Source organism: Amaranthus tricolor, chromosome 4 (assembly GCF_026212465.1).
Source record: "Amaranthus tricolor cultivar Red isolate AtriRed21 chromosome 4, ASM2621246v1, whole genome shotgun sequence".
Taxonomy (NCBI): Eukaryota; Viridiplantae; Streptophyta; class Magnoliopsida; order Caryophyllales; family Amaranthaceae; genus Amaranthus; species Amaranthus tricolor.
In genome coordinates, this window is record NC_080050.1 from 29348257 (window position 1) to 29492435 (window position 144179).

Genomic DNA, 144179 nt, shown 5'->3' on the forward strand with positions numbered 1-144179 from the left:
CAAGCAGAATGATTCATCGCCGAAAACTCTGAGTAATTAACATCATTTCATTCATAATAAACATGTGATAATACGATAAACATATACACATTTACATATATATTACAAAATATACACAACAGTCCACATGTTACAAATATTTAATATAACAAAACGTTACTAATGTTTAATATATAAAAACAGTATACTAATGCTAATCCTCCTCCTATACCCTCTCTAACTGTGACGGTTTATGACGCCTCCTACGATAGTAAGAGGCGGTCGCATGACGCTCAAGTAGGGGAGGTGATTGATACTGGGATGATCTAGCACCCTGTGAGGACCTAGCACCCTGTGAGGACCTAGCACCCTGTAAGGACCCAGCACCATAGTCGGGGCGTTAAGTCTACCTCCTCAAGATGAACGTCAGCAAGATGAGGAGATGACCCCTGAGCGTCCATAATGGTGTCAGGCACAATGACTTCTGGAATGAAGTGCTGAAACTGTGTCCCTAGAAGTATGCCACGGGCAATCTCCCGTACAGGCTCGTCCTGGCTGGAGCTAATGGCACCTGCAATGCCTTGAGACTGCATTTTATTTGGAGTTAATGAAATCTATAATATGTAAGTTCTATGGATAGTAATCAACATGGAAGAATACTTACAAACTGTTTCATCGTCGATGCTGCGGGAGCATACTGGGCGGCTGCAATGATACTTCGTGGTGTCATCCATCGACGAGTAATGGAGAGGAACCACGGCATGTAATCCGCCAAAGTAGGTGTGCCTACAGCATCGATCGGCGCACCTTGGGCCAGCAACTCTAGCCTGTGATCCCGATGAGCGATATGGCGTCAGTTGATCTCCAACCAGTTCTTGGGTTCCCGACCCTTGTGTGAGCTGTGATGGAGCTCCACCTCTGTGTCACAAGGCGGCGGGATTCCCTTTACCATCCCAAATTGGCGCAGTATGCGCTCAGGGAGATGCACTTTGACTATGTCGAAGCATATCAAAGGTATATATGTTCTCCACGCCCCTGACAATATCCCTGAGAGCTGAGGCAATGCAGCGTATACCTCAGCGGGGTAAGGGTCCCATCAAAACTACACGTGAAAATGTAATTAATAAATTACGCAATGTGATAGTTACAAGACTAGTAAGTAAAGCCTTTACCCGGTCATCTCGAAGTAGATCGAGTTGATCGCGATAGAAGCCCACGCCAGATCCTGTGTGGGTCCTTGTACGTCTATCAAAAGACCACCGCGATTCATATGGCACATCTGGTGGCGGAAGAATTGGTGGCGCAAATGCACCATGTCCCACAGTCCTCATCTGTTGCCCAATGAGAATGTGCTCCCACGCCTAAAGCTATGAATTACAGATATAAGTAAGTAAACGAAACATAAGAACAAATTAAGACACAAATCAATAACATGTACAGTTAGTATTACCTGGAGAATAATTAGGGGCCCAGCGATCTCCTTTACGTTCTTCTGTGAAGTGTCACATAGTCTCCTGTACAGATAACCTAGGGCTGCGGAACCCCAGCTGTAACCGAAGATGACCTCCCATGGCGCATCAAGCAACGTCAAGTACAAAAGTTGTGCCCTGTTGCCAGTCTTGTCGGAGAACAAGACAATACCAATTAGATATAAGAGATACGCCTTAACGTATCTCTCAATGGTAGCCTCATCAGCACCTTCAGGGAGGTGCGAGAAGTTCTGCGCAAGCCATGTCACGCGCAACCCACTCCCTTTGAATAAGTTTTTCCTTTGCAGTCCTACCATACATCTTTTTCAGCTTCACATTACCCATTTGACGGTTGAAGTTATTTAACAAATGCCGCAAGCAAAACCTATGATGGGCATTTGGAGGTTGTCATCCGGCTCTTCCATGGTTGCTAGAATGCACGCATGTCTATCAGAAATAACACATAAACCTGGACTATGCATCACATGCTTACGAATACACGCCATAAACCAAGACCACGCAGCTATGCATTCTTTCTCTACCAAAGCAAAGGCAAGCGGGAAGATTCCCTTGTTCCCATCTTGAGCAATCGCAGTCAATAATGTATGGGGTACTTACCATACAAGTGTGTTCCGTCAATGGCAATAAGGGATTTGCAATACTTGAACCCCTCAATACTAGGTTTAAAAGCCCAGAACACCCGCTAGAAAGTTCTAATACTAGGACGGACGTATACACCAACATCATTATCTTCCTTAAAGAACCACTCAACTACAGTCCCGGGGTTAGAAACTTGCATTGCTTTCAAGAAGCGTGGAAGGAGAGGATAAGAGTCTTCCCATGTCCCGATATGGAGAGAAGGGCTTGCTGTTTAGCACAACATGCCCGCTTATAGGTCACTTTGACACCAAATTGGTCTTTCACCATTTGTCGCATCATAGAGACCTTAATTGATGGGTCTTCAGCAACAGAATTTCTAATAACATTGTTAATAACGGAAGATGTCAAATGAATGTGTCCAACTAACACATTTTCAGTACTTACTACACAACCCCCATGCTTCCCTTTATATGTAACAATTTCCCATGTAGATGAATAGGAGCTCTTCCTAGCCCTTAGCCTCCAAGCACACCCCCTCTTACACTTCAAGGTAAGCACGGTTTGATTTGAAGTCTTAGTTCGATACTCAACATTCCTACGAATATGATACAATCTAACAACGTCCAACAAGGCATCCTTGTTATCAAACATCATAACCTTTTGAAACTCTCCTTCATCGGTGTAGGTTGTATCACATGCCTAAGACCTCCAAGAGTTGTCCTCAACGTGTTCATCTAAAGGGAGAACTAGTGCATAAGGTGTAGGAGCAACGATTGTTGGAATGTTGCCTAAGGTCATGTCATTAACTAGAGCCTCCTCATTAACACCCACATCATCCTCAGAAGGAGCTTCAACGAATTCATTACTCTCACTATTAACATCATCCCAAGGCTCATTTGTATCTTCTAAGTTAATCGTATCATCATTTGAGACTTGAAATTCAAGTTGATTAGGTTCATTAGAAGGAGAAGAAGAAGATGGCATAATGGGATTTTTGGTTTCTTGGGTAGAGAAAGGCGTAGGAGAAGGAGCAGAAGAAGTTACATTCAGGACTGCATTTGTTTCTACAACATTGACATTTTGAATCCCTAGGGATACCTCTTCTACATATAACTCTAAAGAAGGAATAGAGATAGACTTTAAATACTCCCACATTGCATCTGTTGCCTCCTCATCCTCAACCGGAAGAGCTAACAATTCTCCACTCATATTGTATTTAAAACTTACATTAACAGTACTTCTAGTAGTGTCAATGCCAATCTTAGAGCATATAAGATGTTTGAATTCATTCAAATCCATGTTTGAGTTGCATGCAAATAGTTTACGTCTTCCCCCAACATACTTAACATTACTACTACTAGATCGAATTGAACCATTCCAAAAACATACAACAGTCACACGAAATGAAGCCATTTCTGCAACAATACGTACAAAATCAACATCACCATCAAGTTCATAAGAAAGGAAGTACATTGTTCAACAACCCTCACAACTAGAGTTCACAACATTCATAACAACATTTAAAAACAAGGAACATTGATTATTAATTGCATAAATACATATATAATTTACAAATTTAGGGTTTGCCTTCAAACATTCTCTACATTAAATTCAAAAATTTTCTACATTAAATTCATGAACAAACAAACTTATTATGAAGATCATGGCAAATAACAACTACATTTGACATATTTATAGAGTTTAAGTGTAAATGACCACTATAAATGACATACTTTTTAAAAATAAAAAAAACAAAAAAATTTATAATAAAAAAGTACCTTAATAAGCTGTAGATCACTAAGAAGTAGTAATTTACAAGTTTATAACCTGTATTTATGTGAAAGTTGATGAAGAAATATGAAAACTAAATTTTCGAAAAAAGAAAAAAAAACAAAAAAATTAATATCTGAAGTGAATGTAGGAAGATGATAGAACTAATTAGTAGTAGAAACTTGGAATTTGATGAGATTAATTGAAGGATTGAAGTTGATTTTAATGGTGGAAAGAAGAGGGAGATTTTCGTGGGCTAAGGCGCTGAAACGAAGTTACGTGAAATGAGGAAGGAGGAAGAAGACTGTTGATATTTAGGGCAGCATAAGGTCGCTGTTACTAACAGCGAATTTAAAGTTGACCAGTCAACACCATATATCGCTGTTAAAAACAGCGACTTTAACCTTGACTAAATTTTTGACCATTTCCTTTGATTCGCTGTAAGTAACAGCGAATATACACTAAGCCTAGCTTCAGAGTTAAGGATGCTTATTTTGGGATAAAAATTTAAACGAATCTTGTTTATTGAATAAAAATATTAAAAAGTCTTTTTTTTCAAATTTTCGTTGTATGAGTATGGATTATTGGTATATTTTATCATCCGAACTCTATTAGCGATTGATCGATATTTGATTGATAATAATAAATTAATAAAAATAAATAAAAAAGGAATTCAAGTCTAAAACGTCCACCTCTTTCAATCTCTAAAAAAGGGTAGTAGTTGTCTGTTGGCAGTATCTCACAGCTAATTCTGTCTTCTAGTTAAGATTACTCATCGTCATCTACCAGATTACTACTACTTTCTTCTCTAAATTGCATCTCTTATCCCTTCCTACAACTTGGATTTTTCATTATTCTTATTTATTGCTCTCACTTAATTTCATTTTCTTAATTATTATCTTATTTGGTTATAATTTTCTATTTTCTTCCAAAATTCCAAATTTTAATTAGAGTTCAAAATTCATTTGAGTTTTAAGAGTTCCTCTCAAATTGGTATTTTGCAGCTTCTTTCAGGGTTCTTTCTTAGCCGCCTTTCAACTAAAGAAGCCGTCTTTGTTCATGGTATGTCAAGAAAATTTATGGGAAAAAAAGGATTAATTTTTTTTGTAGGAAAAAGAAAAAATAAATATCTGGGTTTTTATAATTTTGTGGCTGTGAATTATTATTTCCTCAAAAAAAAAAAAGAAAAAAGAAATAAATTTATTTGTGATCTATATTACTACTACTATCTATTTTGGATGTGAGTATTCCTTTTCCTGTTGCATTGTACACATGGGTATCTAAAGCTTAGCACTTTTCCATCTGGGTTTTATTTGTGATCTATATTACTACTACTATCTATTAGGTCTTTTTTGAGAATCTGAATTGAGTTTGTATTAAAATTATGTTTGGATATGCTAATTGATACTGTTTTCTATAGTTTGATCTCAATCTTTTTCTGTAGTGATTTAGGTTTTTTCAAATGCAATAATTGTGGTGACCAAATTAAACATGGGTACTTGTTTTTTTGTCATTTAGTTATAATTTGAGTTGTATTTTTGCTGAAATGTTTTAGATTGATTGAAATTGAGCTGGATTTTACAGAATTTCAGAAACATAAAGATTAAAGCTTTGAACTTTTTCAAGATTTGCTGCCCAATTCCACCTTTAGTTTCTGGGTATCCATTTTATTTATGCTTGGAAAATTGGGAATATTCTTCACAATTTGGAGAGTCCAATAAGTTGGGGTATTGTGATAATTAGCTACCAAAATCAAGCAATGGCTTCAGTTAATGATACCACTGAAAATAAAGGTAGTATGTGGGATTTGGATCAGAAGCTTGACCAACCCATGGATGAGGAGGCTGGAAAGCTGAAGAATGGGTACCTAGAAAAGGTAAGATATATTGTATGCTTGCTCTTGAGATTTTGATTTTAAGAAATAGGTCTTGTATATTTGTTGTGATTTGCACACCATTTTCAATTGAAGTTCTTGGGTGTTTGTCTTGTATATTCTTATTTTTAAGAACTTAGAATCATACAAAAATGATCTCCTTTGATGAGGGTATGGTATGCCATCTTCTAACACTCTTTAGACCCTGATAATATCCTCTATGTGCGGAATATCTAGTAGCTGATAGCTAATTATGGTGGTTGATTTGACCTGTTGATTAACCCGCGGCTATAAGCAGCTTGTTCAAAATAACATATTCGTAACAAGAAGCTCAACCAGCTAATTTTCCAAACATGAGCATTGGATGGTTTAACCACTTAACCCTTTATTGTATCAAAATTTGTTAAAGTTACTTAATAAGCTATTTTACCAAACACCTTAATGGGTTTGATGAGAGGTCTTCAAACATGGGTATTTGTCTGAATGTTGGACTTGGATGTTTTTCCAAAATTCACCAGATTTCTGGTCATAAAAAAATATGCCCGAGGAAAGTATTTGTGCATTGACAAGGATTTCATGTGTGTTACTACATTTACCCATCAAAGTGGGTTCATTTTGAGTCTTGGCAGTTGATTTTTCCTTTACTTCAGTTAGGCAGATTAATCATCATCTAGTAATCTAAATTTTAGAAACTTAGAACCATACAAAGTTCCCTTTTAACATGATCTTGTAGCAAAGGATATTGGAATCATGGGTTAAGGTGTCTTTGTCTGACCAACTTTTTTTTGGTTAAGATCTTCCACTTTGCTCTTTTGACTCTTTTGATAAAGCATGACGCTCTACAATTTCGTAAGAAGACAGGCGTCCCTTACTTGATCGACAAATGTTTATGTGCTCGCCACTCAGATTGTTAGGATTTGAGTAGCTTTGAGTCGTATCAATTTCATAGGTCGATTAATTAGAGGTGTTGCTCTTTATTTTCAAAAGAGAATTTTTTTAGCAATGTCACTTAATTAGCTTGACAGCCAAATGTTGTATTGTGACTTATTCCTTGACTTTTGGATCTTGAGGCACCAAAACAAAATGGCTCTTTAAATTGCTCGGGTCTCTTATTATGATAAAGTAGCAAACGGTCATAGTGTAGTATTTGTCCAAAGTTTAATTGTGATGACTTATTTGTTATCGTAGGGATGAGGCTTATATAACTAATATAGCCTACCCTGCCAATGTTTGAACTCTCTATAGGATCGTCAGTCATGTTTGATATATATGCGTAAAAGTGTCTCTTTGGTAATTCTCATGTTGATATATATCAAATGAATACACTTGGCTTAATTCCTAGAGATATCAAGCTATGCGTCTATTCATGCTTCATAAAAAAATTTAGTTTAGGTAAACTAAGATCTATATATTAACTTTGCTTAGGAGATTTTTGTGCCACAGCATGTCTATTAGCTAACGCAGCTGAAATCTGCAGAAAATTTCAGCATTCTTACTCCTACGGTTAGCATTCCAAAGCCTAGGGGTAGTGTATGGGGACTTGGGCACATCTCCTTTGTATGTTTTCTACAATACATTTCCGCACGGCTTTAAGGATCCAGAAGATGTGATTGGAGCGCTGTCATTGATAATTTACTCTCTCACTCTTATCCCATTGTTGAAGTATGTTTTCATTGTTTGCAAAGCAAATGATAATGGTCAAGGTACTTATAGTTATAATACTTGTAGCACAAATTATTAGCTGATTGTTTTGTGCGTGGTTGTGTGATTTATTTTTCCAATTTGAACCCGTGGTGTTTTTCATTCATATTAGTATATTACTTCTCTTACACTTCTATCATAACCTACTTCTATTTACTTCTCATATGTTAATGTTTCGGTTGACATGCTTTGCACTGTGAAGAAGCTTTTCCCCCTTGATTCGTGTTGGGATTTGGGACTACTTTTTAGTTCAGATTGTTTATTGTAGCCAACTATTATTAGCTATAATTCTCGTTAAAACGGCAACGTCGGGCCAAGAGGGTAGTCATTGCTTTAAGGATTACGTTTTTGTGATTTTATTTCCGTTCTTAAAGATGGGTACACATTCGATGATTGGAGTTACATTCAATAGTCATATAGATATGATATTGTAAATTATAACATACTATGAGTGATTAATAAAATTTTATTTCTTTATGGAGCAGGGGGCACATTTGCTCTATATTCGTTGCTATGTAGACATGCAAATGTAAATACTATCCCGAACCGACATAGAACTGATGAGGATTTGACAACATATAGCCGTTCTAGATTCCATGAAAAATCATTTGCTGAAAAAACCAGGCAATGGCTAGAGAAACATGCATCCAGGAAGAATGCGCTTCTTCTGCTTGTCCTTGTTGGCACTTGCATGGTGATTGGAGATGGTATTCTTACTCCAGCAATTTCAGGTATATCATAAACTCAAACACACACCATGTTCTAATGACTTACCGTCTTACACTACAAATAAATTGTTTGGAAATCAATTTTCTCGAGTGTGCATGTCAAGTAACTAACAAGTCATTGGTGAAAATTCCTTTCATTACTATTTTTGAGAGTTGAAATATTTTTGCATGATGTTTTCATGGCTTTTACTCGAACATTGATATTTGTCATGTTTTGCTTACTAAGAAGACCTCACGAGTCACGTCATTCAACAATGATCTCTTTTTGTTGGTGTTTTAACTTTAAAATCCTTTTCTTGTCTTCCACTTCTAGAGGTGTCAAATAACTCAAACTCATAGCAACCATCTTCTTGGGATTAACTTTTCCCCATGTTGCTTTTTTTTTTTTTTTTATCTCCTCTCATAGAGTGAGATTCAAAAGATAGATTTAAGAAAGGAATAATGAAATAAGATTGTTTCAATAATTCCGTAATGCTGATCTGGGGAATCATGTTGATTAAATAATGGTTTCACGCAACAGATTTAATAGGCAAATATGCTTAAATTTCGAGGGAGAAGTACTTTCTTAAAATCTTTGATGTAATTTCCTAATCTAGATGCATTTTTAGTTCATGATCTTAATTATTTACTCTTTAAAGCAGTGTTAAAATGCAGTAGTCGCAATCGCAGTAATAGAACAGTGATGCGGTAACGGGAGTGATGTGGTTATCGTAACACCTACACTACGGTCAATTAATAATATATCCCTAGATACCGCCCAAAACGTGATTTTTTTACACCTTTACAACGCGGTTAATTTCAGCTCGTTTGTTTTGAAAATCTTCACAAAGCAGTCAATACCATGCGGCCTTGTTTTTAAACTATGCTTTAAAGTTGCAAACGTTTAGGTTCTTTAGGTTGTCAAAAACAGTTTATTGCATTTATACATTCTTCGACAATTCTATCAACCAACTCAACCTAGTTTCGTATTGCAGTTCTTTCAGCTTCTGGTGGGATCAAGGTAGATCACCCTAAGATGAGCAATGGTAGTGTCCCCTTTTGCTCGTTTATATCAATCTTTCTTTCAATGCGTTCTTTCTAGAGAAATGATGAACTTCTTTTCTCGCAAGTTTTTTGGTGTGCTATGTTTACTCCTACAGTTCAACCGCTCATTATTTTGTCCTATATTTTTTCGTGTGCAGATGTGGTTGTGCTTGTTGCCGTTGTCATCCTTGTGGGCTTGTTCAGTTTGCAGCATTATGGTACAGATAAAGTTGGCTGGCTCTTTGCTCCCATTGTGCTGCTCTGGTTTCTGATGATTGGAGGTATCGGTATATACAACATATGGAAATATGATAGCAGTGTACTGAAAGCTTTCTCGCCAGTTTATTTGTATCGCTATCTCAAAGGCGGAGGGAAAGATGGATGGACTTCCTTGGGGGGAATCATGCTTAGTATAACCGGTAAGATTCTAAAGGAAAAAAGTTCTTAAAAATCTTCATTAAAAACTCGGTGCATCGCGCTTAGAGGTGTTCATTCGGGTCATTGGGTTGATTTCAGATTAAGTGCTTCGGGTCGATTTGAAATCTGGTTTTGTGTCCATATTGTTTTTAACAAAATTGTAAAAACATTCTTGAAGTCAGGTCAAATCGAGTTCGATCATAAGGTCAGGTAAATTTTGGGTCATCTAGTCTGTTTTCAACACCTCTGAATTTGTGTTGCTGTCACTTTCTTACGTTAATTCAATTCATCATCATACCCTGAATATCCCGTTCATAAAAGTTATGATCAGCGTTTGGGGGCTTTTTTATGTAACTAAATGTTAATGATAACAGGGACAGAAGCACTGTTTGCTGACTTGGCTCATTTTCCGGTGTTGGCTGTACAAATAGCATTCACAGTAATTGTGTTTCCATGCCTTCTTTTAGCTTATTCTGGACAAGCTGCTTATTTAGTAAATCATCAAGACCATGTGGCGGATGCATTCTATCATTCAATACCAGGTATCTCTCAGCTCAACCTCGCTTTTTTCCGCTTATGTACGTGGGTACAAGAAATAGTATCAGATAATATAGCTTAAAGAAACAAAGGAAATTATTAAGGGGATTAACCGGGGGGCGGGTTGCAAAATAACATAAACCTTATGGACATGGGGCCTAGAGATGATAATAGGAACGACAAGCATGTTGCTTTGACTACACTTACATATATGTCATCTTTGGAATAAATTCAAAATTTTGTGGAATTTTTCAAGTTAATATGTGAAGTTTTGTGCCTTGTGGAATTCATTGAATTTTCGAGGTAACTCATCTTCATGATTATATATATCGCTAAATACTAGCATATAAAATGTGATAATGAAAGAAATGAATTTTTGGACATTTATGGCTGTTAGAATTTCATGAGGTACAATGCATGTTAAATAAGCACAAATTTGAGTACCATTACCATTATTTATTATATACCACTTTGGGAATAATTAGTTTGGTGCGCTCTTCGGGAAGAGAAGAAACTAGTGTGGCAAGTAAGTAGTTTGGCTGATATGTGAAAAGGTCAATCAACTTAATCTTTTTTATTTTTTTTTTTGTTACATATGTCGATTGTTAATGGGGTCAAAGGTTTATAGTTCTTTGGTTTTGTTAATGGGGTCAAAGGTTTATAGTTCTTTGGTTTCGGATTATATCATACTATGTATTGAAATAGTTTATTAAAACATCTATGCACTTCTTATTTATGTTGAAGTTACAAATAAGGTTTGCTATCAAGGGTCATTTAGAAACATCCTCTTAATTATCACTAACGCCCCGTTTGGTAATCAATACTAAATGGTGGGAATGGTAATGAAAAATTAGTGTAATTTTAGTTGGAATATCTCTTCACAAGTTTAATGGTCATACTTATTGTCCTTCAACAATCTCATTTTCTTCACAAAATTCTTTATCATTTGAAAATGTGGTATTAGGTGGTAATGGAAAATTTTGAACAATTTTTTTTTATGATCAAACTTTCATTAACATGGGAATACTATGATACATATCATGAAAATTTACATTACAAATCATTCCCATTACCACTAACTATAGTATCGATAACCAAACGGACCGTTAGTAAGGTTGCGGACCCCAATTCTCTACCTTGGTAGGTTCCACTTCATGTCATTGGGATAATAGATTTTTATTCTCTTATTATACAGCTATTTCCTTAAATCCATCTTATACGTTGTCCTTTTCGTTTCATAAAGGAAGTCGGGAATAGAAATTATCTTTTCTTAATTTTAACAAGATTTTGTGGACAAATACCATTCATATGAAGATACATTTTTCGTTTATCTTTTTTCCGTCTCATGATGTGCAATGTATAATATACAGATAGCATCTACTGGCCGGTATTCATTGTTGCGACTTTGGCTGCCATTGTTGCAAGTCAGGCAACCATATCTGCCACATTTTCAATCATAAAACAAGCTCTTGCTTTAGGATGCTTTCCAAGGGTGAAAGTAGTGCACACTTCAAAGAAATTTCTCGGGCAAGTATATATTCCAGATATTAACTGGATTCTTATGGTCCTCTGCATAGCTGTTACGGCTGGATTTAGGAACCAAAATCAGATTGGAAATGCTTATGGTGAGTCAAAGTCTCTTATACTTTGCAAAATCCTGATTTGTGCTTTATGAAGTTATGTGGTTTCTACTTTATGTTTTGATAGTTTCTTGTTTTCATTGCCCATTTGGTACGGTATGGTGTGGTGTGGAACGCAAAGTACTAATCGTTTGAGACCCGCGGACCCATCATTGAGCACATATTATATATCTAGCTAAACATAATGGCAATATCTAGGTGAGCTTCCGCATGGAAGCTCTATCCATGTAGGTCATGATTAAGTTTTTTTTTTCCTGGAGTTCTATAATCGAAGTTTTTCATTGATCGTATCATCTTGATGAGACTCGGGCCATAGTGACAATGTAAACACAAATTAACGTGAGAGATTTGTACTTCACTTGCCACCTGATCTAATACTATATCATACAACTTAATATTAGTAAATTGAAATTAACGTGAGAGATTTGTACTTCACTTGCCACCCTATCTAATACCATATCATGCAACTTAATATTAGTGAATCGATATCTTTTCTTGTTTCTTTTCTCCAATTTTATCCTATATTATGTCCACTTATCCATCTTAGTATTCATCTTACCCATGGAATAAAAACTCGACCCGTTATGTAACTTGTTTGAGAGTTGTCACGACGTTCAGTCTCGTCATATAAGATATAACGGTGCATGAATTTTCATGGTCAAAACTTCGCGTTGATCGTTAGTTCGTTAGGTAACGTGTAACGATCAATATGTCAACTGTTGTAATGTTTGTTGGAAAGAGATTATAGAATAATATCTTCCAATATCTCCCTTTATTGTATATAGAAGTTCTTAATAAGTTATAACATCTCCCCTTGATATTTTCACTAATATCCCATGAACTTTAATTATTGACGATCATTTTAACTATAGTTACTCGTAATTTTGATCATTAAACAATATAATTAAGTAATAAAGTTAATTAACTATCCACTAAAAGTACCTCAAATAGTGCACTTATAATATATTTTTTGGTAATATAGTGCAATCATAATAGTTATGAGCGTATTAAACAAACTTCAAAATTCCCCTTATGTGTAATTTTTTTTCAAAAATTCACACCACGTCAACCACAATTCACGCATACTCCGTTATAGTCGTTTCCGCAAACACATCTGCTATCGCGTTGTTTTTCCATTATCTCACTTACCCTCATCTTTCTATAACGATGTCTTTTGAAAAGCCCATATTTTTACTCATAGTAGTGTTGACCTTTTGACAATCCCGTAGAAATTCCTCTTTAAGCTTAGTGGCACACATCAGTCACATAATATTTTAGTTGTACCTTTCCATTTTAGGCATCCACTTTGTATCCTATGCTTCACATCTTATTCGGTATCTCCATTCTTGTGAACTTATAATTGAAATCACTTGAAACAGTCACTCGGTTAAGATCATTTGTGCCAAAATGACATTTCATATACTCCATCTTTATACAAGTTTAGTAATTTGGTTTCGGTGCATCTTATTTTGACAGGTACAGCAGTTGTGATCGTCATGTTAGCCACCACATTCCTAATGATTTTAATCATGCTGTTGGTTTGGCGGTGGCATTGGATACTCGTCCTAATCTTCACTGCTTTGTCTTTACTTGTGGAGCTAACGTACTTCTCGGCCGTACTCTTTAAAGTTGATCAAGGTGGATGGGTCCCACTTGTGATCGCAGCGGCCTTTCTCGTAGTCATGGTGGTTTGGCACTATGGAACCGTGAAACGCTATGAATTTGAAATGCATAGTAAAGTTTCGATGGCATGGATTCTCGGCCTCGGCCCAAGCTTAGGGCTCGTAAGGGTGCCAGGAATAGGTCTTGTGTACACCGAGCTAGCTGGTGGTGTCCCAAGCATTTTTTCTCATTTCATCACAAACTTGCCTGCCATTCATTCAGTGGTCGTTTTTGTGTGCGTAAAATACCTTCCGGTATATACCGTCCCAGAAGACGAGCGCTTTCTTGTAAAACGAATAGGACCCAAGAACTTCCATATGTTCCGTTGTGTTGCGAGGTACGGTTACAAAGACCTCCATAAGAAAGACGATGATTTCGAGAAGAAGCTATTTCATAACCTCTTCATTTTCGTTCGACTCGAGTCTATGATGGAAGGTTGTACTGATTCTGAAGAATACAGTCTCTACGGTCAACAAACTGTCGAATCAAGAGAGTGCTTGTTGGATAACGGAAATGAAAACACTATGTCCGAGTTCGAACACGCAATTGAGTCGACAGAGGATTCGATCGTGCCCGCCAATTCTCCCTTACGATACTTGAATTTTAAGCCAAGGTCGTCGGGTCAGACAAGCAGTCAGAACGAAATCGATGAATTAGAGTTCTTGAATAGTTGTAGAGATGCAGGGGTGGTGCATATTATGGGCAATACTGTAATCAAAGCCAGAAAAGATTCAAGCGTGTATAAAAAGATTGCAGTTGATTATATATATGCATTTCTTAGGAAGATTTGTAGAGAACATAGTGTCATCTTTAATGTCCCTCATGAGAGCCTATTAAATGTAGGACAGGTATTTTATGTATAACCCAACATTATTTTATATTTTTTATCATTAATAAAATAATAAGGAAAATAAGATTTTTAATAAACTTGTGCACTTTGGGTTCATATGTGTTCATAGTCATAGTTTTTATAAGCGGGAAGCAGGATAAACTGGGTACTTTAGTTTGAAGCTATTAATGGGAGATTTCTTGTATGAAAGCTCAACCGTTCTTCACCCTCGCAATAATAGGGGTGTCATATGGAGCTTCACCTTAGTAAAAAAAAGAAAGAGCCGAAGCATGAAAAAGCACATGCTTTGCACTAGCCACTATGACTCCAAACGACTCAGATCATATCTTTGCGAAGCATTCTGCAGGTGTGAAATGCAACATCATTCATAAAATGCCATTTACATCTTACAGCAAAAAAATTCCTGTCATTGTACGAGAGTAACATAAATTAACAAAATACGTATAAAAATACAAATCCAAAACAGTCGAACAAGAGAAAGCTGCACTATGCTGAAAATAAACATTCAGCTATGAATATGCTGAAAATGAAAATTTCTGACCCAGAGTCGTGACTTGTGAGCATAGAGTGAATGCATACGTATATTGTCACGTGTCAAAAAAATATAGAGCAATCGCCTTAGATGCAAATATGCAACTTTGTGTGCTCAGTTCTTCGGATGTTCCTCCTTGATTCCATTGTAGCATCTGGGCTTCAAAATGCCCACATAGGGCAGGTTTCTGTAGAGCTCAGCAACATCCATTCCGTAGCCCACAACAAAGTGATCTGGACACTGCTAAAACTAGGACTGTTAGACATAACAACCAATACATTCTAAGCAGGTAAAAATTTAACTACTAATCATATAATGACCAATCAAAAATAATTTACTACATGAATAAATATAAAGTTCATCAAATTCAAAGAATTGGTGCAGCATCATGTCAACACTTAGCAATTAACATATCCAAGCATCTCGAAAACCTATACTGGTTTTCACCATGAATAACAAAGGCAAGCATCAAAATAAATGATCATTCAAGTCTACAGATTTGATTTTCATGCTTACAGTGCATTGGACTGAATCAGCAAACTTTCTCAGAGCTTATATGGCCGATTCAAACTATTAAAACTAAGTTCAATAAAAACCCAAAATAAACAATGACCTTAACTTACTTCCACCAAACAAGAGACTAGTATCTTTACATCAAAAAATGAAGCACAACTTTAAGCATTTGAAGTTCACAAAGGAAAATGATAATCAGCACGCTATTTTGTTATATGTTATTGTTTAAAAATCTTCATAGAACAAAGCACAATAAAATTCCGAAACACTACAATCAGGCAAAAGACAGAACTATAATTTCAAGATGTTAGCTTTGAATTACGATCATGCTTGAATTGTGGTAACTTAAACTAGACAGAAGGTGATTAACATTTTAAGAGAGGGGATGAAGTAGAGGTGGAATGAGTAGGAGGAAGCAATGTATGATTTTTCACCCATTTTAGAAGTGATATTTACCCAAAAGAGGGCAAGTGTTTTATCAAAAAAAAAAAAAAAAAAAAACCCAACTTAGTAAAAATAACTCCCCCATTTCTCATTCCTCTTCATGGCACCGCCAATTAGGGTCGTCCCTAAGTTTTTTTAGGCCCTAGGCGAAATGTTAAAATGGGGCCCTTTTACCGACTATTGAAAACCATTAAAAATAACCCACTTGGCACTTATACTACGGAAGTACAAATTTCACAAGTAACATCATCATTGCCACTTAATTAAGCATGATAAGTCATGCCATATGCAAAGGACAATCGCATAAAAGCAGCAAACTTTAGAGATGGACATGATCAACAACAAATCATATAGTCTTATCAAGTCATATTTCTAATTTGTAATCAAATGTCATATCGTTTTAATAGTAATTCAAAGAAAGTCAGCGAAATATAAAAAAGACACATAATGAATGAAGGGAGAGACGTACGTGCTAGTAGAAACATACGTACACAAGAATAAAATCAGCGAAATATAAAAAATACACGGAATAAAAGAAAATCAAAACATAGTCATATTTCTGATTTTAGGCCCCCTCACATCCTTTTTTTGCTTTCTCAAATAGGGACCAGGGCGTTGTCAAAACTACCCTCAATGCCGGGCCTGCCGCCACACATTTTAAGTCTTTAGCATAAAAATATTTTAATTTTATATATCTGTATTTTTTTCATAATGTCTCTTATTTGGACGAGGCCAAATATGTTTAGTTCATTCATCTCGAAGTATAATAGATTATATTAAAATGAGTCATTTAAATCATATTGATGTGCAATATCTATTTATGTGAACCTGTGTATGATATTTGTTACAAAAATCAATCAAAAACAACCTCTTTATTATGTTTGTTCCTTTAAACCAGCGCCTAGGTGGATCCACTACATGGCTGATAAAACTGGGTTAATTAAAAGTTGTCTTGTAGGTTTAGTGTACCAAATTAATTGAAGTTGGACCATGCCATAGGAAATAGTAAAACAACATAATTCATCAACCGCAATTTTCCAATAAAGTCAGGAAAAAGAAAATAAGGCAAAGTTATTTTTCACCTCAAATCCTCGATAGAACTTTCCTTTCCCCACAAGCTCAAACGAAACCTTCCGCCTTGACGGCTTATCAAGGAAGGTGCACACTGATACAGAAGATGCTCCCTTTAACTTCAAATGCTCAATGAGCTTTGATAAGGTGTTTCCTGTATCCACAATATCCTCAACCTAATTCCAATTAAAGAATGCAGAACAAATCACAATCAGTAATACTTATTAAAATCAGTTCTAAAACTAGTTTCATATTAAAATTCTAGTTCACTATTAGACTAACAAAATATATTATTCATAAAATTTAAAAACCAAAAATCAATGGTGGAACCCTAAAGAATTGTTGAATTTTGTTTGTCTTAGTATCAAGTTGACGAAATAAAATCTTGACGAAACACAAAATTCAATTGAAAGAAAAGTTAAAAAAGAATTACCAAAACAACGTGTTTATCGGAAACGTCGAGCTTTAAGTCGGAGGAGATAGAAGGGGAGCCATTAGAGACAGTACCGACACTATATGAGCTAACACGAATTAAATCAATAGAAAAAGGGAAATTTAAATGTCGGACTAAATCTGCTAAAAATACGAAAGCGCCGGTAGCAACTCCAACAAACACCGGTAAAGAAAGCGGCGAGAGAAATGCGTCGGAAAAGTCATGATTGAGTTCGGCGGCGAGTTCGGTAACTCGGTTGGATATTTGGTCAGAACTCCATAGCACTCTCTCTATGTCATCCTCCATTCGGAGCCAACCTCTACGTGCTTTTTTTGTGGTATGGAGGAAGGAAAAGAGTCTTAGAGAAAACGCAATAGACAAGGGCAATTACAACTAATGCATTATACTTCACTAAATACCCTTGCACAAATTCTAAAAATAGATCATTTTTATTGGATTGATCATGTAAATTTAATGTGATAAATTAATTTATTATAATTTTTAAGTAATTAGTTAAAAAAATAATTATATAGATCCGTCTTATAGTAAAATGGGCATATAAAAACGAGTTATAAACAAAATAAATAATCCAATAACAATCATTTTTAATTAGTAAGGATTAGTTTTAATAAACAAAAATAAGTTATAATCAGTAACATAAAAATCAGTTTAATCAATACAGTTTAATTTATAACTTAAAAAAGTTTTCAATCAATTTTTATCAGTAATATCAATTATAATCTTAAAAAGTTAAATTAAATCAACAAAAATCAACTAAATTAGTAAAAAGCAAGATGAATTAAGCATAACCTAATTAAAATATATACTTTGATACTTAAAACACTCACTTTATAATTATTTAATATTTAAATTTAACCCATAACTTTAGATTTGTCTCACCACGAATGATATCATACAAGAGTTAGAATCATAAAATCCAAAATATAATCAAAAGGCCCAAAGACTAATTAACGTTAGCAACTAACAACTGCTCCTTTCAATAAGATATTCACATAAGGAATATTCAATAGAAATTAAGAAAAATAGATTTTCTAGATAGTAGATTTATTATTTTATTGATAATAAATTTGATAAGGAAAAATGGAGACCATAAGCACTAAAAAAATTGATGGAAAAAATATTGGAATCATAATTATTAAAAAATGATTCAACAAAGTTAATTGAAAACATACGAAGACTGTAAGCAATAAAAAACTGTAAAAAAATAGGTATTGGAAAATATATGAAGACCGTTATCATTATTTCCAAAATTTGTTAATATACTCCTGAATAAAAAATTCTTTAACGAAAAAATAAATAATATAATAAAAAACTGACAAATGCGAACACACAAAAACTTGTATGAAGCCGTCTCACGCGTGTGACCAAACAAATTTTATACTTGCCGAATTCAAGCCTTAAAACACTTATTTCAAGACTTAAAAAGCCAAATCTAACACTTAATAACCATACACCAAACCCCAATCTTTCTTCTCAGAAGACTTAATTTAATTTTTTAGCTATGGACTTCAATCTCTAAAACACACATTTCATCACTTAAAATGCCAATTCTAACGTTAAAACCCCTTCTCCAACGTTTAATTTAATAATTTATTAATCTACTTCAACTGTAAAATATTTATTTCAAAACTTATAATGTGTATTTCAATGGTTGATATATGCGACCGTCTCGCAAGAGATTTGCTAGGCGAACAACTTAAAAAAATTGAGAATAGTTAATAATCTCCAAACACAAATAAAAATGGCGCCAGAATAATTCACAATTTTCAATTTCAGAAACCCTTCCAATTTCGGAAAATCGCTACTGCGAACTGCAACTACAATGTCGAAATCCACGCTCTTCATCGCCGTCCAATGCTGCGAGTGCTCCACCATGCAGGCATCTTACTCTCTCTCTCTCTCTCCTTGTCTCTCAATCTTTCAATCCTCAATCTTCTTCCATCTTTATCAATTGAAATTTTTGCGATAATTGAGATTTCTGTAAGCAGGTGAAGCAGCAGAAAAAGAGCAGCAGTAAATGGAATTGTGTAATCTGCAATCAAAAGCAATCTGTTACCAAGATCTACGCTCAAAGTTATCAAGCTAAGGATATCCGAAAAGTCGTTCAATCCTTTAACATGTCTCGCAAATTTCATGATGAAATGCAGCAACCGGAACAGGAACAATCTCCTAATGGTGGTGATTCGGAGATTGAGGAGATTACGGTCAAACGACGTACTGATTGGAGCGAGTTTATGGAAGATGATAATATTTCAGAACCTCATTATTTGAAATCAAAATTAGGTTGGCTAATTTTTAATTGATTTAATAATTTATTTTAAAATTTCTATCTAATTTAGATTTCAATTTTAGTTAACAATGCAGAGAATAATATGGATGCCGAGCCAAGAGGTTTGAATTTAAAATTTTTAATATTCATCTAAATTTTCTCTACAATATTTGTTTGAAATTTAGTTAACAATACAGAGAAAAATATAGTACCGGAGCCAAGAGTTGTCACTGAGCTTCCTGAGGATTTAATGTTTAAGAAACCGAAATTGAAGGGTAAATTTGGTGGTGGTTCCTTTGGCATTGATAAAAATCATTGTTACAAGCCAATTGTTTCAAAAAGAGGTAACCGAAATTGACAAATGATCAATTGCTTGTGTATTATATATTTCTATAATTTCAATTTTTGAGATATTTACACACTGCTAAAGTAATTTCAGCGATTCTTCTGATTTGAGCAGGAATTTCAACAAAAATCATCATGAAAACTCAGCAAAGCACTTCGAATCCAAGATCTGGATCAGTATGTGATGAATGCATGGTGGATGACAATGATCTTATCAGAGGTAACAGGGAACAGTGTGAGCAACAGCAACGAGACACGGGTTCAATAATGAGGATCAAAGGTGCAGCTAGACATTTAGAGCAGTGGCGGCAGCAGCAGCTACAGCACACGAATATGTGCAAGGAAGTGAAGCAACCAGGTGCCTCCAAATGGAGTAAGTACATGACAGAACATGAAGATGTTGATAATATTGACAAAGGGTTGAGACCTGCTTTTGCTGATGATTTCAGATTGATGCGTGGTTATAAACTTGAAAAGGAAGGTATTGATCAACCTGTTGAGGAAGATATCCACCCAGATTTCTTGTAGTTCCTAAGTGCAAAATCGATATATCGGTGAAAATTTCTTCCCATTTTCAGAGATTTTGATAACTTGCTATACTCTGATTCATACTTTGGTTATTAGTTTCAATAAAGGGCCTTTGAATTGCATTTGAAAATTGAAAGTCAATTGGTTCTAAATATGATATTTCTAGTACTCTAAAATCAGATCATCAATTATATGAGATACAGAAAAAATCAGCATTTTAGGACAAGTAATTTGACTGTGCATCTAACAGTATTATTTGACACTGCATCATGAATAAGCTTTACTGTTCCGTATGCGAGAGCGAGCTACTCTGATCACAAACTTCAGGATTTAAGGTAGCTGAACGAAGAACTTTCAGGGCCTCGTCAACTTTCATTTTGAGAGAATCTGGAAACTCAATCAGATGTAGTACTTCTGTTTGATCCATCTCAAGCAGCATGCCAGTGATTTTTCTTGCATTTTCAGGCGCAATTTGCTCCACCAGTGGATATAGTTGTTCTCCGAGCATCTGTTAGTGTCTTAATGTTATTGTGATTTATGAGCAATAATACAATATAAAAGAATCACTGAAGGGGAAAACAGAAAAAGTTCAAGGTAAGGCTATATTTGCAAAATTGAGTGAGCAGAAACAGATTCTAATCAATGGTGTCACAATCCACTCTGAAAGAGTTGGGTAAGTTTTTCATTATGGCCGTGAACACAATAAAATGTGTGTTTGAGTATGTTCTATAAAGTTGTTTCTACCGAGTGTGTTTGTAAAATGACTTTTTTGTTGGTTTTTGATTTGTCTTTTAGAGTCGGTCAAATAGTAAAAAGTGTTAAGTAAATGGTTTTGAGTCAAAATCAACTAACTAGTTTTTACCAAACATCTTCGCAAGAGCCAGCTGAAACGGCTAACAAATAAGTCAATTCTCGATAATTCCTGCTAGTCAAACTAGCCAACTATTTCCCGATGAGTCCCAATATATTATTCCAAGTAAATATCATAACTTATAACATGTGTGGCTAGAAACTATACCATGCATTGGCTGTTAGGAGATGCAACAGGCTGGGCGGAAGCAAGTGCAGACACAGACTGTGGACCAGATCTTGCAACATCAACAGCAGTCGAGGGCATTGGCATCATTAGTCTCACCTGCTCTTGATGAAGCACAGATGGATCATAACAATTTCTTGCGTTAGACATAAATTGCGAATTCTGCGCACCACTGTGCTGCTGCTGGAGCTGACCATTACTGCTTCTCCTATCACGTAAATGCAACCCAAGTTGTCCTTGCCTTTGAAAGGAAAAAGGCATCATAAAGTTTGGGGTAACTCCTGGACGAATCCTTGATATAATCGAATGTTGTTGGTCTCCATACCTTGCATAATGAGGGGGAAGCATACCTGGAGCACCTTGGCCAAAAAATAGCCGTTGAGGAGCAGCCGTATGTTCTCCAGGATATAAACCATGCATCCCAATAGGTAATTGTGTCACCCCTCCCTGTAGTCGAGCTTGAGAAAAGTGAGCCTGCATATAGATCAGTTCAAGTAGGCCTTGCTTGAGCAAAGGTCAAGACAATCAAACTAAAAGTAACTGCTAAATCAACAACAATCCTAGCCATTATAATGTAAATAGATGGCAAGCCTAAAAATTTACCTATAGGAATCATCAAAATTGACTATGATAATTACACGTAAAAAATTCAGTGTGAGTTCCTTTCATCTTGGGACCTAGGCACCTTCAAGCCCTTACATAGGTCTCCCACTTATTGTGTACGTAATCTATGATAAATTTGGGCTTGTACTTAACCAACATAAGAGAAGAGGTGACTGCACACAAACCCAATGAGGTTTCATCCTAAAACTAATTAGTATTTAGAGAATTAACTCATAAAGTATATATGTTAGCAAGGTGACCGCACACAAACCCAATGAGGTTTCATCTGATGTGGGATCACATGTAGGTGTTTTTTCAACAAGCTAAAGCAAGGTTTTGATTCGAATAATTTGAAGTATATACTTATATTATATTCTAATGATGTGTGCATTAGCAAGACATTCATTAACATTGTTCGGTAAACCCCATTTACCTGCAATTTTACTTTCCGTTCTTCTTTGCGTTGGGCAATAGCAACATATATAGGCTTGTTTGCAATCATTTTACCATTCATTTCACTTAACTGCAATGAGATAAAATCTATTAAACCATCCAACTTTTGCCATTAAATAAAGTTTATTGGAAAGGTTAAAATAATTTACTGCTCGATTTGCTTCTTCTGGAGTTGAAAAAGCTACAAAACCATAACCCTTGCTAACTCCTTGAGGATTAACCATGACCTACGAAACAATGCATGTTATGTTACTTAAATGTAATGTCATTGAATCAACTCAATCAAAAACTTAAGCTAATAATTGAAGTTTAAAGATATGTTATATACTTTATTAGACTCTTTCGTATAAAAGCTTTTTGGTCTAGAAGTATGGATACAATACTAGTTTTCGCATACACGACTTTTATATTCCACTTGAAAGTCAGAGGTGTATAATATTCTAATACGTGACCTTTTGTCATATTGACTTTTGATACTATATCAATAAATTAATTTAGCCAAAAGATTAAGTTTATGGTTGAAACTCTAAGATATGTTATATATACTTTAATATCCAGTCATAAAACTTTAACCATCAATTTAAGTTGTTTAAGTTGATTCTTTCATATGTAACAATCCATGTATACCGTTAACTTAAAAATACCTTGCAAGATGTTATAGTTCCAAACTCAGAAAACAATTCTTCCAAATTTTCTTCATTTATGCTATCGTCAAGATTTTTCAAATATAGATTAGCCGCTTGTAACTTTTCATAATGACTAAGCCTTTTTTGTTCGAACTTAGCCTTCAACTCTGCTTCTCTTTCCGCTTTCTTTTGAGCCCTCCCTACGTACAAAACCTTGTCATCATGAATAGTTCCATTTAATTTTTCAATAGCTTTCGCTGCATTTTTATCACTTTCAAAGTTAACGAAACCAAAGCATTTCGACTTCTCATTTGTATCCTTCATCACAACAGCACTAGTAATAGAACCATAAGAACCAAATATACGTTTGATATCTTCATCAGTAAACAATTCAGGTAGATTTTTCACATACACATTAGTAAATTTAGACGATCCATTAACTCCATATCTTTCTTCACGTCGAATGAAACGTCCAACAAAAATTTCCTTGTCCTTTAACACCATGCCATTCAAACTATTAATGGCATTTTTTGCATCATTTTCTTGATCAAATTGCACAAAACCATACCCTTTTGAGCTACCATTTTCATTAAGGGCAACTTTGCAAGAAAGTATAGTGCCAAAAGTAGCAAAAAGGTCATACAATGCTTTGTTATCAATGGAGGAGTCTAAGTTTTTGATAAAAACGTTAGCATGTCCAATTTTTCTAAGATAAGGATCCCTATGAGAATACATAATCCGAATTAGTCTTCCGTTGATAGGCGTAAAATTTAGACGCTCCATGGCAATTGCAGCTGCACAAACAAATTCCAATTAAAAGCATGCATGCACAATTTTTAAAAAAATTATTCGAGAATAGACCCGAGAAAATCTACAAGTAAGGAGAAATTAAAAATTTAATCAAATGGTAAGAATTCAAAGCTCAAGGGTGAAAGAGATAACTTTTGTTTGGCAAACAACTGTTAGCTGAAATTGTAGATTGTATGACAGGTAAAAAGTATTGGCCGAAAAGCAACTGTTTAAGCTAGCTGTTTAAGCCTGTTGTTATGGAGAAGTTTGGTAAAAAAATTTGTTTGTAATCGACTGATTATTAAAGAAAAAGTTGACAAAAAGCCACAAAATTGATAAAAAAAAAACTAAAAGGCTACCATGAGTAGCTTTCCTTTTTATTTTTGCTTAAAAGCTAGCTTTTCATCTGACTTAAAATCCATTTACCAAATTTTTTTATGATTTTTTGATTAACTAAAATGTCAAAAGCCAAAAATTAACCTTAAAACCAATATAAAAAACTACAAACATCCAAATCCTCAATCAATAGGCTAAATTTTCAAGTATATATTTTAAAAAAAAAAACAATTTTGGTGCTAGTAGTGAGCCCTCTCATTTGTGGCCTAAAGTGAGATATATTATAATTATTATAAAAAAATAAAGTAATAAAAATTAAGAGCAGTAAAAATTCAATAGGTAGGGTTTATATTTTAAAAGAAAAGGTTGAAACTGATGGAATTTGAAAAAGTGAATCGCATAAATAGTCGTACAACAACCTTACAACTTCAAAATTAACATGTGCTAACGTTTTATGTGTAATAAGGTCACGGTGGAACAATTTGATAAACCTCGGGATTACCGTGTGGATTTTTTAAAAGTTTTGGTTACCACGTGAAAAACCCAAAACCTCAGAATTACCACGTGAAATTTTTCTTAAAAATATTTTTTAATTTCATTTAAAAAAGATCAAGTCAAATTTAGATTGTTGGAAATTTGTGAATTTAGTTTTTAATCCAACATTTCAATGAAGATAATTATGGTGAAATATTCCTTTTAATTAGATTCCCTTAAATGGCATTGCAATTATAACCCTTTAAATGGGATATTAACATTGCATTCATCAACAATGTTCAACACCTTAAATGTCATTAAAAATACAACTAGTCGTTTTATTAAAATTAATGTCTATTCTTACTTTATATTTTTCTTTATGAGTCAACCCCATTAAAAGTATTCTTTCAAAGAAACCGCCTCTTATAAAAATTTGTATTAAAAATATAATAGACACGGCTAAATCTTTATGCTATATGAACCCGTACTCTACGATGAAATGGTATTAAAAAAACTGCTCTTTTCTCTTATATTCTCTAAGAAATTGAGCATTATTTTATAGTAATATATTGTGCAAACTATTAATTTTATGAAAGACTATTTTATTCTGAAAACTCAATTTGTAGTACTGTAAAAATATTCTAACAGGGTGACATAGTCTATGACTCAGCTAAAATTAGATAAAAGTATTTAGTTATATATTTACAATTATAAATATTTTAATTAAAGTTATAGGTATATATATATTAATTATAAATAGTAATACAGAGTGTAACACTTGCACATAATTATATTTTTATAACAAAAATTAGATTTAAATAATTATTATTTTCAAAATAAAAAAATAAATTTTATGATATCATCAATGAATACTATAAATAAGATAACAAATAAATAAATCATCAATTTAATTTATTTTATTACAAATAGATAGATAATGTGATTGAATTATGATGATGTATTGTAAATAGTTGGATGATATGGTTAAATACTTAAATGTCACATTACGAATAGATTTATGAATATCAACTTACGCAACAAACAAAACATAAATTGCAACAACATCAAATGCCACATAAAAATACAACATAAATATAAACACAAATACTACAAAATAATACTTCATCTATTTCTTTTTGTTTGTCCATTTTACTTTTTCACGTATTTCAAAGTAAATTTTGAGTTTCGATATCTCATAGTACGCATAATAAAAATTGTAAAAATTATATATTAAAATTCGTTGCATCAAGAAGAATCTAACAAGATCTTATATGAATATATTTTGTGTTGAATATATACTTTAAAAATTAAATTTAAATTTCTCTCTTATAAAATGAAAAAACTTAAAGTGGACAAACAAAAAAAACAGATGAAATATTAAATAAAAAAAATATTTCTTTCTGAATAAAAGAGGAGATAAAAAAAACAAACCATCTTGAGAATTAAAGAAATTGACATAGGCATATGAAAGGGAAGAATGTTGAATAAGATCTCTACAAAGTTTAATAGAGGCAATTGGAGCAACTTGACTAAATACATCAAACAATTGATTTTCATTGACATTGGCATCTAAATCCCCAACATAGAGTGTCAATTTTCCAATTAATCCATCACTATTATTTGTTGTAGATGTCATATATTGTTGTGTAACCTCCATTAAATTTCTATAAACAAGAAGGAATTTTTATAGGATTAAAGTGAAAAAACTTAGATCAAAGAAGAATAAAAAGTGAGGGTTTGAAGAATAAACAAGTTAGAGGTATAAGTGGAGTATGTGTGGTTATTTTTAGGTAATAATGTCTTATGGATCCTTCTTGTTGGGATCTCAATTTTCATTTTTTGTAAATGGGATTGTTTTATATTCTTTTATTAGATGATAGGCTGAGAAAAAATAACGAGTATTTAAAAATTGAATTTATAATTTTACTTTGAAAAGTGATATATATGCTCTTTAATTAAATAAATCTCGATATTTCAAATAAGAAGAGAAAGTGAGAATTTGATATTCCCTCTGTTTTCTTTTGTTAGTCTACTTTAAGCAAAGGACAAAGAAATTTAAATTGAATTTTCGAAATATATAGAAGATAAAAACCTTATTTGATTTTTAATATATAATAATATATAATTTTGTATGATCCATACTCAGAGAGAGTAGGACAACAAAAGGTAACGGGAGAGTAGATCATCTGCTCGTAGTTGATCAATTACGATCTATTAATTAATTTAAAAATTGATCATAATTGTTAGATTAATCCAGTAAAATAATTTTAATTAATGGTTGAAATGATTGATGGTCCAAAATTAATCCTAAGCTAAACCTATCTAGCTCATAAATAAGGTTTTGATCAATGACTAATTAAACATTATTTAATGTATGATCAAATTGGTGAGATTTTTAAGAAAGTTAAATATATACAAGACTCACAAATTGATATAATTTAAAATATAATACTTAAAACTCATTTGAACATCTTAAACTTTCCAAATGTACAAATTGAATGAGATATAATACTAACTCCTATTCAATCATTAGTCTCACTTGTCAAGATAACATTTTAACCCTTAATATCTCTAATCGCTCTTAATTAAAAATTATAAAAAGTTGATATTAATAATTCTTGTATTGGGACGAACCAAACAAGATCCCATTTAGCTATGTTTTAACTTATAGATTAAAAATAAAATACAAGTTAAGAGTGATAAATAAATAATGATAAATAAATAATGACAAAAAATAAATGATACTAATGGAAAGAGTAAGAGGGAGTAATTATTTATAAAAGCTCCAATAATTATTTTTTATTTAAATTAAAATTAGCAAATAGCTACTTATTTGATGTTTGTTGTCTTTACAAATTGTTAAAGGAAAGGTTTTTTTTTAAAAAAATGTTACAATCTAACTTAGTCGGAGGTTTGAGAATCCGAGTCCGAGTAAAGTTAGAGGACATGAAATCCGAATCGGAGGTGGAGGTGAAAAAAGTTTAACTAATATTCTAAGCAAAGTCGAAGCATGCATAATCTTATGAATAATATAATTTTCTAGACATATTTAATTTGATCACATTTTTTATTATAGTTTTTTTTTAATCAAGTACCCACTAAAAAGTGGAAAATAAAAAAGTACAAACACTTCAAAATGATTATATTGAAATTGTGTTGATTCTTTCATGATTTGTTAGTGTAAACCTACTATTTAAGCTTTGGATGACTTGAGTCTAGTAGCATTAATTACACATTTACACTACAATAGATATTAGGTATGATATGAGAATATCTTGTCTCAGTTTGAAAGTAAATATCATTTTTCAGATAAGCTTTTAAATTTGATTTTCACTTAATCTTCTTTTTCTCTCACCTATCCAATAATAAAAAAAGAAAATATTTGATCTAATACGATTGTTGTGAAATTAAGTACGAGACAATGACCACATCGAGAGCATAACTAGATATACTTAGATAAAGAATCTGCACTTGTCATAATTACATTAAATTTTTTTGGCCACAAAATTTAAAAGTGTAACCAACAAATATTCAATTTGTTTGTTTCTATTAATGTTAACCAAAATAGTTTTCAACAAATACATAAAAATATCATATGTCAAATATATAAACAAATATTCAATTTGTTTGTTTCTATTAATGTTAAGCAAAATAGTTTTCAACAAATACATAAAAATATCATACGTCAAATATATATTCAAATCAATGGGCAATGATAAATTTACCTCAAATATTAATTATAATAATCCATATAAATATATACAAAGATATTTCTCGAAATTTGCCCTTAATGGATGACAAAGTTAAGAGTCTTACTCAATTTGTCCGAATTAATTTATTTTAGTTTTTAATCCTTTCTATAAATTATACTACTATTTATATTTTTGGCCATATCTTATACTTTGTATGTAATAATCATCTATGCAAATAACCCATATTTTCATCTTATCAATGCATTACTTTACAATAAAATATAGGAGTACCTTTTTATAAATTTTAAAAAAATTAGTTCTGAATAATCTTATTTATTCTCCATCTGCTATGAATAATTTTTTTTTTTTATTTTTTATTTTTTATTTCTTAATAATCCAATATTTGTATATTTTTTATGACATCATCTGTTGTCGCATTTTAACCGGCTATTGTAGGTACCTATAGCCGTTACGCTCACTTATTTTTCCTCATTATGTTTCTTCGTTAGTCCTACCTATATACCTTTTTGTGGTAAATACCCATAGTAGTCGGTTAAAATGTGACAAGGAAAGCTGTCAGCGATAAATATATAAATATTAAATTATTTAAAAACAATCGTTAATAGAAATTATTCACAATAGACGAATAATATGTGAAATTATTGAGGAAAATTAATTTCAGTAAATTTTATTTATTTTTATCCTTATTTGTAATTGATGCGATTTCTTTAGATAAATGGATTGTGAACCTAGGGTTTAGTTCCACCACATAAATACGCACTCCTCCTTTAATTTGTTCTCTGTAGAAGCCGCATCAGAGAAACTCTCGAGTTCTTCCGATCTCTCTCGCTTCCATCAGATTATCGCAAGTTAGAGTAAGGAAACAATGGGAGTATACACCTTTGTGTGCAAGAAATCTGGCGATGAATGGACCGCTAAGCAGTACTCTGGCGATCTAGAAGCTTCTGCTGATTGCACCTTTTCTCTTCAAAGGAAACTCGTTCAAACCGCTCTTAGTTCTGGCGATTCTGGCTCTATTCAATCTTCTTTCTCTTACATCACTCCTTCCTCTGCGGTTGCTCAGGTTTGTCTTTTTAATTTCGTTTTTTAGGGTTTTTTTGTGCTTCTTGCTCATTTCAATTCAGATTTCTGGTTTTTGTCCCCTTTAAATTGTTTATAATGGAATCCTTTAATGGATTATTGTGCGCTATGGAATTTAATCAAAGAGTTGAGGAACTTTTGGTTAAATATGAATTGATGTTAGGGATGAAACTACTACGTAATATTGATCTGGTTTCTATCCAACCAATCTGATTTTGGTCTTGCCCATACTTGGCTAATCACGGCCCGATTGCAGGAAAACCCAATTTGAGTTTGACTTACCTAATGCTCATTACCTTTCGGCCATCGATTAATTCTATTGTATAGGAGTATGTAGGAGTACAGGGATACTGCAAAAATACATATCAGTTTATCGAGGCAGTGTTATACATTTTCTAAAAATTTGGGTCCAAAACCAGCCCTAATTTAGGCGGTCTTGTGCAATTACATATTTTGCATATGGTTGGTTCCACCGCCATATGTTCAAATCATATCTTTCAATTTTTAAAATTTTGGGTAAGGATCATAAAGCAAAAAAACGGTCATAAAACAGGTGGCGTACACTGATGCAACATTGTTTTTGCGCTATTCATGTGTAGAACTAATTTATTGGTTCATGTAGCCATTACCAATATTTTGTGATTAAGGTTTTGTTATCATTGTTATCGGAAAATAAAGGCAAGGGAAAAGGAAAACTGATTTTTGTAGGCGAGGAGAATTGAACTAACTTTCATAATGTGGAAGAGAAAACATTTAACAACTTGTTTAACCCGTGATTCTCATATATCTATTATTAGTTTCTAGATTTTCGATGACAGAGAAAAAAGTTATGAAGAGTTTACTTATATGTTACTGGCTTACTGCATCAGTTTTCTCAAAACCTGTTATTGGTTATTTTTCAACTCAATGCCTTGGACATATTCCAGGTAATCATTGGTGGAGCTGTTGCTGCCGCATACGTAGGTGGTGGAGCAGCAGCTGCAGATCTGGCTGGTGGAGCAGCTGCTGCAGAGCCTGCCAAGGAAGAGAAAAAGCCTGAGAAGGAAGAAAGTGAGGATGAAGATATGGGTTTCTCACTGTTTGATTAGTGTGTTACTATCATCATGGCATGATTTGGTCTCATTTTTGGCTTGTTAATTGATAGGATTTTGTGTAGAACTTGAGATAATACCAGACATATAAAGTTATTGTGTTGGAAGTTGGAACTGGTGAATGCCATTCTTTTCAAAATAGTACTGTAATGTCTAAAATTTTGGTGTGAATTCTTGTTTTTTGTTTTCCTAGTTGAGATTTCTGGTTAAAATTTATGTCATGCCTTCAATGTGATTGTCATGCTGAGTTTAATGGGCATATATTGTCTCAACTCAGTGGCTTTAGTTGCTTCAAATTGGTCAATTGTTTCATTATTATCGATTATAATCATATATAGTGTATCCTGCTTATAGAAATTATAATGAGTTATGTGGAGCGATGAAAGATGATAAACTATACTCTTAGAGGAGGATGCAACTAAAGAGTCTCTCGAATTGAGAAAAACCCGTTAAGAAAAGCAAAGAACCGAGTGTTTCAAACAAAGTTGAAGACTCTACATAAACTATTCAAGAAACCTACCATTAGACTTCCACTTGGGCTACGACTTTGGCTTGGTGATGAGGATTAATTTTTTCGGTTAGTTTGGTTTGGTTTAAATTTTTCCTTAGTTATATCAAATTCAAAGTTGGCTAGGGAAGTTTTCAAGGATAAGGAAGTTTGCCTTGATATACTTGAACGGGCCACCTATGGCTCGAACCAATATAGGGATGCTCAACGAGACAAAGTTTCAATATCGAGCAAACCTGTGCTTTTGTGCATTATTTCATTTACCCCTTTGTCTATGCATACTAGCCAATGTTGGACGTTGTAATTAAGCCAAGCCAAGCAAAAGGTTTTGAGCTTCATGTGTGTCTCAATTCTCCATCATTTTTAATTTGTAATTCTCTCTGTATGCTTATCTTTCACCTCTTATATTATCTTCAAGTTTGTAATACTTTCATTGTATTATTGTTTATCATTTATTTTTAGTTTAGAGAAAGACTTTTGACGCCCTTGTGAGGAGGGTAAAAAGCATTATAGTAGAGGGTAAGAGGAGTCGAGGAAGACTCAAGGAAACTTGGGATGAGCAAATAAAAGTTGACTTGTATAAGTTAAATCTCTTTGAGGGCCTGACTAGAGATATGGGTAGTTAGAGGCGCCATATCCATGTTTTAGACTACTGATGTCCTCTTAAATTATCTTTTGGTGTTCTTACCCTCTTGCTTCTCTCGTTTCTTTATTAGTTTTTTTGTTTTCTTTTTCGTAGTTGGTTCTACTTATTTATTTTATTTATAGGCATTTAATTTATCTTTCCCGTGTAGTTACGTCTCTTTATCTTTCTCGAGCCGGGGGACTCGTTTGGCAGCGCTTTTCATTATGGGTATGAGTTGCCGCCGTCCTTCCCTCCCCAGACTCTTTCCATAGTTTTTCTATGAGCGGAATACACTGGGTAAGATGATGATGATTTTTTTTATTTCACTTTTTATTTTAATTTCATTTAACTTTGTATATTTCTAACCATTTCATCTTCTAACCACTTGGTGAAAGCTTATATTCTCACAGTTTATATTAATTAGATTATTTTGATTAATATTTGAACGTGTTTCGGAGTGAAAGCACCTCATACAACAATTTGTATTTATCTTTTGATCCATGTTCATGTGGGAAATTTTGAAGAAAATAAGCTTATTTGGGAAAAAAAACTCCCAAAATAAGCTTTCCAAAATAAGAGCCTTCCAATCCAATGTTCGGATTTGGTTGTGTTTGTTGTTGCTATTTGCGGACGATTACTTAAACCGAGTTAAAAAAGTCAGTCAAGTAATCGTCCGCTCTTACTACGAGGGGGCAATTGGATTGACTTTTGTTGACTGTCGTTGACTTTGAATGTTAGTAACAACTGATGATTGTTTTCCCATATACCTTAATCTAAGCTTTTATTCGTATATGGTATGTTATTACTAACAGTAGGCGATTCTTTGTTTGACTTTTGTTGATTCAGTTTAAGTAATAGCTAGCTGTTAGTAACAACGAACACAACTAAACCTTAGTATTAGACTAAAAGGCACTTATTTTGGAAAATAAATTTTCCTAAAGCTTATTTTAAATTTTTTTTTTTCTAAATAAGCTTATTTTCTTCAAATTTTTCTTCCCGTGGCGTAGGTTGGCGCTAGTAAGGATATGAAGCCCAATTAACCATGGTCGATCAAGCCCACTTAGACGCTATGGAGCGCTAGTAAGAATTTGTGATACTTTATTTCATGGGGCTTAAAATCTAATTGACTAATGTTCATAACAAATTCTTATGAGATATGAGACGGTCTTATGAGGTGAGTCTCATATAAAAATTAAATTGCCTAACGAATACAAATTATTAGCATATGAATTTTTTATTTTGAACTCATTTTATCAAGAAACGGTCTTTTACAAATGTAGTTCAATGTTTATTTATTATCAAATTTCTATAGAAAGAATACCTTTTTTTTTGAGTTATCTTTCTACAAATCGCTTTTATTGAATTTTTTAAAAGAATAGAATTTCTTGAACTAAATTTTATAAAGATTTTTGAGAAATAAAAAATATTAAAGTTCATTTGTTTTTTTTACTTGCATCAAATTAAGTTTGTATTGTTTATTATTTTATGATATTTTATATATTGTGACTATTACATGAGAAAAAAATAGTCCTGTGGAATTTTATTTTATTTGTCTCGTCGCATATTTTCATAATATCAAGTTTTTATAATTTTAAGTTGTGTATAACTCTAGATATAAACAATTCGTCAAACACATATGACTGCGTAAAGGTGTTCGGTTTCAAGTAAAAAGCCGGAGGAAATATATTGTTTGGACTTTGGTCCATTGACTAATAAAAAGTAGTACATAATAAGTTTGTGTCTTTAACTTTTATTTATTATTATTTTTTTACTTTGTTTGAAACTTAAGATTCTTATAATATGTAATTAAACTAAATTAACAATAATGTAAACTAATATTGAATGTCTCATAATTTATGAAGCCCAGTAATACACTTTCTATATGCCCATAGCCCTGTTCCATCCATAGAGTAAGAATATACAATAATATTAATTAAGGAAAATTATAAAAAATAATTCTAATTAATGCCCATTAATTCAAAATAATGCTCATATGACTTGTGACCTGATAAATCGGTTAATAATTTTTATTTTTAAAATTGGAATATACAGAAATAAGTTTTTGTTTCTTTTAAAACTCTACTATCATAAGTAATTTTTTATCCACATTTATTTTGAAAAGAACTCTATACTAGAAATTATTTTGAAAATATCCAATAATAAGGTTTATTTTAAGCTAATGTACAAAATAATTTTATTCTTATAAAATTATTAGTACAAGAATAATAATAATCATAACAATTAAGAATAAGGAATATCATTGACTACTTCCTCCATCATCTAACACAAAAGTACCATAAACTATCATGTATCATGTTGGTAGATGTAGGCAACCTAACAAAATGTACATACATGGATTCTTTCCCTGCACATGTAATGCTTCCTAAATTCCTTTTTTTTGGCTCTATCTCATTTTATATATTCCCACCGATTCTAATTAAATGTTTTATTTGATTTTTTACCTTTGTCGATGTATTATTTCAATCCTAAAAATTATAAAGAATTTAATATCAATAAAATTTACATTAAAACGAATCGAATAAGATTTCACTGTACTAATATGTTAACTTATATATTGATAATAAAATACAAATTAAAAGTGATCGATGAATAATATATAAAAAAAAAATTACAATGAATGATTAGATGACCATCTAAATCTGATTATATAGTTTGTAACTTAGTATAATTGCAACCGTCTTGATCATAGGCCATCGTACTATTATTAGTCGTTCATGCATGGTTGAACCATAGGTGTGTTTGACATACCTTTTTTGGTTGATTTTTAATTACTTAAACAAGTAAAAAATATTTGATTATTGGTTTTTAAGCATACTAAAAAGTTGATTATTAGGATAAAATAAAAATGTTACTATTAAATAGCCAACGACTAAATTAAATCAAACATTTCTATAACAATAGATGACTCAAAGTTATCAAATAAGTCTATACTTTTGGTCGATCAAATTAACTAAATACTCCGGCCAACAACCATCTACACATTATTTGAGGTATAATAAGAGTGTCAAGTAAAAATTCTTTATTTGATATGATAATTTATGAATTGTATATTTTAATTAGTGATTTGGGGTTTTCTCTTTTACCATTGAGACATGAGTTCAAATCTCACCATAGAAATAAAAGATTAATTTTCTCTCTTCTATTCTGTAGAAAATTAGAGATTATCAATATCCACTGAATTTATATCCATAACTACCCAATGGGACAGATGTATATAAATCTAAAATTGTACTAGCCCGACATCCTTAATATTAAATGAACACAAATTCTTAAATGTGACAGTTTTATGGTGAAACTAATTTTATTGGGCTGATTTATAAACATTAAGTTTATTAAAGTAATAATCACTTATAATTTTAAAGTGATCAATTAAAGAAATACATTTCATAATGAGACTATCTCATAGAAGACTACGAGTTGTTAAATGGAAATCTATATTTAATCTTTTGCTTGACATCTGGGAGGACATGTGTTGGTGGTATGCAGTTAATTAACATAATGATAGTTTCTATAATGATTAATATATTATTTAATATACTCGTATTATGTATACATAATTTTAAAGTAAATAATAAGACAAGATTAAATTATGAATTACGAGTTAGATTCAATATTTATGGTGGTAATATGAAGACAAAACACAGCTTTCAGCAATGTTAATTTAATTTATGATCGTCAGTACGCATGGATTGAAGATAATGATCATCATTAAATATTTATGATTAGAGATTAAATGACGCACCACCATTGGATGCATATCAACCACTTTTTTCTCTTTGAATTCATCCTAAATTGCTTAATGATTCTTTTCACCAATTACAAAGATTTACATTAATTTTATTACTCTATCATTCTTCCCTACTACTTTTTTTTTTTCTGATTGCACTTTTCTTTATGGATATGTAATATAATATCGTCTTCCTTTTCTCCCCATATTCTAATTATAATTTTCTATAAGTGAAATATAATAAGTAAGATGATGATGATGATGATAATTACTTTCTCTGTTCTATAAAAATCATCTCATTAGTAATTTTTAATTTTTTTTATTGGACCGTAATTTTAAATTTATAAAGGGGAGAAAAAAGTACTCTCACTAATTCAAATCAAATGTCCCATTTAAAATTTGTACAAATATTAAGACATGAACACAATGAAAAGGTGTTGCATCCACAAATTAGGATGAAACCACAATTAAAAGATTTTCCACAATTAAAACTGTCCCATGTACAAAGGAGGGTACCACAACAAAATGCGTCCATATAAATAAAAAAAAATTATTATTTAAAAATAAAAATGAGTCAATTAATTAAGGTGAATTAGCCTAAAAAAAAAATAAAACACTAATATTAAATTGAAAGAAACACTTTTTTCATTTTGAAATACTTACACAACTAACATATTATGTGAGAAAATATTATTATCATTAGCAAGTTTAATAAAACAGGGAAAGTATAAAATATTTGATCATTAAAAAGGAAATGGGCCCACTATTGAGATAGTATTGACTTTGATTAGATGAATCAAGTGTTGAGATGGGAGTTATAAATGGTTTTGAGAATCCAAAGACAAGAAAAAGAGGGAGACAAGAGTATCAATAACACTATTACGTGGCACCATTTGCAACTGTTTGAGATTAACCCCTAATAATAACTAATAATTAAATAAGTCAAACTATTACTATTAATTAATTAATTAATTAATTATTAGTGAAAAAGATGATCCATTTTCATTTTCTAACTACAGTTTTCTGATTAACAGATCATCACTAATTTTCAGGTATTCTTCTCAGAGCTTCAACTGATCATCTCTAGCTTAATTCGATCATTAATCATTTCACATCACTCCATCAGGTTTTTCATTTTCTTTATGCTTTTATTTTTTTTAATTTAAATAAGTTTTAGCTGAATTCTTTCTATTTTTTGAGAAATTCTTGTAAATGCTCCATTGATTTAAATTCTTTTAATCTCTTCTATTCTTTAATCACATAAACAACTACGCTAGCTTAAGTTGGTATTAGATGTACTTTGATTAATGGTAAACTGCCTTATATCAAACACTTTAATGCTTGCAAACAGAGCCATTTCTGACCATAGGTAAGGACTATGGTAAATATTTGCCTGAAGTTTAGAGTTAGAAAGGGTCTGACATATAAAAATTTTTTAATTAATAAAGTAGACACTTAAAAATTTTCAATTTATGATTAATTATTTTGTCAATTAAAAAGTATATGACATATCTATATTTATAATGATAATTATGATATATAGGGTTCGTCTCTGTTATTTTTCTAAACACTGGTCAAAGTTCAAATCGACCCTCCACAAAAAAGGTCTATTTTTTTTAGTTTGTTTAGGGCAATGCTTGCAAATGGTCTTGTTTTATTAATGCACCTTCAAACTATAATTACGACATTTCTTGGGCATCTTGGTTCATCGCTTCCACTCTTGTTTGGGCTCCCTAACATGGTGGACTAGGATAAGCATTTAGATTGACCGATTTAGGAAATTAAACCAGGGGCGGGGCAAAAATTTAAAAAGCTTTTGAAGATTCTGTATTATTTTAAAAATTATGATATTTTTCTAATAATTTTGTATCTTTAAATATTAAATATATACTATTTAATTTAATATTAAGACCTTGATTTTTCAAAATCTATACGATTTAACATGTTGAACATGCACAAAATTTCTATAGACATCATTTTGGGAAGAGGAAAACAAGAATAAAGTCAAGCTAGTGTCGTAACAATGACCGGCATGGTGTACAACCAACATGACACATGGTTCAACATCTTATTATTACCGCATCACTTCATTTTAAATCAATAAAAGTATCTCAATTATGAATGAATAGTGATTATCAATTGTCAATTGGTATCTAATTTTATGAGTAGGATACTAACCGGGTATGATGATGAACATAATTGGAGTCGAGTAGTTAAATTATTTAATGTTAGTGTTTGATAAATTAACTGGTTAAAACAGCTTATCATGAAATAACTTATTTATAATAAGTTGCTTACACTAGCTCGTTCAAAAGTAATTAGTCTAATTAGTGGATAAAATCAACCATCCTAATCATCTATAATCTATTTTCCTATTAGCAAAATAATAGAAACATAAGGTGGGCTGTGGATAGTAATATCTATTCAGTCTCTCTTATGACATTTGTCTCAATTTTTTAATCGATGTTATAAATTTGTCTTATTTTTAATTTTGACAATAACTTAAAATTTTATTTAATTCCCATTTACTTATTTTTTTCCTTACCTAAAAAAATTTAATTATTTCCTTTTTCTCGACTTTTCCATCAAATACCTATAAAATAAATATAGTGAGACGGATGGAAAAGAATACATGCTTATTTGAGTATAGTTTTGGCCCAACAAAATGAGCCCCCACATTTATGTTCTTAAGAGTAGCTTTATTTGGCTTGTTATTTATAGCTCGACGTACCCGACAAATATTTCTAAAAGTATACTTCTTCTGTTTCTTTTTATTTTTTCACTTTAAATTTATCTATTTAAGAGAGAAAAATTTTAATTAAAATTTTAAAGTATATATTGAAGATAAAATATATTCATGTGAGATCTTGTTAGATTTGTCTTAATGTAAAGTTTTTTAATATATAATTTTCATAATTTTTTATGATGCATACTTGGAGATATTAAGGCTTAAAATTTACTAAAAAATATGTACAAAACGTAAAATTTATGCATTTATCAGTTAGATTGATTGATAATTGTTACTATAGCGTACTTCTATGTAAAACGTTTTTCTAGTTATCAATATTAAGTGGGTATAATACAATACTTTATTTTAATTTTCTTTTTTTTTTGCAGAGAAAATATATATATATATATATATATATTTAAATTTTCTTTTTTTTTATGCAGACAAATATACATATATTTTAAGCTATATACGTAAACTTTTGAATTTTAAACTTTGGTGGAAGGTAAAACAACTAGCTCCACATGATGAATTGTTGATGGTTTTATTAAACAAAATTGATTAAAATAATTAAAATCGCTAATTAGTGTTTTTATGCAATCTTTAAATGCAATATGAACACTTACGACGGTGTAAGATGTTAATGTCGTTACTTGTTTATGGAAGGCTCAAGCATATTGCTTGGCTCTACTACAATGTACAAAGGAGTGTTCTACTTAAATAACCAAATGTAGGGTTCAAAAATTTTTGAACAAAAATGCATCGTTAAGCGAATAGGAGCTGCTCATCTGGCGTGGTCGTTCAAGTACTAAACCAACTCGTCCGAGCAATCATGTTCTAGGGTTCATTGCCTTATGCTAACCTTTGAGGATTTAATATTCTTCTACTCTACCATGTCATATAACCATAACAAATCTCAAATCACAGTCATTTAATTTCAATTACCGTAAATACAGATATACTAGACAGAGTGGTGCCAAAAGCATGACATAGCCCAATCTCAATGTCCAATATCATTTGTGAATTCAAAATGGGCAATAGCCAATAGCCACAAGTATATCAAAAATTAATGCAAGTAGTACTTTATAAATTAATAAAACTATGTATAGGTTGAGATTTTGAGATGGCAACTCAAAAGGGTGAGTCCCACTTGTATTAATGGCGCGTGGACCCCACTCATGTTTCTTTGTGGTGATAAACTCACAACTCAATAACGAAATCCCCATCCACTTTTTTTTTAATCTTGACTCATTTATAAGAAATATATATAATAATTATAATTGATAGTGACTTTTTTATACAATATGTCTTTATTATTCGTGACAAATGTAGATTAATCGTGACAAATGTAGAACGAAGGTAATACATAGTTTTACATTTATAGAGTATGTAAAAAATTTCATAGTTCGAAAGAGAAACTTGTATATGATTTTTTATAGATATCAATAAGTTAAATTAAACTTATGGGAAAATTTGTTAAATTTGTCTCCACGTATAAAATTTTATTAATAAATATTAAGTCTTGAATACAATTTTTGAAAATGGTGAAAAAAAAAATGAGAAAATTAAATAAAAGCGAAAAAAATTAAATCTTAAGTCTGAAGTAGTATACTACGAAAAGAAATTAAAGCATAAATCAGTTAATTTGGAAAGTGAAGGTGGTTAATGGTTATCTCCCTCCATTATAAACCCCTCTCTCTCATCCCTCTAAAATCTAACATAGATGACTGCTGATTTCCAGGATGCAGCCACGCCATACTCGCCGTCGATCACTCGAGGTACTTCTTCTCTCTCCTCCTCTTTAATGGAGCTCAATTTTGTTTTTTTAAAATTATGCGGGTAATTAACAAAACCATTGAGAAATTTCCTAATAAAATAGAGTGAAAAAATAAATTTAATAAAAAAAAGGGAAAATTTGATGATGATATTGAAAAACTGTAGAGAAATGAAGAAAGAAGTACAAGTGGTAGTGAAACTGGTAATTGTATGAGTTGGGCTGAATTATGTTGTTTGGGTTGCACCTGCCTGCAGCTGTTATGGCCTAGGGTCGTTCTTCGAAAATGGCTTAATATTTCTACTAAGGATTCTGATTTCAGTGCTGATACTGATAATGATGACTTCACTGATGATGAAAATGACAATAACAGCAATTTTGATGCTCAAACTTTTGTTGATTCTGATGTTGATGCTCAAGGTATTTTTTACTCCCTCCTCTATTTCTATTTGTGTTTTTGGAAGGGTTATTTGATCTTGTAGATTTCATCAAATTCAATAAATATAGAAGTGGGTTTGTTTTGATTGTATATGATATGATCACTTATGATGCATTGATTGCAAGTCAAACACTGATTCTCTGGGGTTAATTTCTTATATTTATATGCATTTAACTGATTTTTTTCTGATTATGAATTTATACTAAATGGGTATTTTTGTTTTTAAGATGAGGTGAATATTGTCTTACATTATGTGGATTTTGATTAATTGGAGCATATTTGCTCCATTTTTTGCATAAGACTCTATAGGATCAATTGGCTGTTCTCGCCCTAATCTCCATAAGTGTCATCGTAACTGAATATCTAAGACAGATATGCCAACACTTTTTCCATTTTTTCGCTATTATCCATGGTAGGTTTTCTAAAGTTAGCCTCCCTAATATAAGGTTCAAGTTGTCTTGAAGGCATTTTTGGAATAAGGATGATACTTATTGGCAAATGCATCTAAATGGAAAACGATATAAAAATGTGATGTTCCTTAGTTGTGTTTTCTGATGTTGTTGATATACTGGGTTTTCGGACTGAGGGAGTATACTTCAAGGAACTTTCCCTATGATTACTAGCCCTAGTGTTTCAAGGTGTAAAATATGTCTAACAAGGGCACACGGTAAATAGGAGATTCTGGTGAACAAATAGGAAACATAATCATATTTAGTTCATTATGATTGCATCATACGGCTAAGTTACGGATCTGGTCTCGACAATGGATGCAAATCGCTTTCGTGGTCTATGGGGATGGTTTTGTAGTTGTCGCTGCCTAAATTGCAGTTGCGATAAACAAGTGTAACATGATTCGTCAGTTAATTCACTTTTTGAATTCGTGATTCGCTCAAAATCACCATAAAATAGTCCAACATTGACCATAATTCGCTTTTTTATTCGCGATTCGGAAGTACATTAGTGAATCATGTGACAGTGCGCTAAATTCTAACTGTTGCAAATTGCAATACGCTCATGATGGCGTTGATGCAGACTATATTTTGCACTATAGTGTGTTGATCTATTTATTATAACATAACTTTGTATGAACTGGTTGTATAAACCTTACCTTGTTATGTTTTTTTTTGATGGTGTAAATGCGTTTCCATTCGTTCCTTTCATATCTTCTCATACTATCTTCTCATACATCAGCACCTTTAAATTTCAGACAATCTACCACGATTGAGACGGCGAAACTCTGAAACTTTCAGGGCTCAATACATTCATAGAAAGGAAATCAAGTATGTGATTCATCTTGGATAACTCAACCAACAGTTCCTTTTTCTGAGCATCGTTTGTTAAAATCTTTCTTTTTGGCTTGTAGAGTATGTGTTGGGACATGGAACGTCGGTGGAAAACTTCCACCTGATGATCTGGATATTGAGGAATGGATAAACGTCAATGACCCTGCTGACATCTATGTACTCGGGTAATTTCTGCAGTGTAGCTTTTAAGCGTAAACCTATCAGTTCTCAATTTTCTTTTTCTCATTGTATACTAACGGCCTGTTTGTTAAGTGGTAATGAACGGTGGTAATGAGAATGAAAACTAGTGTAACTTTGGTTGAGAAATCTCTTGGCTACCTTGATAACCGTGCTTGTCCAACTTAATCATCTCATCTTCTTCATAAAATTTATTCCAATGCATTAACATTAGAAGATGTGGTATTCGGTGCTAATGGAAATTTGTAAACAAAATCATCACCATGGGAATGAAATGAACTTTTGATGAAATTGTACACTATAAATCATTCCCATTACCACCATTTAGTACCACTAACCAAATGACCCGTAACGTGCCTAGTAATTTGGCTTGCCTCCTTGATTTAATAGTGTCTTGTACATCTTTCTCAACACGTTCTTAAAATTCGTTCAAGAACATTATGATCATTACTCTTGGCTTGCTGTTTTATATTATCCCGGATTAATCATCTATTTCAATCTGCTATTGATTTCAAAAGTATTTTTTGATAAACAGTCTCCAGGAAATTGTTCCACTGAATGCTGGAAATATATTTGGGGCAGAAGACAATCGACCAGTCTTACAATGGGAAAATATCATACGAGACGCACTTTGTAGAGTGCCAGCTAAAAAGAGCTACAAAAGCTACAGCGATCCCCCTTCTCCGTCAAAGTTCAAGCCTAAAGAAGATGATCCTGACTTAGAGGATGAGTTATCACTTGATTCTGATAGTGGAGGGGAAGAGGAAGTGTATCCTTTGGACGAGGAGCCTGCTGGATTTTATGAAGTTAAGGACAAAATGGTCTGCAATGAGGGAATATATAAGGACCATGAAGTTTTAAATAGTGACGAGATTCCATATTCAGCTTTTCAAGGAGAAAAAGGGTTTTTGAAACGGATCTCTTCTCAAAAGAGGTTGGAAAGATGGCATAGCTTCCAGTCAAATATTCAGAAAGTAGGTGATGAATCTGTGACCAAGCCGGTGTCTTCAAAGTTAAATAGAACTCTAAGTGGAACCGAAAGGATTGGTTTGAGCTGGCCTGAGCCACCCTTAGATTTGCTAGCTCAACGAGTTTTGGAGAGACCGACTTGTTTTAAGTCAGCAAAATCTTTTAAGATGTCCAAATCTTTTAAGGCATACAATTCTTTCAAGATTACTGGTGACCGCAGGGCATTGTCAGATGCTTCAGTACTTGCAGAACTTGATCTTGAATCACTCATACAGCGGAGAAGAAGACCAGAGTATGTGAGGATAGCAAGTAAGCAAATGGTTGGAATTTTTCTTACAATATGGGTTCGTAAGGGCTTGCGCAAACGCATTCAGAATCTTAAGGTGTCTACTGTTGGTGTTGGTGTTATGGGCTATATCGGTAACAAGGTCTGTCTCCTTTCTTTTCTTATTCCTTCTTGGTGCTTTGAACCTCATATAATTATCTTATATTCCTTAGGTTATGCTATAGGAAGTGTCGTCCTGTCATTGGAAATGTCTAACGGTACTTATTCTTAACTGTGTGCGGCTTCCATGTGAGGTCGGACCTGAAACTATGGCGATTTGCTTTCCTTTAAGAATTTCGGGACTATATTCTGCTTATAGCTATCTTTGCACGTAAAACTCTATTGATTGTTAAAAAAGGGACCTTTAACTTATTTCACTATCTTTATGTTAGTGTAAATAGAAGTGTAAATCAGCTACTCTTTCTGAATAATAATTTTGAATCTTCTGGACGTTACCTTCCCTCTCCCCCAAATTCCAGGGAGCAGTTTCTATCAGCATGTCTATATACCAGACCCTTTTCTGCTTCATCTGTACTCATCTAACATCTGGGGAAAAGGAATGTGACCAGCTAAAACGAAATGCTGATGTAAATGAAATACACAAGAGGACTTTTTTTCGCTCTGATTCAGGTCTGGGAGTTCCGAAAAGCATTTATGACCATGAGTAAGTTGTATTATTCGCATTTCTTGACTTAAATTTTCAGAAAATGGGATTTTCTTTCTTCAATAGTTCCACGCTTCCATATTGATGCACACACATCGAGATCTGTGCATTGCTGTTAAAATTTTTTTGGTGGCGCTGATAGATGGGATTTGTTTTTTGTGTTACAGAAGAATAATTTGGCTGGGTGATTTGAACTATCGAATCAACCTGTCATATGAAGAGACACGGAAGCTAATATCCCAAAAGAAGTTGTCTAAATTGGTTGAGTTTGATCAGGTATCAGCTTATATTAAATACTATTTACCCTTCTTATCCCTAGCATGTTGCAAAAACTTCTGTCATGATATGTAGGTATGTCTACATTGTATAGTTTATCCTTCATGTGATTGTCCCACGTTTGTAATCATCACGCAATGTAAAGTGGAAATGCAATACATGTTTCACATTATGATCTAAAGGAACAATGATGTAATTCCTGATGTTGTTTATCTTACTTGTCTTGAGTTACTATTGTGTCAAAAGGTGGTCCGTTTTACTGTCAAATGTATTTTTATGGAGACACTTGCAACTGCAGCTTGTGAGAGAGTTGAGAAAAGGCCGTGTGTTTGATGGATGGTCCGAAGGTAGATTAAATTTTCCTCCGACCTACAAGTATGAGATGAATTCCGATACTTATTATGGAGAGGATCCAAAAGTCGGGAGGCGTACTCCAGCATGGTAAGCAATTGACTTCCCTACAAATAATTGGTGCCTCTAATTTCTGGCTGATTTTTTTCATTTTCTTTTCTTTTCTTCCTCGCCTCACCTTTTTGACTGAACATCCATTTCCTCCCTTTTTTCCTTCTGTTGACGTTGCCTTGTTCCACTTTTTTGACTGAACATCTGTAAAATAGTTGAGTCAGACACTTGAACAATACCTGCCTTTGACACAACTACCCTGGTGTGAGATCTTTACTACAAGTATTATTACGCATAGAGGTGTTTAATGGGCTGGACCCCCATTTTGAGTCCTTATCCAGCCCATTTTTAGAAGGGCTTTATAAGAACGGGGCTGAAAAAGGGTTTTACTATAATTAAAATGAAGCGGACTATAAAAGAACTCAATAAGAGTCAAAAACGGGCCTTTTCAAATAGTGTAATTACTTTATAATTTAAATATTATAAATGACAATGTCAATTGGAATTATTAATATTTTTTCAAATTAATTAATATAAATGATTATTTAATTGTTATAAATTGATAAATGGGAATAAAATTTATTTTCATTAATGAAAATGGGCCGGGTTGGGCCAGAAAGCCTGGGCCAATTAAATCCCCTATTATGATTAAAGGGCCCTTATCCAATTCGGCCCATATTTAATTGAACCCTGCTTCCCATTGAAGACCCCTAAGTCACTTTATTTAGCCCTATCTTTGATACTAATATACAATTAAAAACATTTATTCCAATGATCAACCCCTTATATTCTCCAACTCCATTCATTATTTGTACACTGTCGTACAATAAAATACATCCGAAATGTTTTAATGTCTTACTTGGTTTATGTAATGTCCATTTCCGATAGAGCCAAAGGTTTATTTGGTTTTCGATTATGATGAACTCGAGTAAAATGACTCATTTAAGTTTATACAACTCTTATTTAAGTGAAATTGCAAATGATGTTTTGTAATCTATGATCATTGAAATAACCGGTAAAGTTGTGTATATCCAGCCTCCTCCTATGTCGATCTGGTAGAACCCAGCACTGAAATACTGTAATGTTGTTGTGCACAAGGTTAAGACAACTATCTCACAAGTTGGGTCGACCCACCTATATATATAATATCATATAAAAATAAATAAAACAAAAAATGGTAAAAAAAATTTCGTAACCAATTCCTATAATTATTCGACCCGGCCCTGCCTTGCCAACCCTTCACACCAAGGACCGTTAATAGCCCAACCCATTATTGACTCGATCTGTAAATGACACGTTAAAAATTTGACCCGACCTTGAACCGTTGGGTTGACCTGCCCCGTTAAACACCTCTACTCACAACAGAAAATTCTCGGTGCATTACCTTCTATACATCTGATTTGATTCCAGCCCTTGCAATTTTCCCTCCAACCGGAAAAGGGTCTTCCCTGTTGCTAGACGCCATTATCTTAGGATAGAATAGTTTCATAGTAGGTTATTGAATGCTGATGCTCTTCCTTTCAGGTGTGACCGCATTCTCTCATATGGAAAAGGATTGAAGCTTATCAACTACAGAAGATCTGAACTCAAGTTGTCTGATCATCGACCTGTTACTGCGATATATGATGTTGAAGTCGAGGTTTTCTCTCCTAGAAAGTTACAGCGAGCACTTACATTTACAGACGCAGAAGTGGAAAACGAAGAGATTGTGATCGACAACAGAATGAATGCGGCATTGAGCCAATTGAGACTGGAAGAGGCAAGTAACATTTCTGTGGTTCGATTTTTCATACCGTCTTAACTCTCAAGTCTCAATTCCCGATATTTTACTCTTGTTATGTTCAGATGCAGGACATGGCTAAATGGGGCCGCTAACTTTGGCTGTTTAAGGATCGATTATATCACATGTCATTTCTTTAGCCGTGTGGTTTAATTCATTCATCAACACTATATTGTAGATTGCGGTTAGCGTGGATCATCTTTCGTACTTTGTACAGGTTTTGGCATATAGATAGAAGTTTGAGTACATCCATTCTTTTAACCGCCAAGTCGACGAAATTATACATTCAAGGAACAACCAACCAAAGGAATTTGGGTTATTGGTATATTTTTGTTTGTAATTGGTGATAAATCTAATGCTCAAATATTGCAGAAGTTTTCAATACTTTTGCAGTTGGTGATGTATTTTTTTGTTTGTAATTTGATGGAGTATTTTGTATTTGACATAACATTTGATATGCCTGTAAACTAACATTCGATGTCTGTAAACAATGAATCGGTTAACATATATTGCACCCGGATCATAGTGCAAAAACAGGTCATATTGTATTATATGATTTGATTCTAATAAAACTCCATTAAACCTAAATCCATGTCACTCGCATCGTAACTAGGGCGGTTGAAGAGACATCTCATGATTTGGCATGGTACCCACATCACTGTGACTATTACTGCAACTAGAGGTGTTCAATAGGGCGGGTCGACCCAACAGATCAAAAGTCGGATCACATTTTAACGGATCATTAACGGGTTTGTTCAATAACGGATAGAGTCATTAACGCGCCTTGGTGTAAAGGGTCCGGTGGGTCAAGTCAAATAGGAATTGGTTGCAAAAAAATTTTAACACTTTAAAATATTTTTATACAATATTATTATATGCATAGGGACGTCAACCCAAAAAGCCATAAAGTAGAATAGAAAAAACTATTTTATAAACTTTTAAAAACGAGTCAAAGTCAGTTAGATTTAAACGAAATTTGACTTGCCCAGGCCTGTTTAGCATTTGACATAACCCGCCCTAATGCAATCTATTTAAATTACGACCCGACCCGCCCTGACCTAGCCCGTTCAACACCTTTAACCGCAACCAAAACTATCTTTTACAAAGATCAAAGTTTTGTATGTCAATTGCCAACATTCTTGGTGTATAGTCTATACAAGCCTTCAAAAAATGTGAAATGCAATTTTTTGATTTATCGTTTATGATGCGATTCCTGTTAATGAACAAAGGTTTTTAATGATGGAATCAATAACAGCATGAGAACCAGCAGTGGCTGCAAACGGCAAATGCTTGGGTGCTTCCGATCTATCAAAGTAAAATCCACCGGAGACTAATTTCTGTTTCGGTTGTAAAGCCAACCATATTATCGTATCAGCACCTTCTTCCCACGTTCGTAATTTCCCAGCAAGCCTAGCAGATAACAAGAGTATTAGTAAGTCAATCTATCAGCCGGAAATTCGATAAGTCAGACCTAATGATCCAGCATCTTAGCATCAAACTGCCTTTTGATAGAGGGAATTGCAGCAAATTTGGCCCAGATCTGAATGGATAGCATAGAAATAGTTCATCCTCACAACCATCAGGTTTCAACATAACCATCTCATCTCGAGTTTATGTGTATAAAGACGTACATAACGTACATATTTTTATCAAGGTAAGGTGAATCCTTCCAGTAGGTGGCGAGAATCCAGGTTTTGGTTCCTCGTTTTTTAAGGGTAGCCGCTGGGCAAGTCCAAAGCATTCCACGGTATATTTCAACAGTGGATGATGTGTTTAATTTACGTTTTTTTCATAAATCATGACTATATTCGAAGATTCAAGCTTTACTACAAGAATTATTCTGTACTATTTGTATTCTGCTATGTATATCATGTGCTACTATTTGTGTCTACAGAAGTACTACCAGGTACGGGCTTCTACGACTCTTCTATATTACTATTCGCAGTCAGTTGACCTTAAGATAAGCTTCGCATTTAGAGAGTCGATCAATGATCAGGTCCGAGTCAGGCGGGAACTAAATATTCGTACAAGTACAAAAACAACAAACTACTCAAACCGAAGATGGTACCGGAAAAAGAGATCAAGGTAACATTAGTTCGGTTACAGTGTCACACCACTCTTGATTATAAACCATTTAATTAAAGAACAACTGAATACCAAGAAAGAAAAAAACCCAAGAAAGTTTAGCTTACCTTTCAGAAAATCCAGGCAAACTTTTTGCAACTCCTGGCGTCTCGGACCAACCAGGATGCATTGCATAGAATCCAATTTCCTTATCTTTGTATATTTCGGCCCATCTTTCAGTTAATGCGACCTAGGACAGACGAATGAAGTATGTATCAATGTCCTAATCTTATGTGACCGAGCCACAAGTTACGGAGAAAATTCCAAGCCTATCTGAATACGACCTGATTGACTCATAATTTTCTATATATCTTGATTCTTTATTATAACTATCAATCTCAAAGCACCCAGAAGAGGACAATGACATTCATTTACATAAAGTAGCACCTTGAGCTACAAATACAAAAAAGTGATCAAAGTCGGATGTATATTAAATGACCTGAACTCGCTTGTTTCGAGCGTACTGCATCACCCCGTTAAAGTCTTTGTCACTGAACTTCATTACAAAGAAACTGTCACAAACTATAATAGGTTCAAATTTAAACAAATGAATCTGGTTGTCTTAAAGATCACTCACCTGTAAATCTTCGGTCAAAGGAGCAGAGTACATCCCACCTGAAGAAACTGTAATAACCCGTGCATCAGGTGCAGCCTTTTCTAATAGAGGCAACATCGTCTCTGTCAAAACATAAGTTCCCAATACGTTTACCGCAAAATTCAGTTCGAAGCTGGAACAAATTTTTAAAAATGCATCTGTTAAGAGATGAAATGATCTGTACAGATTAGAATGACATCAGGTAACCATAAGATTTACCCTTCAGAAGTTACGACACGATTATTCTCGATAATGCCAGCGTTGTTGACCTACAGAGGTAAGCAGATCAGACACCTAACTTTCAGTCGGGTAATACAAGTTAAAAATGAACGTTACAGGAAAATAGTATAAACTCTAGATGATGCAACAAAAGGAAAATCGCATAAACACAAGGTTACCAAAACATGAAGAGGCACATCCTTTGAAGAAAACCTTGCAGCGAACGACTTGATTTCACTCACAGAAGAGAGATCACATACCTATGTGTGTAATATAGAAGACAAAGGCAATTAGCAGAATAAACTACGGTTGTGCACTTCACAAATTAAAAAGTCCGCAGAGGAAACATAAAGAGAACAATCTATTTGAAAGAAGTTAATCTATTGGCTCTAGACTACCCCGAAAACTCGTCTTTGAAGATGATTCATACCTCCAAGTAAACATTCTGGTTTCCAGTTTTAGTTTGGATTTTAGAAAGAGCGGTTTCTCCCCTCTCTTTACTGCGGCACAACAAGTACACTGATGCCCCTCTGTAGACAATCATCATCATCATCATCATTGACTCAACATCATGCTCGAAAACATGGTCCGGGTGAGGGAAGGTAACTGACAATCTATACTCGTATCCCCTCCAAAGAGAGGACTAGAGGAATATGGTCAAATTTACCCCCTCTGTAGACAATGGAAGATATATATTAGCCCAAAAGAGTTGTTAGTTTCCATTGAGTAATGCTAAGTGTTGAAAGCATAGACAATACCTTGATGCAAGGTCCTCAGCAGTTGCAAACCCAATCCCAGAATTTGCCCCAGTAACAATACAATTCTTTCCATCCATTCTTGCTTGCATATCTTCAGCTTTAAAGTTCTTAGAGTGTTCCCTAAATGAGAAATGGAGTTCTATTACTCGATGGAGAAATCATTCCAACAAAACAAAAATTAAAATGCAACTTTTTGGATAATCAAAAAGTTATATTTACGGCATCTGAATTCTGAACTAAAGGAACTTGATCCTACTTTGGTCCCTTTTGTTGAATTTAAGGGGAAGAACAATCAGAGACCGCGCAACAGAGTCATTCAGAGTCATCAACCCAGTATACCGCACAACAAATGCTGTTAAAAGTTGCTTAAGTTATGAGGGTATTTGTATTCAAGCATTGTGCACTTTCTATGCTGGTGTATACCTTTCTGTAATCTGATCGAAATCTTAACAAATCAATTTTCACCGTTTGTTGGCTTATTTAGGAAAATCTTTTCCGGTGTGGAATGAAACTCCTACTGCTTCGTCATCTTCCAGGTCGTATTCTAACAACTATTAGATTAGGCCATTTATTACATTGTCCATACAAATGTCACTCAGAAGTAAATAATGAGGTCCAAATGAATGTCTACTAACAAGTGAATAAGATATATGATGGGAATTGAGATCAATCGATAATTTTACTACCATGGATCAAAACAGTCGTGTATATAATTCCTCACTTGTCCCAGAATTTCAAATATAAGATCATTCCCTCATATAATGACAATATTTATCTCCCTTGTGTCTCCCTTCTTCCACTCAATAGTCTTGATAGTACACCATTTGAACTATACAAGTAGTTCTATTAATATATTGGAAAATATTGAGGAACCCTTGCACAAACCCTTTCACTCTAGAATCACTAATTCAACTTACTTTAACTTACAAACTACCAAGGGCGTGATTTCAATTTTTTAAATGTCACCACATACATGCACCCAATGAGAATAGTGTAAACCAACTCGCGAAATAGTTGAAGCCTTGTGATATGTTATATACTATATCACGTCACCTCACACAAGAGCTCTTTTAGCTAGAAATATAGATACAACAAATGCATTTTTCATGGTTGGGGTTAAAAATTCCACATAAAATGAGGGATGAATGAGATTCAAACTCATAACTTCCCGTCATGTTAGCTTGTGAGTTTTGATAAATCTCAAGAAAGCAGCTCAACGAAACACTAAAATTGATATTAAAACCCCATAATATGCTATATAATCTACAAAATAGATTCCTTGACGGAGGTAACCAACATCAGTATATTGTACCACCCAAGCCACCAATTATAAAGACATATCAAAGAAGGGGCAAAAGTGGAGAGTAGGTGATATGTTAGTCGCGTAAGCTGGCAAAAATATTTAGAAATAAATCTTTTCGGTTGTTTTTTTGTTATCTTTTATTTTCTTGTGTTTGCTCTTTTGGGCTTTTGTATCTTAGGCTTGGGGTCTAAAAATAGGGACTCCTTATCATTGTAAAGGGTTGTATTGTCTTTTGAATAAGAAAATTCAGAAACAAAGGAGTTTACACAACACTCGAAGTTGTATGGGAGTTTGCGCAGCACTCAAAGCTGTGTGTTCATTCTTTTGTGTATCTTTTTTGTTCTCTTGTGTGTGTGTTTGGAGATTACATAACTGGGTGTGTTACATAGGTATCAAAGCGATTCAATTTTCTTTCCCAAAGGAAATAATGGAAACTTCTAGTACTCAAGAAAGGATGGTTTGTTTGGAACAAGAATTGGAGAAATTGAAAGAGGTTTCGGCCACCGTGGAGCAGATTGCCAAGAAACAAGACAAAACTTATTAAGTCTTGGCTAAACTGATGGAAGCGCAAGCCAAGTTATTAGAGATGGGCACCCATTATAATAATAATCTGAGAAAACAGACCCAAAACAGAAATATGGGGTATGATGGACAGAATTTGGAATGGATTTGTCAAAATGAAAGTGGTTCACGGCATTCCCAAAACAAAGAACGAAATCAAGAAAGATTGAATTGGAAGGCAAAGAGGCTGGAATTACCGCCATTTAATGTTCAAGATCCTGATGAATGAATATTGAAAGCAAAAAAGTACTTTACCTTTTACCAACTCAATGAAAAAGAAGAGGTAGAATCGTCAGTAGTGAGTTTCGAAGGGGAAGCAATGATGTGGTACCGGTGGATGAATCAAAGAACGTCATTAAAACGATGGGAAGACTTAAAGATGCTGATCTTGGAACATTTTCATTCCGGTGAGGATGGAGATCTCTACAACCAATGGATGTCGGTGGAGCAAACAGGAACTGTGGCTGAATATCGAAAGGAGTTTGTGACGAGGCTGACTTAATTGGATCCAGTAGATCAACCGGTGATGCTCGGTGCTTTTTTGAGAGGATTACGGGATGAAGTCAAGGCTGAGCTTCGAATCTTGGGGCCGAAAAATTTGGGACAGGCCATGGCGTGGTCAGATAAAATTGATAAGAAATTAGCAGGTACTTGGTTGCGCAATTACCCTTTTGCCCCTCAAAAATATCAGAATCCAATGATATACCCAAATAACCCTCCACCCCCAAATTACCTGTCAAAACCCAAAATACCCTAACCCTGAATCCAAGGCGCAGAATCCATAAAATCCAGCAAGAAGCCGTTATCCACCAGTGAATTCAGGTACGGGGCGAGCCGGCGGCAAGGAAAGACGGCTTTCAGATCAAGAATATCGGAAAAAAGAGCCAAAGGGTTGTGTTTTCAATGTGATGAAAAATGGTCCCTTAATCATGTTTGTAGTAAAAAGGAGATCAGTGTATTGATTGGCACTATGGAGGACGACGAAGCAAAGGGTGAAGAATTACATATTGAAGAAATTATAGAGGAGGAAGAGCTGGAGGTAATTAACAGCTCCTTGAATTCTGTGGTGGGAATTACGAATCCCAAGACTATGAAGTTACTGGGAAAAATTGGGGAACATGAATTAATTGTGATGATTGATCTGAGGGCAACCAACAACTTTACTTCGAATCAGGCGGTACAGACCTTGGGAATTAAGTGTGAAGAGTGTGATAAATTTGGGGTCAGACTCGGCAATGGGGAAGAAATCTTGGGCAAAGGTGTGTGTAGGCAGGGGACACAGATGATGCAATTCACATGGCAAGGGCAGAAAATAATTTTGATAGGAGATCCGTCATTGAAGCGTTCGAAGATTTCCTTGAAAGTCATGCTTAAGGTGTTACGCAAGAAAAGTGGAGGCATTCTAGTAGAGTTTAACGGGATCGAAAACTGCATCAAGGGAGCTACTGTACCTGCTGAATTACAGGAATTATTCGACTCATACTCAGACATTTTTCAATCCCAAACTCCAATTACCCCCACATAGGACCCAAGATCATGTAATCACCCTCAAGGAGGGAACCAATCCCATAAACGTCCGTCCCTATCGGTATCCGCATAGTCAAAAGAACGAGATCGAGAGGTTGGTCCATAACATGCTCAAAGCTGGAATCATACTACCCTCAATTAGCCCATTCTCTAGTCTAGTCATCTTGGTCAAAAAGAGACGGATCTTGGCGATTTTGCATGGACTATAGGGCCTTGAATAAGGCGAAAGTTCCGAATAAATATCCCATTCTGATGATCGATGAGTTACTTGATGAGTTAAATGAAGCAACGGTGTTCACCAAACTGGATCTTAAATCGGGGTACCATCAGATTAGAATGAAGGCGCAAGATGTTCATAAAACTGCGTTTAGGACTCATGTGGGTCACTATGAGTTTCTCGTTATGCCCTTCGGTTAAACGAATGCCCCGTCGATATTTCAAGCTCTAATGAGTGAAATCTTCCGACCTTGTCTTAGGAAATTTGTATTGGTTTTCTTTGATGATAGTCTGATATATAGCAAAGAAAAATCAAAGCATCGACGTCATGTGGAACAAGTGTTTCAATGCCTAAGGAAGAATGAGTAGGTGGTAAATGGCGGAAAATGTGAATTTGGAGTGGATCGAGTTGCTTATCTGGGACATATATTATCTGCAAAAGACGTATCGGTGGATGAAGAAAAAATAGCGGTAATGCAATCTTGGCGATCACCAAAAAATCTTTAAGAATAGAGGGGATTCTTAGGACTTACGGGGTACTACCGAAGGTTTGTGAAAGGGTATGCCCAACTAACAAGAGTTCTCACTAATCAACTCAAGAAAGACGCGTTCGCATAGAATATGGAAGCCGAGCATGTTTAACATCTCAAGACCATCATGAACACGGTACCAGTTCTAGCTATGTCAAATTATCAAAAATGTTTTGTAGTTGAGACTGATGCATCCCAACATGGGTTAGGGGCCGTTTTGATGCAAGAAAAACATCCGATTGCATACTATAGCAAGACTTTGGGGATCCGAGCTAGTAACAAACCAATTTATGAGAAAGAACTCATGGCCATTGTGTTTGCTGTTTTGAAGTGGAAGCACTACTTGCTTGGGAGGCACTTCGTGGTGAGAACCGACCAAAGGAGTTTGCGGCATTTTTTGGTGCAAAGGGAGGTCAATGGGGACTACCAAAAATGGATGATGAAATTAATGGGATTCGACTTCACCATTGAATATAACCCGGGAAATAAAAATACAGTGGTAGATGCATTATCAAGAGTATCTCAAGGAGCAATAGAATTGGGAGCTTTGTTGAGTTCCAATGGCATAAACTAGAAATTGTTGCAAGGTGAAGTAAAGAAAGATGCTGCTTTGGTTCGGATTAGAGAGGCTGTCAACAAAAGGGGAGCACGTCCCTACTGGTTTCACTTTAAATAACGATAGGCTGCTTTACAAGGGCAGGTACGTATTGGCTCGCTCTTCTCCTTTCATTCCAGTTTTGCTTCATGAATATCATGATTCTCCTTTGGGCGGTCACGCGGGGGAATTGAAGACATATCTCCAGTTGGCAGCCGAATAGTTTTGGGAGGGCATGAGACGGCAGGTCACTAATTATGTCAGGGGCTGTTCCGTGTGCCAAAAAGCCAAGGCTTCAACTCAAAGTCCGGCTACCCATTCCGGCTCATGTTTGGGAACATGTCACTATGGATTTCATTGAGGGACTACCTAAGTCAGAGGGGGTTGATACTATCTTAGTGGTGGCTGATCGGCTGACCAAGTACGGACATTTTATTGCTCTCAAGCACCCCTATACGGCTCTTAGCGTGGCAGCCTAAGTTCGTGAAGAAGTGGTACGACTACATAGTTTTCCTACTTCAATTGTGTCCGATAGAGACAAGGTCTTAATGAGTATCTTTTGGAGACAAATGTTTCGGCTACAACAAACGCAATTACTTCGAAGCAGGCCTTCCATCCACAAACCGACGGCCAAACTGAAATTGTGAACAAAGTTGTGGAGAAATACCTTTGTTGCTTCGCCAATGAACAACCAAAGAAATGGGCAAAGCGGCTCCATTGGGCTGAGTTTAGTTACAATACCTCGCCACACCTTTCCATCAAAATGGCACCCTTTCAAGCTCTATATGGGAAGGTGTCACCACAAGTAGCCCGGATCAGCCATCAACAAACAGCAGTAGACTCACTGGAGCATTTGTTACAAGAGCGAGACGCGATGTAGGAGGAATTACAATTTAATAAAGGCACAACAACAGATGAAACTGTATGCTGATAAAAAAAGAAGAGAAATGTCATATGAAGAAGGGGAGTGGGTGTACCTTAAGGTACGGCCATATCGTCAGAAGACCTTGGCTAACCGAATAAACGAGAAGTTGGGTTTACGCTTCTATGGTCCATATAAAATCTTACAGAAGTTAGGCCAAGCAGCTTACAAGCTAGACTTACCCAAAGACTGCCAAATACACCCGGTCTTTCGTGTCTCTCAACTAAAAAAAGCAGAAGGTGTGGGAAATTTGAACAATATGGCTGCTGCTCCACCATTGACAGCAGACTTGGAAATCTTGATGACTCCAGCAGATATTCTTCAAGTGCGGCAGCAAGGGTCTAAACCAAGAGAAGTGTTGGTTCTATGGAAAGGAATAGATGAATCTGAAGCTACTTGGGAGGATGCCGCAAAATTCTTCGCTACCTTTCCAGATACACACCTAGAGGACAAGGTGCTTAATTGGGTCGGGGGTATTGTAACACCCAAGCCACCAATTATAAAGACATATCAGAGAAGGGGCAAAAGTGGAGAGTAGGTGATATGTAAGTCACGTGAGCTGGCGAAAAAATTTAGAAATAAATATTTTCGGTTGTTTTTTTTGTTATCTTTTATTTTCTTGTGTTTGCTATTTTGGGCTTTTGTATCTTAGGCTCGGGGTCTATAAATAGGGACTCCTTATCATTGTAAAGGGTTGTCTTGTATTTTGAATAAGAAAATTCAGAAATAAAGGAGTTTACAGAACACTCGAAGTTGTGTGGGAGTTTGTGCACCACTCAAAGCTGTGTGTTTATTCTTTTGTGTATCTTTTTTGTTCTCTTGTGTGTGTATTTGGAGATTACGTAACTGGGTGTGTTACATATATATATGCACACTAATATTATACAAACAGGTATATATGACTTCAAAGAAAAAAAGGTAATTGGAAAGTGTTGGGATCATCCTCAATATCATAAGATATCTACCCTAAAACTGAATAAGGCTACAGGAAGTTGCACTTGTGTATCATATTCTAGATATTAAGGATTGTTTGCTTTAATATCCATGTCGCAAACCCTTTAGGCTTTGGCTTTGTTTTGCATGTCTTATGCAAATTAAGTTCATATAAGTTTAGATAAGGAACAATAAGTTCAAGTTAAGCATGCTTGGCGAACAATAATTTTAGGATGGGTTCCTGGTAAGTGGTAAGTTCTCAATATGCGCACGAGTTAAGATAAAGTGTGTCAAGAAAAGAGTTATGTTGGTTTGTGAGGCTAGTCTACAACTCTCATGAGTAGTGTGATAGTGTTGCCAACTCGGATGAGGCCAAGCTAATCAGTTTAAATACAGTCTAATAAGTCTAGATAAGGATCAATAAGGTGTATCTCTCATATGTTTGAGTTAATAACTTCAACTCAGGTCATATAGCCGTACACTACATTTGGATAAGAATTTAGACGAGAAAGGAAAGGAAAGGAAAGGAAAGGAAGGGGAGGGAAGGAAACTAAGCAAATATCTCTTGTTTATTTAGGAAAGAATGCAAATGAGAGGAAGAGAAATATCATTTTCCTTCTGAATCTTTTAAATTTAGTTACCAAATCATTCCCCTCCAAAACTAGCATCCAAACAAAAAAATTATACACCTTCGAATCCCTCCAACTTCTTTCTCTTTCCTTCCCAACAAACCCTTAAATTCATATACACTCAAATAAGCCATATCCAACAGCATTCATCTTAAGTTCAGCATAAAGCAATCAAAAAATTATCCAGTGCAATTCTTCTCTATAAATAACTGGTTCAGGACAGTTGACATTTACAGAAGAAAATAAAATGTAGGGTAAGGATTACATCTCCTTAGGATACCCCATATCCTTATCCAAATCCCAAAATAACATATTCCTCAATTTAATCACTGCCCTTCTTCATGATTACATTCACCACCAGTCCACAACAGTTCATTATGACTATCGAATAAACACAGAATGGCACAATTCTTTGTTATCACAAAGTAAGGTTGCGTACATCTAAATTCCGACCCAATAACATTAGGGAAATGAATTAAAAATCAAACTCCAACAAAACCCAACTCATTCTAAATACCTATTTATTAATCAACAACAATAACAACATTCCATTACCCCATTGCAAATTAGTGGGTCCCACTAAGTTACGGTTTGGAGTAAGATGTCGTAATTTTAGCCTTGATAACAAAAACATAGAAATCGCTTCCGATTGACCTAGGGTTAGTTAAAATTGAAAGTAGGACTTACAAGAACCCAGCTTTAGTGAAATTGAGGTACCCATAAACGCCAAATGCAACCGTTCTCCATGCCTTATAAGAAATTGACGAAGGATTAGTGTAAGTTTGAGCTATAAGAGAAAAAATATGAGTAAATATGAATGAATCAATTGAAAAGAATAAAGGGTACCTTGATGAGAAACATGATGCAATCTGTGAGAGAAATATGAGATTGGATTTGAATTTTGATCATTGATAGAATTTTCATAACGTATATGATCATCAACTTCTACATTCGACCAAGTGAAACAGAGAAAATTTGGCTTCAGAAAGAGCCACGTATATACAATATCCACCACTATCTTTCATTTTCAGTAAGTATCCCATTCACAAAAGTGCCATTAACATCATCAATTAATCATAACTCGAATTTTTTAAATAATTAAGTTTATTTTAATCAAAAAAACAAAATTTAAAATAAGCTTTGTTTTATTTTACTATAAGATAAGATGAAATACTCGGCTGATAAACCATATATTGTATACTGGAACAAATATAAGCAAGTATTGAAACTCCAAAATATATTTTATGAAAAATTACCTAATAATCTAATTTTTTTTATAATTTTCCTACACTAATTCCACCTATTGATTAAACATGAATAATTTTAATTTTAAAGGGTATTTTCCTAGAGTAAATTCATTAACTTGATGACTTGCAATAGTTAGTTTTACTTTTTTTAAAAAAAGATAAATTAAAATAAAATGTTAAAAAAAATATAAAAATACATACTATAACAGATCATCAGGTTATCCAAATTTACTTCATCTAAGTTATTCAATTTACTCTAGATACATACCCCTTAAAATTAGAATTATTTATGGTTAATTAATAATTAAGATTATTATAGAAAAATCATAAAAAAAAATTGAATTATTCTAGATAATTTTTTCTTTATTTTATATCTAACACTATAAACTTACTTTTACGGCAAGTTATATAGGAGTATTAGTCTAACAAACACCATCTTTCTTCAACTTTTGACTTTTTCTCAATATGCATAAAACAGCCCAAACTAATGTAACAGTATAATAATACTGTCTATAAAGTACAGCGGAAAACTTATAGAAGTCTGGGCCGAATTTGACCTGTGGCTAATAGTCACAACAAACCAATATCAGAGTATTTAAAAACTTTTTACATAACAAAACATTTTGAAATTAATACAATTTAATTTACAAATATCTAATTTACATTATGTATTTCAAAAAGAAGTCATCGCCTCGCACGTAACACATATACAAGTAGGCATCGTCTCCACAGCAGAGCTAACATGAAAATGGATCTATGGGATAGGCCCCATCAAAGACTGTCAACAATTGAATTATTAAGTAATCCAACGAACTATTACAATTATATACAAGTCATTAACAAACATCTCCAATTTAATCTTTTTGCTCATTTGGTATTAACTCCTTACAAAACATTAATATATCAAAACCAGAACTCTTTTAAAACATCGTTTGGTATCAACATCAATAAAGCTAAGAACCTTTAGTTCAAAGCGAATTAAAACACGACTATAACTTTACAAGTTAATACCGAAAATCAAAATGCAGCTATTGCTTTACAAGGCAATAGCGAAACAATACGGCAAATAAAACATATTATTTCATTTACAAACACAAACAAAACTTTATATACCAAACGTATTTATTCAAAACTCATATTAAAACAATAATATAACATCACTTTAAAACGTGAGAATATATGGACCGTCAGGAAGTAGGCTAGATCTAAATCCTGAGAACACGGGTGATCGTCATCACCAAAAATATGGCTCTTGCAAGAATGAAACGGGATCGAGGGCTCAAGACCAATCAGAATAACTAGTACTTATTATCAAGCTATAGGATTTCACAATAATCCGAATATAAATATCCGTTGCTTATTACCAAAAACGGACATTTTTCAATGTCTAACATTTCAACATAAAACGAATCAATAAATCACTTGATTTTCTTTAAAATCAATAATCATAACTCATTTTCATAGTACAATATTTCAAGATTCATATTTTGTAAGGAAATAACATACAAAACATGCTTTTAATTGAAGACTAGAAAACAAGGTCAAACAAGTCAAACCCAATCCTGAACTGGACTCGCAAGTCACACGGATCCTCGCGATACTTGATCACAGTTTAGACCCAGTTCTGAACTCAACTGGAACCCAGAATTTCGGGTATCCACATTTTTTTATATGATTTTGTCCCAAACAATCAACGGCAAAATAATACTTATAAAACATGAATTAACTTGAATTTAATTATAAAAGATAACAGTGTTTGTAGGACTACCTTTATGAGTAAATTCTTCAACCAAAAATCAGATTAGAAAACCAAAGAACTTCATTGATGCATTTGAACAAACACCTTGTGTGCATCAACTTCTAATTCCAAAAGATAACAATCAAAGCTCCCTTTTTGCATCACCATCAATGATACTCAACGAGTCCATACCATCAATAATTACCCAACAAAGAAACATAAAATAATCCTAAATACTTGATTAAAGGAATACCCAAATGAAATCCCAATTCGAAAAATTAATCTCATAAATAATTATTCTCGATTAAAGGAATACACTAACGTCTGTGAGCTGCAAGTTGTCTTTGTCTATGTCACCTCAAATTGAGGAGGAGTTGGCATATATGTCTAGGGTCCCTTATGCCAACACGATTGGTTGTTTGATGTATGCTATGGTCTATACTAGACCAGATATTGTGCACTCTGTTAGTGTTGTAAGTAGGTTCATGGCTCAACCTGGGAGAGAACATTGGCATGAGGTGAAAAGGATTTTTCGCTACTTGAGAAGGACAACAGATATTAGTCTTGTGTATGGGAATGGTAAGGAGTGTTTGGTAACTAGGTATAGTGATTCTGATTATGCAGTGGATGTGGATACCAGGAGGTCGATGACCGGATATGTGTTTACTTGGGGTGGTTTCGTGATTAGTTGGAAGTCTACATTGTAGTCTTCAGTTACGTTGTCTACTACTGAAGCTGAGTACATGACTTTAACTTCTGCAACTAAGGAGTCTATATGGCTCAAAGACCTTGTGAGTGAACTGGGTATTGCACAGGAGTTTGCTACGGTGTATTGTGATAGTCTAAGTGTCGTTTGCTTAGCTAAAGATCAAGTGCACCATATGATTGGACCAAATACATTGATGTCAGGTATCATTTCTTGCGTACTGACAAGAGGGTAAAGGTAAAAAAGATTGGGACCACTGACAACCCAAGTGATTTCTTTACTAAGTTTGTTCTATTTAGTAAGTTTAAACATTGCTTAGACTTGCTAAATATTGATTACTATGTGATGTAGTAGGCCCTTAGGGGCGGTGTTGGGAAGCTCATGTTGTAGGCGTGTTGGCCTTAAGGTGGAGCTTGCCCGGGACTTTTGATACAGGTGGAGCTTATGAGTTGTTATACTTGGTGACGAGTATGTGATGAGTCTTGGTTGAAGACTTGTCGGGATGGGTCTTGGTTGGAGACTTATCGAGATGTATGGCTAATGCATGAGTCTTACATCGGGTTTTGGCTTTAGATATGTTCACTATGTGTTGATGAGATCGTTTGCTGAATACGAGTTTTTGTCAAGGTGGAGATTGTTGTTAATGGTGACTCAAACTTGCAAGTGCCATCGAAGAAGAAGAATCAAGAAGATAGGTCAAAAAGAAGGTGCACAGGGCGTGGAGCCCCTGCTGTCTTGGTGCACGGGGCGCGGAGTGCGTTCTTTTTTCAAGTCGCGGCTCGCGAAGTTGTACTTGGCTCGCGAGTGACGGTTATTTCTCACGTGGAGCAGTTTCCTTTTTTCTTAGTCGGTTATTTGTGGATACTTAGAGCCCAAGTTTTCTTTATTTTGGTTTTATTATATATATACCACCTCTTATTAGTACTAGGGTTCATTATTCACAAATTGAGAGAGATCACAAGAGAGCCATTATTATTTGTGAGCGTTATTGAGATTCATCTTGTAAATTCTTTGCGATCATAGCGAAATTATTTGATCTCGGTGCTGGTGGACGTAGCTATCACATTGATAATGAACCACGTTAAATCTCTCATGTCATTTTCTTATTGTTTGCATTGAATTTCTTAATTTATTGTTTCATTATTGTTCATCGATCTTGCTTCCACTGTCGCAAAACATAGGTTGAGTAAAGAGGTTAAATTAAGCGATACATTGCATCGTTTTTAGTTAAAGATCTAGAAATTTTTTACATAATTGTAACTAAAATTTAACACAAATTGTACTATGAGATAGTCTCATTATAAATATATATTTAAAGATCGTCTCATCGAGAGATGGCCTCTCACAAAATAGCTTCTATGAAAAAGGTATATAGTAAATATGATGATAATGATGATTCTATGACAAACACAAATGGAAAATTGTGATCTTTATTTACTTTTCAATATTCTAAATTACTACATTATATATTAAAATTTTATAAAAATTTACTTAAGGAATCAATTGATCCATTATTGAATTATGAAGATATTTATGTAGCATTAAGTGTTGTTTGGTATGTGGATTAGTGGAATATCAGTTAGGAGTTAGGACTACTAATCAACTCTTGTAATTTCTCTTATCACTTCCTGCCTTTATAATTACAAGATTCATGAGATTAAATAAATAATTATTTATCCTTATCTCCACCTTTTATTTTATGTCATTATCACTATAAATAAATACACATTTCACCCCTCATATTGTTCTCCCTTATCCCTATCTTTACTCTCTTATCTATTTATCACAACTTGTTGCTCTCATTATGAGTTCAACTTAGACTATCCATAAATATAATACAAGCTCTCTTATATAGAAAGACGATTTTACTATAAAATATGTTTCTGATTTAAATTATAATAATTTAATTAATATAAGTTATTAACATATAAGTTTTATGGTTTGAGGTCATTTTAACGAGAAATTAACAATCTCTAACAAGAGTTGTTCATCCATAAATTAAAGTCAAAGTCGTTTGAACATTTTAAAAGTTTTTTGCATGACATATTTTGAGCAATTTTTGTAGGTGATCAACTTATTTATATCGAACTAACGCATCACGTTTTTTATTTTCATATATACATATTTTAACTCTTCTTTAATATAATCTTTACTATTTTAAATTGTAGTTTAATATACATATATAGTCATTTGGATTTCCAAAATGAAAAATCTACTTTCTCTATCTTATTGGTTTCATTCCAAATATAGATAGTGTAAAGATATAGAACTTATTATGAAATATGTATTAAGATAAAATAAAATACTATTATTTAATTATGTTTTATATAAACATAGAAAAATATATGTCAAATAAAATTAATTAATAAACATTAATTGCTACAGTAACTATAGTAACTATTAAAACTAAAAGTAATATTATAAAAGTATTTTTTATAATAAAGGAGGAACAAATGAGACAAAAAAACCTTGTACAAATTAGAGGGTGTGAGAGACCAATAGGACTATCAATAGCAAATTGCGCAAGTGTGTAGTATTTTCCTTTTTTATAAATTTATCTTATTTTTTATTTTAGTTTGTTTTAAGAAATTCGTTACTTTTATTTTTAAATATGATTTTACAGCTTTTCAATTCATATCTAATTCTTATTGGTAAATATTTTATATTTTTATTTATTATATTTAATTTATTAATCTCAATATATTTTACTACTTTTTACAAATGAGGCAAACTAAATAAGAGAGAGTAAACGTGAACACGTAAATAACAGCTCACATAGAATTGAATTAAATAATCAAAATTTAAAAAATAAAGGAAATATAGAGATTTGAATGGATAAGGTCAAATCCAGTGGCCATTCTCGTAATCTCCCAACCGACAACTCTCACTACTTAAGTGTCGTAACCGCCAAATAATATCTCACTTGCAACACACTATTTTAGATCATACAGACAAAGAGAAGGAAAAATAAATTTTTTATATAAGTGATTAAAATTAAATTACAAAGATAAAAGGCTCTTCAACCATTAGATTAACCTCAAAACTATGATTTTGACATCTAGAATTGGAAAATTAGTTGAGTTATTTAGTTCAAATTTATAAGTTTTTTTAGGTGAGATTGTATATAAAATTTATTGTGTATTTTTAATTTCACGTTGATATTTTTCTTTTCACAAATTCTCAAACTAAACAGTTTAGTGGTGAAATTATTTTTATTGGGTTGATTCAATATACACTTATTGTCTTAAAATAATTACTTATAACACTAAAATAATTAATATTTATAAGTTTATATTAATCAGAAAAATATGTTAATTATGTAGACTCGCTTCGCAACAAGGCACTTCTAATACAACATTTATTTTCTTATCACAAATTCTTGTGAGAGACCATATAAGATTGGGTCGGCCCATAAAACAAAATATATGATAAGAGTAGGCATTAAGCTCTAATGATACCTTTAAGGTCAAAGTTGATAATTAACAATAATAATAATAATAATAATAATAATAATAATAATAGTAATAACAATAATAATAAAAGTAAAAATAACATTTTTATTTTTTTTTAAAACAAATTAAACCCGTGACTCACGCGCGACTCAGCCGCGGTTCAGTCGCACAAAACCCGCGACTCGGCCGTGGTTCAGTCGCATAAAACGTGGCTCAGTCGCGGGTTTTGTGCGACTCAACCCTTTAATTTATTTTTTTTAATTGTTTTTAAAATATTATTATTATTATTATTATTATTATTATCATTATCATTATTATTATTATTATTATTATTATTATTATTATTATTATTATTATAATTATTATTATAACGTTATAATAATAATAATAATAATAATAATAATAATATTTTAAAAAAAAAAAATTTTTAAATTTAAAGGCGAGAGTCGCACAAAATCTGCGACTCGGCCGCGGCTCAGTCGCACGTTTTGAGGCCGAGTCGTGGGTTTTGTGCGATTGAACCACGGCTGAGTTGCGGGTTTAATTTTTTTTAATATTATTTTTATTATTATTATTTTTTAAATATTATTTTTATTTTTATTATCATTATTATTTTTTTTATTATAATAATAACAATAATAATAATAATAATAATAATAATAATTATTATTATTATTATTATTATTTATTTTTTTAAATATTGTTATTATTATTATTATTATTATTAGTACTCCCTCCGTTTTTTTTATCTTCCACATTACTATAACGGGTAGTTTCAAAAGTTCTTCCACCTTAGAATACTTTCTATTTTTATAAAGTTTTTATTCCACTTTTACCCCTTAAACCCCTCCCCCCATTTTTTTAATGTAGTTTCAATACAATCATTAATTCACACCACTATTTAATTAAAATAATACCACTACAACCTCATACTTCCAATAAAATCATTACTTCATACTACTATTTAATTAAAATAATACTCACTACAACCTCATACTTCCAATACAATCATTACTTCACATTACTATTTAATTAAAATAATACACATTATAACCCAAAAATTTTATCTTCCTTAATATGTGTGAAAAACCCAAAATAAAAAATAAAATAAAAAAGAAAAATGTATCATTTTAACTTTAAAAATATTTTCGTCGTTTCATTAATATAGGCTTCATGACAAAGTAAAAAGAATCGGAATGTTTAACTAACACCCTAAAATATACTCGCCCAGGCTTTGTATTAAGTTGCGGTCTATGAGGCCGAAAACCAACTTTAGAAGTTACAACCCAATCCATCTCACGTCTTTACCGCCTTTTTTACGTGGCAGTTTTCTATTCGCTATTCCACTTTCACGCGTTGAAAATACGTGTGCAAAATAAGTAATAAATTATTTAACTTTAATTAAATAACTAAATTAAAAAAAACCCACATGGATAAATTTCACAATAAATAGCTCTGCTACTACATTTCATTTCTTCCCAATTATGTCATTGCAAATATCCATCCAACATTTCCATTTTTTCTCTCAATTTCTTATTATTGGTAAGTTGAAATTTCAAAAAAATAATTCCTTTTCAGGGTAGTTTTGTAGAAAGATGGGTTTTTCTTCTTTGATTCATATAATTGATTGTTGGCTTCTCAAGAAATTGTTAAAATTATGTAATTTAGGGTATTTTTCCCCAAAAGATTACTCACTTTCTAGGGTTCTTCTCAATTTGAGATACTTTTTTTTGCATTATTGATCATTTTTATAAGAATCAAAGCAATGGCTACAATTGAAAGGGGTGTTTTAGATGATATTTTTTGAGTCAAAATATTCATTAGCCACTTTGGATGATCTTAAATTTATTGCTCTTTCTTGTGATCAAATCACTAACAAAGAATCATATCCTTTTTTTATGATTTTTTTCCTTATTATTAGGATTCTATTAAAGCTTGAAATTCAAGTTTAATGGGTATATTGTAGTTCAAACTTAGTATGAAGTTAAATTAGTATTAAAATATGATATCAAAGAATATTAAAAAGGTGTAAATTTCCACAAAAAGAAGATCTCAAAGTCATTGCCATTATTGCTTTTAGCATAAAAGATTGAATTACTTGTTCAACATAAAAATTTCAAATTTGACCAAGTTACTTATTATATTTCTATCCTCTTCGAATTGCTACAATTTTATTAGTTATACGACATCTTTTAGAGAAATGTAGCAATCTGATTGACATAAACGTGTATCCGTCTTAGTCAAATGTAAGACTTTTTTGCCCTTTCCAACCCTATATAACACCACCCCTAATGTTTGGTTTTCCCATGTTTTTAGGTACTATACTCAACACAAACCAATCAACATATAGAGAATTCTTTCTTGAAAAAAACAAGATGGCAATTAAGACAAATGGGTTTTTGGAGGGATCATTACCAGAAGAATTGATGCAACTTCTTGTAACATTAGCATCAAGATGGGAAGATGTGAATGACCCAAATGAAATTCAAGTAAAGAGATTAAGTGGGGCCATGACTAATGAAGTTTTTCAAATAAAATGGGCAAATGAGAAAGATGATCTTCATAGGAAAGTTTTGGTAAGAATATATGGTGAAGGAGTTGATGTTTTCTTCAATAGAGATGATGAAATTAAGACTTTTGAGTGTTTGTCTCACCATGGTCAAGGCCCTCGTCTTCTTGGCCGTTTCTCCGATGGCCGTGTTGAAGAATTCCTACATGCTAGGGTATGCACTTCTTTACTCTTATTATTTATCACAAATTGTCGTATGAAACGATCTTACCGAAAGCGCGCCTAATATATAAGTTAAATAGCCTATTTTATACATATTATAAGAATATAAGCTTTTTATTTAAGGTCATTTCACCGAGAAACGATTTTTCATAAGAGTAGCTTATATTCATAATTTTTATTTTGGGATGAGGCCGGTATATAAGACAATAAACAGAGTTCGGTCATAAGCGTGAAAGAGAAAGGCTTTAAATCAATAAACTCATAATCTCAATATTTATAACTTTTAACTATGCTATGCTATTTTTTACAGAAAAATTTGAGTTTGATTCTCGTCTTCACATGATTAATCACTTAGGAGTATTACTAATTAGTGTCATGATTTTTATGTGTCTTTTCTTTGTTTTTAATTAGGTGGATTGGGAAAAGAAAGCTTGCTTCTAGTTTGTTTCCATGTTGTGTTTATTCAAGTTTGACTTTTTGTGTTTTCTCATTGTGATCTTTTTGTTATTTAAGTATTGGGTAGATAAATGTAACAATCTTGTGGATACTCTATAATTCTTTATTATTGAGCATTGCCCACTTGTTATTGTTAGTTAATTGGCATGCTAATCTCACGAAAAGGGTAACAATTACTATTTCTTATTTGACTAAATGTAACAAAATTGACTTTATCAATTCACACTTTTTCCACATAAGCTAAAATAGAATGTTCAATTCTCACCATGGGTGAACTTATGACTTAACCTCATAATAGCATAGTCGTTTAATTAAAAATCTTATTAATATTCAATTTTATAACATATAACACAGAAAAATGATTACATAATTAGTTTAGATACTCATAAATATGAACATATGACTCATCCTATGTTATTATGCTGGATTCGCCCCTAATTAAAATGAAAATAATTATAATGAAAAGAGTTGTACAAAGTTATCTATGGGAGAAATCGGGGAAATTATAGCCCGAAAGGACCTAGTGAGACCCACCTAAGCTGGCTCGTGGCATTTGATTAAAAACTCATTAACACAGTGTAACGTGCAGAGATGTGTTTACTATTCGGCCATCCTATATCAGTATCGTTAATTTGCCCCTAGGTGAACTTGTGTTATAGTTAAGATTTAAATAGTTATTCATAGATTTTTGTTGGCTTTTGGAATGCAGACTCTATCAGCAGAAGATCTAAGGGACCCAGAAATATCAGGCCTAATAGCAGGAAAGATGAGAGAGTTTCACAAGCTTGAAATGCCAGGCACTAAAACAGTGGTCTTATGGACAAGACTCCGTCGTTGGCTGAGGAAAGCGAAGAGTTTATGTTCGTTAGCAGACATCAAAGAGTTTGGATTAGATCATTTAGACGATGAAATCCAGCTGTTAGAGAAGGAACTCACTCAACATGATCAAGAACTTGGGTTTTGCCACAATGATTTGCAATATGGCAATATCATGATGGATGAAGAGACTAAATTTGTCACTCTTATTGTAATCACTTCTCTTAAAACTTTACTTGATTTATGTTAGGCCGTAACAATTTGTCATATAATCACCTCGTGAGCCCAATTATGTGGAAATACCCGCCAATAGGCCCGTGGGCTCAGGCTCATAAACTCATGGGTAATGAGTGTTAACAACATAAACTTGATGAGGTTCACTCTTTCTCAAAATCATATGATATTACGAGAATTACCCATCTAATATTATATGCAAGTCTGCAATTTAATCATTTAGTGATGTGGGATCTTTCTCACCTAGGAGAATTTCCAACAATTTACTTGTATGTTACAGTTCTAATGCATTATTCTTTACATTTTTATGCAGGATTATGAATATGCAAGCTATAATCCCATTGCCTATGATATTGCTAATCACTTTTCAGAAATGGCTGCCAATTATCATACTGATCAACCTCATATTTTGGATTACACTAAATACCCAGGTTTGTTCACCAAATTCAACTACAAGTCTATATCGACAACCATTTGCCAAATAAACCTTAATATAACTATCGGGATAGTATGTTTAAAGGTGGTGTGCACATTAAAACGTTACTTCTATAAATCTTTGGCTCCATCGAGAATCAGTACTAACATTTTGTTTTACGTCCTACGATAATCGACAGATGAAGAGGAACGTCGAAGATTTATCCAGGCATATTTGAGCTCATCAGGTTAGTCTTCAAATTTAATGTTGTGGCCTTTTCAAGTTGTTGGGAAGCAATTATTTGTTCAAATTGGGCCAATTCACGAATCTGACCAAAAACAATGTTAACTCATAGCTGGATCTGACTAGGAACAAATTGACATTTCTATCTACTAAGATTTTTCAACCTGATATTTCATGTCTGATTCCTCTGTCAATCGAATCAATTTCTTTGGAATTTAGCATATATTCTTGTCAGAGACTAAGAGGTGTTCAAAATAGAACTTACAATCTGATATTTTGTTTGAACTTGTAATCGATCCTGATTTAAAAATGGATTTGTAATTATGTGAAAATTAATGTGGATACAAGGCAATTACTCCAAAATATTTGATTCGAAATCCACTTGATGACCAAAATAAACATTTTTATTCCTTTTTTCTCTGAGTTTGCAATCATATGGTGCAAACTCAAAGGGATTAGTTGTTAGAGTATATAACATATCATGGGGCCTCAACCATCAACTTAAGCTTTTGGTTGAGTTTGTTCCTTGACATGGTATGAAAAGGCAATGTGACAAGAGGTTTTAGGTTCGAATCTCAACCATCCCTGATTTAATGTGGAATATTTAGAGCCAGGATCCACACTCCTAATGGGCTCTCATGTGAAGGAGCGTTTTAGAGTATATAATATATTTGGAGTCTTAACTATTTAAAGTTTTTAGTTGAATTGGTTCCTTAACAATATTCATTACTTGTACATCACATTTAGAATCAAATTGATTTGTATTGTTTCCCAATCAATAAATTTATTGATGTATTATCCTACGGTTCACAGGAGACGACCTTAGTGATAGTGAAGTTGAAAACTTGCTAAAAGATGTTGACAAATACTCTCTTGCAAATCATCTCTTTTGGGGCTTATGGGGCATCATTTCGGTACGCATTTTTGTCGTCCAACATGCTATTTTGCCAAATACCTTAATATGTATACGAGTGAAAGTATAGTAAGGTATTGACATCAATTTTTGATGACAGGCCTACGTGAATAATATCGATTTCGATTACAAGGAATATGCAAGACAGAGGTTGGAACAATATTGGTTAAAGAAGTCTCAAGTCCTTAGTCCCTATGCAGTTTGTCGTGATGATGGCGAAAATGGTTTCTAAATTTGAAAGCGTGCAAAATCAATTAAGTTAGTGATCTAAGTCACAAAAATTTTGTAAATTTTTGGGTCTTTGTAAAATATAATATATATTTTCTTCGTTTTGAAATACATGCTCACTTAGGCTTTTTTGATAATGGTTTTGTAAATTGTAGGAGTAAACTACAAGTACCTTGTCAACTTTGTCAAAGTATGTAATGTATTCCCATGAATGAATCGCAGTTTCTTCAACAAAATATTTATTTGTTGACTCATGTTTTTTAAATTAACTAGCCTAAATTCCCCAAAAATATAGCCCTGGATAACATTAAGGTGTTTGTTAAGTTGTTGGCTCGTTTTATTGACGTATTTGACCGACTGATAGAAACAGTTTTTTGTTAATTGTATAAGTTAAATTGTAAGATGTTTGGTTAAAATTAGATGTTAGCAAAAATGATGAATATATGTCTAAATTTAATTTTAACTCAAAAATAATTTACCAAAAATAATTTTTATTTATTTTGATTGATAAAAAGTAAAAACCCAAAAGACATTCAATCAAAGAGCTAGATGAACCTACATATGATAAAGAGTACGGACACCCATGAAATGATCAAATTATTGAAATGTCAAGTGGCCAATACATGAGATGGAAACTAATATTGTTGAAAAGAGAAACAAGGATACTCTTATAGTCTTATCTTGTGAATGACAAATATAATTGATGCATTATTGGGTCATATCATATCATTTGACTTTTAAATTATTAGTCTTTTTAAATTTGTAGCATATGATTTTGAAAAGTTTAGTAAATTCAAAAAGACGATCAGATCATACTAAAATCTAAACTTCAAACAATGCAAGTGGAATTGAAATTGTAAAAAGCCACCCTTAATATGTAATTAAGTTTTTGCTGTCTAATCTGCCAGATACCAACTAAGAAGGATTTAATTTGTGTAACTTTAATTAGGAGAATAAGATTCTCCATAAAATCTTCTATAAAAGAAACTTAAACTGTTCAATTGAATTGGCTATATATGATCTCGCTATTTAAATTTTCTGTCCAAATATGCTCTCCTTTTAAAAGTGATTCTCATTCTCGTTAATCCTCGTGAACACATTTTTATATTCTTTTTATATCATCTATAAATTGCAATTTTCATATCTTTTTATCCGTCAACCCAAATTTATTATTAATAAAAAGATGGATTTAGAGTATAACAATTTTAATGAGACTAAAAACTGGGGAATATCAACTTTTTCGATAAAACAACTTAATAATGTGGTTAAGGTTCAAATTGGCAAAACCATAACCTTGATCATGAGCCGATATTAAGATAGTAAAATGAATTATAAGCAAGTTTGATTCCCACCTCCTACCAAAAGCATTATTTCGCATTCTCCCTTTGCTTGTAAGGACCAACTCGCACCACGGTCCATAATTGATTCGTAATTAACCAAAGCACCATGTTTTCGGGGGCATCCAATTGCTTCTCTAACACAAAATTAGTGGGAGAATTTAAATTCGCACCTGCCTAGGCTACAACTCATGTTACTTAACTAAAAGCCCTATTAATGTATAACATGCATAGAGATGATTGTTCGGTCTATCCTATACTAATATTTAAAATTCACATTGTGAGATGCGACCACCATCTTACAAAATTATTTAAACAAATCTCCAAGGAAACACATAGAAAGAATATGCACTCCTTAAGACAGAATCTTCAACATTTGGTAGACCCAAAAATATTCGAAAAAGGCTTAGCGTAAATTATCATAATCAAGATAATAAGAGGTTGAAAATTCAGACCCAAAACTCTATTACTAGAAAAGAATGATCTAGTTCATCAGACCTTGTCTATGGAAACTCCAAGGCATACTCCATCCCTCATCTCGGTCTAAAGGAAGAAGAATGCCACGGCAAAGAGACATTAGATGGTTATGTCTACCCTTGGCCAACACGTTAGACATTCGACTATGAAAACTGAGACAAAAAGCTCCATCGGAAAGGGTATTCGTGCGTATCTTATACAGATCCGCCGACAACTATAACAGTTTTTTTTACGATGATACGAATCAACACTCAATCTTATGCGGAAACATCACTGGTGTGGCAAATCCCACGATTACTCGACTCCATACACACTCTTATCAGCCACCAGTGAAGCAGCAGGGAAATACTAGGACATAACCAATAATCCTACGATGAAACCCGACTTCAGATCACAGAAGCACAGCCAAGAATTAATCTCGACTCCTGTGGGGAAAACAGTCCTACCGATAGTACGGTGTCTGTAGGGCTGACCACTGTAATACAGTTCAGTAATAATATTTTTGTTTCATTCTTTTTTGCAATTCTACTGTTTTATTACTGCTTCACCTTATTTCAAGGAATAATGTGTACTGAAACTAATATTTGAATTTCAAAGTGTTAACAAAAATATCATGAGATTCACAATAAAAAAAATGCTTTTTGAATATAAAAATTTATATTACACAATTTCTTTCGTTACTAGAATGTTTGGATAACATTTACGGAAGATAAAGAAAGGAATGTAAGAGAAAGGAGGGAAAGTGAGGGGAAAGCAGATTGATGTGTTCCCTTCCAAATTCTCCGATGTAAAAAAGATTTGTTTAGTATAAGATATTAAGAAAATCTCCCCTCCGATTCCTTCCCTTCATTTCCTTCCCCTTTCATTCTTATTATCCAAATGAAGGACATGACATACATTCATTCCCCAACCTTTCTATTCTCTCCGTTTCCTCCTATTCGCACATAGCATAGAGAAAAAGAAGGAAAGGAAGAGATCATACCACAGTCGGTCTTTTTGATCCTAAGGCTTGTCTATGCTTTGGGAAGCTCAAACAGAGTTTTCTTCTATACAATAACAAAAGAAATGCTAGTGCCACAATAATGACCATAGAAATCTCCATTTGAGGGTGAGCAAGAATATCAACCATTTCCAGCCTATTTTTGTAGTTGCCAGAACAATCACAGCCAGACCCTACTATTTTGCCCGCGTTGTTCGTTTCTGGCTCAAGAATAAAATCTGCAGTCGTGGCTTCTTCCACAAGAAATATAGTGGTGGATTTTGATTTGTAACCCGGACTGGAAGCCGTAACTGTCATGGAAACAATAAGGTAAAACTTCAGTCGCTTGACGCTTTGACAACACATGAACAGGAAAAAAGGGTCAGAAGAAAAACAGAACGATAAGTTTCATTTTCATTATGATTTTGATATGATCATAAGTTTGCATGATGCTTATATTAGAGTTATCTTTTTAAATCCACCCGAATATTAGATTATCAGGTTATCCGCAAGAGTATTATAGTGAAGCTTCTATACTTGCTCCATTCCATAACCACTATGTTCTTTACACTTTCCTTTTTAGGTACTCCCTATTGATCCTCATTCCTGATTCCACTCTCTTTGTTACTATATCTAGCTTTCATTCTCTCTTCCTTATTTACTTATCATTTTCCCCGCACTCCGAACGCTATTGTAAATCTCAAGAACATGGGATGTAGAGAGTATAAGATCAACACAACATTCCATCACCCCAATGCCATCAAGTAGCTCCCATGTAAGCGTGAGGTTAAGAGGGTTGAATGTATGCAACCTTACCCTTGTTAGTGATAAATTAGCGGTTATCGCTGCAATTGCGGTAACAGTCGTGATGTCAAGGACGCGGCATGACTCATTTATCGGACAATCGCAATGTGAATTGTTAGCTTTTTTTTCGGAAAGTTACATATATAAAACTCCACCTTGCTAAATCAATGCTCCTTTCACTATTTGCTCCAGAAACTTAGCCAATTAACCTTAATCATTTTCTATGAGCTCATCAGGCTTCCAATATTCAAAAATCTAGTATCACTATCACCACTCACCAGATTCTTGGATTTAATGTTTTTCATTATTAACTGATTTATATATAAAAAAAATTATTATATACATTTTCTAATAGCCAATTTATATTACCATATTCATATCTTTTAACTATGATTAATTGATTACTATATGATCATATATATTATAGATGATATATCTATAAATATTTTCAACCTTTTGTAGGCAACCATCCTTATAGTAATGTGGTGATTGTTGAAAATCGGAGAGGTGATAATGCTTTGTTCAACGAATTCAAGCAGAAGATTATAAAAACAAAAAGTAAAAACTACAAATGATACCAAATAGGCCCTAAGAAAACAGCTTTTACTGTTATAAGCTCCCATAGTTTATAAAAGGAAAAATGCATTAAGAAAATGGTTCAGTTTTCGAGCTATTTGTTTGCTTTTATACAAAAGTGACTTTGCTCTTTTCAGTGAGGTGACAATGGCCCGTGAAACTATTTTAGGGATACAAGGACAGCATAATGGTTCGAGATGTAATACCTTGGTATTTTACCCCAGGTACAAGTAAACGATGATAATCAGCAAAAAGGCGTCCAGCTTTTACCTGTGGTGAAATCAAAAGGGACACAAAGCACCATTACATATTCTCAGAAGATTAAAGAGGGACAGCAAATGATATGATCAATCAGTATATGCTTATGTAAAACATATCAGAAGAAGAATATGAAGTACAAAACCAAGAACCAATACGAAAACTGTCCCGATAAAACCTAAAATAATTGCTTTCCTATCAGTACAAGACTGGAATGGAAGGAAGCCAGAGGCAAAGACAAAAAACAAATGCCAGTACTCATCCTTCAAAATTCAGAGGACGAGGGTTTTTGGCTGTTGAAGACAAATTGGACAAAGCTTTTATAGCATGAGCAAATGAAACAGAACATATTGAACTATAGATCACAAACAAACATCATTTTCTATTTTGAAAAACCAATAATCTGAATACTAAATCAAAATCACATAGACCAAACTTTTTAGGAAACTGAACATAACGTTAACTTCAATAAACAACGAAAACAACCACCTAATATGAGACCACAGACGATGTGAGTTGATGCATCCATTCCATTGAATTTTCCACACTTGCATTTATAATGTGAGAGTTTTCTATAGCATATGTAGTAAATTCAAGGCGACAGAGGCAGTAACATTCCAAGTATCCCTAACTATTCAAACTGCCATTATTGAAATAGTAGAGATGATGTATCTAAATGATTGAAAAGAAAGGAGACGAAAAACCCCCCCCAAAACAGAATTATCTAGTAAAAGTTTCAGAAATCACTTACAAAAAAAATACAGGAAAAGAAGAGGATATTAAAAATTAAGAATAAAAAAAATCCCCTATATTATCTAAAAAGTATTTTAAAGGGTATTTACAAGACAGTCAGCAAGGAACTCACCGACTTATTTATTCCATTGATATCAATAATGGCTGGCAGGGGCGTCCTGGTATCCACTGAGAAAACCCTTCCATGAACTCCAGTCTGTCAAATGAAAAACATATCAAAAAAGATCCTTCTAATGATGGAGAAAATTAAAAATAATTATTTATCAAAAACAGTGACTGGTGTTATTTTCAGAAATTTCAGATATACAGAAGGACCATTTTAAGCCTTTTACAAACTACTCAAGCCTTTAAAGAGGTGTTTGACAAACTAGATTCTAAAAAAGGAGAAAAAGATGTATATAGGAGGGCAAAGAGGAGGCAAGCAAAAACTAATGACATAGGGGTACTGAAGTATATTAAGGACAAGGACAAGAACATTCTAGTTCAAGACAAGAACATCAAGGATTGATGGAGGGAGTATTTTGATGAGCTATTTAATGGAGAACAAGGAAATGTTGTAATGGACAAAACAAGCATTCTCTTAGATGAAAATAGAGAATTTATGCGAAGAATACAAAAATCAAAAGTGGTTGGGGCATTAAAGAAAATGAAGCTAAAGAAAGTGGTTGGTCCAGATGGTATACCTATTGAGGTATGGAGATACCTAGGGACGATTGGAGTGTCTTGGCTAACTAATTTGTTCAACAAGTTTTGGAGGACAAAACATGCCCAATGATGGGAGAAGAAGTACTTTAGTGCCTATTTACAAGAACAAATATGTCCAAGATTGCTCTAACTATCGAGGAATAAAACTCATGAGCCGTACTATGAAGTTATGGGAAAGAGTGATACAAATACATATGAGGAGATGTACCTCCACATTAGAGACTTGCGCATGGTTTTTATTGATTTGGAAAAAACATACGACTAGACAGGAAGAGAAGCACTTTGGCGGGCAATGAAAAAAAAAGGGATTTCCAGGAACTACATTAATATAGTGGAAGATATGTATTGGAAAGTAAAGACAAATGTTAGACATGTGGAGCGGCAACAGAGGATTTTCCAACCAGAGTTGACCTTCATCAAGGCTTGGCCCTAAGCCCCTTTCTTTTTGCGGCGGTACTAGATGAGATAACTCGATCGATATAAGAGATGTGCCTTGGTGCATGTTTCTTGCTGATGACATTGTTTTGATAGATGAGACCAGAGATGGGGTAAATGTTTAGTTAAAAGGATGGAGAAAAGAGAGTCACGAGGTTTCAAATTAAGTTGAAGCAAGACATAGTACATGGAGTGTAATTTTAGCACAAACGAGATAAAGAGAGGCATAGAAGAGAAAGAAATCGCTTCAAGTGGATGCTTCAAGTACCTTGGGTCTATATTTCAGAGAAGTAGGGAGATCCAAAAAGATGTGACCCATAGAATTTAGCGTGGGTGGAAAAAATGGAGAGCAGCTAGTGAAATATCATGTTATCGAGGTGTGCCCTTAAAGTTATAGGGCAAATTTTATCGAACAGCCATTAGATCGGCGATACTATGTGAATCCGAATGTTGGGCTTTTAAAAAAGATCATAGTTAAAAGATGGGAATAGCAAAAGTGCGAATGCTTTGATAGATGAGTGGTATATGGATGAGTGGTATAACCGTATCATCCCCATTACTGCATCACTGTGTCCGTTACCGTAACCGTGACTCTTACCACATTTTTACACTATGCTTGAACCTGAACCAAATTGGTTTCTACAATGATCTACCCAGAAGTTATTCACCAAACGGGGTACTATAGGATTAATAAAAGGGATTTGCATGTGATATTGTGATTATTATTGATATACTGAATAGAAGATGTATGACAAAATACCACGTGAAGTACTTTGGTGGGTTACGGCAAAAAAGATATATCCCATAAATATTATCATATAGTCCAAGATACGTATGAGTAAATACAAAGCAATGCTAGGACATGTGGAGGAGTGAATAAAGATTTTCCAATCACGATTAGTCTACATCAAGATTCTTCTTTGAGCCTTTTTTTTATGTGTAATGGTCCTAGATGAGATGACAAGACCTATCTACCGAGAAGTTCCATGGTGCATATTGTTTATTGATGACATAGTATTAGTATACTATGGTATTATGTCGGTGATTACTGATTATTGAATGTTTTTAATGCCTTTGTTTATAGTATTGTCATTGTTAGTAAAATCATTTGACTGAATACCTTGACATAATTATAGTATAAAATATAAGCCCTCCTATATTGCAATACAGTTCAGACTCAAGAAACTGCAAGTATCAATTTCAGCAAGAGATATTATACAACTTTGAGAAAGATGAGAAAAACATATCCTAAATAAGTTCACTGCTGACGCTAAATCAGAACTCATCTTAAAACTGATTTACATCATTTGATCTTGCTTCTCAGTACCTCATCCAAGGCTACAGTTCCTACCAATGATTACTTACAAGAAAGATACAGAAATAAATACCTTCACAGTGGTTGCCACCAGATTTAACATGCTCATTCTATTATACTCCCATAAAGTTGACAGCTGCACAGTCAGAGAACAGACCATCATACTCAGAAAATTTATATGAAATACAGAAACAACATTGTGAAGAGAAATTAGCCAATACAGATTCTTGAACCCAATAACCTGATTACAGAAAATGAGGAAAATGAAAGAAAAAGTATCTAACCTCACTAGCATTAGGCCACTTGCAGTCACTTATTTCCAATGTCAACTCAAAACAACCAGCATGTATATAGTTCCAATCTTGCATACCACCGTAGATAGGATACCTTCATTAATTTAGTGAACAAAGTCGATTTAAATATGTACAAGTGTAATACAAAAATCAGAAGATGGATTTACAAAATAAGTTAACAAATTGAAGACCAAGGCTCACCAAGCTGCTCCATTAGTAATTCCTTCAGGGAACTCTTTGCTCTTGGACATGTTGTAGTGAGAATGACTATAGACACTTGCAAGAAACCGAAATGCATCATCATCGGGGCTTGCATAGTATTCCTTCCTGGTTTATAACAAGTGTAAGCATTCAATCCAGAAAATTTAAATTGAAATTTGAAAGAAAAATAATTAAAAAATTTTAATATTGTCTAACATCTAGTAAAAAATCAAGATATTGAAAAAATATTGCAACATAGAGAGACATACAGCCTGTGGCAAGAGGTTTCAAAAAACATAGTCACACAAAAAATCATGACAGGGGCATACATATGATTGTTTCAAAAGACGGTCAAGCCTATGCTTGTTGGGTTTGTGTGTGGAGAATGCAAAATGGTGGCAACTAGAAAGGATTCATAAGATTGAGTGTCAAGAATTGGAAGCAAAGGCAGACCGAAAAGAAAACGTGATTCGCGACCGACGTGGTGGCGTCCAGACAGGCTGAGAAGATTTTTCCAGGATGGGTGGTCATTGTTTACCGAAATTTAGGACTTTCCTCCATACAATGCTAATTTAATTCCATGATCAAATTTCCTCAGTCCATGTCATCTGGACATAAACACATAAAAGACTTGTATACACATATTCTGTTACACCAATGTCATTAGAGACTCTCGGTCCCATCTAATCATGGTTTAAGAGCATCAAATATACGCAACCTTACCCTTAAAATAATAAATCTATTGTTTTTTGTTGACCCTTGATAGCAAACATCATGTGCAACTTCACATAAATAAGAATACATAATTTAATAAACGAACACTCTGGTGCAGAGAGCATCCTCACAGAGCAAGAATCTCTCACCACATAGGCGTAATGTAGTCAAACCTTACCCTGCATTTCTGCAAGAGGTTGCTTCTAGGACTGAACCCGAAACCATATCCCGAGCGTTACACATCGACACTTGAACCTCTACGTCAAGGTTCAAGCAATATATATGTTTAGCTTTACCGAGAATGAACAAACATTATAAAATAAATAAAAAAATCCCTTGTATATGAGGAAAAAGGTGGATTATTGTAGCAGTCTTTCTCTTGAAATGCAAGTCAGAGGAGCTAAATAATAGTCAGAAAAGACTTGCAAGATAGGATCAGAAAACATTTCCATGTCATGTAAAGAAAACTAACCAGATATCCTATTTTGGTTTAAAACATAAGAAATTACATTACTTCAAAAAGACTAAGGGATTCATCACAGAGGAGTCTTCAGACTTCAATTCATAATTAGTAAAAGCCTAAATTTCATGATTGCTCTCAGGCAAGTTCAAAGACGTCTACACTAAAAACTTTTTAAAAGATTGAGTTACTTGTGATAAAAAGCAAAACAGATACTTAGCTAGCAATAACACATAAATGATGTGTGCACCATCAAACATAAAATAGACGCTGTAAGCTGGCCAAAACAGGTGATTAAGTACTCAAGGATTTACTTAAAAGTGCACATAAATCATATTAGATGATGAACAATTAATGCGTTTCAGAATGCAGATATCTATCAGTAGAAGGAATCAAGTAAACATTACTTTTTATCCTCAGTACCATCCCAAGGATAATTTGCGACTAGAGCACCCTGCAAAAGTTAGGAAGAACACATTGTAAGAGCAAATGTGAACTAATAACTGGCAAGCCAAAGAAAATTTTCAGATTATGCAACCTCAAGTAGCAAATCCCTGCCTTCTGCGGGGAAGAATATGAAGCAATGTAAGTACAGCACCATAGTAAAGGGAGATAAAAACTCAATTTGTTTGTGGCAATTTAGGGTATAAAGTAAAACAATAAGAAGGGTGATGTTGGTAAAAGATGAGACAGTCTGCAAGGAAAGATAAACAATGAATTTTGGTGTTAACATAGGTGCAAGGAGGAAGAGCAAGAGACAGTTTGTATAATTGCATATATTAGTTCTATGCATTTGAATATTAAACGCAATGATTATTAACTAGACCTTTGTTGTTCTATTGCTTACTTACATGGGATAATTTTTAGAGACTCAAATAAAATGTGCATGTGCTGCTAAGCCACACTAGATAAGAAGAATGCCAAACACACATCCTCCTAATTCATACTAGATAAACTTGACTGGGCCTTTTGGCCAGGTTCAGGATATGACAGATATAAGATTCTCTTCATAAAATACAAAAAAGAAGCATGATTATAATGTTCTTCATCTCAAATTGTAAGTATATTGGAAAAGAGTTAGAACTTAAAACCAGACTCCTTTTTTGTAACAAACGCTAAAACCTGTCTTGATCAGTTGATCATATCATCATACTCATATAACAATCAAATGACTCACATAATTAACTCAGTTCTCGTGTACTAACAAGTATAGAAAGTGAACAAAGAAAAAAAATCTTTAGATCTGTGCATCAATCATAGGTTCAATGGAAACTAGTTTCTAAGAACCTACACCTCCACTGAATTTACCAGCAGCTTTTTATAGTTCAAGGATCTTCCAAGACAAGCAATAAAAGACGTATATAATACAGCTCATGAGCTACTATGTAGCCCAAACATGCTTCCAATGATAGTCAAAAAGCCTAGGTCAAACGAAATACGAACATACAAACTTTTGGAAGTCTCCACAAAATTACCCTAGATCAACTAAGAAAGCTTAAAAACAAGTTTTTTAGTGTCAATCAAATGAGCATAAACTTTTCATAAACCTCAAAAACCTAAACGTACTATGAAATATAACTAAATACAATTAATGTTAATCAGGAGTGCATGAGTGTAATAATGTAGACAGTTTATGAAAGGTACAATAGGAAACAAGGAATTACCCCATGCAAACTGGCAGAAGCCGTAAACTGTATCCTTCTTATCCAACGCATTATTGCTTTTGTTTCAGGCTGCCTTGCATCCTCCAAATCATTTGTAGCAAAGAACTAATACATCATCAAAATATCAACCATAAATATATATTATTTCAACAATGCTTCAACAAAAAGAAAAGGCCAAAATGTAACTGCTTTGCCATGAAAAGCCATATCTTTCCTTCTTGAATCCCAAAGAGTTGCTCTAAATTTCAAATTTTGGGTAATTGTTGATTGTAGCTATTTGTTCCACTTTCCTATTCGGAAAAAATGTCCTACTTGCTCTCACAATTTTCTCTTTCTCCCCATTTACCCATTTAATCACTAACACAACTCGTTCCCCTTACTTTAGTAAACCAAGTGAAGTGGAGCAACATTTTGGAGACTCGGAAGTAAGAGATTAAGTATAACAAAGAGAAGTTTGTCCATGAAAAATACCTTTATTTTAAAAAAGGATTATAACTTATTTACTGTTCATGTCAAGATCAAAAACCATTGACAATTTCATTATCATAAAATCCATAACTTTGCAGCTATCGTACAAGTTAATATTTAAAAAGAATTTTGATAGTCGAAAAATAAATAGAACAAATTAGGGGTAAAAATACCATGCTTCATCATCTTCCAAAATAGAACTACAAAAACAGTGAATACCCTAAACCCTGATTTCCATGGAATTCACAGAGTGTAAACTACTTCCCAGTCCAACCAAAAGGAAAAATATTCAATTTCTAGAAATATTTGTGCAAAAGATAGTGACATTGGGATAATGAAATTTTATTGTCGTTGTTGTATGTATGCAAAAGATACATATTTCCTATAAATGATGCCAGGTAACTTTTTAAAATTTGTTGACTAAGCTATGGTACCAAAGATGCCAGGCAAAGAACAGAAGTAGAACATTTGACTTGCAAGTATAACATATGCCTTCGGAGATAAATTAACACACGTGCCTCGTGTTTAAGTGATATGGCAGAGTGTTACTTAACTCTTTGTATGATAATGAATACAAGTCTGTGCTTTCTTTTTGACAAATCAATTCAAATGTGTACCACTTGCACTTACCATTCAATTCTTTTGGAGTTTGGATCACAGTGTAAAGTTAGCAAATTAGGTCCCCCAATAAAAACCAATCACCCAAGAAAAAGAATTTTCTAAGGCCTGTTTTCTTCCTTATCTTTGCCAAATTGAAAAAAAGATACTAAACGGAAGCTGCTTTTCCTGATTACAGCTGTATTTCTTCTGTGTCATAACTAAATTTTACTGATGTGACTTATTTTTATACTGGACTTGATTCCAGTTCTACTAAAATGAACTTATTTTTACTGAATTTTACTCTTTGCAAAAATAAAAATAGTAGTGTTGTATTTTAAATAAAACACTTGTGGTTTAAAATTCTATTTTCCATATGGCAACCGCAAAAGAAAAACAAGGGTTAAAAACTAAAACATACCTGGTCAGGAAAATCTCGATTTAAATCAACATTTTTGGCATTCCCTCTTTTTCTCAGAGCAAATCCATCAGGGTTCATGGATGGTAGTATATGAAGGTGTACATTTTTGATAATCATATCAGCCTGAGAACACAGGACACTTTAAATTACCAAACTATAATTGACTTTCTTTTCTCATTTTCATGTTAGTTCGCTATGTAGATACAACAAAGAAGTTAACTGACCCTTGAATGCATGTCGAATCAACCATTTCACATGAATAAGAAAGACACATGATATAAGAGCCATTTTACACTATACGGGTACGTTAATGAACCATATTTAATTAGTTGGCTAAATAGATAAAATATATAGACATAGCATACAAGGCATCAAATACAATCAAGTGGATATTTTTTGATTTTTTAAATGTAATTAAGTTGGTATAAATAAAACATTAATTTAGTTGACGTTGAGTAACTTTTATGTTTTAATTCTACTGAAGACCAATAGGGATGGTGGCAGGTGAAATTCGCCCCGTATCCGTCCCAGTTAGGGCAGATATGGGTATAAATTTAGTGGGTAGCGAGTGGATATAGATATAAAAGTCCTCGGTAATGGGTAGGTGGAGGGTATAAGGTCTTACCTGCCCCATACACACCCGCCCAGGCGCCTAAAGCCATACCTACTCGTCCTACCCAGTACCCACATGCCCCACCCCATGGCTAGCGCCCTATATTTACGATATACTACTTTTTTTTGAAGTATTACAATGTATTACTTTATTTCAACTTTGTATATTTTTATTAAAAATTATTGTCAAACAATTAAGGATATTAATTTTATTTTATTACATGGTTTAAACAAAGATAGATGTAAAATTAAATTTGTGAAGATTTACGGAGTACATAATGCGGACTTGGAGTGAATGTGAGGCGGGTATAAGGTGGGTACCCATGATGGATATGGTTATAGTGGTTGAGGATGTGTTTGAATGCATAATTAGGTGGTCAGACGTGAGTATGAAATTTTACCCTCCATGGTGGGTAGGGAAATTTTATGCAGCTATGAGTATGGAGAAGACATACCGCATCCACCCGCCGATTTTGCCATCACTTGAGAGTTGAGACCAATAAACGTCATTGGACTTTTATTTAATAATAGTCCAAGGCTCCAAGCTTAATGTCACTAAACCTAGTAGGTCACAAAGAACTAATGTGTCTATGTGTTTGGACTTATATAAGTCTAGGTTCATGTGACTAATCTAGTTGAATTAAATTTTAGTCACATTCCCCCTTTTAGCATAATGGCCAATTTAAGTCCTAGATTGAATTGGTAACATCCCTAAAGTATCTTATCATCGGCATTATGTTAGGTGTTCATTGAGGAATTAGTCCTTATTTGATTATCACCATAACCGTTGTTACCAATGCATTTGTTGTGTTTTTATTGCTCATGTAATGCCAAACAGCATAACCTAAAATATTGAAGTAAAGGTCTTCACATTCATTTAGTAAGATAAATGGGAAAGAGGCTATATGATGCGAGTGTGTTGAGCTTCTCACTTTTGTGATTTAGTGATGACGTAGCTATCCAATTGATGTGGGTAAATTTATGTTTTGAGTTGGACACACTTAAATCTTTTTAAAGGAAAAGTAAGGTTAATATACAAAGAGTTGCAAGCACACAAGATCATTTTGAGAAAGGTTCTTAAAAGGCGCGTGGTCTTATACGACAACACTAAAGGAACTTCACGTGTGATACTTGTCTCGTGTTATACTATTTTACCTATGTATCAAATATCGACTCAATATTAAATTGTTTCATTTCGTGTCAGTAATTGGATCTTAGAAAGGTTTTAGTTTTCAGCGCGTTAAAAGTTACAGTAAGAGATCTAAGCCTGCCTAATTCATCGCCAATAAAATGGCATAAAGATTGAGACATACAAGTTTACACTTAGCCAACTTAAGTTGTGGACAATATATTTTCTCGCATCCCCTCTTTCAATTGCTTTCATGAGTAGCATTAATTCCTTCTTTTATAATACCATAATTCCTACCATCAAGGAACCAAAAAATTTGCAATAAGAACTTTGCAATAAGAGGCTATCAAGGAAAGGGAGAATGGAGTCAACAAGTGTGATATCAGGTGGTTTTCTTTCTCACTTTAATTAATATATGTGAAAACAATTACCCAAAGCAAGCAATTAACTTCAATGCCACAATCTAAAGTTTTAAAGCTATATCGCAGGTGTTCTCCTTAATTTGTTATTACCGTCTCTCTTGTTAGCTCCCCTATTGCATTCTAAAGAACAAAACTAAAATGCCAAATTCCTTTTACTGTACACAAAACTTTGATGCACCTAAAAATTCTCCAAACAGTGACTTTTAATACAGGAACCCGGAGAAAATCAGATAAAGCATCTTTTTGAGAGCCTTAGTCGTTAGGCCTCAAATTTCATTTATGTTTTCTCTTTTAGTTTCTTTTTCATTAACTAAGCTGCCAAGAGCACAAAATATTCAAATGGGTATTGTGAGTTGTGACATCTCTAAGCATGGCTTTTCCTTTCCTATACACTAAATTTCCAACCTTGCGATGATGATAACCTCTCCAGAAATTCTCACTCAAAAAAATTTTCAATATAGGAAATATGACCATAAGGTATTGTTGAGTGATTTCCACCTTTCTTTAATAAGCAATATCTCAAAAATCTCGACTTGCATCTAGTTATCATTTAGCTAGCTATAGTTGAAAAATACGAAGTAGAAAAAGAAGGTAAATTCATTGCATTGACAACTCTGAGCATACGCTAGATCTGCTTTTGTAGTACTACTGATTTCGATTGATCATTTGTAAATAGGTTATTTATGGATTTTCTTAGTTCGAAATTTTTGAATTGTATTGTGATTCTTGAGTGTTGAAAGAGTTGTTAAAATAGAAAATGAGGATGGTACTTGAATAACTGCCTACCCCAGAATGTAAGAAGAAATACCAGTGGGTCCTTCAGATAATTATCACACAGCCAATTTGCAAGACGTATCAGAAGCTCACGTCCAACGGGTTCATCCCCATGAACGTTTCCAATGAACTGCAGCAAACACATGGTCCACCTCAAATTAGAAAATTAGAACTTATGTAACATTAGTCGAATTTCAAACACATAAAACATCCTACAAGAAATAAATTCACAGGCCCCAAAGGCCAAAGGTCACACAACATAATGAACAATACACATCATTCAACTGTCCTATAACTCCAACCTGCTTCTCAAGCACAACACCAAAATTTAAGTTGATGCACCCCCTCGTCTCAAACAACATACACTTGAAGTTCGATCTCTAAATACCATTAACTCACCTTAAATGCAGGTTCAGGCTCTTCCCTCCCTGGATTGTCAGAAATTTCTATTACCCACTGCATCAAACCAAACCAACCAGGAATCAGTAAACGCCAAACATCTAGAAAAGAACAAGTTCAAGAAAGAACACTACCAGCGGAAATCCATTCACACTCCTTCCAATACTGAGCAGCGGTCCCTCAAAGACAGAACAAACTTCAAGTCAGCAAAATCTTTGTTTAATTATTCACAAGGCAAACAGAAAATTTCCATATGAGAGGATCATTGCATAAAGTTGTAAACAAACTGACAAATAGAATATATAATATATTTTGCTATTACAACTAAAAGCTTAGGTTGATGGTTGTAGCCACAAGCCCACGATATGATATATACTCTATCAAGTTGATATTGTAGCCTCAAGATATGTTATATACTCTATCAAGCTGACACAAAAGGCTCATTTGCTAGTTGGTGTTAGATAGTGAGAATGGTAATGGAAAATAGGGTAATTTTAATTAGCAAATCTCTTGACAAGTTTAATGGCATACTTGTTCTATTTCAATCATCTTATTTTCTTCACAAAATTTATTTCAATGCATCACCATTTAGAGAGATGATATTAGCTGGTAATGAAAAATTATAAACAAAAACTTTTCTATGATCAAAGTTTTTGTCACCGTGTGAATGACATTGCAATTTTCAATACAAATCATTCACCAAAAATGTAGAATAATAAATATGACGGACGGCCATCAATCACCTGTATATCCTTGAAATGTTACTGCACCTTTCACCAAAAGCCATAATAGCATTCTCTAACTCATAATTACTCATGTATCCCTCTATATTAATACTGCATGAACAATTCAAACCTCTTTTAATACTTGACAAAACAATCATCTATTACTATAATCATACATATTACGACCCTAATTTACCCAAAACCAGAAAAAATCTTTGCAACTTCAAATATATACCTGGGTTTATGATGGGCATCATCTAACAAACGTCTACCTGAATATACAAGTCAAATTCAAAATCAAAATCAAACCCAATTCATAAAAACTCAGAAATTAAAAGTTCCCATGACACTTCCAAAGTATAATCCCAATTGAATGACGGCACTAAGAAACCTCAATTAGCAAAAAAAAAAAAAAAAAAAAAAAAAAAAGAAAGAGAATCACCTGGGGTGAATTCACCGACTCTTGCGGAAACAAGGTAGAGCAAACATGAATAGGTGATGGCGATCAATGGAAGTGAACAGAAAGAAGAGGAATTCATTTTTGTTCATGCGATATGTACCTTTATTCATACAGACATACAGTAAAGTAGATCACAGAATTGGAAGTAAAACTACCCAAATCAGATGTCAAAGCGCGAAGGAACAATATTGGCAAAGTGCCTAAGAAATAGTCAAAGGATTTGTCATTTGATGCCGTACGTTGTCTCTATCACATCGAGATTTGAGATGGAAAACTCCTGTAATAATAATAATAATAATAATAATAATAATAATAATAAAACACTAAAATACAATTAATATGGATCGAAAATTTCACGTGGTAACCATGAGTTATTGGGTTTTTTACGTGGTAATCAAAGTATTTTAAAAAATACACGCAATTACCTTAAAGTTTACCCAATTCTTTCTTCATGACCTTTTTACACAAAAAAGTTTAAAAACATTAGTTTAGGGAGCTTAAAGCATCCTGTACGCCTATTAAATCGTTTCACTAGATCACATCGCATCAGTAACATGAATTTCGCCCAAAACATAAACCCTAACTTTCCCGCTTTTTCTCCAAATCACATTTATCCCCCAAAATTCAAACCCTAAGTTTTTCAATTCTCATTCTACTATCAAATTAGGATTCCTTCTTCAAAACATTCAACTACATAAAGTGGTTTAGATTAGAGCGAGGAAATATAATTGCACACCTTAAAGATTGGATGAGATTAGAGTTTCAGATTCAAAAGCAAACCCTGGTCGTATGTACTACAAATGTAAGTTTTGCAATCTTTTAAATGGGTTGGAGATAAGAAGTTGATTAGGAATGGTGGGGAGTTCAACCTTCATGAAGATCATACTCAATTGCAAAGGGGTGTTCAAATACTACTTAGTAAGATTAAAGAGTAAGGGAAACTTATAATGAAGTTTGTTAAGTGAATACTAGTGATTTGCCTTTTTTTTGTTTGTTATTTCTAAAAAAAAGTATGGTTACTCTGTATTATGGTTGTTAAGTGAATGCTAACATAGTAGTTGTTAAGTTAGTACTAGAGATGGGGGTGTTTGGTATTGTATGAAAAAAGGAAAGTTTATTTTTGTTTATGTACTCGTATATTAAATAATGACAAATAAGCTACTTTTGCAATGGATTTGTCATAAAGATTTTTGATAATATCACTAGTTCTATATTTCCAAAAGAAAGTGGTTTAAGAAAGTTTTTACAAAACAAGTATTGTATTTATAAAAACAAAGTGAAATAGACTTAATGTTATCGTTTACACCAAGTATAAAATATCACCACTTCTAACATGTCAAACATACTACATAGTTGCCACTTACTTATACCTAACATTACTTAAAGCAAAACAAACTTTATAATCTCTTTTCAAGGTTCATAATCATCTGACATTTCAATATCATCTTCATTATTTTCTATCTCTTCATCTAAATTCACTTCACTATTAAACGATAAGTCATCATCATCCCCAACTTTGAATGAAGAGTCTTTGAATCATCTTCATCAACATCAACATCAGAAATGTGATCAAAATTGGCATGTTGCAAACTTTTTCTTACTCTTTTTCTACCTTACTCTCCATGCTCTAAACTAGTCTTGGATGTATAAGCTTGTTCAATCATGCTTGTCAACCCTTTTCTCTTAGCGGTTGTAAGAGCTAATTTCTTCATATTCATAGTAGAAACAACAGAGGCCTTAGAGGAGTTGGTTCTTGTTGTTTCATAATCTTAGATTGTCTGATTAGCGGGAATGATGCAGTAAAGTGGTGTTGGATTAGTGTCAAAAGTTGGACTTTGGTTAAGTTCATCAAGTGCATTTGGTTTAGTTTCATCATATATAATGGCTGGAACTGGCTTAACATTCAGTGTTTCAAATCTTTTACTCCTCCTTATTGGCACCTTAAAAGGAATTTTAAGTTGTACATTTTGTGGACTACATGCTTCTTCCATAACCTTCTCTTTTCCATTGTACCTGGTTTTTCTAAAACTTATAATTGCCTTAAGTTATCTTCGACACTTAACTCACCAACCCAAATGAATCACGAAACATTCCAACCAAATCATTGTCATTCTTTACATACCAAGCTTTTTTTGTGACAGTACCAAAATGAAGGGTTTGTAGGCATTGTAGCACCCAAATTCATACATTCATTTTTCCAACCAAGAACTAGGTCCAACAAATTAACGTAAATATTGTAATAACTCGTATTTAGCTTGAAAAAGGATTGATAGACTACTCATATCAACAAGGTGCATCTTCTTTTCTAGGGCGCCCATTTACTAAGAACTCCACAGTTAAATGTGCTTGGTGGGGAGAAATCTTAGGATGGGTGACCTCTTGGAAAGTTTTTCCGGGCGCGCACGAGTGAGGCCAAAGTGCACTGGAAAGACTTGTGTTGATCTGTGGGGCCAGTCTACAGTCTCCATGAGTAGTCACCGGTGGTCCGTTGGGCCGGGGTGTTACAAATGGTATCAGAGCAACCCTGCGACCGTGGCTGATTGTCTGTTCAGTGCACCTAGCGGGAGAAAAAGATCCTGAAATTACGGTCCAACGAGGACGTTGTATTCCTAAGAGGGGGTGAGTGTAATAACTCATATTTCGCTTATAAAAGGATTGATAAACTACTCATATCAACAAGGTGTATCTTCTTTTCTAGGAGCTCATTTGCTAAGAACTCCACAGTTAAGTGTGTTTGGTGGGGAGCAATCTTAGGATGGGTGACCTTCTAAAAAGTTTTCCCGGGCGCACACAAGTGAGGCTAAAATGCGCTAGAAAGACTTGTGTTGATTTGTGGGGCCAGTCTACAATCTCATGAGTAGTCACCGGTGGTCCGTTGGGCCGGGGTGTTACAAATATCATCATCATGAGTGTCTACAGAAAGCCCTTTATATTGAAACCTTAAAAGAACTTTTTTTCACACATTCTGAAAAAAAAACATGAAAATATTCAACAATTAAACTAACATAAACAATTGAAAATGACCCAGCACTTAACATTAGGCTTTCGACATTCAAAAGTTCGACATTTAGCAGTTAACAAAATTAGGGTTTTAAAATTTGTAAACAATTCGATTAATTTGTAAACAAATTCAACAATCAGCAAATGGATTACAAACTCATCACTCCAATACATTCATCAAATATATTACAAATCAAACAACATGTGTAACGGTCCGGTTTAAGTGACCCGAAAATCCATATGAAAATACAAATTCCGGTTCACCTTTTTGGACTCTAGAGTAGACTTTTCTCTAGGACCGTCAACGTTCCGTCGATAAAGAAATATAGATAAACAGAATGCAAGACCAATGTGAAAGGTAATAAGTCAGCGGAAACTCTAACGTACAACTCGAGAGCCTAGAGGCCTCTAAACAAACTAATCGAAATAGCGGAAGCGAAAAGAAAACTATCTCTTTTGTTACATTAATTACAGAGACATAGTCTATTCATAATCTAATATAAAAGATAATACATAGTCTTGCTTATTACGGGTTCTACGTCGAGATCTCACTCCTGACCCCACCTGCAATCAACCTACTAGTCGTCGTAAGACAACACATAGTAGGTTCCAAAGAAACAAACCAATACACGTCAGAGACATCATACAATTATCAATCAGGTTGAAAACAAGCACATTGTTCTTCCTAGCATGCATAGGCTCTAATACATTATTATTAATTAATCCCAACTTGTAACGTTGCCCGTCCTGTTCGGGTCGTTCAAGTATAAACCATTCATTTTTAGATAATTCCAACTTGTAACGTTGCCCGTCCTGTTCGGGTCGTTCAAGTATAAATTTAAATATTTTTGGAGGAATACACTTGGGAGAGCTAATCCCAAGGCAACCACCGACCTAAGACGTTGCCCGTCCTGTTCGGGTCGCCAAAGGCTAAAGTATGCATACCCCCATGGTGACCGTAATGATCCAAAACTGCCATGGGAACAAATAATTATAATATTCCAAACCAAACTTTAACCCCTTTGGGTAACATAACCAAACGTCAACCCCTTTGGGTGACAAACACACAAATTCTCAATTTCCAATTAATTTCCTTCAGATTATTTGAGATGTCTAATCCTTATGTGATTTATAAGCCTCGATTAGAAATGAAACAACACTACTTGCACAACCACATAAACAGTATGGTCTAAGCGTGTACCTTTAAGCGCTGCAACAACGAAGTTCAAACACGACAGAAATTTCGCCCTCTTATGAATCGAGGTCCTAAATAACACACACACAAAACGATCACGTATTAGGACGTGTTTACACATTTAATCCACCTCATACGCCAAAATATCACTAAGACTAGATAATTTTTAATTGTTTACATCTAATTCCCAAAGGTTCCAAATTCCACATTCTGACCAGAAACTTTAAGGGCCATTTCGGACAGATTAGAAAATTCAAACGAAAAATCCGACTTCGCCATTGCGTTCGGAACGCGTCAATTACCTTGGGTACCAATTTTCGTAATTTCTAACATTCATTTACTATTTTTAATTATTTTAAGCGTTTAACGAGTTTTTAACGCAACGGGTAATTAAAACAACAACGAAAACACACCCGACACTCGGATCGGGGCGCCACCACCGAGGCAGCAGTTGCTGTCCGGAATCCCCTTTTACTTTAATTATTATTTTTTTTTATTTTATTATTCGAATTATTAAATCCTTTTTAAATCTCATAATCTACACACCAACCGAAACCGAATTTTCATTCTACTAAAATAAAACAAACAAGACCAATTTTCCTATCACACAACCACTTGATATTTCCACACATTTGGCAATACACAAAGTCCATCAACAATCTAAGCCATCATCAAAACATAAGGCTAACAACTTAAGACATACTCATCCTCAAGATCTTCAAGAACATTTAAAATTTCATAACCATGATAAGTAAATTAAATATTTGATCCTCTTAACAAATTTAAATTTTGTAGAGAATCATAAAAGCAACATTTTTTTTTTTTTTTAAATCGAACATATATATATAAGGACAATCCTTTAAACAAATCAAATTTTGTTAAAGGATTTATAAACTCATGGATACTTACATCACTTAATCCACACACTTAAAATTTCATCTAACAAACTAAAATCTTGTTAGAGAAATATAAATCGTAAAATAAATTCAATTTAACATTTGAATAGACTTTATTCTTATAACAAATTTAAACGTTGTTAAAGAATGTAAATCAAGGAAAATTTTGCATAACAGAAATATGATTTAACCCTTTTAACAAATCAATTTTATCAAAGGATTATTAAAGAAAACTTATATAAAATACTCAATCCTCCTAATAAGTCATAGGATATCATCATATTGAAAGAAATATTATATAATCTCATACTAGAATTTCTTATAAATAAAATTTATAAATAACAACTCAACTTACTTACCCTTTGATTTGAAGATTGGATTGAACAAAGTTTTTTTTTTTTTTTTTTTCTTCTTGAATACCGAAACAAGAGCAAGAAAAGAGGAAAATATTCTGAATTTTGTTCACCTTGAAAGCTTAGGAAAAGTGAGGAAACTCAAATGATGCTTAAGGATTAATAGGCACTTAAGAGGTGAGCTTAATGTGCCATAATACTCACTTATGAGAGGAGTTACAAACTCCTCCCATTCCTCCTCACAACAACCGGCCACCCCTTCACTCCCCTCTCAATTATTATTTTTTTTTAATTTAATTTAATTAATTAATTAAGTCATTATTATATTATTGTTAAAATAGAAAGAAACGTTACGCGATAGCCTCGTACGCGATAAAACTCGTTACCGTTAAAATTTTAACTTACTTTATTTCTTAAAATTATCTATGTGAAATAATATAATTTAATAATACGTATTTATTTTATTTTATTATATTATTTCTTAAACCCGATAAATTACGGGGTGTTACAGACTACCCCCCTTAAAAGAAGTTACGTCCTCGTAACTTGCATGGCAACGGAAAACACAGAACACACATGATATCATAACACAACACTTGCAAAACGAAACTACCAACCAAAAGATTTAACGTTACTCGCGCGAAATTCCTATCGCCCTCTACCCCCCCTTAAGAAGTTACGTCCCTGTAACGCTACTAACCTGAAAAAGGTGAGGGTACTTTTCTCGCATAGCGTCTTCCGTTTCCCAAGTAGCCGCTTCACGCTCGTGATTTGACCACAGGACCTTTACCATAGATATATCCTTCCGTCGAGTACTACGGACCTTCGTGTCCAAGATTCTAATCGGTTTCTCAGAGTACGATAAGGATGTATCCAAATCTAGAGGTTCGGGATCTAAGACATGAGAGGCTGCAGCATGATATCGCTTTAGTTGAGACACATGGAATACATCATGTACCTTCTCTAAAGAGTTTGGAAGGGCTAACCGATAAGCCACTTTACCCACGCGTTCCAAAATGTCATATGGCCCTATAAATCGTGGGCTCAACTTTCCACGAGCACCAAAACGTACTACTCCGCGCATGGGTGATACGCGAAGTAATACCTGTTCTCCCACGTTGAACTCTTCTGCTCGTCGCTTCAAGTCAGCGTAAGACTTTTGACGATCCTGTGCCGCTTTCAAACGATCCCTTATCAACTTCACCTTTTCAGTCGTCTGAAATAACAACTCAGGTCCCAAGGTCACCACTTCGGTGAAATCATCCCAATAAACCGGACTACGACAACGACGTCCATACAAAGCCTCGAATGGAGCCATCTGAATAGATGCTTGATAACTGTTGTTGTAAGAAAATTCAACCAAATCCAAGTGCTCGTCCCACGACCCTTGCCAATCCATGGCAATAGCACGCAACATATCCTCTAATATCTGATTTGTCCGCTCTGTTTGCCCATCCGTCTGCGGATGAAAAGACGTACTATAAAGCAACGTAGTACCCATTGCCTGTTGCAAGGTTTGCCAGAAATGTGACAAATACCGTGTATCTCTATCGAACACAATAGTACGGGGCACACCATGAAATCGTACGACATACTTAATGTAAGCTCGAGCTAATTGTTCCATCTCCCAACGACAGTTCATAGGGATGAAACGTGCTGATTTAGTCAAACGATCCACTATAACCCATAACGCATCATTTCCCGCCTTCGTCCGGGGTAAACCCACAATAAAATCCATAGAGATATCATCCCATTTCCAGACTGGTATGTCCAAAGGTTGTAGTAAACCTCCTGGTCTTTTATGCTCACTTTTAACCTTCTGACAGGTCAGGCAGTGCGAGACGTATTCTGCAATATCCTTCTTCATTCCAGACCACCAAAACATTAACTTAAGATCTTGATACATCTTGTCACCACCCGGATGGACTGAAAATTTCGTACAATGTGCTTCATCCAGGATACGTTCCTTCAAAGATTCCTCCCCTGTCGGTAAACACCATCGACCATTGAACCTCAAGCTGCCATCTTCATGAACAAGGAATCCCTCCGCTGTTCCTTCCCGTGCTTGTTCCTTTAACTTCAACAGTTTCGGGTCTTTATCTTGGGAATTCAAAATTTCTTCAAACAACGAAGGTCGAATAGCCAAGGCATTCAAACATCCCGGTAATTCACCTTTACGTACCACTTCCAAGTTCAGTCTAGCAAAATCCCGATGCAACTCTTCTACTCCGTCCATGGCAGACAGCGAGTGATTAGACTTCCGACTCAATGCATCGGCCACCAAATTCGCTCGTCCCTCATGATATTTGAACTCCAGGTCATAATCTGTCATCAATTCTAACCACCGACGTTGTCGCATGTTTAAGTCTGGTTGGGTATAGAGATACTTCAGACTCTGATGATCAGTGTAAATCCTACATTTAACGCCATACAAGTAATGCCGCCATATCTTGAGAGCAAAAACTATAGCAGCTAACTCCAGATCATGGGTAGGGTAATTAATTTCATGTACTTTAAGTTGTCGTGAGGCGTAAGCAATCACCTTACGGTCCTGCATCAGTACACAACCCAACCCTTTCTTTGATGCGTCACTGTAAACAGTATAATCCAACTTTGGGTCAGGTAAGGTAAGAACAGGGGCCGTAGTTAACCTTTCCTTCAAGGTCATGAAGGCCTGTTCACACTCAACAGTCCACTCGAACTTCTTCTCTTTTTTCATCAATGAAGTCATAGGCCGAGCAATTCGTGAGAAATCTTTGACAAAACGACGGTAATACCCAGCCAAGCCTAAGAAACTTCGTACTTCGGTGACATTCTTTGGTGACGGCCAACTTCGAACTGCCTCTACTTTCGCCGGATCCACCGAAATACCCTCTTTAGAAACAAAATGACCCAAAAATGAAACCTTTTCCAACCAAAAGTCACACTTTGACAATTTAGCGTACAACTTATTTTCTCGCAGAGTTTGCAGGACTAAACGTAGATGTTTCTCATGATCATCCCGGTCCCTCGAATATACTAATATGTCATCAATAAAGACAACCACGAACTTATCCAAGTACGCACTAAACACTTGGTTCATTAAACACATGAATGCAGCTGGAGCATTTGTCAACCCAAAAGGCATCACGGTGAACTCATAATGTCCATAACGTGTTCTAAAAGCTGTTTTATGTATATCTCCTTCGGCTATTCTTAGCTGATGATAACCCGATCTTAAGTTAATTTTTGAAAAGATCCCGGCTCCTCTCAATTGATCAAATAAGTCATCTATCCGGGGTAAAGGGTATTTATTCTTAACGGTTACCTTGTTTAACTCCCGGTAGTCGATGCATAATCTCAGACTACCATCTTTCTTCCTTACAAACAAAACTGGAGCGCCCCAAGGCGAAACACTGGGCCGAACATAGCCCTTATCCAACAATTCTTCGAGCTGAGACTTTAATTCCTCCATCTCCTTCGGAGCCATACGATAAGGGGCCTTAGAAATCGGTCCAGTCCCCGGTACCAAGTCAATCGTGAAGTCAATTTCCCGTTGAGGTGGCATTCCGGAAATCTCGTCAGGAAAAACATCCAAAAATTCATTCACTACAGCAATATCCTTGGGATCCTCCTCCTTCTTTCCCCCCTGGCTGATATGACATAAGTACAAAGGGTGTCCTTGCCTCACAAGCCTTTGCAACTCTAAGGTCGACACCAAATTCGTCCTGGGCCCCTTGGGAAACTTCCTATATCTAACGCTTTCCCCTCGGGGTCCTTCCAACAATACTCTCTGCTCTCTACATTCAATAGTGGCTTTATATTTTCCTAACCAATCCATCCCCAAAATTACCTCTAAGCCTTCCATATCTAATACATACAAGTCACTAGGAAAGACAACTTTCCCTATCTTCAAGGGTACATCCTTATACAGTCTATCACAACTGTACAATTTTCCCGATGGAACAGCCACCGTATAAGAAACTTTTTCAAAAGCCCCTAAATTCAATTCTTCTACTTTACTCTTTGCAAGAAATGAACATGTAGCTCCCGAATCAAATAATACATTCACAGCTATAGAATGAATGGCGAACGTACCTGTAACCACATCCGTCGCCTGGTCAGCTTCTCTTGCATTGACCGCAGATACCCTTCCACTAGATGTTTGCACATTAACTCCTCCCACGTGATTGCCCCCACGATGCATTTCTGACCCTTCAGCCCTGTTTCCATCTATCCGACCTCGTCCCCCATTAAAAGGTCGCTGGAATCTTTGACCAGCATTACCACGATTTCCATTCCCGTACAGCTGGCTGTCTTGACCGCCGGTGTTGTTTAAATTCTGTTGCCGGTGTTGTCCAACCGGCTGTTGACCTCTACCCCCTTTCTTTATGTAACATTCGAACTCCCTATGTCCTCTTTTGTGACAAAAGTTACACTCGATCAAATTCCCGTCACAATCTTTTCCCGGGTGATTTCTCTTGCATCTTCTACAGAAATACTTCCTTTCATTGCCATCTCGGTCCAACAATGGCTTAGCAGGCTTCGCGTCACCTCTAAACCCAGAATTTGTACCAGACCCGCCTCCCTGAAAATTTTCAAAATTTCTTGCTTTCTTATGATGAAAGCCCGACAAGTTCTCCGATGTCTGACCCGAAACCTCTTTCCTCTTCTCGGGGACGTTACCCTTTTCTTTTTCCTTCTCCTTCCTCAAAATATTCTCTATTTGAGACGCTCGCTTGTACATCTGTTCCAGGTTGTTATAACGATCACTTTCGATATGTTTTTGAATGTCGTACGACAAACCCAGCTCAAATCGCTGCATCTTCTTCTCCTCAGTAGATACATCATCTGGACAGTACTTGAGGTACTCCATAAATTTATGGTAATACTCATCAACAGTCATACCACCCATCTCTAATCGCGCAAACTCGTTCGACTTATCTTTCCTTACGTGCAGCGGGTAAAATTTCTCTCGCATGGCCCTTTTAAACAAATCCCAACTAAAATCCCCCTCAGCCTGCTCCAACAACCCCGATCTACTGTTTGCCCACCAGTAGTCGGCTTCTCCAACCAAATAAAATGCAGCCTGATTGACTCTCAATTCTTCTGGGCATTCTACTACATCAAATAGTTTGTCGAATTCTCTTAACCAGAGTTCAAGCTCCGACGGTTCCCCTTTACCGTCGAAAGTCGAGGGTTTGCTCTGACTAATGCGTTTGCTCATTTCAGATGCTAATTCCGACATAGACCTCTCTCTTGGTGCGCTTACACTTGATAATGCTTTCACCAGATTTCTTAGCGTACGGTTAGCATCATTTCTAGACAGTCTCTTTCTTGACAAAGGAGGCATTTTCTGCAAGCAAAAAGAAGGTACTAATTACAAGGAGGACCTAAGGATTCGAAAGTTCAGGAGAAAGAACAGAATTTGACTCATCATACAACTACTTATTCACTAGAGCTTATGTTTATCTATTTATATATACATAATATTGAACTTAATACAAACATTTTGAAAGTAACTCAATATATAATGCACATCACACCTCATTGAAAGGAAACAAAAACATACTATGATATTTTATTGATATAACCTGATGCGTTTCAACTGATTTCCGCAAAACTTTTACATATTCATATGATAATAACTCAAAAGATATAACTAAAGGGAAAACATTTTAACGCCAAGCGTCCCAAGTGTCAGCACTCTCTTCATAGCTAGCTAAGTCAAAAATCCTCATCATCCGCATCTTCCCCAGAATCAGAGCTGGAGTTCGAGTGTGCTTCTCCTGATTCACTGTCACTATCTCTAGGGTGGTTTATTGGTACCTCCTCCACGTCTTCTTCGGGATCCTCTTCATCTGAGCAAACCCCATCAAGCCCAGTCCCATAGCCATATAGGTCATAGTGCGACCTCCAATTGTCGCCCTCATCATCGCTGGAAATCTCTACATAAGTAGGTGGTTCCCGCTTAGGCTCCCACATTTCGACATCACTCTCCGACTGAACCTCGGTTTCCACTAGTGGAGGGTCGGGTAGGTCCCGCTCTTCAACTGTTCCATGACCACATCAGCGTCGTCTGATATGTGGGGCTCGCCCTCCTTCCCGGGTTCTACATTTTTCCTAGATTCAGACAAACGATGTAATTCATTTAAGTCTAAATCTAAATCATAGCATACCCTATCAGCCTTTGCCTTAACCATTCGCATCCTCTCCCTATAATCTCGGATACTTTCACCATTCCTTATTCTCCATATATCAGCATTGGAGACTTCTCTCCAGGCAGTCTCTGGGTCAAACATCGATACTTCGCTAGTCTTCCAGGGGGTGTGTGAGTGCATGGGTGTTTTTCCCTTATCCATATATCCTGATTCTACACGGAAGTACAAACAAAACATTACTATCACAAACAACACAAACACAATACAACAAATTACACCCTAAGGCCTATTTCCCCAACTCTCTATTAGGTCGTTTATTCCTTTATCATCTGAGGAACGTTGGCTCTGATACCAATTGTAACGGTCCGGTTTAAGTAACCCGAAAATCCATATGAAAATACAAATTCCGGTTCACCTTTTTGGACTCTAGAGTAGACTTTTCTCTAGGACCGTCAACGTTCCGTCGATAAAGAAATATAGATAAACAGAATGCAAGACCAATGTGAAAGGTAATAAGTCAGCGGAAACTCTAACGTACAACTCGAGAGCCTAGAGGCCTCTAAACAAACTAATCGAAATAGCGGAAGCGAAAAGAAAACTATCTCTTTTGTTACATTAATTACAGAGACATAGTCTATTCATAATCTAATATAAAAGATAATACATAGTCTTGCTTATTACGGGTTCTACGTCGAGATCTCACTCCTGACCCCACCTGCAATCAACCTACTAGTCGTCGTAAGACAACACATAGTAGGTTCCAAAGAAACAAACCAATACACGTCAGAGACATCATACAATTATCAATCAGGTTGAAAACAAGCACATTGTTCTTCCTAGCATGCATAGGCTCTAATACATTATTATTAATTAATCCCAACTTGTAACGTTGCCCGTCCTGTTCGGGTCGTTCAAGTATAAACCATTCATTTTTAGATAATTCCAACTTGTAACGTTGCCCGTCCTGTTCGGGTCGTTCAAGTATAAATTTAAATATTTTTGGAGGAATACACTTGGGAGAGCTAATCCCAAGGCAACCACCGACCTAAGACGTTGCCCGTCCTGTTCGGGTCGCCAAAGGCTAAAGTATGCATACCCCCATGGTGACCGTAATGATCCAAAACTGCCATGGGAACAAATAATTATAATATTCCAAACCAAACTTTAACCCCTTTGGGTAACATAACCAAACGTCAACCCCTTTGGGTGACAAACACACAAATTCTCAATTTTCAATTAATTTCCTTCAGATTATTTGAGATGTTTAATCCTTATGTGATTTATAAGCCTCGATTAGAAATGAAACAACACTACTTGCACAACCACATAAACAGTATGGTCTAAGCGTGTACCTTTAAGCGCTGCAACAACGAAGTTCAAACACGACAGAAATTTCGCCCTCTTATGAATCGAGGTCCTAAATAACATACACACAAAACGATCACGTATTAGGACGTGTTTACACATTTAATCCACCTCATACGCCAAAATATCACTAAGACTAGATAATTTTTAATTGTTTACATCTAATTCCCAAAGGTTCCAAATTCCACATTCTGACCAGAAACTTTAAGGGCCATTTCGGACAGATTAGAAAATTCAAACGAAAAATCCGACTTCGCCATTGCGTTCGGAACGCGTCAATTACCTTGGGTACCAATTTTCGTAATTTCTAACATTCATTTACTATTTTTAATTATTTTAAGCGTTTAACGAGTTTTTAACGCAACGGGTAATTAAAACAACAACGAAAACACACCCGACACTCGGATCGGGGCGCCACCACCGAGGCAGCAGTTGCTGTCCGGAATCCCCTTTTACTTTAATTATTATTTTTTTTTTATTTTATTATTCGAATTATTAAATCCTTTTTAAATCTCATAATCTACACACCAACCGAAACCGAATTTTCATTCTACTAAAATAAAACAAACAAGACCAATTTTCCTATCACACAACCACTTGATATTTCCACACATTTGGCAATACACAAAGTCCATCAACAATCTAAGCCATCATCAAAACATAAGGCTAACAACTTAAGACATACTCATCCTCAAGATCTTCAAGAACATTTAAAATTTCATAACCATGATAAGTAAATTAAATATTTGATCCTCTTAACAAATTTAAATTTTGTAGAGAATCATAAACCAACATTTTTTTTTTTTTTTTTTAAATCGAACATATATATATAAGGACAATCCTTTAAACAAATCAAATTTTGTTAAAGGATTTATAAACTCATGGATACTTACATCACTTAATCCACACACTTAAAATTTCATCTAACAAACTAAAATCTTGTTAGAGAAATATAAATCGTAAAATAAATTCAATTTAACATTTGAATAGACTTTATTCTTATAACAAATTTAAACGTTGTTAAAGAATGTAAATCAAGGAAAATTTTGCATAACAGAAATATGATTTAACCCTTTTAACAAATCAATTTTATCAAAGGATTATTAAAGAAAACTTATATAAAATACTCAATCCTCCTAATAAGTCATAGGATATCATCATATTGAAAGAAATATTATATAATCTCATACTAGAATTTCTTATAAATAAAATTTATAAATAACAACTCAACTTACTTACCCTTTGATTTGAAGATTGGATTGAACAAAGTTTTTTTTTTTTTTTTTTCTTCTTGAATACCGAAACAAGAGCAAGAAAAGAGGAAAATTTTCTGAATTTTGTTCACCTTGAAAGCTTAGGAAAAGTGAGGAAACTCAAATGATGCTTAAGGATTAATAGGCACTTAAGAGGTGAGCTTAATATGCCATAATACTCACTTATGAGAGGAGTTACAAACTCCTCCCATTCCTCCTCACAACAACCGGCCACCCCTTCACTCCCCTCTCAATTATTATTTTTTTTTTAATTTAATTTAATTAATTAATTAAGTCATTATTATATTATTGTTAAAATAGAAAGAAACGTTACGCGATAGCCTCGTACGCGATAAAACTCGTTACCGTTAAAATTTTAACTCACTTTATTTCTTAAAATTATCTATGTGAAATAATATAATTTAATAATACGTATTTATTTTATTTTATTATATTATTTCTTAAACCCGATAAATTACGGGGTGTTACAACATGAGTTAATTGAAATTCTTATAAATTAAAGTTACTCACCTTTATTGACCTAGGGTAAATGATACTCTCTCCGTTCTTTTTTAGTCTTCCACTTTGGGTTTTTCACACATATTAAGGAAGATAGAATCTTTGGGTTGTAGTAGGTATTATTTTAATTAAATAGTAGTGTGAAGTAATAATTGTATTGAAAATATGAGGTTGTAGTGGGTATTATTTTAATTAAATAGTAGTGTGAAATAATGATTGTATTGGAAGTATGAAAGAGAAAATAATTATAAATAAAAAAAGGGGTACATTAAAAGAAAATGGGGGGTTTTAAAGAGTAAAAGTGGGATAAAAACTTTCTAAAAATAGAAAGTATTCTAAATTGGAAGAACTTTTGAAACTACCCATTATAGTAATGTGGAAAATCAAAAAAGAACGGAGGTAGTACAAAATTGGGGCTAGTAAATGTCGACTTTCATCCACCATTAGTTGAGAGCTCGTTTTTGTGATCTTTGGAGATAGGTTTATTGAATTTAAATTTCAAATTTGGGATTTTAGGGTTAGAAATTTAGCAGAATTAGGGTGAAATGGGGGAAATGTGATGTTGGGAGAGTTCAATTTACGAAATAATGGGTTTTCAAATTTGTGTTGTTGTACAGGATGCTTTAATCTCTTTAAACTAACATTATAAAACATTTTCTAAGAAAAAGATCACGGAAAACGAATTGGGTTAATCTCAAAGTTATCGCATAGATTTTTAAAAAAACTTTGGTTATCAAGTGAAAAAACTTATACCTCAAGGTTACCACGTGGAATTTTCCTTAATTTTTTTGAACTATAGGCCAAGTGAAGAGAAGGATTAGATTAGAACTAGTATACAAACTCGTGCAATGCACGAAGTTTGTTCGAATGCAAATACATATAAATATAAATTTTAAAGAAAAATGCAATTGCACATTATAATTATCAATTATAATATTAGTAAAATATAATAATTGATATAAGTATTTATAACATAGTAATTTCTTGATTGAATAAATAATTATTGATTGTATTAACTGACCAAAATATAGCTATTTGGCTGAAATTAAGGATTTTGAAAAACAAATTGTGTCGAAATTAACATGCTTGCAAAATTATTTTTTACATAATCCAATAATTCACTTATTCTCAATAAAATTAAAATACATAATAAAGGTCTTAAAACATAGACTCTTTTCCCTTAATATTGCAAAATTTATAACTTATTCCCACTTTGCATGAAATGAAAAAGTATTTTCCAAAATACCTTCTACGTGAAATTTTTTTTTTTCAGACAAAATCGCCAAATGAAATGGCGGTTTGCATTAACTAGTAAACCACCACATGAAGTAGCGGTTTGGTTAGGGCAAACCGTCATCTCATGTGGCGGTTTTCTCCTAGTAAACTGCCACCTCATTTGGCGGTTTTGTCTGTGCTCATGCAACGTTTTATATTTTATCTTTCAATTCCCATAAATAATTAGCACAACCTGCATTAAACTAATTCAATACCATCTATTCCATAATAATCAACTACGAACCAGCTTGATTTGAAAACATTAATTATGAAAATAACGCGAAGATATATTACAATCATGGAAAGTGATACAAGAAGTTCAAAGCATATAAATTGATACAAAATGTGTTAAACTATAATCCCCGGTCCCTTTTGTTGTGCGCACCAGTGGATATGGATGGTGTATACTCGTCAATCTCTGCAATGACATTAAGAGCAGGAGCTCATCTTTGACTAGCACGCTGATATGTGATGATCCTTTGCGGAGGCGATGGATGTGAAGGAGTGGTTATGGAAGCTAGAGGAACGAATGGCGACATAGCACCGGATGTCGATGGGGATCTGGAAGACCGACCTCGAGTAGATGAACGCTCGCGACCTCTTGTGGACCGACTACTTGATCCTTTAGAAGAGCTACCTCGGTGGGCCGAACTCCGTGGAGAAGGAGTGTGGAATGTATCATCTACCTCACTAATGATGGGTAGAGTCGGAATGAGGTACTCATACCCCGCCTGACTCAATGCATCGGTCAATGACGTGTTAATGGAGCCAAGGGTCTGAGAACATAGACGATACCCCACATCAACTAGCGATGTACCGGCCCCATGAATCGTGTCATTGCATTGTATGAGGACCGATCGGATGCGCTCAGCCTGTATGTTATCCTTATATTGTTAAAAGAATCACATAAAAGTATTACTATATGTTATAAGTGTTAAAAGAAGATGTACCAGTAACGTAGATGTCCAGATGGTAATGTGATCCTGGCTGTGCAAATGTGGTGTTCGTGAGGCATAGTATGGAGATACGCCTGTACCAATTCATGTACGCACCAGGGCTTTGACTGGTGTATTTATCTCCTTGAACCAATTGAGATGCTCGGCCATTCTACGCATCTACCTGCGATCTATGTCGTACGACGTAGTTCTTGTCCCTAGGCCTCCGATCAATCGCATGTAGTTGAGGTTGGGTGTCACAGGCATGCGGAATAACCTGCTCCAAACCGAATTGACACATGACACAATCCGGGAGATGTAGCTCGACGATGTCAAAGCAAATAAGTGGACAACGCGATCTCCAAATCTCGTGGCCCGATCTACATATGTGTGGCAAAACATCCATCTTAGCCGTTGTGTAAGGCTGTCATGTCATCTGTATTAGAAATCAATATACTCAGTAATATATATAATATTATTGATAACTAATACAAAAAATAAATGTTAATAATATGCTCGTCCGTTGTCGATTAAGTGCGTCTCTGTAGTAGATTAGAGTATGTGAGGAGTAGGACCTTGAAAGATATACGCGAAGCCGGCTGCGAACAAACGAACATTGTTTAATATTTCCATGTATCATAAAATAGTGAAAATTTGAATTTGAATAGTGAATTAATTGTTTCTACCTTACTGCTAAAGGATCCCTCCCACGACGATGCTGTAAACCTAAGACCGGTTCAAAATCCTCTGTGTCATCGTCTTGATCATTTTGCCCAACGGGTCAAATCGTCCGAATTATAGGCCTCCCTATATGAATATGCTCCCACGACCATATTTGTAACAACAACAAGCAGCCTCCAATGTCCTTGGCACCCTTACGAGATGCTCGACATAAATTGCGATACAAATACGCAAGGGTAGCACTTTCCCAACTATACTCATCTACCCGCTACAAGTCTCCTAGTAGAGGTAGATAGATCAACTGGACCGAGTCACCGCTCTTGTCTGGAAACAAGATGCATTGTAACATCTCGGAATAACTCGGATCGTACGAAAAGAGAAGAGGACCTTTTAAAAACAAGTGTATATCGTCCGAGTCAAACCAGGATGTTAGAAGGCAGTTAAAATCGGATTTGAAATTAAGGGAAGCTTGCGGATCGAGTTTTATTAGTGTTATTATGAACTACTAGATATAAGAAATTCTTAGCAGCGGATAAGAACGAAAAATTAAATCAACTTATTACAACTTGAGAACAAAATCGCCTCATAAAACCAAATATTCTTTAAACTTTATTAGAAGTTCTTATCAAGACTTCTGTATCCTAACGGTTTATTTCTCCAAGGGACAATCCTCACTCCCCAGACCTGCAACTTGACTTACTGCTAGTCATTGCCCAGATAGGAAACAACATCATCGCAGGGTCGTTAAGACCAAAAGTACACGTCAGCTAACGTCGCATAACAAATAATTAATTACAACAAGAAAAAGACTTAATTCAATAGCTGTCAATTCGCAGAAAAGTACGCTTCGATCATGCTAATAAAGAATAATTATTTTCATATAAAGGTTAGTCAGCCATACTGCTGTACTATCCAGCCATACTGCCGGTACACTCCAATCTCCATAAGTGAGACAATACATTAGGGGGAGCTAACCCCTAAGCAAGTCTCTACCATAGACACTCGCCTTACTTCGGTGCCTATGGTTAAGTATGCATACCCCCGCGGTGGCTCATAATGCCCCCATATACCGCGAGTAATTCATTTCCACCAATTGACGTCATACTACGTCCACTTTAAGGTTAGTGAGGTCATACTACCTCTGCTTATCAAAACAATATATCAAAATTATTTATTCGAAAAGATAACATTATTCATACTATATATCCCTACTTTACTTTTGTATACCATTATTATATGATACATCGGTCTAAATACGAACTTCGCTGCGTGTACATACCTTAAGCAAGATAACCAATTCACGAGCGTCTTAATCAATTCCCGGTCACGAATCGACTTCCTACAAGGTTCAATCGTATTCGGGAAATAAGCACACATACACATTTTCCTCAAATCATCCATAACACACATATACAATTACACCCACACCTAGAATACCACACACATCATGAACATCCATCACATACTATAACATGGTAAACACACAAAACAGGACAGCATACATAATCTGTCCAGAAACACAACTTAAAACTGTCAAACTGAAAATCCGACTTCACCGTTGCGTCCGGAAGGCGTCAAAACCCCCGGGTACCAATTTCCATAATTTATAACATAGTATAAGTATTTTTAACCTAATTTCAAAGCCAAAAATGTTCCAAAAACACCTTTTTTCACCATTTTCCAAACCTACGGGATTTTGTCATTTCATTTTTTTTTTATCACAAAAATATAAATTTCAATGCTTTATTTCCTATTAAATCTAAACGAATATTTACATAATTTTCATGACCATCTATGAAATTAATTTTTATTCCTCAAAAATAATTCTTTTTACACAATGTACACACACACACACATCACATATATGTCTATATATATTTCTCTAACAACATTATAAATTCCTCCTATTAATCAATAAAATAAATTTCTAACACCACATACATTTTTCTATTAGCATCCATTTTATATATATATATATATATACTTTACAATCATCCATCAAACAAATCCTTCACACACATATAAACATATCTAAAACCCTAAAAAGAAACATTCTTCATCAATTTAGATAGAAAAATACATCCCAACATCATACATGAAATTTTAAATTCATAAAGTAAACATGAATTATAAGATAAAACATATAATAATCATAGAATTTTAAATTAAAACTTAAGATTCAACATAGATTAAGAATTACACTTACAATTGTAAAGGAAAACACCAAATGATGAAGTGTGATGGAGTTAGGAATGTGAATTAGGAGGAATTTTGAAAGGATGTCAATATGAAAATAATTTAGGAATTAAGAAGGGTTAATTATATGGGATTAATGCCTTGATCCTTCATTACCCTAAGGGAGTTACAAGCTCCACCAAGAGTCCCTCCTATTTTCTTTTTTTTTTTTTTTGAAAAGAAAAGATGGGTTAAGGAAAAGTTTGGGCCCAAATAATTCTAATTGCCAAAAAGGATTGCAAATCTCATGACCAAGCCCAATAATAAATAAAATATATATATAGAAATAATATTACTAGTGAATTATTAAATATATCGGGAAGAAAATATCGGGAAAATATCGGGGTGTTACATGCATCCAAACAGGTACAAAATGTACGCTCGCGCATGTCTCTCCACTATAATATCATCCGCGTCATCCTCTAGCACGCTGAAATGCTCTCTAAGCCAAGTTAACTTCAATGAGGATCCAATGATGATCTTCGGCTCTGTGGGGTCTTGAGGCTTTCTGGCCAAACCCCTAGTAGCTCTTGAACTAAGGCTAGCCAATTTCCCTCTCCATGACCTATTATTACTTGTCCTTCAATGGGCAGTCCCATTATAACTACCACATCTTACAATGTGGTCGTTGCCTCGCCAACCGTGAGGTGGAAGGTATGAGTCTCCGACCTCCACCTCTCCACTAATGTAGTGATAAGAGGACGACAGTGGGGAAAACCCTTAATGGATGGTTCGAAAGCCCAAAAAATTCTCTGAAAAATAACTTTCGTAGGATCCATTGTTGGTTGAACTTCCTATTGCACCACTGTTCCTGCATTAGATTGCATTAATGCCTGCAGGTACCTTGGAAGCTCATCAAAAGACTTATCCCAATCCCCAAAGACTTTTTTATAGCCTTATTTTTCGCCAACCAAGCTCTCTTATATGTTATAACGAATCCGTATTTATTGTTAACAAAATTAACAATTGACTTCACCTTGAAAGTTGGATCAACTCTTATCATATCCACGATAAGATTAGCAACAAAATCAGAAGCAAGGAGGGGATGGTCGTCACTGTAATGTGCTGAGCAATCTTGATTATGACTCTTATATCGCACAATCTTAAATGATCCCGTGGCGGTCATAATAGCTCGCATCCTCCATTCACAACCTTTATCCTCGGCATTAATACATTGGATAACGTACTTTGAAGGCTCCGACTCAATTACACGGAAGTTTCTATTATTAGATATCGCCCATGCTTTAACATCCTTCTTAAGGTGGTCTAAGGAGCTAAACTCTTGCCCTATCCTAAAGTCACCATTTTCAGTCATGGAGTTGTCATTATTCTAGGTCATTTACACATCAATCAATCTTTGATCAATCTCATTAATTCTAAGCCAGTCTTGAGATGGAGCAGCATCTCTAATCGCTGCGTCTAGAGATTCTCTTTTTTCATCATCCTGCTCTGAATCAGAATCAATATGATCATCCTCCTGAGATAAAGAGTCAACCTCGTTGGCAATACGCCTACCTAAGTGAGTCATGGAGAAGGTGTTCAATACACCACAACCAATGGCATGTGAGTGAGTTGGAGAAGTAATCTCATTTAAGTGCTCACTAATGTAATTTGGGTTTGTTAAAATTTCTGCGAATGTATCATGGCGTACACTAGGACCTAATTCTGGAAGTTCCATGCTAGTCATGACTTCCCTCGCATTACCGAAATTTGCAACCATTTCTACATAAATCAGCATTGCCGTTCCTAGAGCTTGTGATACTGCATAAGCAAGAGCACTTATGCTTTCGTCATTCTTGACCGAGAATAACACAATTTTCCCAGCCACCGGATATTTCATCTCCATTTTTAACATAAAAGAGTTGCGATCACAACCAATTATATCATTGACTTTGCTACGAAATACCTCAAAAGTAGTATTCTGACGATGGATAAACATCACTGCATTCAATCCTCCGTTATACACAACATCGGATCCCGTATAACTTACTTCCCCACCTCAATAGACTATAACGGGATAATGATCCATATTCTGCACACACAAGCATGGTTTTCATGTTATTTCGATACACTTTTATTGTTCATTGTGAGTAAGGAAAGTATAAATGTGTATACAAGAATGTGTAAAATTAAAGTATTACAACACTTATTAGAAGGGACAATTCAAATATAAAGCTTACAATACCATGAATATATACTAAATCTATTAAACTAACCCTAAAAAGTAATAAACTTTCATTGAAGCATTTCATCGAACACTTTATATGCATACAAAACAAATCAAAAAAATCAACTACAAATGTGTAAAATGCATGCTTAAATCATGAAATCAAGAGAATGTTACAAGGAATCAATCTATTATAAGTTCAAATGACAACAATTATGAACATAAAATCAAATTGCAAATTGAAAAAATTTAGGGTTATATTCATACCTTAAATGAGAATGATAATGAACAAGTAATGAAGGAGAAGATGGCAATGTAGTTGATTGATTTAGTAAAATGAAAGGAAATTTGAATATGAAGTAAATGAGAAGTGTAGAAATTTTTTTTTTTTGATCTTCACGGCAACAGCAGCAGCACAAAGGAAGGGGAAAAAATGAGGAATGAAAGCAACAGCTTTGTTTTTGTACAACAGTAAAACCGCCACTTGAGATGGCGGTTTACTATACTCCAATTTTTTATTTTTTTTAAAAATTCCATGTAGTGCAAAACGCTATTTCACGTAACAGTTTTGTTGGAATTCCTAAGCAAACCGCCAGATGAAATAGCGATTTTATAAAAAAAATAAAAAAATAATAATTTTTCCAGCTGCCCTACGTGGAGGGAAATATTTTTCCCTTTCACCTATATTGGAAAATAATTTTTATTTTTGCATTATTATGGGAAAACTTTCTAGAACATGTCATTTGTCATTTTCCAATAAAAACATATACAACATTATAAAAAAAATGTAAAATTCCAAATTGCTATCTTGTAGAGCTTGCCAAATGGAACATTTTTGAAGGTTTAAATGTGATTGTGTAACATTTAATAATATGTATAATGTTTAAATTCTTTTAAATTAGATCAAATAATTTATATTATAGAAAATATATATTGTTGTATAAAATAATTTATATTTTACAACTAAAATATTACTTGTAAAATAGTTGATCCTATATGAGTACTGGACACAATTAACTAAAGACTACATTTTGATTAGTCCTATGATTATCCTTAAGCAAGGGTTTATACTGGATTGGAAGTTTGTTCTTGCTATATTGCCCAGTCTAGCATTAAGACCACTGTTAAGATACCTATTGTTCCTGCAAAGTCAACAAGGGTTAACAAGGCCTGTAATGATTTTCTATGACCTACCCCAACGCCCAAATTAGTATTTTTGTGATGTGAGTTGCCTAACAAGTTCTTTCAAGTGCATAGTGGCAACAAGGTGGATTGTTGCTTAGGGTTATTTTAGTGTGAGGCTTTAATGTATTTAATGAATAAGTCTTTAACTTATTCAATAAATGTTTTTAAAAATTCTCAAATGTTCTTTTGAAGATCAGTGAGTTTAAAGAAATGAATGAACTATTATTCAATGCTTAAGTATGTATTGATCTTAAGATTGAATTCTAGTTATTTCTCCCTTTTATAAGAAATTAGTTATTTCATTTATGGCGAATTTTGGAGTATTTATAGTCCATCATTGAGCTGTATGGAATGTCCCAAAAACCTATCAGCAACTATCTTAAGCAATTCAAAAATACCGCTTTGTTTTAGTGTTGTACAAATGTTGATATGTCGCTTATTAATTGGTCTTCCAACGGTGCAATTAATGCCATTACAAAATAACTTATCTCAACGTTTGACACGCTTTTCACTGCTAAAAAAGTTACCTATTGCCAAAAACACTTGTATAACCTACGTACACTAGAGTACTTAACAAAAAAAAAGAGAAAAACAAGAGTAAATAATTTTCAGCTCTTATACAAAAGAAAAATGTGTGATGAATTCATCTTTAATACTCTCATAAGAAAGAAATTAGAGTGAAAAAAAATATACCTACTTAAAAAGTTAAAGATTAATGAATATAAAAGGTTTGAAACCCACCCTTTTCCATCTCAAAAGTATGTTAGACTCTATTATATTCTCTTCGTCTTATTTAATTTGCAATATTTTCTATTTTTGTACGTTTCACTTAATTTGTATTATTTAAATTTTGGGACTCTGGTCCACCACTTTTTTTTAATCTCATTCATACATTTTAACTCTCTTTTAATTTCATTCACATAATTCATTCTATTTTTTCATTTATTATCATTATTCATATTTTCTTTAAAAAATAACAACTTTCTCTTTTAATGTAAATCATACTGAACAAAGAGAGTACATATTTAATATTTTATAAAGTAGCCTAATACAATAATAATAATAGTAAATACAAGTACTAATATAAAAAATAAAAATGGAAAGGTAAAAGGAAAGAAGAGAAGTCATACATGAGGCAAAGAGAAAGCACATGTATCATGATGATGACCATACAAATAGACATCACTATTCATAATAAAAGATTTTAATAATAATTAAGCACCGTTGAAAATAGGTAATGGTGGGACCAAGTATTAAAAAAAATGTATATAATTTATAAGGATCAAATACAATAATTCTATTGGGTACCAAATTACTAGGTCGGTTTAATTTCACCTAATACAACTAAACAAGTAACAAGACTTGTCACTAAAATATCTCATCTCTTCTCAACATGTACAATGAATTGACAAGATATTTTCAACTTCCATTCGCTATGCCCCACGTGGTTTCCACCACTCTTGGTTTCCACGTGTCGAATTTTTAAGGTCTTTGATTTGGTATTCTGGCAAATTGGTCGGCAACACACTCACATTTATTTATTTTTTAATACTTTACGAATTTTAATTGAGTATACATTTTTACTGGACCGAACAGAAGTATATTTTATTAATATGTTAAAATGATTATTTACAATTTTAAAAAAATTAATTATAAAAACGAGCTAATATATAAGCCTTTTTTATAATGAGACGATCTCGTACAAGATGAGAGTTGTTTTTAATTAAGATTATTATTATATCTTTGTTTCGCAAAATTTATCCCACTTACCTTTTAAAAATTTATCATATAATTTTTTTTATTTTACAAAATTTAATGAGACGGTTTTATGGTGAGACTCATTTACAATTTAAAGTGATCAATTAGAAAAAATAACTAATCATACGATCTCGTATCATGGCAAGATAATTTCATACAAAACGAGTCCTTATTATTTTCATCTACACATCTAATTTATTTTTTCCTCTCATTTACGCCGTTCTCTTAACTCTCTCAGACCCCTTTAATATTTACTTATATTTTTTTTTATTGGTTTTTGAGTTAAATATTTATGAAATAAAATTGGTGGAAAGAATATTAAAGTCGAAATTGACATCCACTTAACATTAAACTAATATATCACTTGTACTAACCTTAATTTGATTAATGTAACACTGTTTTCAATCATTCAATGGGCATATTCCATTTTAACCGTGCATATTTAGTCCACTTCAAATTCATTACATCTAATTGGTTTAGTATTCTTAGCTTTAATAATTTTCTACCATCGCCTTTAAACTTTACATTTATGGTCAACTAGATGCATAGATTAGCTTAAATAAATGGGTATAAATAAATATAAATTCGTATCCTATTCTCGAGCAGAATATTCAGTTGATAATGAAGAAGTAAATATAAATAAAGATTGGGTTAATTTTATATTTACTATTTTCTTTTATTTATATCCATTCCTGATTAATTGGGTTTCAATAAATAAAACACGCCACCTTAAAAATAGATTTTTTTTTTGAGTTTAAATTAGAGTTGATTTTATACTACAACTATTCATAGTATTTTTAAATACTAAGGTACTAATGAGTTATGATGCTAACATTTTTAATTACATGGAATAAAATCAAAGTCAACATGAATTGATTATTTATATATATATTTTTTAAGTAGAACCTGAAAAATTATATTAAATCAAGATCAATCACGGTTACAAAACTTTGGAGAAAAGGGGACATGAAAACAAAATCTCCCATCATACCCAAGTTCCAGCGGGCTACAAGGTGAGCCACCGTATTACCATTCCTTCCCACTAGATTACATTTAAAACCTGCAAAAAAAGTCTTAAGAGAGTTAATTCTATCAAAAAGGACGAAAGATGGAGCTAACCCCGTAGCTTGCTTACCAATTCCATTGAAAACTGTTGCGTTGTCCTCTTTAAGAATAATATGTGAGTAACCCATGCGAATAGCCAATTCAACACCATAAACAGGCTTCAAGTTCACATAACTTTGGCGTCCAGAAGGCCGTAACTCTACGAACACTAACCATAAGTAACTGACCCAAGCTATTCCTAGTCACCACTCCCAGACCTCTATCTCCATTGGCACTCACATTAACATCTACATTTAACTTAATCTAGCCATCATTAGGAGGATACCATATGTTAAGGGTTATACTAATCCATTGTCTAGCACCTGAAAAAACCTTAACTGCATAAGAGGTGTAATCATGGAAGAGATTAGCAAAGCTGACAACAATGTTTATAATTTCAAAGGTTATACAATTATACTTCTATGTATAAAACTAAATTGAAAATATGACTTATTACTCTCATATCAAATTAATAGTTTTATTTATTTTTTAACACTTATTGAGATAAATATTTTAATTCTTAATATCTCTAACGTACATAATTAAAAAAATTTGATAAGCTAGTATTGATAATCTTTTCATTGAGACGAATCAAACAATATTTCACTACATTATGTTTAAACTTATTGATTAAGAATCATCATTATCATCATCCCAATGAGTTCCGTCCAAGACAAAGTCTAGAGAGAGTGGGAAAGAAGATAGGTAAATATCTCATCACAAGGAGGTCGCAATCGAAGGAGCCCGTCAACTCGAGTATCACACCGCAAATGACAAGTGTATGTAAATGGGTATGTATATAAACTATATATGTATGTATATACGATGGATGGTTGGATATTTGGATGTATCATGTATGTATGTGTATGAGAGTGATTGACGAATCTAGTTTAGAGTCACACGCGGCCTCTAAGGTGAGAGGAAAATATCATCGCCACGTATGCAACAAAATTAGCGCAGAGACCCGAAAAAGATCTCCTTCCTTCCCTTCCCTTCCCCTTCTTTCTCTCTCTTACCAAATCTCTTTCTCTCTCCAAAAAAAATCTCATTCTGCAACCCACTTTGTCTACTGAGATAGATCAAGATTCCCCCATAAACCACTAAAATGACTGCTTCAGATATTTTTTTCCTTCTTGAGCAGGTACTTTTTTTCTCCCTATTTTCTCTTAGATATTTTCTTGATATGCTTTCATTAATTTTTCATTTTTTTTAAATCATTGATTGGACCCTTTTTAATTTTTTTACCATTTAATGTCTATATATTGTTCTAAAAATTAATTATTAGCTTATAGTTAAATTTTTTTCTTAAAATAATTGTGGGTTTTTTTATTTTTTTTTTGCATTCTGTATATGTACATAGAAGTATTTTTTTGGATAGAATTTGTGGGGTTTTGATTTTTCCTTATGTTGAGTATAGATTTATTTAGTATTTTCCCATGTATTTTGCAGTGATTAAGCTGGGATTTGATTAATCTAATTATTCATTCATAGATTTTGTGGGGTTTTGGTTTTTCCTATGGATTTATCAAGTATTTTTCCATGTACTATGAAGTGATTAAGCTGGGATTTGAGTAATCTAACACTGTTTTTAATCATTCATTCATAGATTTTGTGGGGTTTTGGTTAAATAGTATTATATTTGGGTTTTTTTCTTGTATTATGCAGTGATTAAGCTTGGGATTTTGTACCATATAAGAATAGATTCTTGAATCTTGACTATAGAGTTTGATACTTGAAGAAAAGCAGAGAATTTTGAAGCTTATATTGGGTGTACTAAACTGTTGTTGAAAGAGTATTTACAACCTATAAAGAAGAAGTAAGTATATTTATTTTATAGAAGAACTGATTAATTGGAAGCTGACTTCATTGATCGATGCTCGGGATGCTGAATTATGAGATTCTAATCCTTGATTGGTAGCTTGGGCTTCAATTGAAGTTTGTGGTTGGGTTGAACAAGTATATTGTTTTTCACAGAGTAGAATTTAACATTTCTGTTCATGGAGCGTTCGTCTGAGAGGTGGATTGATGGCCTTCAGTTCTCCTCTTTATTTTGGCCAGCTCCACAAGAAGCACAGCAGAGGAAGGTAGCAATTATTATCTTTTTCCCGTTTTAATTCTTTTGATTTTGATTTTACATTTTTTATGTGTGCATTATATGATATATTTCCGGGCGTGGATCCTTCTCTTTTTTTGCTGTGTATGTTGTGTTTGTTAACATGGGTTTATAAAGATCTCTTGTGGAGATGGTTTACATTGTCTAGCTTGGAAAATGGGCATTTATGGTTACTAGTGAAATTTTGGACTGTTGAATCCAAACACAGCCCTGCTGACTGCTGAGTGCGTATGTGATCGGCTCCAACTTTTTAAGTTTTTCTCATTTGGGTGGTTGATTGATAATTGTCTGGGACTTTCTGCGGAAGTGGACTTGGAATTTATTGATTAAGTGCCTCGGAATAATCAAGGAGTTAAACGACATGGAAAAATCAACATAAAGCTTGCAGCCAGCATCGCCCCTCTTAATATGTGACACTTAGCATCAGGCAGGCCAAAAGTGAATGGGATGACTCATGAAATTAACAGAAAAACTGAAATTTACTATATTTGGAGTTGACCAAGATGAGTGGAAGTTGTGAGTCAGTAGATTGAGCTGTGACTTGGCAACAATTATAGCAAGACCATATTTAAGTTTCCACTCCTCCGCTGCTGCATTTTGGTGTAAATTTGAAGAATCTAAGTTGTTCACTTGGTGGCTTTGTGATGACATCTGCAATTTTACGGGGGTTGGCTGTGATAAAATATTCTCTTTTCTCCGGAGAACACTGATAATCAGCTTTTAGGTTGCACTATCATGAAATATGTGATATTTTTGCGATATGTTGGCATGTGTAAGTGTACGTCAATGTGCAATAACCAAGGACATGATACTTCTACAAGCCTTTTCAAGACTGATTTGATTGTGCGGAAAGCTACTAATAAATTCAGATTTGGAAACATTGGCTCTTGCTCTCTGCCTTTTCATGATGTTGGGAATTATCTATGGTGACTTGTATGCTTTTTTTTATACTTCCTATTCTGTATCATGAGATCCATGCAGATTGATTTCTTTAAGTCTTCATTTAAAGTGCCCTTAAAATTGTTGATTGAGAACAAGGTTCCTTCACAAGACACACAAGTTCACCAGAACTCTGGATAACATATGAGCTGTTTGTGTTTGGTTGTGATATGAGACTCTTCCGGAAAGCATCAGTAATGTTTACGTTTTTCTGACCCTCCTAAAACAGCAGATGATTAACTATGCAAAGGATACCAGGCTAACCGACAAGCTGTCTTCTAAGCCAAATTTGTAAAACCTTGCAAGATACCTAGACTTTGTTTCTTAGCTTGTTCGATTTTTTTCTAGTATTTCAGTCTTAACCTTAAGGGGATCCCTCATTCATCCAAGGTATCGAATACTACAAGTTCAGTCAAGAGTTTAGTTGACAGTTCAAATGTAAACTTTGAATAGTTCTGGTCAAGCTTTACAGTAAATCCTCTAATGCTAATGAGGATATTGGGTGTAATCTTGTTTTGGATAGGTTAGCCAAGGTGCTAAAGGTATGTCGATGATTGATCGCTTCTTTTTATTTGGTAGATTCCATAACCTTTCTATTTTGTAAACTTGGTCTAGTTGAGGTTTTCATTGGCCCCTTTTGGGAAGCTGCTACCGCACTTCATCTATACACCTACCCATGGCTCACAAAGAAAATCTGTTTAGCTGTTTATAATTTGTATCCAGCTTATGTATGAACCAGGACATATCTAAGAATTTTGGAAAGTCACGACAAAAAACACACAAAAACATTATAGTCAACTACATGAATCAATAAAGCAGTCCTAATGGTCGTTCTTATGAGTTATACTTTTCCATTCATTTTCGATTATCTACCATCTTAAGCTGTACTTTTAGATTTTTAAAATCTTTTTCACTCTTTCCCTTTAGGTCATCTTCGGTTTTCCTTATCCTTTAAAAATTCCAAATTTCTAACTTTTGATCTTTTTACGAGTTAGAAACACTGTTGTTAATTGTTTCATATGCTGAAACCTTATAAAACCATCTATTTCATCATATCTTAACGTCTTGTGATTATGAACCATAATAGCAAACGATTATGATCACAACAACTTGTGGTCAAAACTTGGTAAGAATAAAGATGCTTGAACCTTTTTCTAGGCACATTTGGACGAATGGGGACTTACCTCTTTGCCTATATATATCGACATATGTTCTATATAGTAACTAAGTCAAGCTAAGCTAAAGGCATGAGCTTCCATATGTGTGATCTCTCAAGCCTCAAGTCTCTTCCATACTTATATTCAGTGTCTTGTATTTCTCTCTTTCTCCACATATCTTCCTAACTCATATTTATTATATCCCTTGATGTAATATCTTCTTGTATTGAGATTGAGCTAGTAACATTATACTAGCCTAGAAAGGGGATGTAGCCTAGTTGGTGAACTTCACTAAATTTGCTATAATCGTTTTTATTTATTTCATGCTAAGTGTTTAGTTCATGACATATACCTTCAATTTATAGTTTATGATATGATTTTGGGCCGTGATCCTAGCTTCTGCTACTTGTTATGTTCGTAACAATTGATATCAAGAGCAAGAGGTTTGGTTGAGCTTATTGTGGTATTCTTTGATGTTTTTGAGTTGTGTTCAACATGCCACAATAAACTATGAAGCTAGAATTTATGAATTTTAGAAATTTTTTTTGGGGGCAATTTAAGATAAAAACAAGGTTGATTGGTGTTTGAAAGTACCTTGAAGGTGAAAAGCAAAATCAAAGTAGGAAGAAGTAGTCCGAAAATATTATCTACCAATGACTTTTGTTTCTCAAAGGAGGTTTTGAGAAAAGGTTGTATGTGTCTCTATGAGAAGAGATTGGATGTGATTTTTGATGTTGTTGGAATCACTTTTTATGGCTAAAGAGTGTCTCCAATTATGTTTACTCTTCAAGAGTGTGTTGTTGTTCATCCCCATTCATGAGATGGTAAGAATTTTGAAATTCATCTTGATTTTTCACATTCCGAAGTTATGAGTTTGTTTTCTACAAGGTTTTATTTTAGGAGGAGACTTTTTGATTATACTCTTGCGTTGTTTTTCGGCATCCTCTTATAAGTTTTGATTAAGATATAATTCCTTGCTATTTGGTTGCTATGTTTTGTATATTGAGTTTTTTTTGCTAAGCTTTGATTTGAAGGGTTTATTTTTCGTTACTGTTACATAATTTCTTTAATTGGTGTTTAGAAACGGTGTTCTTGTAAGAAGTAAAACTAATGGAATAATGTCTTATTAGGGAAAATTTTGACAAGAGTCATGACTTGGGTAATTATTTGTTAAGGGTCATAATTTAATGTTTGATTACAAGTCTAGGAATAGTTATGCTAAGCTAGTTATGTTTTTGGGTTAGGCATGAGAATTATGCTTTTGTTAATCATGTTTATAATTTTGATGAAATTGGGTACTCTCAAGGGTAGTTATAATTTCACTTAAGAGTCATTCATGTTCTTAAACTTGAAGTAACATAATTTTTTTGGTATTTTTTTTGATTGAAGATGATTTATAATACATTGGTGAGGCTAGAGTTATGAAGGTGGTGACTGTTCCATAATCGATTGTGCATGGAATCGTTGTTGTTTTAATATTTTGTTTGGCATGCTCAAATTTTCGATGTTCATGTTCTCTTTCACAACTTCATCCATATGTTTGTTTGATGAAATCAAAATTTGACGCAATTTTGATATTTAAGAAAATTTTGATTTTTTTTGTCCAATTTCCAATCAACAAGCTCACTAGATGATCTTGGTTGATTTTGCAAGACTTAGCAAGTCTTTTAGTCCATGCTCCATTTTGGTCCTTGTAGGAAATTCGTGTGCATACTGCATATATCTCTTTAGTTACTCTGGCTAAGTGATTAGGGTGTTGTTGGGTTTGTTTGTTAATTGAAGGTTTTGTTTTTGAAATTGACTTGGGTGGACTAAAGTCAAAGCAAAGACTGTTGACAAATATGACTTCAGTAACATATTGGACTTATAGTTGTTATGGAATCTTAGTCATAGGTGATTTCACATGAATTTGTATGGTGCAGGGATTTTTTTTGGATTAGGCCATTTAATTGATTACTTGACACATGCTTTATGGTCACGCTCTTTGAACATGGATCATTTGGTGTTGAGCATTAGAATTTGTTGAAGCTTGAGAAGGGTGCCCAAGGCCTTGATAAAGTGTAGTTAAGCCTTGGTAGGCACAAAGATGCTTGAACCTTTGTCTTGTTGCATTTGGACTTTTGGAACGATAGGGATTAAATCATGCACATTGGACTTACCATCTTGCTTATATATATGGACATATGTTGTATGTTGTAATTAAGCCAAGCCAAGCCAAGCCAAGCCAGGCTTGAGTTTCTATGTATGTAATCTCTCTAGACTATTCCATAGTCATATTCTAAATCTCGTATTTATCTCTCTTCTTATCTTCCTAATTCATATTTATCATCTCCCTTAATGTAATACCTTCTTGTATTGAGATTAAGCTAGTAGTTTTATTATGCTTTAAACACAAAATACAAAACACTAGCCTAGGAAGAAGACGTAACCAAGTTGGTGAATCTTATTAAATTGGGTATTATTGTTTGCCCTTTTTTCTCTTGCACATTTGCTAATTGCCTAGTTCATGGCTTACACCCTTCAAGGCATAACTTTCAACATGATTTTGGGTCTGGCTCCTAGTTTGCGCTACTTGTTGGATTCTTAACACATATTCTCATTAACTGCTTTAAAGGATGATGTTATGGTAACTGCTTTTTCTTTTCTAAACCATGGAAAATACTTTTTAGAATATATTTATGGATCAAGAAAATAGGTTGTTCTTGTTATCCATATCAGATAGATGGTTGTAAGTTGTAGTAAAGCCTGTAAATTAAACTCATGCAAATTGTATGTAGAATAAAGGAGTAAAGGACACTGAAAAAAGTACTTATGAGGATATAATGTATTTGAAGAATATCCTTAACTTCTTGCCTTCGTTTCTTCTTTAGGGAGTTAAATCTGCATAATCTCTTTGCTGGGGTTTAGCCATACCATGTGATTGTCTTGTACGATTATATTTTTAATATTATTTTGGTCTCCATCTATTTACAAATTTTCCAATTATTAGTATGATATTGCTTCTAATGTTGTTTGTTCTTGGCTATATATGCTCTGCATTATTTCTTCGCTAACTAGCTTTGTGTAATTTTCTTCTTTGGTTTCATTTCTACGTGTGTGAGTTAAGTTTTTGAGGAGTAAGGATGTGTTTAGTTTGATCCTTCATGTTCTGCCAGCAAAGAGATCCAAGTAGCTTGTTGTAGTTAACTGTTTTTTCGTTCTTTATATTATATTCCATTATATTATTTACCTTACCATTAAGTGACTCCCACAGTCCCAATTAGGGTGCGGTTTGGGAGGGTTTGGATGTACACAACGTTACCCTTATTAATGATAAAACTAACAAAGATGTTGTTTCCGATTACTACAATAAATATGTATGTAATCTCTCTAGTCTCTTCTATAGTCATATTCTAAACTTTAATTGTTTCATTCTTGCTGATTACTTTGGTTGTTATTGTTTAATTGCAATGAACAATTAAATTATTTATCTATCGATATGTTTGATTCTCATAATCAAAGTATTAGGTCTGTCAACTTGATGAATTCCCTATTTCAAATCATCGCGGCTCTTTATTTTTTACGCATTTGTTTTCTATTTTCCTAATAGGCTCAAATTACGGCTTATGTTGAATACTTTGGACAATTTATATCAGAACAATTTCCTGAAGATATTGGCGAGGTAATAATTATTTATCTTTTTGTGTACCACAGTCTTTGTTACCCCTCTTTTTCTTGTACTTCTTTCATATGACTGTTCAACCAGTTTCTAACTAGTTTATCTAACCTTCTCTTTCTTTCCAGTTAATTCGGAACCGTTATCCGTCCATTGAAAAACGCCTTTTTGATGACGTCCTTGGTAAAAATCATGTTTGATACTTTTTAGTTGATTTAAATACAATTACATTGATTTTTCATTATTTATTTAACTGGAGAAGGGAATTGACGTATGGCTTTGTACAATATTCAGCTACATTTGTTCTCCACCATCCAGAGCATGGCCACACTGTTGTTCTTCCTATCATTTCTATCATTATCGATGGCACACTAGTATATGATAAGGATAGGCCTCCTTTTGCGTCTTTCATTTCTTTATTCTGTCCAAATGACGAGGTATGTATATCATACTCTGATGAACTTTCTTGCATGTTTTTTTTCTACAGTGCTATATGTAATGCTTTTAGCCGCCTAACTATTAAATTTTTAAGTTCCATAGATTGCAAGGTATGATGTTATATTTGTCACATTGTCGATGTGATCTCTTAAGTCTAGCTGAAGAGGACATACATTGCTATCTGTTTTGCAGAACGAGTATTCTGAACAGTGGGCACTAGCATGTGGGGAGATTCTGCGAATATTGACTCACTATAATCGCCCAATCTACAAGGTTGAGCGCCAGAAAAGTTCAGAAGGCTGCACCAGCAGTAAAGATCATGCTTCTTGCAGCAATGGTTCAAGTGTCGAATCATCTCATGGCTCTTCTGGGCAAAGTGAACGAAGACCTTCAAGGCCTTTGTCCCCTTGGATCACTGACATATTGCTTGCAGCACCTCTTGGTATCAAAAGTGATTACTTTCGATGGTACGTGATTCATTAGAGTAATTCACCAATCTAGTTACTCAATCTCTGAATTTCTGTGGTGGTATGGAGTTTTTGCAAATTTTTGGATGTGGATGCTTTGATTTGATGCGTCTTGTAGCGTAAAAGTACCTATACTTTGAGTGTTGTACAAAGTCCAAACTATAATATACCAGAATAAAAAGTACAAACTATAATATACATTTGATCCCTACTTTATGTCCCTTCTATATTCTAATATGGTTGTGCGTTTTCTGCTAGTAAGAATTGAAGCTGGTGGAAACTGGTGGTTGCTAGGGTTCTAAGTGTTTGCGGTTAAGGTTTCATAGCATAGTGTAAAACAAGGCCATATTGCGTCGCATCACCCACATTGTAAAAGTTTTCAAAACAAACGATCAAATATTTCTCGTGTTGTAAAGGTGTTAAAAAGCCGTGTTTTGGGCCATATCAAGGGATATATTATGATTCAACCGATTTTTGGGCATTGCGTTAATCGCATCACTCCATCACCGTTCCGTTATCGCAATCGGGAACATTTTTACACTATGTTTCATGGTGGAGAAATGTTAAAGTGTTTAAACGAGAGAAGGGGTTAATCTTAGTGTTGGGAACAGTGTAGATGTGCACCGGAATTGTTGGCGTATAGTGCACCTCCTAATGGCTATGGTAGGGATGGGAAGAGTAGAGTGCAAAAGGGCTCAACTGTAGAGTTATGGTTGTGGTAGTGGTGGTGCTTTGAGCATGAGAAGGAAAAGAAAGCCTTAAAGTCATAATATAGATATAATGACGATACGAAAGGTCGTAGGTTGTGCTTGACAGTTTTGGAAAGGGTATGTCTACAATTAACAATTAGCAGCCTGAGAAGTTGGGTTGGGTTTAGGTTGTGTATAAATGGGTTAGTTCAGTAATATAGGTTGGAAATCAGGACCTTAACCTACTTTTCACATATTAGGTCGACTTGATTTGACCCATTAAACCTGATATTTTTAATCGAGTGAAGACACTTAAAATATTCATTTCACCTATTTATTTTTTTATCAACCTGAAGCAATATTGATTTTTTTTAGTTAACAGACTTAGCAAATTATGAATCAGGTTTAGACTTAACAGATTGTAAATCAGAATTCACTCTTAGAAAATGTTCATGATCAAAACTAACAAATCAAAATTTAGACTTAGCAAATCAGAATTCACACTTGGCAGATGTTCATCATACAAATTAGCAAATCAAAATTTGAATCTTAGTTGACACCACAGGCATTTGGCAGATGTTCATCATACAAATTAGCAAATCAAAATTTGAATCTTAGTTGACACCACAGGTGAACACTAAAGAATTTCAATACGGGTTGACTCGACCTGAAATGGAACCATTTAATTAAACGATTAAAAAAGTTTTTTTTTTCAGGTTCAAAATTTTAACCTCAACCTTAACGAGGTAATTTTGGGTTTTGTTTTGGTTGAGTTAGTAGATAGGGTTTAGTTTTGCTAGGCCTAGGAATTAGGTTATTATTAGTTGTTTATAGTTTTTTATGAGACCACTTGACACCTATAGTTTGACTTATCGTTAATTCTACCAATTTATTTTGCCACTGAAATTTAGCTTCTAAGTAGTATAGTTTGTTCAGCTGTATGTAGGAAGTGCTAATTTTGGTGGGATGTTCCACTTTCCTTGGGGACCTTGGTAAGAAAGTTCTCTATTTTATGGGATCGAGAAGTAGTTTCTATGTTAGCTGTTCAAACCACTACAATCATCTACTTCTTTGGCCTTCTCATGTTTGAATTTATTAAGTAAACAAGGACTTATAAGAATTTCCGCTAGCAGCTTGTCGAATTGGCTGCACAATACATCAGGCATCCAACCTTTTTTGATAAATTAATGAAGTTGGCTTTATGAGTGGGTTTGCGACTAAATCTAACTTATACATTAGAAGTTCAATTGTTTCTCATGGGGGGTTCTTTTTTTTTTTTTGGGGGGGGGGGGGGGGTTGTGAAACTGTACCTGCTGAACTTTCTGCGTTTGATTTGCCTGCTATTGGGGGGTTGAAGAATATGATGGGAGTTGCATATCAAGGATGTAGGTGAAAAGGAGAATTGGGATTAGGGGTAAATGGTAGAGTGTGGCTAGGTATGGGGATTATGGAGTGCCAATTTTCTATCTCAGGTCTTTGCTGATACTGCCTGTCCCTTTTGTGTTCCTTTTCATTGCCTGAATTTCTATCATATTAATGATCCGTTAGACATGATTTGTATGTTTCTTGAGGTGTTAAAGGGTTATTTATACTTATCGTAAATGGATTTATGTGTAAATTCATCTATATATCACTTTTTGATGGTTCAACACTCTCTTACTAACAATTGCAGGTGCGGTGGAGTTATGGGAAGGTATGCCGCTGGAGAACTCAAGCCACCTATGATTGGTAAGAATATTTTTCATTAAAGGAGACATTGCTTTGAAGAGCTCTCGATTTGCTTTTCATAGCTGTATACATGTTGTGGTTTTTGTTTCTCTACTAATTTTATTTAATTAAACAAGTGGAAGTTTCCAAAATATGCAATGCACCTAACTGGTAGCTTGAGAATGATGTGGTAGCGGTGGAGCTTGTGTGAAAAATAAATTGTGTGATAATACTGTGTCTTGTTTATCAAGTTAAGGTACATGTATATTTGTCTAATTAATAACCCTCATCTTACCACATTGGTGTATTTCCAGGTCTTTGTGTAGGGCTCTATGTTATTGACTCTCTTTTAGTAGTTAAGTGTCTTGTTGGGTGCTAAAGTTTTAGGCATGTAGTAATATAGCAAATTACAACAGTGCCAAGGTATTTGAAGCATCTGCTTAGAGCAATTTCTTTCTGTTCTAGCTTTATTGTGCCTCACGTTATCTCGTTTGTGCTAAAGTTGTACTTCATTTACTCCTTACTCCAACTTAATTTCAATTCCCATGACTCCAATTCTTGTCTTTATTGTTCTAACTTAGCATTTACCCCCATCTCTAGTCTTATTTACCAAAAAAATGTCATTAGCAAACAACATGCACCAAGACATGTTTCCTTCTATCAATCGAGTTATCTCATTTAGGAGCTTAACAAAAAGAAAGGGGCTTAGGGCCGAGCCTAGATGAAGGTAATTGTGATTTATGATTGAAGTAATCTATTACCTTTTCACATGTCTTAATATTTGTCTTTATATCTTGATACATATCTTGTACTATATTAATATATTTCTTGGAAATACCCTCTTTATCATTGTCCACCAAAGTACTTCTCTTGGTAACTTGTCGTATACTTTTTCATGTCAATAAAAACCATGTTCAAGTCTTTTTTCTAGCCCTATCGTACTCTATTATTTGTCTCATAAGGTGAATTGCTTCTATTGTGGATCTCCCCGGCATCAATGTAACTGAATTTGAAATACACTTGGCGATGATATCTTTCTCCTTTAATGTTGCATTTGGTAACTACAGTTTCAAACACTAGATTTCTTATACGAAATTTTAAGTGATGTGTTCTAATTACAATCTGTTGTTTAGGAAAGAGTTTGATCTTAATTTCCAAAATTGAAAATTATAATTATCTTGATGAGTACTCACTCCGTCCCAAAGAATTAGGCTCATTTTTTCTTTTTGGTTCGTCCTACCGAATTTGCCTCATTTGTATTGTGGCCATGATCCATACTCTTTCTTTAATTCTCACCTACACATATAACCTACTTTTAATCTCATTTACACATTTCTATCATTTTCTCATAAAATATACCTTTTTACCACTTTTATTCAAATTTCTTGATTTTCACTTCATTAATACTTAGATCTATTTCTTTAAAAAAAAGGGAGTATTATTTAAGAGACTACTAAAACTAAGACTTTTAAAACTTCTATATAGATCCTATTTTTCTCCAAGCCTAATTGGAAGGTTACCGAGAGAAATTAAGATTTATATTACTAGTGACATTTTTGATAAAGATGACAAAACCAATATCACATATTTGTGGTGATCATAGAGGAAATAAAAAGAGAAAGTCACTCGAGAGAGAACCAATACAAAAAAGGTTCTCACATGCCTAGTTTTCTTTATTTATTTATTTCCAAATTCCAACTATACGGTTAGCTTAAATGTAAAACTCACACTTGCATTTAAGTGACTACACGTATGTGTGCGTGTGCATGTGCATGTGCATGTGCTTTAGTGCGGGTGTGTGCGTGTGTGTATAGATGTATATGTACAACTCACAGTTGACTTTAAGTGAGTGTGACTATGTGTTTGTGCATCTCCGTGTGCCTTTCTCTATCTCTACAGGTGTGAGCAGACTTGTGCATGCGTGCTTTCATATTTTATATTTTCATATAAGTGGAGAGGAAGTGTAGGTTAATCGATATTGTCAAGCAAAATGGCTAACAAGCCAGTTTAAGACAATGAAATATGACCAAGTATTACTCGGACTCTTCATTTTGCTTCACGTACCCGTGTCCGATCCTTGATCCTCGGACATTGGCATGGCACTTAAACACTTCATTTTAGGCATAGAATTGCATATCTTGACGTATCCGACACTTGGACACGTACTGGTATCCAACATCAGTACCCGAGTCCAAGTAACATAGCAGCTAAGTAATGACCTTTAACAAACAAGTGGAGAAAGGGGTCTTTAAATTGAATTACCCGGTATTGTCAAGCAGGAAGCTAACAGGCTAGTTTAATACTGTAATCTGAATCTTTCGTATTGTGAGCAAAATGCATATAAAACTGTTTCAATTATATTTAAAAGGGTAATTTCTATTTACCTCTGTACTGCAGCTTCTTCTCGGGGTAATGGAAAGCATCCTCAGTTGATGCCATCGACTCCTCGTTGGGCTGTTGCAAATGGTGCTGGTGTTATATTAAGTGTCTGTGACGAGGAAGTTACCCGCTATGAGACCGCTAGTTTAACGGCAGTTGCTGTTCCTGCCCTTCTGCTTCCTCCTCCAACGACAGCTTTGGACGAGCATTTAGTTGCTGGTTTACCTGCAATTGAACCATATGCTAGATTATTCCATCGGTAAATTTCTGGAACATAAACTCGGTTTGATTATTTTGATGTTATGTATTTTTATTAGTATTATCTATAATTTTTTTCTCGAGGAAGTTATTATGCTATAGCAACACCAAGTGCCACTCAGAGACTGTTGCTTGGACTTCTTGAAGCACCGCCATCGTGGGCTCCAGATGCACTTGATGCAGCCGTGCAACTTGTAGAACTTCTGCGGGCGGCTGAAGATTATGCAACTGGGATGAGAGTAAGATCACTTTTTATGCGTAAATTTTTTCCATGGGCCTCAATTGATTCACTTGCCATTAGATATACATTTTTTTGATTGTTCATTTAGAATGCAAACCTTTAGTTTTTCTTCGATGCTAAGGTATGCCTTAATTTTGTACAGTTGCCAAGAAACTGGATGCACCTTCATTTTCTAAGAGCAATTGGTATTGCAATGTCTATGAGAGAAGGTATCGCAGCAGATGCAGCGGCGGCATTGTTGTTCCGTATACTATCTCAGCCTGCCTTGCTTTTTCCGCCATTGAGACAAGTCGAGGGGGTTGACGTCCAGCACGAACCTTTAGGCGGCTATATTTCATGCTACAGAAAGCAGGTACAAATTTTCTGCTTATGCTGGGATTTTGGATTTTTTTGTGTGTGTGTGTGTGGGGGGGGGGGGGGAGGGGATTGGTGGTGAATAGGGGTGTTCAACGGGCTGGATAAGGACCGGGCCTAGCTTAAGTAAACTTAATATGAGCTTTAAATTGGCCGGGCGGGCTTGAAAAGCCCGGTCCGGCCCATTTTTAATACTTAAAATTATTGTAATCCCCATTTGTCAATTTATAATAATGAAATTGAAAAAATATTAATAATCTCCATTGACATTTCTATTTATAATATTTAAATTATCCATTAATTATGCTATTTACAAAGACCCTTTTTCGACCCTTATTGAGCCCTTTTATAGCCCGCTTCATTTTAATTATTGTAGAACCTGTTTTTCGCCCGGCCTGTTTTCAACCCGGTCCTTACAAAGCCCTACTAATAACGGGCCGGATAAGGGCTTAAAATGGGGGCCTAGTCACACCTCTGAAAAATGCTGTGATTTCATAACCGAAATATAAACTTTTTTAATCAGATAGAAATGCCGGCTGCCGAAGCTACTATTGAAGCTACTGCCCAGGGTATTGCATCAATGCTTTGTGCCCATGGTCCGGAGGTGGAATGGCGAATATGTACCATATGGGAAGCTGCTTATGGTCTGATACCGCTAAGTTCTTCAGCCGTTGATCTGCCTGAAATAATAGTTGCTACACCATTACAACCGCCTCTTTTATCATGGAACTTGTACATACCTCTCCTTAAAGTATTGGAGTACCTTCCTCGAGGAAGTCCATCCGAAGCATGTCTTACGAAAATATTTGTGGCCACTGTCGAAGCAGTTCTTCAAAGAACATTTCCATTCGAGTCTTCTTCGGAAGAAAATCGAAGATCAAGATACAATTCGGAAGCAGGCCCGGCATCCAAAAACCTTGCTGTGGCAGAGCTTCGCACCATGGTTCATTCATTGTTCTTGGAGTCATGTGCTACTGTAGAGCTCGCCTCACGATTGCTATTTGTCGTGTTAACTGTTTGTGTCAGTCATGAAGCCCACACAAACGGGAAAACTTCAAGGGTCGAGGATCACTATGCTGGAAGCTCTTCCAAATACTTGAGATCAAGTCAATCTAGTGCTTCAAGTTCGAAGGATTCGAAGAGACAAAGAGAATCGAAAAGTAAGAAAGTAAAAAAACAAGGTCCTGTTGTGACATTTGATTCTTACGTTCTAGCTGCTGTTTGTGCTCTAGCCTGTGAGCTTCAGCTTTTTCCTTTGGTTGTGAGTGTATCTAATCCTTCAAGTTCCAAAAATTCCGAGGAAATTGCAAAGCCCGTCAAATTAAATGGTTCATCTCATGATTTCAAGGATGGAATTGACTCTGCGATCCGTCATACTCGTAGAATTTTGGCAATTCTAGAAGCATTGTTTTCACTGAAACCATCAACCATCGGTACATCATGGGGCTACAGTTCTAATGAAATAGTTGCCGCTGCTATGGTTGCTGCCCATATTTCCGAACTTTTCAGGCGATCGAAGGCTTGCATGAATGCTCTTTCGGTTTTAATGCGGTGTAAATGGGATAACGAGATCCACAACCGGGCATCATCGTTGTACAACTTAATTGATATTCATAGCAAGACGGTTGCATCAATTGCCCACAAGGCAGAACCATTAGAGGCACATTTGTCTCATACTCCTGTGTGGAGGGACTCGACCGTTACCAACGGAAGGACGCCTAATGAATCTACAACCAATCTATGTTTTCTATCAGAAGTTCCGTCAGCGTTGTCATGTGATAATCCTTCCCGTTCGAAGAATTTACCGAACGGTGGGAAGTCTGTGTACTCAACTGGAGATGCTGTAAATACCGCGGGCAAAAGGGTTGCAAGCTTTCAGTTTGATGCATCCGATTTGGCTCAATTCCTCACAATGGACAGGCATATAGGATTTAATTGCAGTGTACAGATTTTCCTGCAATCAGTGCTTGAAGAGAAGCAAGAGCTATGCTTCTCGGTTGTTTCACTCCTTTGGCACAAGTTGATTGCGTCACCCGAAACACAACCTAGTGCAGAAAGTACGTCTGCGCAGCAAGGATGGAGACAGGTATCCATGCATACTTATATCCCCTAACATCTCATCCACTCTATTCTTTCATCGTCTAATGTTTTGTCTTATTCTCCCAATATAAATTGATATTACAACTAAAAAATGGGGTGCAATTTCTTAGGTACGGAGAAAGTAATGCTTATGTTTGTGATATGAATTTGCTCATGTTGGCTTGCGTTTGTTGATTCAACATTATTCAACAGAAATAATGTTACCTTTTTGTTATGCGATACTCCTTCCGTTCCTTTATGTTTGTCCACTATGAAATAAACTCATAAATTAACAAAATGGTTTTTTCTAGAGCAACTAAGGTATTATTATATTAAAAAAATACTACAAAATAATAAGAAAAAATTACTCAAACTTTTGTTAATTTCCCTACAATAATACCAACTTTTCATTAACCATGAATAATACCAACTTAAGGGTGTGTTTTCCTAGAAGAATACTAACTTTTGTTTAACCATTAATTTACCTTTGTTTTTTGTCAAACAACCTATAAACAAAAGTTAGTACTATTATTCTGAGTAAACATCCCCTTAGTTGGTATTATTCATGTTTAATCAAAAGTTGGTATTATTGTAGGGGAATCAGTGAAAGTTTGTATTTTATACGGTAATGTTTCCAAATAATAATGATAGTTTTGGAAATAGATAAAAATAAATTTTTATGTTTTAAAAAATCCATAATTACATTGATTAGCAATCATTAATACACAAAATATGAAAAATAAAACTTTCTAATTAGGATAATATTGTCCAAATAATTTCCAGAAATAAAAAGTATTCTAAAGCGGACAAAAGGGGGGCAAACATAAAAGAACGGAGGGAGTACTTCAGTAATATCAGCACATTAGGAATTACATATTGACATCTTTGTCATGTCTTTACGTTATTTATTTTTGAATCATCGTTACGTTATGTTTTATTCAGGTTGTTGATGCATTATGCAATGTTGTATCCGCATCACCGGCTAAAGCAGCTGCAGCAATTGTTCTTCAGGTCCAATTTTGTCCGTTCTTTAACTCCATTGCTATGACCCGTCTCTCTTTCTCAGAATAGCTTCCTAGAAAAACGAAGGAAATTCAGTGTCAAGTCTATAAAATTCAATCTTATATAATCCATACGCGTTTGTTTAGTCACATGCATTTTTTGATCAGGCGGAAAGGGAATTACAGCCTTGGATTGCCAAAGATGACGATCAAGGCCAGAAAATGTGGAAGGTTAACCAACGGATCGTAAAGCTAATGGTGGAATTGATGAGAAATTCTGATACCCCGGAGTCATTGGTCATACTGACAAGTGCTTCAGATCTTCTTCTACGTGCCACAGATGGAATGCTTGTTGATGGAGAAGCTTGCACCCTGCCTCAGTTGGAGGTAACATATTTTGTGAATTCCTTTCTAAGTCATCCTTGAAGCAATTTCATTTTCTCAGTGTTGTAAACCTGTTTGTAATCCAATGATTGTCTTGTCATACAATAACATAATTCAGAGTCCGGGCTTGATAAGGGCCCACTAAACTTCATATGGGCTTTAAATGGTCCTGGCTTTGAAAGCCCGGCCCTGACCAATCCAGCCCATTTTTATTACTAAAAAATATTTTAATCCGCATTTATCATTTATAACAATTAAACTATCATTTATAATAATTAAATTGAAAAAATATTGATAATTGGTCTTTATAATATTTGAATAATACATTAATTATGCTATTTACAAAGGCCCGTTTCGGAAACTTATTGAGCTCTTTATAGCACGCTTCATTTTAATTATACTAGAACCTGTTTTCGGCCTGACCCTTACAAAGCCATTCTAAAAACGGGCCAGATAGGGCTAAAAATGGGGGCCTGGCACGTTGAACACCCCTAATTCAGAGTAATCACAATAATAGTATATAACACGTATATAAATTAGCGAAATTATCTTAGGATATCTATCTCATAACGGATTCTATTGTCACCAGAGCTAATGAACTTTGATGTTCTGTGTAACTTTTTGACAGCTGCTAGAGGCTACTGCCAGAGCAGTTCAAACTGTGCTGAAATGGGGCGAATCTGGATTAGCTGTTGCAGATGGCCTCTCTAATCTTTTGAAGGTATAAGTAGTACCTCAAGCAATCTCTGCCGTCATATACTTCTGCCATATTTTTTAGTCGCATATGTGGGACAAAAATGTCCGTCCCTTATTTCATGGGGCCAAAGATTCCTAGTTCTTTGGTTTTGAATTATAATGGGCTATATTAAAATGACTCATTAAATCACTTACACTTCTTATTTATGTGAAGTTGTAGATGTTTGCTACCAAGGGTCATTCAGATCAACCTCTTTGTTATCACTAACATGGGTATGGTTGCGTACATCCAACTCCCCGAGCCCACATAAATGGGAGCCATTTCATAACATTGGGATATATATGAGAGAAATGGTTGCTAGTTCGTGCTAATGGGTGTGATACGTGAAAGAATTGTAAGATTTTAGCGACCTTAGAGCCATATGCTCTTTTTTTCAAGTGGTCACAATCGATCGAAAATAGAGGTAGACCGGGGAAGAATTCTGAACAAATATTCTATTACCCTAACGCCATTAAGATCTCACTTGACATATATTGTTTCCTATTGTAATGCAGTGCCGTCTACCAGCTACAGTTACGTGCCTCTCTCATCCAAGTGCACATGTGCGTGCTCTAAGCACATCGGTTCTTCGAGATATACAGCAGAACGGATCAATAAAACTGAGTTTTAAACAGGAAAATAAAAGTGGAATCCATGGATCACCCTTCCAATACTTACATTTAGGCATCATCGACTGGCACGCAGATATTGAAAGATGTTTGACATGGGAAGCTCATAGTCGACTATCACGGGCAAAGACTATCGAGTATCTCGATATGGCAGCAAAGGAATTAGGGTGTACAATAACCGTCTGAGTCCGACTTCCTTTCCCGTTTTAATACATATTCTGAGATCACACCTAAGCTGTTATTGGTTCGTTCAAACCGAGGAAAATTAATCCAATCCTAACAGTCTTTAGGCAAAATGATTCCTAGGAGGTGAAAAATAGGTCCTTTAGCGCAGTAATGTAAAACCCAGTTGTATTTGTGACACAGGAAATGCCCAGTGATCACAAATAAGTAGGTAAGCATAGTCTCGAGAACCATTGCCTGCTCGTGCTTCTGCCTTGACACGCCCGGATTATTTGTCTGTATTTAGATGACATGTTTATGCAGGATAAAATACTAGAAAAAATGTATTCTTATGGTATTATTTCCTTCATCAGTGTTTATACTTCACCTCTTTGTAACATAATCATGCCTGTGAAAAGACAACAAATGGCAAGTACATGTATAAAAAACAGTTCATATTATCCCCTTCCTCTCGGTTTTTTCCGCACTAGGATTACATTTCTCCGTCCGTTTAAATTTGCTACATGACGTATATGGAAGCAAGAGTTTTTTCACAGTTTGTTTTGTGTAGGAAATTTAAATGGATAAGGGAATAAACTTTATTTTAATTATATATTTTGTCGGTGCATTTGATTAGTGTATATCTAAGTTGATGGTTGAAGTCCTAGGATATGTTATATACTCTAATAAAAGCTAGAGGCCCAGTAGAGGAAAGAGGCGGGCAGGAGGGGTGGGTGCTGTTGGGCTCAGCTAGGCAGGGGAGGCTGTTGGGCTTAGAGCTGCTGTTGAGCTCAGCGAAGGATCAGGCCCAGAGGATGGTATAGGCTGGGGAAAGATTGAAAAAAATAAGATAAATAAACAATTTAATTCCGAATATAAGATTCGGGAAAGCTTATGTCCCAAAATAAGCTTCCGTACATCCAAGCCTAGCCTCGGGTAAGTCGCTGTTAGTAACAGCGAATGACGAGAAAAAAAAAATGAAAATGCCCTAAGTCGCTATTAGTAACAACGACTTAAAAAAAATTTTTTTTTTTTTTTTTTAATTTTTAATAGTAGTGAACGTGGGAGTTGGGGTACAATTGAGGTACAATTCTCATACAACAGCAGCAGTAGAAAGAAGAGAAAAACTGAAAAGAAAAAGGAGGTAGAAAAACTGAAAAAGAAGAAGAAGAAACCATTGATGGGATTGAGAATTAAGAGGTGTAGAAGGATCTTGAAGACGAGCAAGAAGAGGATGAGGTACAAATCGGATTTGGATTTGATTTGAATTTCTGGGTTTGTTGGAATGAATTCTTGTTGAAGGAAGGAAGAACTGATGAAGGAAGGGATTGTGAGATCTGAGACTGGAAATGAAGGAAAGGAAGAAGAAGGTAATCTTTGTTTAAAAAAAAAAAAAAAAAAATTTTTTTTTTTAAGTCGCTGTTAGTAACAGCGACTTAAGGAATTGACTGGTCAACTCCTTAAGTCGCTGTTACTAACAGCGACTTTCAACTTTTTAATTTTTTTTTTCCCCTTATTCGCTGTTAGTAACAGCGACTTACCCGAGGCTAGGCTTGGACGTACGGAAGCTTATTTTGGGACATAAGTTTTCCCAAATCTTATATTTGGAATTAAATTGTTTATTTATCTTATTTTTTTCAATCTTTCTAGGCTGGGTAGGGTAGGCTGTTGGGCTTAGAAGTGAGGCAGGCCCAGTTTGGGGCAAAGGTTGGGTAGAGGAGGAGGATTTGAAAAAAATAAGACATTTTAACAACTTATGTCCCAAAATAAGATCCGTGAAAACTTATTTCTCAAAATAAGCGTCCGTACATCCAAACCACTGGTTTTGATAAGTCGCTGTTAGTAACAGTGAAAGAGGAAAAAAAAAAAAAAGAAAAATAAAAACCCCAAAATCGCTGTTAGTAACAGCAACTTAAATTTTTTTTTTTTTTTTTTTTTTTTTTTTTTTTTTTTTTTTTTAAGTCGCTGTTAGTAACAGCGACTTAATGTTTTTTAAGTTTTCAGTTCTCAGTTACTTCCTCATTCCAACCTACGAGATTAAGAAGTTATCAGTTAACCTTAAAGTCGCTGTTACTAACAGCGACTTTGGGGTTTTAATTTTTTTTTTCCTCATTCGCTGTTACTAACAGCGACTTTTTTTCTTTTTTTTTTTCCTCTTTCGTTTTACTAACAGCGACTTATCCCAAGGCTAGGCTTGGATGTACGGACGCTTATTTTGGGAAATAAGTTTTCACGAACCTTATTTTTGGAATAAAGTTGTTTATTTATCTTACTTTTTTCAAATTTTCGGTAGAGGAGTGTGTTTGGGCTGTTTTGAGCAAGCGAATGGGAATATTATCATCTAAAAATTGGTAGTTGCGGGGAGACGGTGAAGGAGATTGAGAAAAAGGGAAAATGGCTTCATCAAATAGAACATGTCGAGAGATAATTATTTTGCGAGATGAGAGATCATAGCACTTGTAACCTCTATGAGAAGACGGGTATCCTAAAAAGACACATGAAGCGGAACGTGGGAGGAGTTTGCGGATAGTAGTAGAGGGAAAGAGAAGAAAATATAAACATCCAAAAACCCGTAGATGAGAATATGTAGGAGACTTACGATAAAGAAAGTGAGTGGGAGTGAGATTGACAAGAAGTTTAGAAGGGAGAATATTAAGGAGATAAGTAGCCGTGTTTAAGGCGTGAGGCCAAAAAGACGGAGGAAGGGAAGCATGACACAAAAGAGTACGAATTATGTTATTGATGAAGCGGATTTTGCGTTCGAATTTGCCATTTTGAGAAGATATGTAAGGACAAGAAAAATGAAGAGTAATGCCGAACTAGTACAAAATTGATGAAACATATTATTGTCAAATTCACCCTGTTATCACATTGGAAAGATTTTATATTAAGCTCAAATTGGGTATTAACAAAAGTATTGAAATTTACAAACACATCATAAACTTGAGATTTGCAAAATAAAGGAAAAGTCCACAAAAATTTAGTATAATTATCAAGAAAAAGAACGTAATATTTATATCCTGATGGACTAGAAATAGGAGATGTCCACAAATCAATATGAACAATATCAAAAGGCTTAGAACTCATAGACATAAAATTAACAAAAGGTAATTGAATGTGTTTCCCTAAAGGACAAGAATGACAAACAAAATGAAGATCTTTATTACATTGAATTAAACGAGAAGAATACAAGGAATTTAAAACCGCATTGCCCGGAGGTCCTAAACGGGAATGCCAAATACTAGAAGAAAAAACGAAAAAAGCCGATGATGTGGAGGACGGAGGAGAAGCTCCATGTGTAGATGGGAAAGGATAAAGATCACCCGTGCTATTAGATCTCAGAACGATGCTCCCCGAGGCCAAATCCTTTACAGAAAAGCCAAAAGGATCAAATTCAACGGAAATCATATTATCATGAGTGAATTTACGAACAGAAATAAGTTTTTAATAAGTTTAGGTGCATGTAAGACATTTTTTAGGGTAAGGGATTTTTGGGAGGAAGGAAAAGAAATATGCCCCTGACCAAGAACTAGAATTAAATTACGATTACCGACAACAATAGCATTATTGAATTGATGCTTTAAATGAAAATAAAGAAGTAAAGTACCTTGAGATCGAGTCATGTGGGATGTGGCACCGGTATCCATATAAAATTGCTCATCCGGAGTAGACAAAGAGAGAGTGCTCATGACATGATCGATGTCCGTAGGAATATAATACATAGAAGCACTAGTCCCGGTGTGATAACTTTGTGCCGGTCGCGGACCAAGAAGACCAGCAGAAGGTGCATTGCTTTGAGAAGAAGGAGCCCAAGGTGTAGTGGGAAAGGGAGCAACAGGCTGGGCCCAATTCTGTCCGGCCCAGTAAGGCCAAGAAGGGGAAGAATAAGGAATTTTTGAAATACTTAAGCAAAAAAAAAATAATAATTAAATAAACTAAGTTCTAAACTTATTCCAAAAGTAAGCGTGAAATTCTCAAACCTGAGGTTTGGGTCTGTTCGCAGTTACTAACTGCGAACAGGTCAAAAAAGACAAAAATAACTGTTCCCACTTAGTAACTGGGAACAGCTATTTTGTCCTGTTGCTGCTCGCAGTTGCTAACTGCGAACAAGTCAAATAGCTGTGCGCAATTAGTAAGTGCGAACAATTATTTTGTCTTCTTTGACCTGTTCGCAATTAGTAACTGCGAACAGCCCCAAACTTTAGGTTTGAGAATTTCACGCTTATTTTTGGAATAAGTTTAAAACTTAGTTTATTTAATTATTTTTTTTTTTTGCTTAAGTATTTCAAAATTTCAAGAATAAGAAGGAAAGAAGGGTGGGCCAAAAGGGGTTCTGTTGGGCCGAGAATGAAAAGGAAAAATGGGCCTGGAATGTGGCTGCCAGTGGCCAGAAGAATTGGTGGAGCCAGGGTAGCTGCCACAGTGGGTCCGGCCACCACGACCAGAGTGACGGTGGCCACCACGGTGGTGGGGAGGGTCGTGGTTGTTAAAATGAGCGAAATTTTCTGAAAAAGAAGCTTTATTTGTGGTAATAAGGGTCGAATCTTGAGCGGGAGAACAAAGAGTATCAAAAGAGGGAATGAGATTCATATGTTGAACCAAAGACCGAAAAGTTTTGTATTCCAAAGTCAAGCCATGAAGAACTTGGAGAGCCAATCGATTATCGGAGATGGAAGTGCCAAGATTAGTAAGAGAAATAGCAATAGTTTCAAGTTCATTGCAATAAGATTTCACATTGGGAAAATTGGATAGAGAAATGTCATTAAATTAAGACTCAAGATGAAGAATTCGAGAGGTCTTATTATTTTGAAAATTTTTCTCAAGACGATTCCAGGCATCAAAGGCACAATCATCGGGAGGAACTATGGATTGAAGGAGAGATGGACTAATAGAGCCATAAATCCATGTACGAACAATGTCATCAAGACGTTGCCATTCGGAATCTTTAGAAACTAATGCTTTAGAGGAGTCATCGGGAAGAATGTGAGAATCCACAAGGTGAGCTCTACAATGAAGCTTGAATAAAGTAACTCAAGTATGAAAATTGGAACCATCTTCGTCAAGTTGGATAGGTACGCTTGTTTTAATGTTAGTAACCGAAGTGGTGGGATGAATTTTTGTGGGAGAGGCCATGGAGAGGGCAACAAAGAGAGGTGGCGGTAGAAATTGGTAGCGGAAAGGGTGGTATGGGCGGCACACTTGGGGAGTAAGGAAGAGATAAGAAGTAAGAAAAGAGGGAAGCAGGAAACCTAGGCAAATGATACCATGAAAGAATAATTTGGCTTTAATGATGATTTCTCATCAGGAGTAATGATATATATACAATATTACAAACTATACTTTAGGAAACTAAATATTTACCTAATATTCTACACAATCATATTGATTATACAAAATATTCTAGTAATCAAAAGATATTATTCTAACATTATCGAACGATACGTCTTATATTAAGTTAAATAACTTATCTCATACATATCATAAACCTTGTCACATAAATTTTCTAGCTATTAAATTTTCATTGACCTTTTCTACTATTTATTTCCAACAAGACAATAATCAAATGGGTGTGAAATGTAATAAAAGAAATGATAAAGAGACGTGTTCATAACATGACAAATTCTTTGTGTGCTCATTTTCAATTCTGATTAGGAATGTGAAATGTAAAAAGAAATGAGTAAGTTGTTAACAAATTGAAAACCAAATTGAATTAATAATTTGATTTCTGTAATTTCAAATTGTTTAGTTTTAATTAAAATTTTTTCCTTTTTGGTTTTAATTTAATTTTAATAGAAAACCAAAAAATTGAACTAAACTAATTAATAGCTTATTAGAACTTCTAATTTGGTTTAATTTGCATTGTATGCTTTAAACATTAACAAAAACATTTAGTTAATTAAAAGAAGTAGATAATCTTGTAATAATAAAATAATTATAAAACATGTACAGATAACTTAAATAAAAATAAGAATTATGGGTTAATCTACTAATTGAAAGCTTTTTTATTCACCATTATGACATGTTTTCAACTCTCACTAATCACTACGTATAGAAAATATTAATTTAAACCTCCCCTTTGGCCCTTTGCTTATAAGTATTTCTAGACAATCCCAAATCAAATAATAAACTTAACTAAAAATTATATTTTTCAAAAAATTAGTAATGATTTATTTTAAAAAGAATAATATTATTCTAAAATATTTAAGGAAATATATTTTTTAGTTGAAAATATATTTATTATTGATTGGAGAAATATTTTATTTTATTCTAACTTAGTCACATATGGTTGGTTATTCTAGCTTATAATTTTTGTCATCATATGCAAACTTTTCTATCAAATTTAAAAGTATTTTCTAGGAGAATTAGCCAAGGAAAGAATTAATTATAACTCTAAAAAAATACTTGTGTCCAATAAAATAATCACCATCAGTATAAAAACTATCAAATTCTAAATATTGAAGTTTTAAATTGGTGGTATAATTCTTCTCTTATCTCCTTATTACTTATTTCTGCCTTATGATACCCCACATCTGATTAAAATAAAAGTGTTTATTAAATAGCCTATGAAATATGAGGATCATTATCATCATACTCGGTATATCACACTCATAGGAACTATGATCAAGATTTAGGGAGAGAAGAAAGATAACAACTCATATCTATAAAAGAGAATGCACCAAAAAATCCCTCAGGTCAAGAAAGATCCTCAAGGAGTCCTACAACAATAATGACTATATATTGTCTTAAACCTATAAAATATGCACAAATCCTTAAATGAGACAATCTCATTGTGAAATCATATCTATTGCCCCGACCCATATACATTTAATGTTTCAAAAGATGAAAAATTGAAACAAATAAGCAAAAAATATATGAAAAATTCACATTATAGCCAACTTTTGAAACTATTTTTCAATATAGTAGTTTTTTTCCAAACTTGAGGTTAGACATATTCGCACTTAATAACAAGGAATAAATGCTGAGGGTTCAAAAAAGCCAAAGGGTCTGTTCGCTGTTACTAACAACGAACAAAGCTAAAACCTGGTCAAAAATGAGGAAGAAAGAGGGAGTTGATGAATTTAGCTCGAGTCTGTTTGCTGCAAGGACTGAAGGTAAAAAATAGTCAAAATCTTTCTTTGTTGTTAGTACAACGAACAAACTCTTTGACTTTTTTTGACCTATGGTCTTTGTTCGCTGTTATTAACAGCGAACAAACCCAAGTCACAAGTTTGAGAAAAATCTGCTTATCTTGGAAAATATTTCGAAACTTAGGTTATTAAGTGAATTTTTTATATTTTTTTACTTATTTGTTTCAAATTTTCTCAAAAGATCAAGACAAATATGGCCTAGCCCAATATTTAGTTTTTAAAAGCTGAAAAAAAAAAACTATTTTTCATTCACTCAATTAAAGTTTTTTAAAAAGACATTAAATGAATAGCTTGTATGGACCCGTCTCATTACGAGACTGTCTCATACAAAACGTGCTAAAAGATCAATTACATAAATGAGCTATTTATATGGTCCTTGGTAAGAAGTTTTCATTAAAAACAAAGCTGGTTTTGTTAATTTTCAGCAATTTGAATTTGAAAAAAATATTGAAAAATTAAAAAAAAAAATAAAAAAAAAGTCCCCACTCCCTCCACCCCCACCACACTTGCTACTTGCTAGTCTCCCAGTCCACTTTTTTAGTTTATTAAGCAGTTTTTATTTTTTTAATTATTTTTTAGACTTCTTCATCAAATCATCATCAATCCATTCCTCCTCCTTCTCTCACTCTCTCTTTCTCTCCTTCCTTTTTCCTTTTTCTCCTTCATCTTCTACTTCTATTAATTTACTCAAGAACACCTCAAATCTCTTGCTTAATCACTCTTCAAATTTCTTCTCAGAGATCTTTCCCAGATCTGTAAATCCCCTTCATTAATCCCCTTTTTTCTTTATCTTCAGGTATACTCACTCTCTCTTACTCCTTTTTACTCTTTTTTACTCTTTTCATCATTTCAATTCCATGATTTTTAAACTTTTTTTGGTTTTTTCAATCTTGAATTTTGTAACTAATTAAGCTTATTTCTGGGTATTTACTATTTTTTTCAATGATCTTGAATCACTGCATGTCAACTGTTAATTTTTGTTTTTTTTTTACTCTTTTTATTAATTTTTCTTTGATGGGTTTTTTCGATTCTTTTACAATTTGTTTTTATCTTTTTGATTTTCAGTCTGATTTTTTTAAAATTTTTGATCAACCCCAAAAAGGTTCATGCTCCTTGTGATTGTTTTTTTTGGATTACTTTTACTTGATTAGAATTTTGGATTACTTTTTGTTAATTAGGATTATGGGTTACTTTCTTTTAATTAGAGTTTTTGTGTAGGATCTCTTGAACTTATTCCCAAATGGGCATATTTCGTTTGGATTTATTGATTAGTGTTTAACTTTCTCTATCCATTAAATCGAAAAAGAATTGATATATTAATTGATTTAATTTATTGTTTATGAATTTGGGTATGATTCAGTTTTACTAATTTTAGAGGGTTTTGTTTGTTATTTAACATTATTTGCATTGCGTTTGTTATTTATAGTGAATACATAATTATTTGCGTCTTGTTTAGTATTTAATGCTAATATATTTATTTTCAGTTGAAACTTAAACTAGGTTTTAGATTGAAATGTTGTGTACCTAACAAACACATGAATGAAAATAATCTTTTTTTTTTTTTTTCCTTCACTTGCTCTCTTACATTAGCTCTTGAATTTTGTGGGGTGATAGCTCATTGCCTTGTGTAGAGATTGTTGCTTGATTTGGTCTTATAAGAAGTTTTTGGCGAGGGAATTTGTTATATAGATAAAGGGATATCATGTGTCATGTTAGAAAAATAAACCACATCCCGCATCGATCGAACAATTAGAGAGGTTGACTAACATATAAGTTGATCAGCTACTCCTTCTATTACCATTTGATTTTAGGATGGAACCTCATCGAGTTTGTATGTACTCAACTTTATAGAAGTCCAAATTCAAATTTATCATGTCAAACAGCTTACAGATTGGGTTATGGAAGATTTTATTAGATGGAGTATTGCACAGGTTTAATAAGATTTTAGGCTTCCATTTGGAGATTTTTACATTGTATAAGCCAAGATTTAGATGAGGGGCGGAAAATTTTCATATCAACACCACATAATGAGTTTTACTAGAGGGGTTGAAATTTTCCAAGAGTTTACGGTATTAGAGTAGTTATGTCATGTAGATAACAAGACTAAAAGTATTGTGAATCTAAGATAGGGTTAAAATAATTCAATAGGCAAATGCCCCATACATACTACAATTTCATTGATTTCTGAGGAGTGAGGATGGGCAGTGGCTTCGCTCTTTAATAGCTTTGCCACCTTTTGATAGCTAAAAGTAATGGCTTGTTTGTTTTTGAGAAACTAGATCATTTAGATCCTTGAATTTCACTTTTTATTTTTTTTAATTTTTATTTTTATTTTTTTATTTTTTTTTGTTGGTGGAATAGTTTAATCTACTGTTGAATTGACTTAGTGACATGATTGCATCAGGAAGTAAGAAGTTGCATAATCAGACTTTGAAGGGTCTGGGACTTGAACTGTAAATAGTTCTGGTGTCCAGATGAGAAGAACTGATGTTATTGGCAGTCGAAGGAGGAGGGTTTTTCTCTTCGTCAGCAACCGGGTATAGCAAGGGTCTGACCCTTTTACTTCTGGGTCAGAGGAGTGATGAGAAGCACATGAGAGTAGCTCCTTGGAATCAATACCAGTTGGTGGACCAGGAAACTGAAAGTGACCTCCAGCTGGCTTCTGGAAAGAACAGACTTTCCCGCGGGTGCGCTACCTTTGTGTGCTTTGGTCGCGCTTCCGCAGGACTTGATGGACAGTCACCACTTAAAGTAGGTCCCACACAACCTCAAGTTATCTTGCCAAGTGGTACTGTAAACGAGAGTGAAAAGGAACACAGCACTGTTGATAACAATGATAACAATGTTGGAAATATCATGCTCAAAAGTAGCCTGAAGAAGCCATCAAATAATACTTCACAAACTACAAAAAGCAGTGATGAGCAGCAGCCCCTGTCTGAAGAGAGTACTGATCTTCCTGGACACACAGAAAGGAGAAAAGTGCAGTGGACAGATGCATGTGGGAAAGAGCTTGCCGAGATCAGAGAATTTGAGCTCAGGTATATGTTCATACACAATTATTTTAGTATTGATTTAGTACTATTGTGTGGAAACGCTGACAGTAGATGGTTTGCGTTCTTGTTAATTTGCTCCTTTGTGCTCTTACTAATTTTAGCTTTACCCAGACTAAGGAATATTGGCTTGGCAGCTGTATAGGCCGAAATTAACGGTGCTTAAATTTATAGTTCTGTTAGGGATGAGTTTCATAAAGTTTTGTTCTGAACTAGTTTACCACATATAGCTAATTTCATTTAGAAGACAATGCTAGCCCCTGTTTATCTCTGTGTCTATGCGGTAATATTTCACTTTTTTTACTGGAAAGCGGTTGTATTTTCTAATCAACAACTATAAAATCATGAAGCTTTGCCCTGTTCTCCAATATTAACTTTTACTCATCTGTCTCATTAGAATTGAGTAAAAGAGAAAGTGAGGTTTTTAAGAAAAAAGTAGATAATGGTGATAAATAAAGAGAGAAAATGATTTGTGCGGATGAAATTAAAAGTGAGTTAAATGTATGGATGGGATTAAAATAAAGTGGTGGGTTATTGTTAAAAAATAGAAATGTTGCAAATTAAGTGGGACGGACCAAAATGGAAAATGATGCAAATTGAGTGGGACGGAGGTAGTATTCATTAACGACTTGTATGCTAACCTTTTTTGACTGACTTAAAGATAGTCTCATGGTTAACCGTAAACAGAATACATGTGCCCAATTAGAATAGCTCCTTTAGGATCTTTAGGCTGCCTACAAGGCTGTGCTCACGGTTAACCTTACACTGAATCCTTGTTTCCCTACGAGCAATACGGCACCAGGACTTCAGTTTTCTCCTTTTCTATCAGAAAGATGTCCCTTCCTGCCAGCACCCTTTAACGTATTAGTTTTCTCAGATCCTGAATCCTGATTCTGTTGAGCTTTGTGAAATTGACAAATCAAGCTATGGTAGGTGCATAGGTTGTCAATCACCCAAGAAATCCCCCGCATATATGGCCTAGCTATGATCTGATTCTGTGAACAACAAATGACTTGTTGAAACTTGAAACCATAAGATAGAGATGGGAACTTCATTGGCATAAAATTTAGATTATTTCTGTTAATTAATTGTACCCTTGATATTTACATTGGCATCAATTTGATAACATCTTTATGTG

General features: G+C 34.2%; 12 protein-coding genes and 1 long non-coding RNA gene across 22 annotated transcripts in view; 7 read left to right on the top strand and 6 right to left on the bottom strand.

The window, feature by feature from the left end:
* Positions 1–4559: 4559 nt before the first annotated feature.
* LOC130810092 (potassium transporter 11-like) lies at positions 4560–14345 on the top strand. Of its 6 annotated transcripts, XM_057676034.1 has the most exons (9): positions 4560–4880; positions 5403–5694; positions 7169–7394; positions 7878–8123; positions 9095–9145; positions 9302–9562; positions 9935–10102; positions 11468–11722; positions 13214–14345. In XM_057676034.1, the coding sequence occupies exons 2-9, from the start codon at positions 5578–5580 to the stop codon at positions 14260–14262; spliced, it is 2373 nt and encodes a 790-aa protein (XP_057532017.1). In that variant the 5' UTR covers positions 4560–4880; positions 5403–5577; the 3' UTR covers positions 14263–14345. The 6 variants fall into 6 exon arrangements, with proteins under 6 accessions (XP_057532017.1, XP_057532018.1, XP_057532019.1 ...); XM_057676035.1 differs by lacking the exon at positions 4560–4880 and having other exon boundaries at positions 4919–5694; positions 9082–9120; XM_057676033.1 differs by lacking the exon at positions 4560–4880 and having other exon boundaries at positions 4923–5694.
* Positions 14346–14575: 230 nt separating this feature from the next.
* On the bottom strand, positions 14576–17645 carry LOC130810093 (uncharacterized). The gene is made up of 3 exons (XM_057676040.1): positions 17243–17645; positions 16821–16985; positions 14576–15021 (listed from the first exon to the last, which is right to left on the bottom strand). The coding sequence occupies exons 1-3, from the start codon at positions 17546–17548 to the stop codon at positions 14896–14898; spliced, it is 597 nt and encodes a 198-aa protein (XP_057532023.1). The 5' UTR covers positions 17549–17645; the 3' UTR covers positions 14576–14895.
* Positions 17646–18995: 1350 nt separating this feature from the next.
* Positions 18996–20607, top strand: LOC130810095 (uncharacterized). 4 transcript variants are annotated; one of them, XM_057676045.1, is made up of 6 exons: positions 18996–19142; positions 19252–19546; positions 19616–19654; positions 19730–19876; positions 19993–20250; positions 20327–20607. In XM_057676045.1, exons 1-6 carry the CDS (start codon positions 19086–19088, stop codon positions 20329–20331), a joined length of 801 nt encoding a protein of 266 aa, XP_057532028.1. In that variant the 5' UTR covers positions 18996–19085; the 3' UTR covers positions 20332–20607. The 4 variants fall into 4 exon arrangements, with proteins under 4 accessions (XP_057532028.1, XP_057532025.1, XP_057532026.1 ...); XM_057676042.1 differs by having other exon boundaries at positions 19993–20607; XM_057676043.1 differs by having other exon boundaries at positions 19742–19876; positions 19993–20607.
* Positions 20608–20659: 52 nt separating this feature from the next.
* LOC130810094 (polyadenylate-binding protein 5) lies at positions 20660–23917 on the bottom strand. Its single transcript, XM_057676041.1, has 5 exons — positions 23142–23917; positions 22647–22724; positions 22478–22567; positions 21424–21915; positions 20660–20913 (listed from the first exon to the last, which is right to left on the bottom strand). The coding sequence occupies exons 1-5, from the start codon at positions 23904–23906 to the stop codon at positions 20686–20688; spliced, it is 1653 nt and encodes a 550-aa protein (XP_057532024.1). The 5' UTR covers positions 23907–23917; the 3' UTR covers positions 20660–20685.
* Positions 23918–29169: 5252 nt separating this feature from the next.
* Positions 29170–30827, top strand: LOC130810097 (60S acidic ribosomal protein P3-like). The gene is made up of 2 exons (XM_057676046.1): positions 29170–29498; positions 30442–30827. Exons 1-2 carry the CDS (start codon positions 29301–29303, stop codon positions 30601–30603), a joined length of 360 nt encoding a protein of 119 aa, XP_057532029.1. The 5' UTR covers positions 29170–29300; the 3' UTR covers positions 30604–30827.
* An 8917-nt stretch (positions 30828–39744) lies between these two features.
* On the top strand, positions 39745–46830 carry LOC130810098 (type IV inositol polyphosphate 5-phosphatase 3). Of its 2 annotated transcripts, none has more exons than XM_057676048.1 (10): positions 39745–39993; positions 40247–40409; positions 41636–41708; positions 41792–41896; positions 42445–43306; positions 43683–43867; positions 44035–44143; positions 44442–44584; positions 46070–46304; positions 46391–46830. In XM_057676048.1, the coding sequence occupies exons 1-10, from the start codon at positions 39958–39960 to the stop codon at positions 46418–46420; spliced, it is 1941 nt and encodes a 646-aa protein (XP_057532031.1). In that variant the 5' UTR covers positions 39745–39957; the 3' UTR covers positions 46421–46830. The 2 variants fall into 2 exon arrangements, with proteins under 2 accessions (XP_057532031.1, XP_057532030.1); XM_057676047.1 differs by having other exon boundaries at positions 39758–39993; positions 40157–40409.
* A 570-nt stretch (positions 46831–47400) lies between these two features.
* On the bottom strand, positions 47401–58338 carry LOC130810099 (uncharacterized). Its single transcript, XM_057676049.1, has 10 exons — positions 58084–58338; positions 57925–57986; positions 50022–50141; positions 49694–49793; positions 49443–49523; positions 49264–49313; positions 49027–49177; positions 48889–48945; positions 48518–48639; positions 47401–47735 (listed from the first exon to the last, which is right to left on the bottom strand). Exons 1-10 carry the CDS (start codon positions 58174–58176, stop codon positions 47525–47527), a joined length of 1047 nt encoding a protein of 348 aa, XP_057532032.1. The 5' UTR covers positions 58177–58338; the 3' UTR covers positions 47401–47524.
* Positions 58339–65790: 7452 nt separating this feature from the next.
* On the top strand, positions 65791–70652 carry LOC130810101 (probable choline kinase 1). Its single transcript, XM_057676051.1, has 7 exons — positions 65791–65922; positions 66697–67103; positions 68277–68594; positions 68931–69048; positions 69232–69279; positions 70089–70189; positions 70289–70652. The coding sequence occupies exons 1-7, from the start codon at positions 65865–65867 to the stop codon at positions 70418–70420; spliced, it is 1182 nt and encodes a 393-aa protein (XP_057532034.1). The 5' UTR covers positions 65791–65864; the 3' UTR covers positions 70421–70652.
* An 879-nt stretch (positions 70653–71531) lies between these two features.
* LOC130810100 (carboxypeptidase SOL1) lies at positions 71532–87623 on the bottom strand. The gene is made up of 15 exons (XM_057676050.1): positions 87377–87623; positions 87170–87206; positions 86953–87045; positions 86344–86374; positions 86210–86266; positions 85845–85940; positions 82874–82996; positions 81388–81492; positions 80131–80177; positions 78550–78675; positions 78340–78442; positions 78129–78191; positions 75713–75796; positions 74796–74859; positions 71532–73520 (listed from the first exon to the last, which is right to left on the bottom strand). Exons 1-15 carry the CDS (start codon positions 87471–87473, stop codon positions 73207–73209), a joined length of 1440 nt encoding a protein of 479 aa, XP_057532033.1. The 5' UTR covers positions 87474–87623; the 3' UTR covers positions 71532–73206.
* Positions 87624–103686: 16063 nt separating this feature from the next.
* Positions 103687–106155, bottom strand: LOC130810102 (uncharacterized). Its single transcript, XR_009040982.1, has 4 exons — positions 105012–106155; positions 104901–104924; positions 104341–104761; positions 103687–104262 (listed from the first exon to the last, which is right to left on the bottom strand). It is a non-coding gene; the product is annotated as an uncharacterized LOC130810102 (long non-coding RNA).
* A 993-nt stretch (positions 106156–107148) lies between these two features.
* On the bottom strand, positions 107149–109814 carry LOC130810103 (uncharacterized). The gene is made up of 2 exons (XM_057676052.1): positions 109676–109814; positions 107149–109273 (listed from the first exon to the last, which is right to left on the bottom strand). The coding sequence occupies exon 2, from the start codon at positions 109178–109180 to the stop codon at positions 108581–108583; it is 600 nt and encodes a 199-aa protein (XP_057532035.1). The 5' UTR covers positions 109181–109273; positions 109676–109814; the 3' UTR covers positions 107149–108580.
* A 4589-nt stretch (positions 109815–114403) lies between these two features.
* On the top strand, positions 114404–133304 carry LOC130810104 (protein GIGANTEA). The gene is made up of 16 exons (XM_057676053.1): positions 114404–114596; positions 115121–115271; positions 115430–115539; positions 121254–121325; positions 121448–121502; positions 121614–121756; positions 121950–122224; positions 124586–124641; positions 127018–127258; positions 127346–127496; positions 127641–127850; positions 128376–129938; positions 130874–130942; positions 131101–131319; positions 131945–132037; positions 132568–133304. Exons 3-16 carry the CDS (start codon positions 115453–115455, stop codon positions 132865–132867), a joined length of 3534 nt encoding a protein of 1177 aa, XP_057532036.1. The 5' UTR covers positions 114404–114596; positions 115121–115271; positions 115430–115452; the 3' UTR covers positions 132868–133304.
* Positions 133305–140571: 7267 nt separating this feature from the next.
* LOC130810105 (uncharacterized) overlaps positions 140572–144179 on the top strand; it is a 5853-nt gene continuing 2245 nt past the window's right edge. Inside the window, exons 1-2 of the mRNA XM_057676054.1 lie at positions 140572–140787; positions 142396–143029. Coding sequence (XP_057532037.1) covers positions 142479–143029 — 551 coding nt within the window. The 5' untranslated portion in view covers positions 140572–140787; positions 142396–142478. The remainder of the gene's footprint in view (positions 140788–142395; positions 143030–144179) is intronic.

Excerpts from the sequence above, each read along its gene's own strand:
- LOC130810099 (XM_057676049.1), bottom strand. The coding sequence starts at position 58,176 with ATGATCATATACGTTATGAAAATTCTATCAATGATCAAAATTCAAATC. Across the intron at positions 49,178-49,263 it reads CGTGTCGTAACTTCTGAAGG|CTTCGAACTGAATTTTGCGG; the intron begins GTAAATCTTATG and ends AATTTGTTCCAG. Across the intron at positions 48,946-49,026 it reads CTTTGACCGAAGATTTACAG|TTCAGTGACAAAGACTTTAA; the intron begins GTGAGTGATCTT and ends TTTGTAATGAAG.
- LOC130810092 (XM_057676034.1), top strand. The coding sequence starts at position 5,578 with ATGGCTTCAGTTAATGATACCACTGAAAATAAAGGTAGTATGTGGGAT. Across the intron at positions 10,103-11,467 it reads ATTCTATCATTCAATACCAG|ATAGCATCTACTGGCCGGTA; the intron begins GTATCTCTCAGC and ends TATAATATACAG. Across the intron at positions 11,723-13,213 it reads TCAGATTGGAAATGCTTATG|GTACAGCAGTTGTGATCGTC; the intron begins GTGAGTCAAAGT and ends TTATTTTGACAG.
- LOC130810101 (XM_057676051.1), top strand. The coding sequence starts at position 65,865 with ATGTCATTGCAAATATCCATCCAACATTTCCATTTTTTCTCTCAATTT. Across the intron at positions 68,595-68,930 it reads CTAAATTTGTCACTCTTATT|GATTATGAATATGCAAGCTA; the intron begins GTAATCACTTCT and ends ATTTTTATGCAG. Across the intron at positions 69,049-69,231 it reads GGATTACACTAAATACCCAG|ATGAAGAGGAACGTCGAAGA; the intron begins GTTTGTTCACCA and ends GATAATCGACAG.
- LOC130810095 (XM_057676042.1), top strand. The coding sequence starts at position 19,086 with ATGTCGAAATCCACGCTCTTCATCGCCGTCCAATGCTGCGAGTGCTCC. Across the intron at positions 19,547-19,615 it reads TTATTTGAAATCAAAATTAG|TTAACAATGCAGAGAATAAT; the intron begins GTTGGCTAATTT and ends TTTCAATTTTAG. Across the intron at positions 19,877-19,992 it reads GCCAATTGTTTCAAAAAGAG|GAATTTCAACAAAAATCATC; the intron begins GTAACCGAAATT and ends TGATTTGAGCAG.
- LOC130810103 (XM_057676052.1), bottom strand. The coding sequence starts at position 109,180 with ATGTTTATCCATCGTCAGAATACTACTTTTGAGGTATTTCGTAGCAAA.
- LOC130810094 (XM_057676041.1), bottom strand. The coding sequence starts at position 23,906 with ATGGAGCGTCTAAATTTTACGCCTATCAACGGAAGACTAATTCGGATT. Across the intron at positions 22,725-23,141 it reads GAACTATAACATCTTGCAAG|GTCATGGTTAATCCTCAAGG; the intron begins GTATTTTTAAGT and ends ATTGTTTCGTAG. Across the intron at positions 21,916-22,477 it reads AACGGAAAGTAAAATTGCAG|GCTCACTTTTCTCAAGCTCG; the intron begins GTAAATGGGGTT and ends ATCTATATGCAG.
- LOC130810104 (XM_057676053.1), top strand. The coding sequence starts at position 115,453 with ATGGAGCGTTCGTCTGAGAGGTGGATTGATGGCCTTCAGTTCTCCTCT. Across the intron at positions 115,540-121,253 it reads AAGAAGCACAGCAGAGGAAG|GCTCAAATTACGGCTTATGT; the intron begins GTAGCAATTATT and ends TTTTCCTAATAG. Across the intron at positions 121,503-121,613 it reads CCTTTTTGATGACGTCCTTG|CTACATTTGTTCTCCACCAT; the intron begins GTAAAAATCATG and ends TACAATATTCAG.
- LOC130810098 (XM_057676047.1), top strand. The coding sequence starts at position 39,958 with ATGCAGCCACGCCATACTCGCCGTCGATCACTCGAG. Across the intron at positions 39,994-40,156 it reads CTCGCCGTCGATCACTCGAG|AGAAATGAAGAAAGAAGTAC; the intron begins GTACTTCTTCTC and ends GAAAAACTGTAG. Across the intron at positions 40,410-41,635 it reads TTCTGATGTTGATGCTCAAG|ACAATCTACCACGATTGAGA; the intron begins GTATTTTTTACT and ends TTTAAATTTCAG.
- LOC130810097 (XM_057676046.1), top strand. The coding sequence starts at position 29,301 with ATGGGAGTATACACCTTTGTGTGCAAGAAATCTGGCGATGAATGGACC. Across the intron at positions 29,499-30,441 it reads CTTCCTCTGCGGTTGCTCAG|GTAATCATTGGTGGAGCTGT; the intron begins GTTTGTCTTTTT and ends GACATATTCCAG.
- LOC130810100 (XM_057676050.1), bottom strand. The coding sequence starts at position 87,473 with ATGAATTCCTCTTCTTTCTGTTCACTTCCATTGATCGCCATCACCTAT. Across the intron at positions 81,493-82,873 it reads ATCGAGATTTTCCTGACCAG|TTCTTTGCTACAAATGATTT; the intron begins GTATGTTTTAGT and ends ATGATGTATTAG. Across the intron at positions 75,797-78,128 it reads TGGTGGCAACCACTGTGAAG|ACTGGAGTTCATGGAAGGGT; the intron begins GTATTTATTTCT and ends TTCATTTGACAG.
- LOC130810093 (XM_057676040.1), bottom strand. The coding sequence starts at position 17,548 with ATGGAGGATGACATAGAGAGAGTGCTATGGAGTTCTGACCAAATATCC. Across the intron at positions 16,986-17,242 it reads CCGATAAACACGTTGTTTTG|GTTGAGGATATTGTGGATAC; the intron begins GTAATTCTTTTT and ends AATTGGAATTAG. Across the intron at positions 15,022-16,820 it reads AGTTCTATCGAGGATTTGAG|TGTCCAGATCACTTTGTTGT; the intron begins GTGAAAAATAAC and ends TAGTTTTAGCAG.